The sequence below is a fragment of the Pseudophryne corroboree genome, chromosome 1 (assembly GCF_028390025.1).
Source record: "Pseudophryne corroboree isolate aPseCor3 chromosome 1, aPseCor3.hap2, whole genome shotgun sequence".
In the NCBI taxonomy this organism is placed as follows: Eukaryota; Metazoa; Chordata; class Amphibia; order Anura; family Myobatrachidae; genus Pseudophryne; species Pseudophryne corroboree.
In genome coordinates this window covers 833,685,746-833,807,641 of record NC_086444.1, presented here as the reverse complement: position 1 = coordinate 833,807,641, position 121,896 = coordinate 833,685,746, and the positions used below count along the sequence as shown (strand labels likewise).

The window sequence follows — 121,896 nt, the reverse complement described above, 5'->3', positions numbered from 1 at the left end:
TTCTGGCAGAAATGGACATTGAGTTTATTCTAGAGCCCAGCAGGCAAATGTCCCTCTGGGCATCGCGCATATATAGGACAGCGTCCTTGATATGTCCCAGGGTCAGTAGAACAGTGTCCCTGTCCAGGGTATCTATCTCCTCCGAGAGACTATCAGTCCAAGCTGCTACAGCACTACACATCCAGGCCGAAGCAATTGCTGGCCTCAGTAGAGTACCAGAATGTGTATAAACAGACTTCAGGATAGCTTCCTGCTATCTATCCGCAGGATCCTTTAGGGCGGCCGTATCCTGAGACGGCAGGGCCACCTTCTTAGATAAGCGTGTCAACGCCTTGTCTACCCTCGGGGAGGATTCCCAGCGTAACCTGTCCGTTGGCGGGAAAGGATACGCCATCAGTAATCTCTTGGAAATTACTACTTTCCTATCAGGGGAATCCCACGCTGTTACACATAATTCATTTAATTCATGTGAAGGGGGAAAAGTCACTTCTTGCTTTTTCTCCCCATACATATAAATCCTCTTGTCAGGGACAGGGTTTTCCTCTGATATGTGCAACATATCCTTCATTGCTATAATCATGTAGCGGATGGCTTTAGTCATTTTAGGCTGCAACTTTGCATCATCGTCATCGACACTGGAGTCAGACTCCGTGTCGGCATCTGTGTCAACCATCTGGGATAGTGGGCTTTTGTGAGACCCTGACGGCCTCTGCATTGTAGGATCAGGCATGGGTTGAGACACTGACTGTCCCAAGGCTACAGCTTTATCCAACCTGTTATGTAAGGAGCTTACATTATCATTAAACACCTTCCACATATCCATCCAATCAGGTGTCGGCACCGTCGGCGGCGACACCTCATTCACCTGCACTTGTTCTGCCTCCACATATCCTTCCTCATCAAACATGTCGACACAGCCGTACCGACACACCGCACACACACAGGGAATGCTCTGACTGAGGACAGGACCCCACAAAGGCTTTTGGGGAGACAGAGAGAGAGTATGCCAGCACACACCCCAGCGCTATATAACCCAGGGATTACACTGTACCTTTAGTGATTACCCAGTAGCTGCTGTTTGTGATCATTTTGCACCTAAATTTATGTGCCCCCCCTCTCTTTTTACCCTTTTTGCATCTGGATACTGCAGGGGAGAGCCTGGGGAGCGTCTTTCCAGCGGAGCTGTGAAGAGAAAATGGCGCTGGTGTGCTGAGGAAGAAGGCCCCGCCCCCTCAGCGGCGGGCTTCTGTCCCGCTTCTGTGTGTAAAAAATGGCGGGGGGCTCGAACATATATCCAGTGCCTGACTGGATATATGTGTTATTTTGCCAAAAGGTACCTTAATTGCTGCCCAGCCCCCCCCCCCCCCCCCCCCCCCCCCCTGCACCCTACAGTGACCGGAGTGTGCGGGTGTGCTGCGGGAGCAATGGCCCACAGCTGCAGTGCTGTGCGCTACCTTAAGTGAAGACAGGAGTGTTCTGCCGCCGATTTCGATGTCTTCATGCTTCTGCTGCTTCTGTACTTCTGGCTCTGCGAGGGGGACGGCGGCGCGGCTCCGGGAACGGACAATCAAGGTTAGGTACCTGTGTTCGATCCCTCTGGAGCTAATGGTGTCCAGTAGCCTAAGAAGCGCAACCTAGCCGCAGTTAGTAGGTTTGTTCTCTCCCCTCAGTCCCACGTAGCAGAGATTATGTTGCCAGCAGAAGCTCTCTGAAAATAAAAAAACCTAAACTAAAATACTTTCTTCTTAGCAAGCTCAGGAGAGCCCACTAAAAGCAGCCAGCTCTGGCCGGGCACAGATTCTAACTGAGGTCTGGAGGATGGGCATAGAGGGAGGAGCCAGTGCACATCAGGTAGTACTAAATCTTTCTTTAGAGTGCCCAGTCTCCTGCGGAGCCCGCCTATTCCCCATGGTCCTTACGGAGTCCCTAGCATCCACTAGGACGTTAGAGAAATATATATATATATATATATATAAATATATACACACACACACTTTATATGTCTGTCTGTGAGTTTCTGCGGTTCCTGTTTTACAGGGATCTCTCTTATGGCTGTCTTGCTTACCTCCTCCTCTGTTGGTCGGATTGCCGTCTCTCCTCGGGCAGAGTTTCTTAACTGGTCTGGGGAGGGGTTTAGAGGGGGAGGAGCCAGTCACACACATTAAAAATGTAAAGTGCCAGCTCGCCTGATCACCCCATCTATACCCCATGGTACTGAACTCCAGCATCCCCTATGGACTCAGATAAAGGGATTCATCGGTAAGTACCAAAATCCTGTTTTGTACTCTGTCTGCAGGATTTCCATATGCATCAACTAAGAAAATTGTTAACACCAAAATAAAATACTTATTGAATGCATTTCATTTGCTTTGCTTTATTATTTCTGAATTTTGAAGGTCTTTAAGTAAAATTAAAATAGGATGGAAAAGAAAAAGAAAGATCTGTATATGATATAATCTTAAACTGTTGCGTAATTTTATCAGACCTTTGCACTTACATAATTTTCATAAAAATTTTGGGGGCAACATTTATTGATGTAGGTGGTAAATGATATCTTCGCTGCCTGTTGTACAATGCCTTCCCAATCTGCACATTTCCACATTGCTCTTAACATTTAATATTGTTATCATATATACTGTATATTTTGTTTTCCAAGTTGTAATATAGCTTCTAAGTTCTTTATATTTGGAAATGTACTGTATTAATGTATTCTATCTTTTATCCCCTTTTGGCACATTAGTGCCACCTATTAAAGTCAAAGCGCAGTCACTCTGGTACTAAGTATTCTCCCTTTTCGTTACGCTGATGGAGCACTTTGCAATTCTAATACAAACTGCCTGCCTCAGGAATCCCAATATCAGACTACCAGGTAGCTTCAGGAGTATCTAACAGTGCAGTAACTGGGACAAGGGTCATATGGTATTCTAGGGAAATCATATCATTGTTAGGCAACGTGAAACAGGTGTGCTCCTATTGAAAAAGCCTATGATGCTGGGTTGTTTGGAAGTGAGTGAATGCAATGTTGAATTTGTAGATATTTGTATAACAGATCTGGGGAGTAAATGTCTTTCCTCAACCTCTTAAAATAAAGGTGGTGCAAAGTCCGCAATTATGTGCAGGACCGGCAACTGGTGTTGGGAATACATGCTGGGCAATGAGCTGGGCCCCTACCACTCTGGACCCACTAATACAAGTCTGTCCATTCCCCCAGGCCAGTTTGATTCTGACTGTGCAGGCATGAAGTGGAACACTTTCTCCTCAACACCCAGTGGCACACACTGGTGCAAATGCAATGCATGGCAACGATGATTTTGCACCCGGCGATTAGCTCCCTGCCTGCGCTCTTGCAGGGAGCTACCTGCCGCATCCCGAGTCGCAGCGGCTGCGTGTGAAGTGTCACTGCAGCAGATCGTTGATTAGCAGACACTTGCCTGCCTCTTGCATTATGGTTCAGTAGGTCTCACGTGGCAGTGTTTAACTTCTTTTCTTCATGGCTAGTCAGTTTTCCATATCCTGCTGTTGAACATACATGCCACCTATTAATAACCACATTACTCACCAAGATGGAGTTTAAACAGCTGCAGCCTTTATTTAACAAAACAAAGGGGGAAAAATGCCCACATCACTAATCACATTGTGCCAACACAATTACCTGCCCCATAATGTCAAATCCTGGGGCCAATTATAGTAGCAATTTAGTCTTCAAAAAAAACCACCACCCCTGTTCTAATTATTTTATCTGTGGTACTGTGAGATTTAGAAAACCATGCATGGGCCTTTTTGGTTTATGATTTCTTTTTTTGTTTAGGTGATTTGTAGTTACTACGTAAACATCCACCAGGGAGAATGAAGCCGTTTTCTTAATAGTGAAATGCTTTCTCTGGTAATGGCTGACTTTGGCATCTGAAGCCCCTGTGTATTGCAATGTTAATGGTTTGTATCCCAGATACAAAGTTTAAGAAAGGGACTAAAATAATTTTTAGCAACCACAGAAACTATTTTGTGCTCAGGTAATCGTAGCTGTACATGCATTTGTCTTTTGCAAGTGTTCATTCACATTACAGAGACAACTGCTCAGATTTAAAATCACCTGTGGGCAAAAGATATTAAATAAACATACTTCTATATATACACACACATATTACTCAATTCAAAAACACTGCATACTATATACAAAGACACAAAAATATCTTTTTAGCTTAAAATGTGCAGTTTCTATGCAAAAACATTTGGCACTTGAACAAATAAATTAAACTGTTAAACTTACTAAACCTATGTGTTCATATTAAAAGGAAAAACAACTGAGTATTGACAAGTTATTACAAGTCACAACCACACATTGGCCCTCATTCCGAGTTGTTAGCTTGCAAGCTGCTTTTAGCAGCATTGCACACGCTAAGCCGCCGCCTACTGGGAGTAAATCTTAGCTTAGCAAAATTGCGAACGAAAGATTCTCAAAATTGCGAATAGAAATTTCTAAGCAGTTTCTGAGTAGCTCGACACTTACTCTGCCACTGCGATCAGTTCAGTCAGTTTCGTTCCTGGTTTGACGTCACAAACACACCCAGCGTTCGCCCAGACACTCCCCCGTTTCTCCAGCCACTCCCGCGTTTTTCCCAGAAACGGCAGCGTTTTTTCACACACTCCCAGAAAACGTCCAGTTTCCGCCCAGAAACACCCACTTCCTGTCAATCACACTCTGATCACCAGAACGAAGAAAAAACCTCGTAATGCCGTGAGTAAAATACCAAACTTCTTAGCAAATTTACTTGGCGCAGTCGCAGTGCGAACATTGCGCATGCGCAATTAGCGGAAAATCGCTGCAATGCAAAGAAAATTACCGAGCGAACAACTCGGAATGAGGGCCATTATCACTAAAGAACACGTGTTGTTTGAGTGCAATCTTCATTTCATCAGTATGTCATACTCCCAAGCATTACTATACAAAATAGACACGACCACTAGATACATCAGACATCTAGGGTAAACTTAAATGGAGCGTCGCCCAGTTTTGCTTAGGAGTTGTGGAGAAGTTGTTTTTGAAACCAGTTGTTGTTCACATGCAGTCCACCACGTTGTTTGATCCCTGGCCAATGTCACGGATCTGGTTACACAGACAAGCACAGACAGCCACACCGGCTCCAGCCCTGCAATGAGCCACAGACCCAACCAGCTCCCACCTATTTTGTTTGGCGGAAGGGGGGGGGGGAGAAAAAAAAAAAAAAAAAAAAAAGATTATGTTACTCAGAACGAACATTAGCAAACTTTACAATTCAGATGAAGGTAAAGAAAGATGATGCAACGGAAAGGATCAAATTACAAATTTAAAGGCTATTATACATGAATGAACTATTTCTCATTGTCTGATACTCTCTCCATTGTGTATGAATAGGAGACAATGGTTGGAACCATGGACTTCTAATGAATAGTCAGACTATGGGGGTATTCTTTTAGCACTGAAATCGTGGCAATTTACCGCAATTGCCTTTTCACCATTTTTCGCCATGGAAACTGACTTTTCGCGGGATTGACGCGAAAAGTGGTGCCGAAAGTTTAAAGTGAAAAATTCTATATCTGTCCAAACCGGTATCCGTTCAGATGGTCGACAATGTTAAGGTCGACACTCATTAGTTCGACCACTATTGGTCGATGTGGACAAATGGTCGCCACATGAAAATGGTTGACACATGAAAGGTCGACACATAAAAAGGTCGACTTTTTTAAATCTTTTTTGGAACTTTTTCATACTTAATCCACGTGGACTACAATTGGGAACGGTAACCTGTGCCGAGCGCAGCGAGGTACCTTTGCTCGCCATGCGAGGGGACGCGGTGCACTAATTGGAGTTCCCGTCACTTTACGCAGAAAACGACACCAAAAAAAATAAAAAATAAAAAAATAAACCACGTCGGCCTTTCACGTGTCAACCATTTGTCTATGTCAACCTCAACATTGTCGACTATTCATACTGGAACCGACCCATGCTGCCAGATATGCCCCACAATGCCAGATGTGCCCTCATGCTGCCAGATATGCCAGATATGCCCTCATGCTTCCAGAGATGCCCCACAGTGCCTGATGTGCCAGATATGCCCCACAGTGCCAGATATGCCCTCATGCTGCCAGATATTCCCCACAATGCCAGATGTGCCAGATATGCCCTCATGCTGCCAGATATGCCCCACAATGCCAGATGTGCCAGATATGCCCTCATGCTTCCAGAGATGCCCCACAGTGCCCGATGTGCCAGAAATCCCCTCATGCTGCCAGATATGCCCCACAGTGCCAGATATGCCCTCATGCTGCCAGATATTCCCCACAATGCCAGATGTGCCAGATATGCCCTCATGCTGCCAGATATGCCCCACAATGCCAGATGTGCCAGATATACCCCACAGTGCCAGATATGCCCTCATGCTTCCAGCTATGCCCCACAGTGCCAGCCCAGTTACTTACCCTCAGTCGCTCCTGCGCTGTCTTCTGAAGGAGGGACACGGAGGGCACAGCACGCGGCTCTCCTGTGTCCCTCCTGCGTCTCCGGCGGCAGCGGCTTGTGTGTGTTAAAGGAAGTGCCGGTTCGTGCACTTCCTTTAACACACACACGCCACTGCCCCCGGAGACGCAGGAGGGACACAAGAGAGCAGCACGCTGTGCCCTCCGTGTCCCTCCTAAATACTAACTCGAGTATAAGCTGAAGTGGCTTTTTCAGCACAAAAAAAAGTGCTGAAAAAGTCGGCTTATACTTGAGTATATACGGTAAGTATATATTTGGGTTATTTTAGGGCTTTTAAAAACACTTGTCCCACTCATAAAACACCCCCATATACCTGTCCCATACACCAATTTCCATCATTTTGCACCTTTTCACCCCAAAAATTATGTAATTATTGGCCAATTAAAAATAAAAATTTCTAAGTACCTAATTAGTCATTCAGGACATTTTCTCGGACAATTGAATAGGCATTTGGCGAATTTACTGCGATTCGTGTAATTTAGCAATTTACAGTAATTTCTCATCTTTTTACTGCGAAAACGCATTTGCGCTGGTAACTGAATTCCCCCCATGCTCCAATCTTTAAAAATGAGCCAAAAAAGGAAGAATGAGTTGTAATCATTCCTAGCAAAGTACTCAAACCACTCAGTTGCCCAAACAGAAATCACCACTCAAACATATAACTCCAATACAGTCCAGGTTTGAATATCCATGCTTGAGCACAGGTGACTTAGGGGTCTATTTACTAAGTCTTGGATGAAGATAAAGTCAACGGAGATAAAGTACCAGCCAATCGTCTCCTAACTGTCATGCCACAAGCTGTTTTTATGAAAAATTACAGTTGGGAGCTGATTGGCTGGTACTTTATCTCCATCCAAGGCTTAGTAAATAAACACCTTAGTAACCCATTCAATTAGATTTAACCATCTGGACTCAAGCACAAACATCCTTAAAAGGATTCAGTATGTTTTACCGGTGGAAGGGATGCCAGCTTTCAATATCCACCCGCCACAATGCTGGCAGCAGGACAAGCGCTAAGAACCTGGACTGTAATTGCAGCGTTTAGGAAACTGCTGTAAGTGGAGGCAGAGTTTTGGGACTTCTTTTTTTTTTTTTTTTAAGTAACTGGCAAGACCTCATCCAATATAAACATCCAAACAGACACGAAGCTTGCTGTATTACACGGAAGTTGGAGCAGGCAGTAGGCAGAGCTACTATACACGAAGCAGTGACATGTGACAATTATCACATGGCAGAAGCCTGCTGTGAAGGAAAAAAAGGGAACGGAATAGTCTCAATTTAAACATGTACAGTTCTTTATGCAAAGCAACATATTTACCAAGCTGTTTGCAGGCGATGCGATCAGCATCCCGGCGTTCGGGATGGCGACAGTCAGATGACAGACGCCGTAATCCCAACACCACTCAGGAGAGCAGCTCCAGATCACTGACAGCCATCATCCCAGAGGTGAGTATCGGGGTTATATATAGAGCCCGGGGTGTGTGTGCGCCTATAATTAGGCACTGGGGGGGGGGAGAAGGTTAGCTATAGCCACCACCACCTGAGGGTTATGGCAGGGGACAGGGGAGGGTAAAAATACTTACCACCCCCTATGTCAGGATCTTCAGTGTTGGAACAATTTCATATGTATTCCATTTGCAGGTCACAGAGCACACAAACCACGGATCCCACATGAAACTGTGTCAAGATGGCATTTTGCTTTTTGTTCAACATTGCGCTATCGATTCTAGACAACCGCAGTGAAGGAAGAGCGCATAACTGGGCATGACCATCAGATGTGCCAAAGAGCATAATATTGAACAACCACCCCCAACACACAACAAGGCCTGTGAAGACCCACAGTTCAAATCTACCGCATAAAAAGTGTAGCTCTCTTAACCACTTGTCTGGCTTGGTCACATGTGACGCGGCAGTCTTTGACCACTGACATCACTGCTGGAATCGTGGCCCAAAATCCCATGCACAATTTATCTGTTCTTTGCAGTAGGGAGGAATCAGTCACCACTGACACACGCTCCACTGCGCTCTGATTGGGGAGGAGGAGGGGGGACGGGTTTGTGCCCATGTGCGGGGATAAAGATAAACATTAAAATTATGCTCGGGGTGGGGGGGTGTTTAAATATTATTAAACAAAATACCCTGGGTACTGGGGGTGTGTATGTAAATGTTGGATTTTTTCATACTACTAAGGGGGTAGAATTTAAGACCACTGGGAGCTACTCTCTGCTGGGTCCAAGAACCTTGGCTGCAGGTACCCACTGCCCTTCACCACCAATGACACTCCTCCCTCCCTTGCAACTAGAACGCTAATGATCGGGGCAGGGGCGGTGACCAAGGACTCTCCAGCTGCCCCCTTTTATTTCCCAAGCGCTGGTCCATGGCTGTTCACACACTCCTGTGCCTGTGTAAGCGATGTCTGCCCAAGGCCTGTTCCCCAGCACATCCCCCTTCCCACACGCAGCTCCACCAGAGGAGGACAGGAGCCTAAGGGGCTACCTACTGCCAGGTCCCAGAACCCTCGCTGCAGGTCCCCGCTCCCCAGTATCACCAATGTGGACGGCTGGAAAACCAACTTCCCCCTGGCAACTAGAACACTTATGAATGGGGCGGGGGTGGCCATTCACACACTCCTGTGCCTGTGTAAACCATGTCTGCCCCTGTTCCTCAGGGCCTCCCCTTTCCTGTATAGCAGCTCCACCAGATGAGGACAGGGCGAGAGGAAGCAGCAGCAGCTGATAAATAGTCTGGTGACTCCTCTATAATTAGCTGATAATTAGTTTGGTGAGGTCTCTATACGCCAGGATAGCTGCTGCCTCCTAAAGTGTGGTCCTAGGTCCCAACTAGCATGCAGGGCTTTGTAGTCCTACAGCAGTTGGCCAGTTGGAGTCCTCCCACCCAGTATGTATGATACAGTGATTGCATGGCTTATATCAGGTATATAACACCAGTCAGTCCTAGGGACTACTCTCTGCAGCCAGGATTGTGTGTCCCCCCTCCCCAGAAAGTTGGAACTCCTCCTCTTTAATTTGTCCTAGGTCCTGACTGGCATACTGGGCTTTGTAGTCCTACAGCAGTTGGCCAGTCAGAGTCCCCCACAATACTGTATCTGATGTGCATGTTAGTTTTTTTGTGTCTCTACTTCCTAGGGAAAGTGTGCTGGATGCACCCTGATGGTGCTGGTTGTCACTTTGCCAACTGTTTATTACTGTGTTTATGATACGGTTCCAAAGTGTGTGTGTATGTATGGGGAGGAAGGGGGGGGGGGGCACCAAATTACTGCCTTGAATTTCTGAAACGTTAGGACAGTACTGGTGGTCGTGCAGTGTGAATTTCTTATGTTAAGTCCTCTGAGTGCCGCCTCCCGCAGCAGTATTGTGTCTTTCTTTGGATGACACCAGGGCCACAATTGCAATACATCATAAGTGCCAGGCTTATGCAGTATTTGTACATATACAGTACCAGTCAAAAGTTTGGACACACTTTCTCATTCAATTGAATGAGAAAAAGTGTCCAAACTCCAGACTGGTACTGTATATATTTTTTTTATTGTAATATTTTATTAAAAATACTTTTTAAACTTTATTACGTAATTAAAAAAAACCACATACATTTCTGAGCGGTTTTATTAGGAAGAGATAGTTAAGTGGTGATGCAGCAAGGGTGCTACAATGAGAAGGAAGGTCCAATTCATAAGCGAGACCAGTGGTTTGAGGTTGGTCAGTGGGTCTCTTTTATAAAAAAGGACTGTGGAAGCATCTACAGTCCAGTAGTTAGTAAAGAAAGGATAGAACATCAAAATAGACTCTTGCGTCTATGGCTATAAAGCATAAGGAGATGACAGACACTTACTGGTTGTTACGGGCAACTTCTACACTTTATCCCTCTCAAAGTTTTGATACATCTTCCCCTAAGTTATTTGGGAATAATGGTGATGGGAGCATGGTCCACTATAGATGGTTTAGGTTTACTTCTGTCAATATGGCTACACAGAGAAACAAATGTTTTTTGCTTAATTTGAGCCCCTAAAGTCTGCTCAATGACCTACACAATTACCTGTTAATTATTGGGTCATAGGATTCCACAGTATTTAGATATGCGTTACCATTGTGACCACCAACAGCATAAATTTTTCCCATTAGAGTTGCTATGCCAACGCCACCCCTTGGGGTAGTGAGCTCCGCGACATACTCCCACTTGTTGGTACGCGGGTCATATCGTTCTACAGAACTCAGAGGAGAATTGTCATCAAAACCACCTGTAAGAAAAGATTAAAAAAAAAAGTCAGTTAAGAGCTAAAGTACAATGTGCTCAATTCAGGTTTGTACACAATGCCAATGTTTTTGCAACAGAGCGATCAGCAGCAGACTGGGCACATGCCACGATAGCACTGCGCATGTGCCAAGGTAACTGAGCTTCCACTCGCAGTAAGGATGTAATCACAGAGGGACTGACAGGAAGGGACCGTTTGGGGGAGTTAACGGGAATGATTGCAAAGATGCGGGTGTGTCATGGCCGTTTTTTGGGGCGTGTATGTGCCATGTATCTGCCTTCAATGGCGTCTCTTTCCATTGCAGATGTCACTTGCTAACATTAGCACTGCCGAAGCCTAGAAAATTGCATTTGCTAAAGCATATGAGTACAAACATGAAACAGATCCAAAATACCTTCTTCAGGACTAGAACAGATTTACCAAATATGAACATACTGTACAGAGATCAACCTTCCAGCATGGACAATCTAATCTCTTTGCTTTTTTTCCAGACTTAAGAGCAATACAATCATGCTTTCTTAACCCAAGTAAAAAAAAACCCATATAGTCAGGCCTGTATTTAACTTCTATCCAAACCAGATCTCCCTAACACAAAGTTCCGGGGTAGCATTGAATTCTTATATTTAAATGTAATGTTTCCTGTTCTTTCTATTACCATCTACATAATTTTCTCCAGAGAATGTAAAGAAGTAAGATATTGGATAGAAGGGTCAGAGATGTGTGGGGCACAATGAATAATATATGCATACCTCCCAACATGACCTTCTCCAGGAGGGACAATGCTCTGCTCCTGGACTTCCCTCTTAATTTAGGATTGCCATCACCTGTGGTGAAACCCCTTTCTCATCCATTAACCTGGTCAAACAGGTGCCAGCAATAAAATGTATACAATAAAAAAACGTCAGAATGGGCTATTTAGACAGATTGTCCTGGTTGAGCATATCTTTATTTTTCTTTAAACCATGGGGGCTGATGGGCGTTTGGGTAGAACAGATCCATATTTGCTGTTCACCACAACGATGATATCATTTGGAACAGTGACCAAATGCCAGTCAGCATTAAACCACAACTACAAGTGGTACTTATTTATCCAAAGCTTTCTGTAGAAAGTATTTAACTTATATAGTAAATATTACCTGATGGCAACTTTACCACTAACCGTATATAAAACAGCTCAGACTATAAGGATTCCCCAGTAAACCACACAAAAAAGGATTTAATGTCAAGAACAGAAATCATCATCTATCAATCACATGATATGGGTTCCAGTCAATGGAAAGACAGTGTGTAGTTGGACAGTCAATAGGTCGACATGATCAAAAGGTCAACAGGTAAAAAGTCAACTGTGTTTCTGGTCAACACAATGTGTTTTACAAAATGGTCAACTTTTGCTTCATTTAGCATCCACGTGAACGATTGGGAATAGTAACCGGTGGCATGCGCACAGAGCCCGGCGAGGGTACACGTTACACTAATTGTGGTCACGTATGATGAAACAAAATGGACACCCCAAAAAACTTATGTCAACCATTTTCATTTTGACCTTTTAACCCAGTCGACCATTTGACCCTGTCGACCAAATGTGGTCGACCTACTGACTATTTTGTATAGATATATTATACACACTCCATGGTATGGGAGTAAAGAAAAACCACAAGAAGCTAGGTCAGTGACTTGCAGCAGCAAGGCTGGTGTGTGCTACCGAATGACTCGTATGGTTATATTCACTGTAAAGCATACTGGGCTTTACATTTTCAGCTCAAACCAGCGGCTTTGTAAATACAGCCCTAAATCTTCATAAAAGGATCATAGTTTCACATTTCCCAGCTGCTCCAAACAGGCAACAGGATCCGCTATGAGGATGCTACTACTGCATATGGCATGAGTACAAACTACAAAACACCATAGAAACTGTTTGCAGACCCACTTTTCTATTTTTAATTTCTCCTGCATGGTCAACAGTTTATCCACAGGATAACATTGGGATATGAGGTAGCGTCAGCGGAATGGCACCAAATCAATCAAAACATTTCGGCCTCCCAGAATGTAACGGGCCAGTCCCCTATATCCCCACCTCCTGGCTCAGGCAATTCAGTTTTTGTTTGGTGCGGCAGGCACCGGACCATGGTCATGGAGCTGCTGGTTTTTTGCAGCCATAGGCTTTTTATTATTTTATTTTTATAGCCTTATTCTTTTTGAACGCTCTTTCTAAAAAGTGTTGTATACGCACCTTAGAAAGAGTCGCTCCAACAAATCTCCGCCAGGTCGCAACAACGCTTACTCATGTGTGCAGTGCTGTTTCGGCGGGCATCTGTGTGGATGTAATAGCAAGTCCAGCTGACATTACCAGGCTGTGGCTGGAGTACGGGGAGTGGGTAAGGCATCAGTTTCGCTTAGCGGGGGAGACGCGAGACACAGCCGCACTGTTTTCGGGAGGAGACTACCGAACAGTCTCTGATGCGGCTGGCACCTCGGGTGCACCAGTGCTAGGCCTCAGGGATCCTAGGCTCCAGAGGTTAGTGTGAGGCCGCTTTCCCTGGTGTTGATATCAGCAGTGGGGAGTAAGACGCTCCCCTGGTTGCCCCTCCCCCCGGGTCGTTTCTAGTTAGCTCCAAGTTTCCTGCCATGAACGGATTTCTCGCTTCCATCTGAGACGCTAGATATCCAACTGACCCAGTCGCAGCATAGGCGGCTGTGTCAATGGTGCGTCTGTGTTCACTTGAGCGTCGGTGTTCACTATTTGCGTCTGGATCCACTCAGCGTTGGATAACGTATTGATCGATCCTGGAAGCGGGGTTAAGTCTCCCTGTATCCCGCTCTCCTGAGGAAGGTGATATAGCACTAAGGGGATAATTCAGAGTTGATCGTAGATGTGCTAAAATTAGCACATCTATGATCACTTACTCTGACATGCGGGGGGACGCAAAGCACAGGGTTAGTCCGCCCCACATGTCAGGCCCTACCTTTTCCACACAGGTACAAAAGATAACACAGCGGCGATGCTTTTGTACCTGGGGAATAGCTCCCTGCCAGCGCAGCTCCTGCGCTCTGGCAGGGAGCTACTGGCCACATCCCGGTTCGCAGCGGCTGCGTGTGATGTCACGAAGACGCCACAGCCCACCCACCCAATGGTCCCGACCGCACCTCACCAACACCGTTCTAATGCCATAGGCACGCCCCCTCCCGCCTCTGCCTGTCAATCAGGCAGGGGCAATCGTAGCCCAGAGATACTCATAGCATTTCACTGGACTCCTGGAGTGTGCACGCGCAGTGTGGCCGCTGCGCATGCACACTCCACAAAAATATTCAGACTGCGAGCGATGCAGCGATCCAGTCTGAATTACCCCTAAGTCTCTACCAACCATTGGGGTACGAATAGTTGGATAAGTGCCTGATGCATAAGAGTCTGATAAACTGTTACTGCTGTTTCTTTCGCTGTGCGACTGAATACGTTAAAAATCCTATATAAGGTAATGCAGTAATTTGTTTTTCCTACATACCTGAAATGTATTTGTAGTTGAATATATGCTCATATTGCTTATTATACTAATGTATAACTTGTGACTGATTGCTAGTGCGGCTGCTGACTTTTTTCTATACTGTACTATATTTCCGTCAGTTCTGCTGTCTCTGTATATACCGATTCTTAATGCTGGTGCAAGGCAGGAAGGGATCGGATTGTATATCACTTTAGCAAGCTTAAAGTGAATATGGTCACAAATTGTGTAGTTAACACCATACAGGTGTATGATTTGTTTACCATGTCTAAGAGAGGCAAGGGTGAGGAGGATACACTCTCCACAGCAGCACCAACATTGATATCATGTTTGTCATGCAAAGCAGGATTACCCTCTCAAGATCTGGTACAAAATGGATTATATGCGAATTGTTATAGCTTTCACCAAAGCCTCCTTAATAATCCAAGGCGGGCACAGGTTCAATCAGAACCCCCATGGGCTTCATTTGCACAAACATTATCCAGTATAGCCGAGCGGATAATGCCAGCTCCCAAACCAGGGATAGGTTACCCAGTTAACCCTTACATGCAACATTCCCCTGAGTCTTATCACATCCAGTCCAGGAATCTGCAGCCTTTCAACAAAAACGGGCTGAAAGACCTGTGGAAAGTAAATCACAAAGACACGAAACATCCTCTTCACAGTCTACATATGTTTCAGAAGAGGACTCTTCAGAGGATAAGGATGGTTCCTGGCATTCTGAGTCTGCATACAGAGACGAGGATGAAGGTCCCAGCTCAGTAGATAATGCTATGAAAGCCATTCTATCCTTAGAGGAGGCAGCAGTGCCTGTGTTAAAATCCAAGGCACCGGTGTTTAAACATCCCAAAACAGCCAGAACTGAATTTCCAGAGTCAGAACAGCTGAGGGAAATCATGCAAGAGTCTTGGGTTACACCCAGTAAAAAGTTCAGAACTCCAAAAAAATTGAATTCTCCTTATCCTCTTGGGGACTGTTTGAAAAGGGAGGTTGGTCCCAAGGTAGATACGCATGTGATACTAATAGCTCTAGCTTTGCCCAGACGACATTGGTACACAGATCCCTCAGCATCCAAATCTACTGTCTCAGGGTCCTTGTTATTACAAGCACTTGGATCGGCTGTCTTTGACGGCATGGCTCTTGAGACTTCCATCTTGAAAGCAAAAGAATTTTCAAACAGGTAATTTAAACAATGCTTACAGCAAGGAAACCATCCTCTGCTAGCATTTATTACAGAATATGGCATACTTATATTCAATGGTGCATTGCCAGGAAGTTTGACCCTAGGTCTTTCAGAGTTTCCAGAGTCCTAGTATTCCTTCAGGTAGGAATGGATAAAGGTCTACGGGTGGCTTCCTTGAGAGTTCAGGTGTCAGCATTGACTGTATGGTTTCAAAAGAAAATTGCTAACCTACAGGATGTTTGCCCTTTTTTCCCCAAGGAATGCTTCACATCCAACCTCCTTTTGTTCCTCCTACAGCTCTTTGGGACCTAAATTAGTCCTAAAGGTGCTTCAAGTTGCCCCATTAGAACCACTGAGTCAAGTGGATCTTAAATGGTTGACAGCTAAGGTTCTCTTTCTACTAGCTAAAAGTCTCAGATTTAGGGGTGGTATTAAGTCGCCCCCTTTTTTTGATTTTTCATCCAGATAGAGCAGTTCTCAGAACCAAATCTGGATATCTTCCTAAGGTGGTCTCCAAGTTCCACCTTAAAGAAATTGTAGTTTCGGCTTTCCAAGGGCCGGACATTTCTGTGGGAGATACATCACTGGACGTAGTCCGTGCTTTAAGGATTTACGTGGATCATACTAGTGCCATCAGAAAGACAGATACTCTCTTCATTCTCTATGGATTTCACAAGAGAGGATGGTCTGCTGACATGCAGACACTGGCGAGGTGGCTTCGGATGAATATTTCAGAAGCATATTCTCAAGCTGATCTCCCTATTCCGGCTAATGTCTCTGCTCACTCTACTCGTAAGGCAGGTCCATTAACACATTCATTAGACATTATGCCTTTGATACCTTTGCCTCTCAGGATGCTGCATTCGGGCAAAGGATTCTCCTGTCCTATCAGGAGTGTCCCCTCCACTAATATTGCTTTGGGACATTCCAATGTTATCCTGTGGATAAACTGTGGATCCTACAGGAGAAATATGTCGTTTTGGTAGACTTATCGTCGATTACTATTTCTCCGAAGTCCACAGTATCCACAGAGATCCCACCGTGACGCACCTGATTTGAGGATCCTTATGCTTACTAACCTCTTCCTTCTTGTATGGAAGTGTTTATGTATGTTCTTCTCGCCTGATTAGGGCGTGCTATGATGCTCCTGCCTTAAGCTTTGGAAAATAACTGAATTGCCTGTGCCAAGAGGCGGGTATATAGGACACTGGCCCGTTGCATTCTGGGAGGCCGAAAGCTTTTGATCAATTGGTGCCATTCCGCTGACGCTACCTCATATCTCAATGTTATCCTGTGGATACTGTGGACTTAGGAGAAATAGAGTTATCGACGGTAAGTCTACCATTACTACATATAGTTACACCTATTCTCCTAGTTTTTTACTGTTGTCCAGTCTCACATTGTTAATGTAATTGTCATGATCATCTATTGTTATCTTGTTCTGTCTATTATAGTCTTGCTCGTATATGTGCACTTTCACAATCCTTCCCATTATTTACCTCCACTTTACTATGTCATATCTTTTAAATCAGTGGTTCCTAACAAATTTTTAAATCACTGCCCCCTGGAGTATCAGACGTTTGTTTTTGTGTTTTTTCACGGACCCCTAGGCCAAATGTTTGTTATAGAGAAATTCTGATTAATTAATGGTCATCTTTAGTTTCAGTTATGTGGTGAGGGACAGGATTAGTTTAATCACTTATATTAATAAACAAACTCAGATTCATACATAGTGCTCATTTATTTATTTATATATGTATGATAACCTTATGGAGCCTCTTTTAAATACCACTCATAGCACGGATAAACTATATCTGTGGAATGCAGTACATGTCACTAATACCCCTTTTCCACCAATGAGCACGGGTCGCAGCAGGGAGCCTGACACAGGTGCTACCCGGCTGCGGCTTGTGCTCAGCCCCCTTTCCCATCAGCAGTCACCAACCTGGCATATTGCCGGGTTGGTGACGCTGCTAGTGACGCGGCAGGGGAGGCGCTGAGAGATCACATGATCTCCCAGCGCCGCCCTTCCATACAGTGTCAACGGGAGCACGGTAGGATTCACGGGTCACTTGATCTGGGTTTTTGCGGGAATACCCTTTTGCACTTGCAAAAACATGGGTAAATGCGCGCCCCGTGCATTTACCCGTGTTTTTTGAGCTAGTGGAAAAGGGGTATAAGAAAGCAGATCTGGTCAAAAAGGGCAGCATCGGTTTTCCCCAGCCCTTACAGCTACAAACTTTATGATCCATGATCTCTTACCTCACTTCAGTATATGAGAAAGCATGGCCAGAGAAAAGAGAAGTATTCCAGATAATAGTGGCGAGTAAATGTTCTCTGGTTTCCATGCCTAGTGCCAGAGGATCCCTATAGCGAGACAGGACTTTGAAATTGTGACAAGATGTTATCAGATCCACCTCAAGTATTTAGGACTCGGATATGAGCTAAAGAATCAAGGCCAGATACATAGCCAAAATGTTGGTGTTTACCAGATTGAAGTATGCCAACTTAACGAAAAGGTGGATTGATTGGAATATTATTATTATTATTACTACATTTTATTTATAAGGCGCCACATGTGTTTCGCAGAATCGTACAAAGGACAGTACAGGGAGACAAAACATAGCATTACAGTAAATAAATAACAGAAAGAGTACAGGTAACAGAGCACCACACGTTCTCAAGACATAATACAGCTAAGATGTAAGTATTGATGGAGTGATCATCGTACTACTAGAGGCTGGTGGCAATAGATGGAGATGAGCCTTGACTAGCAGGATAAAGATGGTCGTTGAGTAGGGGAGAGCTGCGACTGAAATGTGTCGAGACGAGGGCTTCGATAACAAGAGGAAAGAGGGCCCTGCTCTGAAGAGCTAACAATCTAGTGGGGAGGGGCGACAGACAGATGACAAGAGGTGCAGGCAAGTGGGAGGTAGCCTGATGGCAGTATTCAAGCAAAGCGGAGATGTTCACGGCATGAGGCAGGGGGGTGGAGGCGCGGCTTCAGCACTGGGTTATGCATCGGGAGGGTATGCTTTGATGAATAGGTGGGTTTTTAGTGCCCGTTTGAAGCTTTGCAAGGTCGGGGAGAGTCTAATGGAGCGGGGGAGTGCGTTCCACTGAAGGGGTGCAGCACGGGCAAAATCCTGAACTCGTGCATGGGAAGCAGTGACCAGGGCGGTAGAGAGGTGATGGTCATTAGTCGACCGTAGGGGGCGGGAGGGAGTATGAAGGGAAAGGAGGTTGGAGATGTAGGGAGCAGTGGAATTAGATATGGCCTTGTATGTGAGGGTAAGGAGTTTGAAGAGGTTTCTGTAGGGGAATGGGAGCCAGTGTAGATTTTGTCGAAGGGGAGTGGCAGATGTGGTGCGGCGGGAAAGGAAGATAAGCCTAGCTGCGGAGTTCAGGACAGATTGGAGGGGAGCAAGATGGGAGCAAGCAAGGCCAGTGAGGATGACATTGCAGTAGTCAAGTCGTGAGATGACCAGTGAGTGGATGATGAGTTTAGTTGCACTCTGGGAGAGATATGGCCTGATACGAGCAATGTTGCGTAGCTGGAAACGACAGGATTGTGCCAGTGCTTGGATGTGGGGTGCAAAGGAGAAGGAGGAGTCAAGAGTGACACCCAAGCAGCGGAGTTGGGGAACGGGGGAGATGGTGGTGTTGTCAACAATGATGGAGATATTGGTCGGGGGTGTTGCTCTGGATGGGGGAAGATGATGAGTTCAGTTTTGTCCATGTTGAGCTTTAGAGAGCGTTCAGACATCCAGGAGGAGATTGCAGAGAGGCAGCTGGAAACCTGAGAGAGGACAGAGGGGGACAGATCAGGAGATGAGAGGTAGAGTTGTGTGTCATCAGTATAGAGGTGGTATTGAAGGCCAAATGAGTTAATGAGCGCACCCAGGGAAGAGGTGTACAGGGAGAACAGAAGGGGTCCAAGGACAGAACCCTGAGGGACACCAACAGGAAGGATGGAAGGGTGTGAAGTGGTGCTGGAGGCACACAGAGAGAAGGAGCGGTTGGTGAGGTAAGAAGAAAACCAGTCAAGGACAGTGCTAGAGAGGCCAGCGTTTTGGAGTGTGCGGAGGAGAGGATGATCTACGGTGTCAAAGGCAGCAGAGAGGTCCAGAAGGATGAGCAGAGAGAAGTAGCCCCTGGATTTGGCCGAAAGCAGGTCATTGGTGACTTTCACCAGGGCAGTCTCAGTTGAGTGGAGAGGGCGAAAGCCAGATTGTAGTGGATCGAGGATGGAGCTGTCAGAGAGGTAGCTTGTGAGACGGCTGTAGACTAGTCGTTCAAGTAATTTGGAGGCGCAAGGGAGAAGAGAGATGGGGCGGTAGTTAGTAGGTGATGAGGGGTCGAGGTTGGGTTTTTTGAGAATAGGCGACACCAGAGCATGTTTGAATGGCGAGGGGAAGATGCCGGTAGAGAGGGACAGGTTAAAGAGGTGAGCAAGGTGGGAGCAGGCAGTGGGGGAGAGGGAGCGGAGAAGACGGGAGGGAAGGGGGTCCGGGGGGCAGGTGGAGAGGGGGGGGGGGGGGGGGGGGAGGATAAGATGAGGGAGTGGACTTCCTTTTCTGAAGTGGGACAGAAGGAGGACAGGGTGGGATAGATGGAGGGGAGGGATAAAGGGGGTAGGGGGGTAGCAGAGGGGTGACGGCGGGAGATGTCGCGTTGGATGTCCTCAATTTTGGAGATGAAGAAGGAGGCAAAGTCAGTGGCAGTGAGGGAGGATGGGAGGGGAGGAGGAGGGGGGCGAAGGAGAGTGTTGAAAGTTTCAAAGAGACGGCGTGGACAGGAGGACTGAGAAGAGATGAGTGCTTGGAAAAAGGATTGCTTGGCGAGGGAAAGAGCAGAGCTGTAGGAGGAGAGAATAAACTTGAAATGGAGGAAGTCCGGCAGAGAGCGAGATTTCCTCCAGGAGCGTTCAGCGGAGCGTGAGCATTTTTGTAAGAAATATCATAGACTTTTGCCCATTGCACGATTCTGGTGGCCTTGGTCATCGCATTCTTTGTCTCTTGCCATTTTTGATACAAGACACCGCAGTAGTACTATCAACTGACATGCATTAAGTCACCCTTGAGGGCTACCTTACAATAAGCAGGCATGTCCAAACTGCGGCCTTCCAGCTGTTGTGAAACTACATATCCCAGCATGCCCTGACACAGTTTTGCTGTCAGAGAATGCTAAAGCTGTGTCAGGGCATGCTGGGATGTGTAGTTTCTCAACAGCTGGAGGGCCACAGTTCAGACATGCCTGCAATAAAGGAAAGCAAAAGAATATTACCCTTAATTTCATAATGTATAAAGGGAGGTGTGGCTATGAGAAACTAATATAACTGAGCAGGGATGAAGCTTAGAACATAACCAGCAGGATCCAGCTGGTAGCAAAAAAAGGAGGTGCCCTGGGACAGTGTTTCACCATCCACATGAGATGCCTGCAAGCTGTTGGACAAAAGATCAGGGCCGTTGAGTAAACTGACAAACCTATTGTTGTGATATTGGACAAAAGGAACCTAATCTAATGTTGTCACCACAATGTCCAGCGCTTGCATGTAATCTTCTGCATTAGGGTTTGTAGTGGATGATCAAATAGACAAAGGATGGGTGGTCAAAGCTAAATGTAGGCTCCTCCACAATTAGAAATTCTTCCCAATAAGGAATAATCATGAAGTAAAACAGCAAAACCCTACTGTAGACATAATGACACTATACCCAGGTAAATGTGGGGATACAAACTGGTGAAGTGTCTCCTATGCCTATGGGAACCTGCAAGATGGAACTATAAAGTGTAGAGAAAAAAAAATCACATTTCCTTCACAGATCAAAACAGGTTTTTTGCGCTTTCTAAATCATAAAGGTCAATTCTGTAGCCCTGAATCATCACCCACAGGACCCAGGCAATGGTGTTAAGGGTTGCAATTGAGGAGGCAGCGGGTTTCATGCAGAGCTGGATATGATGAATAATCAGGGATGACACACAGCGCAGTCCACAAAGGAACAATATGACCAAACAAGAAACAGATTAAGTGTTCTTTAGTTGTTCACTGTCTAGTATATACTGTACATCCCTTGTGCTGACCATAACTTAGCACAGAAATGTTGTAGTCTCAGTCTCACATTTTCAGACCCTGTCATGCTACAATGTGGCTATTAGGTCATGCCACAAGCAATTGTCTTGGAAGATTACCACCACCCAATAATAAGAATTTACTTACCGATAATTCTATTTCTCATAGTCCGTAGTGGATGCTGGGGACTCCGTAAGGACCATGGGGAATAGCGGCTCCGCAGGAGACTGGGCACAAAGTAAAAAGCTTTAGGACTACCTGGTGTGCACTGGCTCCTCCCCCTATGACCCTCCTCCAAGCCTCAGTTAGGATACTGTGCCCGGACGAGCGTACACAATAAGGAAGGATTTTGAATCCCGGGTAAGACTCATACCAGCCACACCAATCACACCGTACAACTTGTGATCTGAACCCAGTTAACAGCATGATAACAAAGGAGCCTCTGAAAAGATGGCTCACAACAATAATAACCCGATTTTTGTAACAATAACTATGTACAAGTATTGCAGACAATCCGCACTTGGGATGGGCGCCCAGCATCCACTACGGACTATGAGAAATAGAATTATCGGTAAGTAAATTCTTATTTTCTCTAACGTCCTAAGTGGATGCTGGGGACTCCGTAAGGACCATGGGGATTATACCAAAGCTCCCAAACGGGCGGGAGAGTGCGGATGACTCTGCAGCACCGAATGAGAGAACTCCAGGTCCTCCTCAGCCAGGGTATCAAATTTGTAGAATTTAGCAAACGTGTTTGCCCCTGACCAAGTAGCTGCTCGGCAAAGTTGTAAAGCCGAGACCCCTCGGGCAGCCGCCCAAGATGAGCCCACTTTCCGTGTGGAATGGGCTTTTACAGATTTTGGCTGTGGCAGGCCTGCCACAGAATGTGCAAGCTGAATTGTACTACAAATCCAACGAGCAATCGTCTGCTTAGAAGCAGGAGCACCCAGCTTGTTGGGTGCATACAGGATAAACAGCGAGTCAGATTTTCTGACTCCAGCCGTCCTGGAAACATATATTTTCAGGGCCCTGACTACGTCTAGCAACTTGGAATCCTCCAAGTCCCTAGTAGCCGCAGGCACCACAATAGGCTGGTTTAAGTGAAATGCTGAAACCACCTTAGGAAGAAATTGAGGCCGAGTCCTCAATTCTGCCCTATCCGTATGAAAAATTAGGTAAGGGCTTTTATAGGATAAAGCCGCCAATTCTGATACACGCCTGGCTGAAGCCAGGGCTAACATCATTACCACTTTCCATGTGAGATATTTTAAGTCCACAGTGGTGAGTGGTTCAAACCAATGTGATTTTAGGAATCCCAAAACTACATTGAGATCCCAAGGTGCCACTGGAGGCACAAAAGGAGGCTGTATATGCAGTACCCCCTTGACAAACGTCTGAACTTCAGGAACTGAAGCTAGTTCTTTTTGGAAGAATATTGACAGGGCCGAAATTTGAACCTTAATGGACCCTAATTTTAGGCCCATAGACAGTCCTGTTTGCAGGAAATGCAGGAAACGACCCAGTTGAAATTCCTCTGTAGGGGCCTTCCTGGCCTCACACCACGCAACATATTTACGCCAAATACGGTGATAATGTTGCACAGTTACATCCTTCCTGGCTTTGATCAGGGTAGGGATGACTTCATCCGGAATGCCTTTTTCCTTCAGGATCCGGCGTTCAACCGCCATGCCGTCAAACGCAGCCGCGGTAAGTCTTGAAACAGACATGGTCCCTGCTGGAGCAGGTCCTTTCTTAGAGGTAGAGGCCACGGGTCTTCCGTGAGCATCTCTTGAAGTTCTGGGTACCAAGTCCTTCTTGGCCAATCCGGAGCCACGAGTATAGTCTTTACTCCTCTCCTTCTTATGATTCTCAATACCTTGGGTATGAGAGGCAGAGGAGGGAACACATACACTGATCGGTACACCCACGGTGTTACCAGAGCGTCCACAGCTATTGCCTGAAGGTCCCTTGACCTGGCGCAATATCTGTCCAGTTTTTTGTTGAGGCGGGACGCCATCATGTCCACCTTTGGTTTTTCCCAACGGTTCACAATCATGTGGAAGACTTCTGGGTGAAGTCCCCACTCCCCCGGGTGGAGATCGTGTCTGCTGAGGAAGTCTGCTTCCCAGTTGTCCACTCCCGGAATGAACACTGCTGACAGTGCTATCACATGATTTTCCGCCCAGCGAAGAATCCTTGCAACTTCAGTCATTGCCCTCCTGCTTCTTGTGCCGCCCTGTCTGTTTACGTGGGCGACTGCCGTGATGTTGTCCGACTGGATCAACACCGACTGACCCTGAAGCAGAGGCCTTGCCTGACTTAGGGCATTGTAAATGGCCCTTAGTTCCAGGATATTTATGTGAAGTGACGTTTCCATGCTTGACCACAAGCCCTGGAAATTTTTTCCCTGTTTGACTGCTCCCCAGCCTCTCAGGCTGGCATCCGTGGTCACCAGGACCCAATCCTGAATGCCGAATCTGCGGCCCTCTAGGAGATGAGCACTCTGTAACCACCACAGGAGAGACACCCTTGTCCTTGGAGACAGGGTTATCCGCTGATGCATTTGAAGATGCGATCCGGACCATTTGTCCAGCAGATCCCACTGAAAAGTTCTTGCGTGGAATCTGCCGAATGGAATCGCTTCGTAAGAAGCCACCATCTTTCCCAGGACCTTTGTGCATTGATGCACTGACACCTGGCCTGGTCTTAGGAGGTTCCTGACTAGGTCGGATAACTCCCTGGCTTTCTCCTCCGGGAGAAACACCTTTTTCTGTACTGTGTCCAGAATCATCCCTAGGAACAGCAGACGTGTCGTCGGAATCAGCTGCGATTTTGGAATATTTAGAATCCAACCGTGCTGTCGTAGTACTATTTGAGATAGTGCTACTCCGACCTCTAACTGTTCTCTGGACCTTGCCCTTATCAGGAGATCGTCCACGTAAGGGATAATTAAGACGCCTTTTCTTCGAAGAAGAATCATCATTTCGGCCATTACCTTGGTAAAGACCCGGGGTGCCGTGGACAATCCAAACGGCAGCGTCTGAAACTGATAATGACAGTTCTGTACCACAAACCTGAGGTACCCTTGGTGAGAAGGGCAAATTGGGACATGGAGGTAAGCATCCTTGATGTCCAGAGACACCATATAGTCCCCTTCTTCCAGGTTCGCTATCACTGCTCTGAGTGACTCCATCTTGAACTTGAACCTTCTTATGTAAGTGTTCAAGGATTTCAGATTTAAAATGGGTCTCACCGAGCCGTCCGGCTTCGGTACCACAAACAGCGTGGAATAATACCCCTTTCCCTGTTGTAGGAGGGGTACCTTGATTATCACCTGCTGGGAATACAGCTTGTGAATGGCTTCCAATATCGCCTCCCTGTCGGGGGGAGACGTTGGTAAAGCAGACTTCAGGAACCGGCGAGGGGGAGACGTCTCAAATTCCAATTTGTACCCCTGAGATACTACCTGCAGGATCCAGGGGTCCACTTGCGAGTGAGCTCACTGCGCGCTGAAAATCTTGAGACGGGCCCCCACCGTGCCTGAGTCCGCTTGTAAGGCCCCAGCGTCATGCTGAGGACTTGGCAGAAGCGGGGGAGGGCTTCTGTTCGTGGGAAGAGGCTGTCTGCTGCAGTCTTTTTCCCCTTCCTCTGCCCCGTGGCAGATATGAGTGGCCTTTTGCCCGCTTGCCCTTATGGGGACGAAAGGACTGAGCCTGAAAAGACGGTATCTTTTTCTGCTGCGAGGTGACTTGGGGTAGAAAGGTGGATTTCCCGGCCGTTGCCGTGGTCACCAAGTCCGATAGACCGACCCCAAATAACTCCTCCCCTTTATACGGCAATACTTCCATATGCCGTTTGGAATCCGCATCCCCTGACCACTGTCGCGTCCATAATCCTCTTCTGGCAGAAATGGACATCGCACTTACTCTTGATGCCAGAGTGCAAATATCCCTCTGTGCATCTCGCATATATAGAAACGCATCTTTTAAACGCTCTATAGTCAATAATATATTGTCCCTGTCCAGGGTATCAATATTTTCAGTCAGGGAATCCGACCAAGCCACCCCAGCACTGCACATCCAGGCTGAGGCGATTGCTGGTCGCAGTATAATACCAGTATGTGTGTATATACTTTTTAGGACATTTTCCAGCTTCCTATCAGCTGGTTCCTTGAGGGCGGCCGTATCAGGAGACGGTAACGCCACTTGTTTTGATAAGCGTGTGAGCACCTTATCCACCCTAGGGGGTGTTTCCCAGCGCGCCCTAACCTCTGGCGGGAAAGGGTATAATGCCAATAATTTTTTAGAAATTAGCAGTTTTTTATCGGGGGAAACCCACGCTTCATCACACACCTCATTTAATTCATCTGATTCAGGAAAAACTACGGGTAGTTTTTTCACACCCCACATAATACCCTTTTTTGTGGTACTTGTAGTATCAGAAATGTTCAAAACCTCCTTCATTGCCGTGATCATGTAACGTGTAGCCCTACTGGAAAATACGTTTGTTTCTTCACCGTCGACACTGGAGTCAGTGTCCGTGTCTGTATCGACCTGATGTAACGGGCGCTTTAGAGCCCCTGACGGTGTTTTAGACGCCTGTACAGGTATTAACTGATTATCCGGCTGTCTCATGTCGTCAACAGACTTTTGTAAAGTGCTGACACTATCACGTAATTCTTTCCATAAGATCATCCAGTCAGGTGTCGACTCCCTAGAGGGTGACATCACTAACACAGGCAATTGCTCCGCCTCCACACCATTTTCCTTCTCATACATGTCGACACAACGTACCGACACACCGCACACACACAGGGAATGCTCTGATAGAGGACAGGACCCCCCACTAGCCCTTTGGGGAGACAGAGGGAGAGTTTGCCAGCACACACCAGAGCGCTATATATATACAGGGATAACCTTATATAAGTGTTTTTCCCTAATATAGCTGCTGTATATCTTTATATGCCAATTTTATGCCCCCCCTCTCTTGTTTTACCCTGTTTCTGTAGTGCAGGACTGCAGGGGAGAGTCAGGGAGCCTTCCTCCAACGGAGCTGTGAGGAAAAAATGGCGCCAGTGTGCTGAGGAGATAGGCTCCGCCCCCTTTTCGGCGGCCTTTCTCCCGCTTTTTTATTGTAATTTAGGCAGGGGTTAAATACATCCATATAGCCCAGGAGCTATATGTGATGTATTTTTAGCCAAAAAAAGGTATTTCTATTGCGTCTCAGGGCGCCCCCCCCAGCGCCCTGCACCCTCAGTGACCGGAGTGTGAAGTGTGCTGAGAGCAATGGCGCACAGCTGCGGTGCTGTGCGCTACCTTAATGAAGACAGGACGTCTTCTGCCGCCGATTTTCCGGACTCTTCAGTCTTCTGGCTCTGTAAGGGGGACGGCGGCGCGGCTCCGGGACCCATCCATGGCTGGGCCTGTGATCGTCCCTCTGGAGCTAATGTCCAGTAGCCTAAGAAGCCCAATCCACTCTGCACGCAGGTGAGTTCGCTTCTTCTCCCCTTAGTCCCTCGATGCAGTGAGCCTGTTGCCAGCAGGTCTCACTGAAAGTAAAAAACCTACTTTAAACTTTTTCTCTAAGCAGCTCAGGAGAGCCACCTAGATTGCACCCTTCTCGTTCGGGCACAAAATCTTAACTGAGGCTTGGAGGAGGGTCATAGGGGGAGGAGCCAGTGCACACCAGGTAGTCCTAAAGCTTTTTACTTTGTGCCCAGTCTCCTGCGGAGCCGCTATTCCCCATGGTCCTTACGGAGTCCCCAGCATCCACTTAGGACGTTAGAGAAAAAAAGAGCTATATATTAAGAAAAGTCAGAAGTAGCTGCATACTAAATGATGAACTCCACAAACACTTACTTTCATCATAAATAGGACAAGTTCTATAACAAGATATTATACACATTCCTCCATAAATATTTCCGTTAGACAAACTGAAAGGCACAGTAAAAACTATAATCCTAGAATAACTTTTAAAACACTGCCCTATGTAAGTTATTAAATATAGAGTTTTGTTTTATCGTGTTGTAAAAGTCAAAATCAGATCTGGAATTGAACAGAAAATGGAAAACTAAAAAAAATGAATGGTTCCCATATACCGGTAGTTAAGAACAGAGGAATACTTACATTGAGAGAGCATTAGCGAATGATAACAACATATTTTAATGTGTTGCAGTGCCTAATGGGTGACATGATTTCCGCTTTTTTAAAAGAACCAAACAAGTCAAGTGCATGAGTACAGATGCGTCCTCATACATCTTGCCTCAATACGCTACCCAGTAGGAGAAGCCTGGCATGAGTGAGCCGACAGGTTCCGTGGAATTCTGTTAGCGTCGGGGTGTCTTTTTTTTGCCTAAAATTAATCTTATTTGCATGGTTATGTGAATAAGATGCACAAGCAGCTTTTGCTGATTAACATGATGTGTGGCATGCCTATATACTGTTTGCGGTTGAGCCTGTATCTGCATACGAAATGCTACAGGAAGACACTGTAGCATAGCATTTTGTACGCAGTTGCAGCCTCGGTCTCACACAGAATATAGGCATGCTGCATATCATTTTGCAAATAAGATGCATTTTAATGGAAAACGTTGCACGAAAAGACGCTCTGCACTACCAAGTCACGCCACGGCAGGACTAGAAGGGCTGTTTAAAGTGCAGGGAGGCTAGATGTAAGTGGACATATCTGTATACGCAGACAAAAGAGGAGAGAATAGAGCGCGCAAACAACCTTTCATTAAATTTACCATTTATTAAAAAATTATCTTAAAGGATTAAAGAGTATCATAAAAACAATGCCATCACATTCAATTTCTAAAAGTCAGTAGCCAGTTCACAGGGTATCCCAGTATATATCTATGTACCAATACATTTCAGATGGAAGTGGATAAGAAACAATTTTTATCCATTAAATCCTCAGTTATTTTTTTTGGAAATAAGTTTTATTGATTTTTGCAATAAGAAGAACAAAAGCAAGAACAATAGACAGAATGTGGATCAATATAGGGGATGCATAGAGATGGGGCGTCAACAAGACATAACATCATGGCCCATAGTGATCCTATCAATCAAATAACAAAAACAGCAATACAATTATACAAAGTACAGAAAGAGAAACAGAGTAAAGCGAGGAAAAGAAAAAGGAAAGAAAGAGAGGTAAGTACAAGGTAAGAAAGGGAGGGGGAAGAATGTCGGCCAGACGAGGTCGCTCACTTTACAGAGTACAGACATATATAAAGGCAATAGGTCAGATGGTCGTCAATGGTGGTTCAGCATTGAAGTGCAGTGTCCATGGCGTACAAGTGCGAATAAAGTTATCTGATGTATCTTGAAGGGCAGCGGTAATGCGTTCTAATTTGTATGTGGACCATATAGCATTGATAGTAGCGGAAAGAGTAGGAGAAGAGACAGACTTCCAATTTGCAGCAATTTGGCATTTGGCTGTATTTAAAATGTGTTTAATAAGTTTTAAGAGCTGGCTCGAAATGTCAGGGATAGGGCGTAAAAGTAAAGAATAAAAGGGTGAGTCGGGGATAACTATATTAGTGATTTCCAAAATCAGTTTGTGAACCTGGCGCCAGTAGCGGTGGACGAGCGCACAGGACCACCAAACATGCAGCATGGTTCCCCTCTGCCCACAGAGTCTCCAACATTTATCAGAGCAAGAAGGATAGATAGTGCCGTCTAGACTACAGACTAAGTACCATCGGTAATAGATTTTATAAGAGTTTTCCTTAATACGAACGGACAAGGAACTCTTAGCAATTTCCTGCCTGATATCAGCCCATTCCTCAACGGTTAACGTTTCCCCAATATCCCGTTCCCAAGCTAATTCGTGTGCCTCTTTCGCGGGGGTATTATGAGAGAGTAAAATTTGGTAAATAGCAGATAGCAAACCCTTTGTAGAACGTTGACCACAACATAAAGATTCGAAGGCAGTTTTGATTGTAGGATGAGCAGATTTACAGAGGTTATATAAAGGTGGCGAATTTGCAAAATTGATAGAAAACCGAGTGGGGAAGTGAGAAACGCGATTGTAGGTCCGCGAATGAGGGGAAGGAATGAAGAGGGGCCAAATCCACTAAAAAAAGGACATTATGTGAGGTCCAATATTTAAATGCGAGGTGGTCAGTGCCTGGAGGAAACTCAACGTTGTCCCATAGGGGGGTCAATGAAGGTTTATAAGAACGAAGGTGATAAAAGCGGGTGAAATGATCCCAGATCGATAACGAAAAGCGCATTGCCGGTAATAAGAGAGGCGAAGTGGGGCAGGAGCGAGGAGCGCCACATAACAGGGTTGAGGGTGAATACATATTTACAGCATGAGCCTCCAAGAGTGTCCACAGTCTTTGCTCTGGAGGCGAGTGCCAGAGAACACATGAGGCTAAGGGAGTAGCACGGTAGTATTTAATCAAATCTGGCATGCCGAGGCCCCCCGAGGTCCGATGCTGTTGGAGCAGTCGTATCTTAACTCTGGGTTTCTTCCCAGCCCAGACAAAAATAGATAAATCCCGTTGAAGATTTTTCAATATTTCAGTTGGTATGTGGATTGGAAGAGTCTGCCAAAGATACAATAATCGTGGGAGTATGTTCATCTTGACAGCAGCTATGCGCCCAAACCACCGACTAGGTCAGTGCGTATAGAGGAAAATAGATGCCTAGATACTTAAGCTTAGTGTGTTGCCACTTAAACGGATAAGAAAATTGTAGGAGGCGCAGATCCCGGGGTGACACATGTATATCTAAGACAGGCATGTCCAATCTGCGGCCCTCCAGCTGTTGAGAAACTACACATCCCAGCATGCCTTGACACAGCTTTAGCATTCTCTGACAGCAAAACTGTGTCAGGGCATGCTGGGATATGTAGTTTCACAACAGCTGGAGGGCCACAGTTTGGACATGCCTGATCTAAGATCTCTGTTTTGTCAGTGTTGAGTTTGTAATTAGACAGGTGACTAAGTCTGAATCTCCTCAAATAAAAGCTGTAAGGATATGCTCTGGTCAGTTAAAGTTAATATGACATCGTCAGCGTACAGCGCTATTTTGAAGTTGTGGTTCCCCATTGTAACACCCGAGATATTGGCATTCATTCTGATTTTGGCTGCCAAAGGCTCCATCACCAGGGCGAACAGCAACGGGGAGAGCGGGCAGCCTTGTCGGGTGCCATTCCTAATAGAAAGAGATGGGGAGGAGAGACCATTAACGAGAACGGAGGCAGAGGGATTATAATAAAGTGAGGTAACGGCATTGTAAAAAGGTTTGTTGAATAAAGGGCCATGCTACTCTATCAAAGGCTTTTTCTGCATCCAGAGCCACCACCAGGGTCGGAAGGGATTCTCGTTGGGAAAGGTGGATAAGATTAATAAGTCAGCGTGTATCGTCCGCGGCCTGTTGGTTAGGAACAAAACCGACCTGGTCTGGATGTATTAAAACCGGCAGAAATGGGGCCAATCTGTTCGCGAGGATTTTGGCGAACTTGAGATCCGTATTTAAAAGTAAGATGGGTCTATAATTTTTCATTTCCAGCGGGTCGCGATCAGGCTTGGGTATGACGATGATGTTGGCCCTGGTGGTGGCTGCATCCAGCGAGCCCTGTTCTAATAAAGAGTTAAATAATGAATGAAGCATAGGAAGAAGGGACTGCAAATTTTTTATAAAAGATGGCTCCGGGGCGGACGTTCGGCGTAGCTGAGCGATCGTGGTGAGAATTTCCTCGTTGGAAATAGGGGCATTAAGTATTTCTAGATCCGAAGCAGTGAGCTTCGGTAAGCGATAGGAGGATAAGTATTGTTGGATGTTGGTGATATGAAGAGGGTCGGTAAAAGTAGATGAAGATAAGTTGTAGAGGGATTTATAATAATTATGAAATTGTGAGGCCATAATCTTAGGGTCACAAGTTACGGATCCGTCAGAGCATTTCAGGGCAAGGATACGACTTTGTGTACGTTTTGCCCGAAGGCGACGAGCCAGCAAAGTGTCCGCTCTATCTGATTTTTCATAAAACTTCTGGCAGATCCATAAGAGTGAGTTTACAGTTTTTTTGGTGAGAATTTGCGAAAGTTGTCCTTTAAGTGAGAGGATCTTAGTATACAGGCGTTTTTTTCAGGAAACGCTGGTGGAGAAGGATTAAAGAAGTCAATTCGGATTCCAACTCAAGAATACGTTTAGCTTCAATCTTTTTATGGGTCGAAGCAAGAGTAATGAGAAGGCCACGTAGCGTGACTTTATGAGCTTCCCATAAAACCGCAGGGGAAATATCAGGAGAACTATTGTCAGAAAGGTAAGTGCGAATCATGTCGTTAATGTCAGCTATGTTGGAGGGTTTAAGAAGAAGAGACTCATTTAAACGCCATGTACGCGGGGTCGAGAGCCTATGAGGGATAACAATATCTAGTATGAGCGCATAGTGGTCCGACCAAGTAGTGGGAATTATTTGCGGCCCTCTGAGGTTTTGGGTGGAGTCGCGGTCTACAAAAATATAGTCGATACGAGTGTATAGGTTGTGTGGGGGTGAATAGTGTGTGTAACCTCGAGCGGACGGATGCAGTGTCCTCCAGCTATCATACAGGTTGTGAGAAGAGATACAGGTTTGTAAAAGTTTGGATAGTTTCGTGTGAGTAGACGTGCCCGTACTAGGGTGAGACCTATCAAAAAGGGGGTCAAGAGTAACGTTACCATCCCCAGCTGCTATAACTTTAGAATTCGAGAATTTAGAGAGCTGGTCAGAGAAGATACCAAAAAAGGAACCCTGCTGCGTGTTTGGGGCGTACACGGACGCCAAGGTGATAGGAATTTGATTGAGGGTGCCTGAGAGAATTACAAATCTACCACCATCATCAAGGAAAGAATCGTGAATAACTATGGGATGATCTCGGTGGATCATTATAGCAGTGCCCCTACGTTTGGCAGACATAGTTGAGTAAAAGGTGTGAGGATACTTCTTACAATTTAAAGAAGGGTGGGGAGCTTTAAAATGAGTTTCTTGTAGAAAGATTATGTCCAGCTTGTGTCGAGCAAAGAAATTAAACGCCATGGAACGTTTAGTCGGGGAATTAAGACCATTGACATTAATGGATAACAGTTTCAAGGTCATGGAGGGTAATAGTCATCAGAGTGCATTGCAGTGAACAACCATTGACGTGGCCAAACAGGGAAGACTAGGAAAAACAGAGAGAAAAAGAGCAGAATAAGTGCGAGAGAGAGCTCACAGAATAGACCCGTTCCTAAAAGCGGGTAGGGTCTAAAAGAGAAAGGGGTAGTGCCAACAAGGCAGCCCCTTCGGTGTGGGGGGTAGTGACAACAAAAGAAAACAGTTAATAAGAACCAGAACGTGGAAAACAGGAACGAAGACATCTTGCGGCCAAGCGCAAGGGCTGAGATATAAACAGATCAAGACAGGAGTAAAAAAAAAAAAAAAATTTGCAGGACATGACTAGACAAGTATATAATAGAACAATTACATTGAGAGCAACTATACTCATGAGGAAAGAAGAACAAAAAAAAAAAAAGGAACAAACAGGTACATATGAATACATGTAGCCAACGACTGATGAATCTTATAACAGGAAACGGAATAACAGTAATTACGATATCGTGCCTATAGCCTGAGGCGGTCCCACTATAGTAAGCAAAGTATTAGCCTTACCAGTACAAGGCACGATAATCATTGTCTGAATGGGACCAGGTAGGGCTGTCGTACACAAGTCCCAAAGATCAAACAGTCCGTAGAACAACTAGATCAGTATGGTCAGAATGTTGGGGGGAGAGAAAAAGATAAAAAAAAAATTCACAGTAATAAAACAGAGCATAGTTACGTATCCTTGGTCATAACAAAGCCATGTCATTTAATAGACCAATCGGGAGTAGGTGCCAGAGGTCTCAATGGGGATGAGGATGTGGGTTAATTCCTAAGCTCGTCAGGTAAAGTGTCAAGAATGCCAAGAGTCTTGAGAAGGTCGTAGCCTTGAGCAGGGGTTTTAACTGAGTGATGGGATCCATCTTTGGTAACTTGGAGCTGAAAAGGAAATCCCCATTTATATTTAATAGAATGAGTGCGGAGGACTCTGGTGACGGCAGCAAGGTCCCAACGTTTCCTAAGCGTAGAAGGCGCCAAGTCCTGGTATATTTGGAGTTGAGTGCCGGAATTATCTACGGATTGCTGTTCCCGTGCCGCAAACATGAGCTTTTCTTTTGTCTTGTAGTAGTGGAATCGGAGGATGACATCCTGGGGCGGCTGAGTTGGGGAAGGCAGAGGGCGGAGCGCTCTATGTGCTCTGTCTAGAAGGAGCAGGTCCTTCGGAGTACCGGGGACCAGCTTGAGGAACAGGCCCTCGAGAAAACCTGGGAGGGTCTCCAAGGTAACACTCTCTGGAATGTTGCGGACCCTAATATTATTCCTGCGGTTCCGATTGTCCAGGTCCTCCAAGTGGTCCTCATGAAGATCGACATCTGCGAGGAGGTCGGTTAGTTCCTGCTCAGTCACGGCTTGGTACTGGCAAACCTCATCCATCTTACGTTCCAGGGAATCAGTACATGTGCCCAAGTCAGTCAGATCTTTTCTAAATTCTGTGAGCGCCGACCTCATTTCAGTTTGAATAGTTTTAGTGACAATAGAGATGACATCTTGGGTGGTGAGGTGAGCTTTTGGCGACGGAGCGTCCCCCGAATCTGACATCCGATCTGTAGTTGAAGAATTACGAGAAGTAGAACCTGCTTTCTCCCATGCACGAAGAATGCTGGGTTTGTTGACAGTATTGGACTTACGGTTCTTTTGCGACATAATAGAACGGGAGAGGCAAGGAAATATGTATCAAGAATAGCAGGTCCGCTTAGGAGATCACAGGTGAATCCGGAAAATAATCCCGAGAGAGACCCCGGCTATAAGGGTAGCTGACCCTCTAGCGCCAGTTGACCGCAGGATGAATCAGCCTAGGACAGGCATCAGGTGCGCCATAAACAAGAGAGAAAACGGCTGCGCTGAATTTCAGAAATATGATGTGACATGTTCAATAGAGAGAGCCAACGTATAAATTATAAAATTGAACAAATTTATTAAAAAACTGTAGAATGTAATGAAATGAAAAACAATAAAACATGAATAGATATTACTCAGTCACTTGTCTCAAAGTGTCAGCACAATTTAAGGACTTGTATCATATTGCAGCTGTATTGTGTAATGCTGAAGTCCGTGTTCCGTAGCTGAAAAAGAGTGCTGCTGATGGTACACAGCAGTGAGCAAAAGGTGCAATTGTAGAGCTCCAATGATGAATTAAGTATGTATAGCCAGTAAGTCATTCAGTGATTAATACCTCTCCGATGGGCTGGTCCGTTTACCGGGCATCCCCGGTCTGGTGTCCTGCATTGCCCACAAGTGCTGTGCAGCGGAGAGGAGACGGAATGCTGTATGTAGTCGGCTAGCTTATGCGGCATAAATGACAGCGGCTGCTGGGAGCAGAGATCAGTCAGGAGCGTTGCCGTCTGAGACTTTAACACACACAGTTGTTTGGCTAGCGCAGGATTTCTGAAATAGGTTCAATACACACTTTCAATTTTATGTTTATCTTCTGCTGAGGCGCTTTTTCAGCAGTTAATATACATTGATCAGGTGCGCCATGGAGCGCCTCTTAGAGATTTGGGCAACAGTGAATAGGAATCCACGGTGAAGTGGAGTGGATTGCAGAGGGGACCCAGGGCCAGGGCAGTTGAGGAATATAAGATGATAATAGTAAGACGGCCGTAGGAATCTGTTGTTAGGAGCAACCACGGGTGCACGGACCAGCCAGTGGCCCGCAGCATCGGCGGGGGCCCCAAGTAGGGGCAATCAGCAATCCTCCCGAGAATTCGCTCCACAAAGCACAGTAGAGGGAGAGGAGCCAGAGATAATCACATCTAATAATTCCGGCTGTGCCACCCCAACTCGCCGTCAAGCGGGATCGGCAGCGCAATAGCGAGCAGGCAGGAGGAGACTCCTTAGATGTCCTCCCTGTCTTGAGCTGGGCTACGGTGCAGGAGTGTCCACGTAGAACCAGGGAGGGGAGCCACAGAGAGAGCACTGTCGGTAATTAGGGAGTTCAGTATTGTGTCCACCGCGAGCAGGGGGGGGGGTATAGAGCAGGTACCGCAGTGTGTGAGGGAGGAAGATCGGCAGCCGTGGAGGGGAGCAGCGGCACAATGTGACCTCAGGCAGCTCCGGATTAGGCGGCCCGCGCAAGCGCCGGGTTACTGAAGCTCCGTAGTGGGTGTCCCGTCAGCCGGAGACTGCGGCCCAGGAGGGGAGAACAGTCAGCGGCTGCAGGAGGCTGCAACCCGACACCAGGCTCCGACCGCCGGCGTCTCAGGTCCCCGGGGGGGGTGGGGGGGGGGGGGGACGACAGCAAGATGGCGGCCGCTCACCTGCAAGGCTCCAGACGCTGGCGGCACAGGACTCGGGCAACCTCCGGAGGCAGGTATACGGGGACAGGGGTCCAGGGAACACTACACGGGACACTGTGGCCTGTGTCGAGGGTCTGCCAGAGGTGTCGCGGCCCGTCGATTCCGGCTCCGGAAGGCAAGTGTGGGTTCAGCCCGAACTCCAGGCCCCGGCTTTAGACTGAGGGAAGGGCCGCAACCCGCAGGAGCGCACACAAGCACTCCCCAATTCCGCAGCTCTCCCACAGTGAATATGTGAGCTGGGTAGAGTGGGGGTAAATATATAACAGAAGGGGAGGGTTATAGGGGCTATATATATCTATACGGAGCTATATGGTTAGGAGCTCCAGAGCAGCACATCCGTTCTCATCAGTGGCAAGACCCCCCCCCCCCCCCCCTCCCCAACAGTTATTTTAGATGGTAACAGTAACTTATAGGACTGCTACTGGAGAGAATAAACAGAACGTGATTACATAGATGTAGTCACTTTTGTTTGGAGGGTTAGAAGTGCAACTTCACCCTGGAACATTACAATAAGTATCTCTCTCCAATAACAGATTCAAAGGTGCAGGTATGCATTGTGGCAATAGGATTGTATACTTGCCGTTCCTGCAATCGTCCCGGATAATTGAAAACGAAATAGGTGTATGATAGATTATCTTGTGGCAGTGGCAGCAGCAAAGAATGAACTTTATATGTTCTGTTTATTCTCTCCAGTAGCAGTCCTATAAGTTACAGTTACCAACTAAAGTAGCTGTCTGTTAAAGATTTAATGGATATACAGTAAATTGTTATTTATACACTTCCATCTGAAATTTATTGGTACATTGTATATCCTGGGATACCTTGTGAACTGGCTATTGACTTATAGAAATTGAATGTGATGTCGTTGTTTTTATGATATTCTTTAATCCTTTAAGATCATTTTATTATTAAAATTGTAAATTTAATGAAAGGTTGTTCTCGCTTTATCATTTTTTGTGGACTTTATATGCAGAGACTGATATATATATGATATATATGCATATAGCCTGATATACAGGAGTGGACCAAATTCATGTATTACGATTCTGACAAATATGAAACTGCATGCTACAATACAGGAAAGGAAGACTAAATAGAAGCATTGTACCAGTAATGTTACTTCCAGAAGTGATCACCCTATTGTCAAATAAAACTGCAAGATTTGGTCTAATCAGCGGTAACAGGATCTTCTGAAAATCCCTAAGGTTGAAGTGGATTCCTAGAATGAGTACATTCCTACTAAGCAGAAAAACAGTCACATTTGCTGTAAATATAAAGAAAACAAACTGTACTAATACTTACGTACAAGCATTAATGACATGTCTTTTATTCCCTATTCTTAATTATATGAAAAGCATATTATATGTATAACACCCACCTACAACATATAAGCAGCCATGCAATTCACTAACTCCATTTCCTGCCCTCCGCTGGCCCATCTCCTTCACATCTACCCATTTGTCCAGATGAGGGTCATATCTTTCCACACTTGAAAGGGAAGCTACGCCATCATTTCCTCCTACAGCATAGACATGGTTCTAAAACACAAGGGAAAGTGATTTGGTTGGTGTGAATGTGGCCATTATTTACATATTGTTGTGTAAATGAAGTGCCACCATTTTAATATTGTAAATCACTAATATGGTCATACTTTGATGCTACTCCTCTGCATGCATTAACCTGGGGTTGCCAAACTTCACTATGCCCAAGCAGTGGTTGTGGTCTAGGTGAAAAGATCTAAAAGGGGCCAGGGATTTGTAGAGTGGAGATTAATCACTGATCAATACAAAACCAATGCTTGAAAACTGTGAATACATAGAAAATATACCCAAACAACAAAGTGTACACAAACAAAGGGAGACGAGTGAATAATAAACCTATACACATAAGTAAGTAGATACCAACTACATTATTATGACATCAGATGGAGAAATTATGAAGAAAAAGTAGAATCTTACAATTGAAATTGAAGATGGAGCAAAATTACTAGAGATGTGCTGTGTGGATTTAGTATTTCAGTAGGATTTAGCAGTTCAGTTCTCAAAAACAGCATATTATTAGCTCTCACATGTTTTGGATTGCCAATACGATAAATCCGTAAAAATTCAACCTTGTACTAGTTTCGAGAAAAGAAAAGAGCAAATCCGATCCTGCACAACTGTAAAAATTACCGGGAGCTGCAACGTTAGATGACCTGACTGGACCGTCTACATTAGACAAGCAGTCTCAGAATGTAGCAACATAGCAGCTTAAAAAAGGTATACTCTTTAGGGAAAGGAATAGAGAACAAAAACAGTGTGAAGACTGGGGGAGTTAAAAAAAAAACAAAAAAAAAACAAAAAAAGGGATTTGAATTACTCACCCTTGAATCCTTCTCTCTGAATCCGGCTGTGGAACACTGGACCACAGAGTTGCCACTGAGTGAGCAGGAGCTGGCACTACTGTAACTTTAAGACATTAGCTACCCCTGCAGCCCCCAGAAAGCAAGTACAACTATAAGAGAGCCAGGAAGAAGAAGCAGTAACCTACTTAAAAAATGTTGAAACATTAAAAACAGAACAGTAGGCAAACAACGGTCAAGACAAACCACCACCCATCCAGATTCAGAGAAAAAGATTCAACGGTAAGTGTCAAAAATTGCCTTTTCGCCCTCATCCAGGTTGGCGGACACTGGATCATGGGATGTTCAACAGCCAAGCACAGGGGAGGGAACGCTCAGGCTGCCAGACCAGACAACTATATGCCCGCAGTGGGCATTGTCAGAGGCAAAAACAAGAAAGTTATAAAAACAAGCAAACGTGTGGACAAAGGACCTGACAGAATGAATCGACCTAGCAGGCCACCACATTTCTGAGCATCGTAAAGAACCAGAAGAGAAACTGCGGCGGATAGAGGAAGCCCTATCCACTTCCGCTAGGCCAGAACCACATAACAGAGCTAGATCCTTCATATCCTGGGAAAAGGGTAAAAGAGTAAGGGGTCTATTTACTAAGCCTTGGATGGAGGTAAAGTGGACGGAGATAAAGCCCCAGCCAATCAACTCCTAACTGCCATTTTTCAAACACAGCCTGTGACATGGAAGTTAGGAGCGGATTGGCTGGTACTTTATCTCCATCCAAGGCTTATTAAATAGACCCCTAAATACTGTAAAGACAATTTCTTGGTTTATGAAAAGCTATAACACCCTTAGGTTGGAACGAAAGACTGCATGGAGAAATGCCCTATCATGAAATAGAAGAAAAGGCGGCCTGCAAAACAAAGCACCCAACTTGGAAATACGCCAAGCAGAGGCAATGACCATGAGGAAGACCAACTTCATTTTGACCGAATCCAAAGACTCAAAAGGGAGCTTTGAGGGCAGAGAGGACCAGATTAAGATCCCAAGGAGCCACCAGCAGACTAGACAGTCGTTGAACCTACAACACACAAAAAGCCCCCCAAACTTCTGGAACAAGGGCGAAATGCCGCTAGGAAAAAAAAAAAAAAAATTGACAGAGCATAAATTTGTACCTGCAAAGAATGAAGCCGTAAGCAGACTTCCAATCCTCCCTGAAGGAAAGCGAAACCTTGACATATGAAACCCAATTCTTTCACACCACAAGATGTAGATCTTCCAGACCCTGTGGTAATTGTTAAACAACATAGTACCAACCACTGAAGCAGGAAAAACCCTTCGCCCGTAAGAATTGTCAAAAATGAGTGAACCTTTGCCACCTTCAGCACATAACTCATATACAAACTACAATAAAAGGCCAAACCCAAAAAGGTACAGAAATTTCTGTCTTTTCCTTAACGAATCTCTATGTTGCTGTGTTCTTTTTCTCTCTCTTGCTATTGTGTCTGTCCTGTTTCGCAAAACACTTAGGATTGTGAATCGGAGAAGAGAGAGTGATGATCTGCGCATATAGGTATGTGAAGATACGTGTTCCTAATGTCTAGGGAGGCCAAAAATATGTTGCCCTCCATCCTGTGGATCACCAATTGAGAAATTCCATCCAAAATCAATCTACCCAAAGCCTGTTAAGTCACTTCCAAACAAGGAATAGGTTAGCGTACAAGCCCAGTGTCCATTCCGGTTCTGGTATGAATGGTCGACAATGTTAAGGTCGACATTCATTAGGTCGACAACTATTGGTCGACATGGACATATTGACGACACATGGAAATGGTCGACCCAGGACTGGTAGACACATGAAAAGGCCGACATGGATTTTTTTATTTTTTTTTTACCGTTTTCGGTGTCATTTTTATCTGTAACATGACCAGGAACCCCAATTAGTGTACCGCGTGCCCTTGCATGGCTCACTTCGCTCGCCATGCTGCAGGCAAGGTGCCTCGCTGCGCTTGGCACAGGTTACCGTTACCAATCGTAGTCCACGTGGATGGTAAAGTATGAATAAGATAAAAAATAAGAATTTACTTACCGATAATTCTATTTCTCGGAGTCCGTAGTGGATGCTGGGGTTCCTGAAAGGACCATGGGGAATAGCGGCTCCGCAGGAGACAGGGCACAAAAAGTAAAGCTTTTCCAGATCAGGTGGTGTGCACTGGCTCCTCCCCCTATGACCCTCCTCCAGACTCCAGTTAGGTACTGTGCCCGGACGAGCGTACACAATAAGGGAGGATTTTGAATCCCGGGTAAGACTCATACCAGCCACACCAATCACACCGTACAACTTGTGATCTAAACCCAGTTAACAGTATGATAACAGAGGAGCCTCTGAAAGATGGCTCCCTAAACAATAACCCGAATTAGTTAACAATAACTATGTACAAGTATTGCAGATAATCCGCACTTGGGATGGGCGCCCAGCATCCACTACGGACTCCGAGAAATAGAATTATCGGTAAGTAAATTCTTATTTTCTCTATCGTCCTAGTGGATGCTGGGGTTCCTGAAAGGACCATGGGGATTATACCAAAGCTCCCAAACGGGCGGGAGAGTGCGGATGACTCTGCAGCACCGAATGAGAGAACTCCAGGTCCTCCTTTGCCAGGGTATCAAATTTGTAGAATTTTACAAACGTGTTCTCCCCTGACCACGTAGCTGCTCGGCAGAGTTGTAATGCCGAGACCCCTCGGGCAGCCGCCCAAGATGAGCCCACCTTCCTTGTGGAATGGGCCTTAACAGATTTAGGCTGTGGCAGGCCTGCCACAGAATGTGCAAGTTGAATTGTGTTACAAATCCAACGAGCAATCGACTGCTTAGAAGCAGGCGCACCCAACTTGTTGGGTGCATACAGTATAAACAGCGAGTCAGATTTTCTGACTCCAGCCGTCCTTGAAATGTATATTTTTAAAGCTCAGACAACGTCCAACAACTTGGAGTCCTCCAAGTCGCTTGTAGCCGCAGGCACTACAATAGGCTGGTTCAGGTGAAACGCTGATACCACCTTAGGGAGAAAATGCGGACGCGTCCGCAGCTCTGCCCTATCCGAATGGAAAATTAAATAAGGGCTTTTATAAGATAAAACCGCCAGTTCAGATACTCTCCTGGCGGACGCCAGGGCCAGTAACATAGTCACTTTCCATGTGAGATATTTCAAATCCACATTTTTTAGTGGTTCAAACCAATGGGATTTGAGGAAATCTAAAACTACATTTAGATCCCACGGTGCCACCGGAGGCACCACAGGAGGCTGTATATGCAGTACTCCTTTGACAAAAGTCTGGACCTCAGGAACTGAGGCCAATTCTTTTTGGAAGAATATTGACAGGGCCGAAATTTGAACCTTAATAGATCCCAATTTGAGACCCATAGACAATCCTGATTGCAGGAAATGTAGGAAACGACCCAGTTGAAATTCCTCCGTCGGAGCACTCCGATCCTCGCACCACGCAACATATTTCCGCCAAATGCGGTGATAATGCTTCGCGGTGACTTCCTTTCTTGCCTTAATCAAGGTAGGAATGACTTCTTCTGGAATGCCTTTTCCTTTTAGGATCTGGCGTTCAACCGCCATGCCGTCAAACGCAGCCGCGGTAAGTCTTGGAATAGACACGGTCCCTGCTGAAGCAGGTCCTGTCTTAGAGGTAGAGGCCACGGATCGTCCGTGACCATCTCTTGAAGTTCCGGGTACCAAGACCTTCTTGGCCAATCCGGAGCCACTAGTATCGTTCTTACTCCGCTTTGCCGTATGATTCTCAATACCTTTGGTATGAGAGGCAGAGGAGGAAACACATACACCGACTGGTACACCCAAGGTGTTACCAGCGCGTCCACAGCTATTGCCTGCGGATATCTTGACCTGGCGCAATACCTGTCCAGTTTTTTGTTGAGGCGAGACGCCATCATGTCCACCATTGGTCTTTCCCAACGGTTTATTAGCATGTGGAAAACTTCTGGATGAAGTCCCCACTCTCCCGGGTGAAGATCGTGTCTGCTGAGGAAATCTGCTTCCCAGTTGTCCACTCCCGGGATGAACACTGCTGACAGTGCTATCACGTGATTCTCCGCCCAGCGAAGGATCCTGGCAGCTTCTGCCATTGCACTCCTGCTTCTTGTGCCGCCCTGTCTGTTTACATGGGCGACTGCCGTGATGTTGTCCGACTGGATCAACACCGGTCTTCCTTGAAGCAGAGGTTCCGCCTGGCTTAGAGCATTGTAGATTGCTCTTAGTTCCAGAATGTTTATGTGAAGAGACTTTTCCAGGCTCGACCACACTCCCTGGAAGTTTCTTCCTTGTGTGACTGCTCCCCAGCCTCTCAGGCTGGCGTCCGTGGTCACCAGGATCCAATCCTGTATGCCGAATCTGCGGCCCTCCAATAGATGAGCCCTCTGCAACCACCACAGAAGAGATACCCTTGTCCTTGGAGACAGGGTTATCCGCAGGTGCATCTGAAGATGCGTGCATTGATGTACAGACACCTTTCCTGGTTTTAGGAGATTCCTGACCAGGTCGGATAACTCCTTGGCTTTTTCCTCGGGAAGAAAAACCTTTTTCTGAACCGTGTCCAGAATCATCCCTAGGAACAGCAGACGAGTTGTCGGCATTAATTGGGATTTTGGAATATTCAGAATCCATCCGTGCTGCTTTAGCACCTCTTGAGATATTGCTAATCCCATCTAGCTGTTCTCTGGACCTTGCCCTTATTAGGAGATCGTCCAAGTATGGGATAATTAATACGCCTTTTCTTCGAAGAAGAATCATCATCTCGGCCATTACCTTTGTAAAGACCCGAGGTGCCGTGGACAAACCAAACGGCAGCGTCTGAAACTGATAGTGACAGTTTTGTACAACGAACCTGAGGTACCCCTGGTGTGAGGGGTAAATTGGAACGTGGAGATACGCATCCTTGATGTCCAAGGATACCATAAAGTCCCCTTCTTCCAGGTTCGCTATCACTGCTCTGAGTGACTCCATCTTGAACTTGAACTTCTTTATGTACAGGTTCAAGGACTTCAGATTTAGAATAGGCCTTACCAAGCCATCCGGCTTCGGTACCACAAATAGAGTGGAATAATACCCCTTCCCTTGTTGTAGAAGAGGTACCTTGACTATCACCTGCTGAGAGTACAGCTTGTGAATGGCTTCCAAAACCGTCTCCCTTTCGGAAGGGGACGTTGGTAAAGCAGACTTCAGGAAACGGCGAGGTGGATCTGTCTCTAATTCCAACCTGTACCCCTGAGATATTATCTGCAGGATCCAGGGATCTACCTGCGAGTGAGCCCACTGCGCGCTGTAATTTTTGAGACGACCTCCCACCGTCCCCGAGTCCGCTTGAGAAGCCCCAGCGTCATGCTGAGGCTTTTGTAGAAGCCGGGGAGGGCTTCTGTTCCTGGGAAGGAGCTGCCTGTTGCTGTTTCTTCCCTCGACCTCTGCCTCGTGGCAGATATGAATAGCCCTTTGCTCTCTTATTTTTAAAGGAACGAAAGGGCTGCGGTTGAAAAGTCGGTGCCTTTTTCTGTTGGGGAGTGACTTGAGGTAGAAAGGTGGATTTCCCGGCTGTAGCCGTGGCCACCAAATCTGATAGACCGACTCCAAATAACTCCTCCCCTTTATACGGCAAAACTTCCATATGCCGTTTTGAATCCGCATCGCCTGTCCACTGTCGCGTCCATAAAGCTCTTCTGGCCGAAATGGACATAGCACTTACCCGTGATGCCAGTGTGCAGATATCCCTCTGTGCATCACGCATATAAAGAAATGCATCCTTTATTTGTTCTAACGACAGTAAAATATTGTCCCTGTCCAGGGTATCAATATTTTCAATCAGGGACTCTGACCAAACTACCCCAGCACTGCACATCCAGGCAGTCGCTATAGCTGGTCGTAGTATAACACCTGCATGTGTGTATATACTTTTTTGGATATTTTCCATCCTCCTATCTGATGGATCTTTAAGTGCGGCCGTCTCAGGAGAAGGTAACGCCACTTGTTTTGATAAGCGTGTTAGCGCCTTGTCCACCCTAGGAGGTGTTTCCCAGCGCTCCCTAACCTCTGGCGGGAAAGGGTATAATGCCAATAATTTCTTTGAAATTATCAGCTTTTTATCAGGGGCAACCCACGCTTCATCACACACGTCATTTAATTCTTCTGATCCAGGAAAAACTATAGGTAGTTTTTTCACACCCCACATAATACCCTGTTTAGTGGTACCTGTAGTATCAGCTAAATGTAACGCCTCCTTCATTGCCAAAATCATATAACGTGTGGCCCTACTGGAAAATACGGTTGATTCGTCACCGTCACCACTGGAATCAGTGCCTGTGTCTGGGTCTGTGTCGACCGACTGAGGCAAAGGGCGTTTTACAGCCCCTGACGGTGTTTGAGGCGCCTGGACAGGCACTAATTGATTGTCCGGCCGCCTCATGTCGTCAAACGACTGCTTTAGCGTGTTGACACTATCCCGTAATTCCATAAATAAAGGCATCCATTCTGGTGTCGACCCCCTAGGAGGTGACATCCCCATATTTGGCAATTGCTCCGCCTCCACACCAATATCGTCCTCATACATGTCGACACACACGTACCGACACACAGCAGACACACAGGGAATGCTCTAAACGAAGACAGGACCCACTAGCCCTTTGGGGAGACAGAGGGAGAGTCTGCCAGCACACACCAAAAAGCGCTATATATGACAGGGATAGCCTTATAATAAGTGCTCCCTTATAGCTGCTTTATATATATCAAGATATTGCCATTAAATTTGCCCCCCCTCTCTGTTTTACCCTGTTTCTGTAGTGCAGTGCAGGGGAGAGACCTGGGAGCCGTCCTGACCAGCGGAGCTGTGAGAGGAAATGGCGCAGTGTGCTGAGGAGATAGGCCCCGCCCCTTTTTCGGCGGGCTCGTCTCCCGCTATTTTGTGAATACAGGCAGGGGTTAAATATCTCCATATAGCCTCTGGGGGCTATATGTGAGGTATTTTTAGCCTTTATATAGGTTTACATTTGCCTCCCAGGGCGCCCCCCCCCAGCGCCCTGCACCCTCAGTGACTGCGTGTGAAGTGTGCTGAGAGGAAAATGGCGCACAGCTGCAGTGCTGTGCGCTACCTTTAGAAGACTGCAGGAATCTTCAGCCGCCGATTCTGGACCTCTTCTTACTTCAGCATCTGCAAGGGGGCCGGCGGCGCGGCTCCGGTGACCATCCAGGCTGTACCTGTGATCGTCCCTCTGGAGCTGATGTCCAGTAGCCAAGAAGCCAATCCATCCTGCACGCAGGTGAGTTCACTTCTTCTCCCCTCTGTCCCTCGTTGCAGTGATCCTGTTGCCAGCAGGAATCACTGTAAAATAAAAAACCTAAGCTAAACTTTCTCTAAGCAGCTCTTTATGAGAGCCACCTAGAATTGCACCCTTCTCGGCCGGGCACAAAAATCTAACTGGAGTCTGGAGGAGGGTCATAGGGGGAGGAGCCAGTGCACACCACCTGATCTGGAAAAGCTTTACTTTTTGTGCCCTGTCTCCTGCGGAGCCGCTATTCCCCATGGTCCTTTCAGGAACCCCAGCATCCACTAGGACGATAGAGAAATCTATATATATTTTATTTATTTTTTAAAAGCCATGTTGACCTTTTATGAGTCACCATTTTCATGTGTCGACCATATGAACATGTCAATGTCGACCAATAGTGGTCAACCTAATGACTGTCAAACTTTACATTGTCGACCATCCAAACGGATACCGTCCATTTTCAGCACCGGACCAATAACACTTTCTGAAAGCAGAGAATTTATAGCCTGATCTAATACCACCCTTTTCTACGCATCAAAAGGAAGAGCGGTAGCGAAAAACCGCAAGGCGGAGGACCCCTGAGGTCGATTAAGTAAACACTGGAAATAATGCCTTGCACCTAAACGTTTGAAGAAGACTCCACCCACCAGTCCCTGAACTGTAGCAGGCGTTTACCCACCCGAAACCGGACTGGATGGGGAAAGACGCAGTCAGGCACTAGGCTTTTCAGGAGCCTTGACTCCATAGTTAGATGGCCCTGGAAAAAACGGGCCCTTTTGACGCAAAATACCTGCCAGGGAAGAAAACGGTCTCTGGCAGATTGTCCTCTAACGGGTACCCCACTCTCAAAAAGGAAGAGCAAAATATATACAATCACGGACACTGCTGCTTTGGGGTAGCCACGGGAAGAAGATTGCTCTTCTAACTGGTGGCTTGGTTAATAACAGCATCCAACCCCAGTTCAAAAAGAGCACCCCACCAAAAGGAAACTCAAGGAACACTAGGATTCAGAATCTGCATACTAAAAGCAGAGCCAAAGGGCCCACCGAGCAGCAACGCCCGTAGCGGAGACTCGTGACACCACCTGAGCCCCGTCCCGCATGGCCTCACAAACATTCTGCAGCACCGCAGATTCGCTCCACTAAGCCAAGCACGGAATCCTGGGATGAATCACTCTGGAGGCCCTTGACAAGTTTGTCAGCCCAAGTCTCTAAGGCTTAGGCCACCTATGCCGAAGCCTGCAAGGGGCAGATAACCACCTTGGAACCCATAAATATAGGCTTAAGACAACCTTTAAGTTTCTTGTCCAAAGGATCTTTAAAAGGACATTCAACCTTTGCTAAGCAAGAAACCGGGGCATCCACCCTGGGAGACTGTTCCCGCTTAGTCATATGATCCAGCGGAAGAGGATAAAGAGGCAAATTTACGAGGGGCATAACATTTTCTATCCAGCATTTTCCAGGCCTCCTTGATAAAATCTGAAAGATCCAAAGAAGCAGGGAAAGTGATCTGTGTCTTGCACAGACATTTATTTAAAAGGGACTATAGCCTCTACAGGGGCACCCATATCCAAGCAGTCCAGGGACTGCCGGACCACCATAATGAGGTCTTCAATGCCTTGCCCCAAGCAATAATCCAAGTCCTCACCCTCAGGAATAACCACTTCCTCAGGAATTTTGCCTTCCTCCTCTTCTGAATCCAAAATCTCTGCCAGACCCCTGGAAGATGATACTGTTTGTGCGCCTCGCAGAGTTTAGAATCCTCAAAAGAAACACTCAAAACAAGTAGAAAGGTTATCAAAATATGCCGCCTTACACTCCATGGTGCAGAGTCAGGGAGGATCAGACAGCAGCTGTGCAACCGCCTCTGCAGAAGGAAGTGAAGCCAGTCACTGCGCTAAGGAAACTTCAACGACTGAAGCCCAAAGCTGGTCGTCCCTCTGAAGCACCATCAACTTCACCAGTTCAGACACAGACCGGCCTAGAGCCTGAGCCCACACTGGCTCCACCACAGCAGATGCAGCTCCCCCTGATGCCTGCGCATCACCAGACCCGCCTGACAGTTTGCCCACAAAGCTCCCGAGTCCAGCTGTCAAAATGACAATTTAACTTGACATTTAGCACAAGTCAAATAATGCCATAGTAGTGCCCTTAGCCTTAACTTCTCTTGCCTTGTCCACCATGTACCCTCCAGTCACTGCTAAGACCAGTACTGAGAAAGAGAAACTCACTGAGAGAGAACCTGGAAGCACAGGTTCACTTAGGTACTGCAGTAAGACAATAAATAAATAAATAAATAAATAAATAAATAAATACAAAATTAATAAGACTGGGTACTTAGCCGTCCAACAATGGCTTTCAGTCCTAGGTCGCAGAGGAGAGGAGCTGATGTCACCAGCAGAATGTCCTAGCAGCAGAGGTCTGGGACATGCCCTGTAAACATCACAGTCCCAGGTCTCAAGCAGCAGGAAGGAGCCTGCCCTGATCAGCTTCGCCAACCTGCTCAAGGCTGTTCACTCTCCTAAACCCAGGGTACTTCCCCTTTAGTGTTGAAAACAATATCACTGCACACTACAGTGGTCACCTAAAGCATGCGCACTTGTCTAAGGACCCACTGCAGAGACCCGGCAAGATGGCGTCATCACCTGGAACCGCATCGTCAGTTGACACTCTCTAAAAGGAGAGGAGTGCACCCAGTCCCCAGAAGAGACTGGAGAACATCAGTGGGTAGCTGCTAGACATAAAAACCCCCCCAAAAAAAACGAAATCTAAAAGTTACAAATAAAAAAAAACAAAAAAAAAAAAAACACACCACACTGAAAACATGCCCCATTCCTACAGGCACTAAACACTGGCCTTCGAGGGGTTGCAGGGGAGGAGCTAATATTTTAAAGTTCCAGTAGTTAAGTACCAGCTCCTGCCCACCTAGCGGCAACCCCATGGTACATTGTTCCCAGCCTGGATGAGAGAGGGTTTTTTTTAGCCTTCTAGTCTGTCACAACAAGTATACACACCACAAGAGCCACTGATCCAACACCTCCACGAGGAGTGATCATTGGAGCTACAGCTGTCCACTGGTCACATTCCAGATCATATCTCTCTACTTCATTGAAACAAGTGTTGTCATCCAAACCTCCAATGGCATAGATTGGCCCACCAAGAGATGATAGTGCAATCCCTCTCCTATTAAACGTTAAAAGGATATAAATATTAAAAGTTAGTTATCCCAGGGGTAAAAGCAAAAGTAAACAATACTGGCAAGACACATGGAACAAAGGATAAACATCACTTTAAATAAATTCTGATACCAATTCATATTACATTGCAACCAAAGTAACCTGCACTGTCATGTCTGCTGCTTTTCACATTACTTAAAAGTTAACATAACAGAAACACATCCAGGATTATCCAGTACACAAGGATTAGATAATAATATGTTATAGTAACATAACTTCGGTTCATTTAAAAAGGTAAAAAAAGAAAAACAGAAAAGAAAATTACTTAAAGTCCTGTATTTCCATAAAATCTTTTGATCTGTATAAAATAGATTCAACTCCAATAATTCTTTTTCTTTTTCAAAATACTACATGAAAGACCTTATTATGTGTTAGCTCAGGCCTGGCTGAGGGTGTGTACACACGGTGAGATCCTTTGCTATGCCAGATTTTCACTTGCGATTTCCCCTGAACTCCCCGGAGCCCAGCACCACCGATTTTGACTAACTTTTCTTGAGATATGGACTATGTGTGCTTACTATTTTGGCTTATGTGAGATTTTGGCTTATGTGAGATGTCATTGACATGCGAGATGAACTAGATAGTACACCGATCTAGCAAGGATTGACTTGCCTGCACAGTCTATCTTTTCTTGCAATGCCGACCTGGCCTGACCGCGCATCGGGATTGCAAGGTGACTTTCAACTTGTGATCTGCACTAACTTTTCTTGCGATTTTGACTATATAGTCAAAATCGAAAGAAAATATCTCACCGTGTGTACACACCCTAACTTGTGGCTCTCCAGCTATTGTAAAACTACGAGATCCAGCATGCACTGCCACAGTTTTGCTATTAGGGAATGCTAAAACTGTGGCAGGGCATGTTGGGTTGTGTAGTTTTATAACAGCTGGAGAGCCACAGGTTGGCCAGGCCTGTGTTAGCTCATTTGTAGATCATGTAGAGATATGCACTTTAAAACAACCCTGTGATTGTTTCTAAAGATCAACTAGAAGGAGCCACCGTGCCCCCCCCCCCCCCCCCCCCCATTCCCCTCGCAGCTTTCACTGGCTTGACAGAAACACAACCCCATGACAGAGGCTACGTTTACTCCAACTGGCACAATAGGGGAGCAGGGGGAACAAATTAATGCCATGAGTCCTGGCAGCAGCTAGCGACACAGCAAATGATGGTCCCAAAAGAGCTGGTGATAAACAAACTGGTAAAACATGTGCTCACCCAAGACCCAGTCAGTAATCAGCTGAGAGTAAAAGGGTGAAGAGAATTTCCTAGTTAATAACTGTTGATACAACCTTTACCTGGAAATTCAGATTTGCTCTTGACACTACTTGGTCTTCTAAAATATTCAAAAGGAGTTCTCTGCACCATAGTGCTTGTAGTTCTCACACAGCAGAGGTGAGCGCCACTAGACAAAACTGCCTTCTGAGTTATCCCTCTTAGAGGGACTTCAGGCATAAGTTCAAAAGGTGGACCTACTAAGGTTTTAAGAACTAGATTAAGGTGTCATGAAGTCACAAAAGACCTGATAAATGAGTGAATTCCTATTACCTACTGCTTGAAAGAAACAATCTATTTTTCCCCCATTAACCACTATTATAGTAGCATGTGATGCAACCGGAGCCAGGAGTACGTTACCTGTCCAGGTCTCATCACATGCAACGTGCTGTCCCACTGTGCCCCGTCTTGTAGATTAGGAGATCCATTCTACACAAGTGCAGAACAGATTTCCTCTGGTTCACCGGACGCAGTGCAGTGATGCAGCGGTCTCTGATCATCGATATCACTGCCGGAATCGCGCCCAAGAATGTCTGTGCGACCGACATTCTGGAGCGCATGCACTGGGGATAACAATGCGGGGAAGGGAACTTATTTCTCTTCCAGCACAATTTGGCTGATCTCTGCATGTGCAGAGATTTAGATTTCTCTTCCAGCACAATTTGGCTGATCTCTGCATGTGCAGAGATTTAGAGCTGTGTAGCTCTTCCTCTATTATTACAGCAAATCAGAAGATATCGTTAGCGATGCCATACTGCCAAATGTAGCATGGCATGGTACATAGTGCCGTCGTACCACTACATCGTGCCATTACATCGTGCAGTGTGTACGGGTGGCACGATTTGTCAGCTCCATGGCCGGCAGATCAGCTATGAACACATCGTTCTGATGTGCACCGGGCCTTAAGCTCCAGCAAGCCCGTTCTGTGCATTATAACAACATGCATGCATGGAATCAATCCCCACTTCCAAGGCAGGATTATTAAAAAGTGAATTTTGCTACCAGAAGTTTTTCAAAAAGGACAGTAACACACCAAGATAGCCAGCCCATCCGTGGTTCAGCAAAATCGGCATGGTGCGACAGGAAAAGAAGCCGAGGAAGAGAGATGAGCTCTCATATACCGTCACAGAGAGCACTTTTAAATTACCTGTATACCTAATCTAGTAGGGAGCAAACCCATTGTGAGGTATTGAAGAGGAAACCTTCCATTATTGAATGCACAAAATGTGATATAGCTATCCATTCAGATACAGATATCCATTCACAGGTGCATATACATCAAAGATGGGAGAGAATGGAAAGGGAGAGGCGAGAGAAAAAGTACTGACCTGCTCCTGTCATTTTTCCAAGCACAGCCTGTAACATGGCAGGTATTTGTTTTATTAGCAGTAATTTATATAGCGCACACATATTCCGCAGCGCTTTACAGAGAATATTTGGGCATTCACATCGGTCCCTGCCCCAGTGGAGCTTACAATCTATATTCCCTTCTGAAAACGTGCACACATTCATACTAAGGTTAATTTTTGTTGGGATCCAATTGACCTACCAGTACATTTTTGGATTGTGGGAGGAAACCGGAGTACCCGGAGGAAACCCACGCAAGTACGGGGAGAATACACAAACTCCGCACAGGTAGAGCCAGGTAGAGCCATGGTGAGAATCAAACCCATGACCATAGTGCTGTGAGTCAGTAATACTAACCATTACACCATCCGTAAGGTGCTTTCGGGCTGGTATTTTCTCTCTCTCCAGAATGTTGATTGAGAGGAGGGACTCCTCCTTGGTCCACCGACCCTGAAGGGAGTGTTACTCCAGCACCACGCCCCAACCTCTTAGACTGGCATCTGTCGTCAACAGGACCCAGTTGGATATCCAGAAGGGACGGCCCTTGCACAATCGTTGGTCCTGGAGCCACCAGAGCAGCAACAGACGGACCTCCGGAGTCAATGAGATAATTTGAGACCTGACCCAATGAGGCAGGCCATCCCATTTGGCTAGAATCAGCCTCTGGATGGGGCGAGAATGGAATTGAGCATACTCCACCATGTCGAATGCTGATACCATGAGGCCCAGCACCTGCATCGCCGTATGTATCGACACTTGCGGACGAGAAAGGAAGCAACGAATCCTGTCCTGAAGCTTCAGGACTTTCTACTGACACAACCACCACCTCTGGTTGTGAGTGTCCAATAGCGCTCCCAGATGCAACATGCTCTGAGCAGGGATCAGGGAGGATTTCTTCCAGTTGATGAGCCAACAATGGGCTTGTAGAAACCGGATCGTCATATCTAGATGACGTAGGAGAAGTTGTGGGGAATTTGCCAGGATTAACAAGTCGTCCAGATACGGCAGTATGCTGACCCCTTGACGGCGGAGTACCACCATCAACACCGCCATAACTGTGGTGAAGACTCGCGGACCCGTTGTTAAACCAAAAGGTAACGCCCGAAACTGGTAATGGAGGTTGCCAATAGCAAACCTCAGGTATTGCTGATGTGACGCTGCTATAGGAATATGCAGGTAAGCATCCTGTATGTCCAGGGAGATCATGTAGTCCCCAGGTTCCAAGGCCAGAACTATAGAGCGAAGGCTTTCCATACGGAACTTGGAAACCTTCACAAACCTGTTCAATGCCTTGAGGTTGAGAATAGGCCGGGAGGACCCGCTCGGTTTCGGGACTAGAAACAGCGGAGAACAGTACCCCCGGCCCCTCTGCGCAAGAGGCACCTGTACTACGACTTCTGTATCCAGGAGGGTCTGTACCACCGAATGCAGAGTGTTTGCCATAGTCTGGTCCAAATCGATGAGCGGGTCGGTTTTTGAAGGCTATGGCGTAACCTCGAGTGACGACTTCCCGTACCCAGGCATCAGAAGTGGTCTTCAACCAATCCTGGGTAAACCCTAGAAGCCGGCCCCCCACCCTGGGATTCCCCCAGGGGGAGGCCCGCCCCGTCATGCGGCAGGCTTATCGGCCTTGGAAGCTGGCAGACGGGCCGCCCCAGGCTCTTTTTGGCTTTGGCTTACCAGGTTTGGAAGTGCGGGCCTGCTTGTTGTACGCCTGACCTTTTGCTTTACCTGAAGGACGAAAGGGGCGAAAGGAAGTACCTTTAGCCTTCGACACAGAAGGAGCGGTACTTGGCAGACAGGCAGTTTTGGCAGTAGCCAAGTTAGCCACTATCTTATTTAAGTCCTCCCCAAACAGAATATCTCCCTTGAAAGGGAGTACCTCCAGGGTTTTTCTAGAGTCCAGATCCACAGACCAGGATCTCAGCCACAATATCCGGCGAGCCAGGACTGACGTAGTAGAGGCATTGGCTGCTAGGATACCGGCATCAGAAGCCGCCTCTTTAATATAGCGAGAAGCTGTGACAATATATGACAAGCATTGTCTAGCATGGTCAGAAGAGATTTCAGCTTCTAACTCCAAGGCCCATGGTTCAATAGCCTCTGCAGCCCATGTTGCTGCAATAGTGGGCCTTTGTGCAGCACCCGTGAGGGTGTAAATCGCTTTGAGACAACCCTCCACACATTTATCCGTAGGCTCTTTTAGAGACGTGACGGTAGTGACAGGTAGAGCTGAGGAGACCACCATCCTAGCCACATGTGAGTCTACTGGAGGAGGCGTTTCCCAATTCTTAAGACAGCTCTGGTGCGAGGGGATAGCGAGCCAGCATCTTCTTTTGAGGCACAAACTTCGTACCCGGGTTTTCCCAGGGTTCCTGACGTATATCCACTAGGTGATCAGAGTGAGGTAAAACTTGTTTAACCACCTTCTGACGCTTGAACCTATCTGGTTTCTTAGGAGGGACGGATGGCTCGGGATCATCCGTAATCTGTAGAATTAACTGAATAGCCTCCTAAAGATTAGGAACATCCACATGTGAACTACCCTCCCCATCAGCAGTATCTGAGTCAGAACCTGTGGGGTCAGTGTAAGTGTCGTCTTCATCAGATGAGGTGTCAGTGACAGCAGTGGATTGAGACAAGCACTCGCTTAGAGGAATCCTGGGGCTTAGGCGAGCGATGGTCAGACTTTTTAGTAGTCAGGGACTGGTTCAACTTCTTTAATTGAGCAGATAAATCGTCCGCCCACGTCGGGTTAGCTGCAGGGACCACATACGGTTGTACTGGCATTGGGGGTCCCATAGGGGGTGTTAGTTAATTAACTAGCGTATGTAGAAGCGTGGAAAAAGCGGCCCACGGTGGGTCATTATGTACCTCCGTTGCCACAGTCCCACTGGGGGGCAAGGAGCCCCCAGAACCAGAGCAAACAGCTGCTATATTCTCCTCATAGGGATCTGTGGCTTCAGCAACACCGGCAGTGTGTTCAGCCCCAGAACCGTTACCCTCAGAAGCAGACATGATATAACTTGCAGTATCAGGTAACACAGTACAATTGGCAGCAGCACAATACCTCCTACCCAAACCCCTGCGCAGTGTAGTCAGCACTAGCAGAGATAAAGGAGAGATATGGTGACTAAATCACAGAGAAAAATACGTATTAAAGTATATCTTTGTGAAAATCCTATATCAATATAAAACCTGACGCACCAAGCCCCCTCAGGTTATAGAATATAGGGATAGCAAGTTGAGTGAAAGACACGAAATGGACACCACTCAGCTATCTAATGCACACACAGATAGTCACAGTTTGTACAATGCAGAGGTTATTACTAACAATAATACTGCACTGGACTAGCTTATATATATAGCTATATAGTCAATAGATATAACACTGCACAGTAAGAACTGGATGTATATCACAGGGTAATTGTACTAGAAAACACTGACTAAATGCACTCTTTCTTAACTAGCACTGTCTAATTGACATGTAGAATACTTAAGTGTCATGTAAAGTCACAGCACTGACAACCAGGCGGCTATACACAGGTGGATTTGCCCAAGTAGTCCCAGGAACAGTGAAGCTGAGAGATAATGGCGCCCAGACACAAACAGGGAGTGAGGGAGAGACAGATATGCAGCTCCAGGACGGGAACATTTGCGGGAAATGGTGCCCTGGGGCTGGGGGAGGGGCTTCAGGTCTAAGCCTTATCCCCCTGCTGGCAAAAACACTGAGTACTGTGGGCTACTGAAAATGGTTTAGAGAGAAAACCTGACCTGCAACCATGCCCTGGTGATCCAGTGGGATCGCCTGTACTGCCACAGTGTCCACCGCCAGCGCGCACGGCCCGCCTCCCACTGACCACGCCGGATCGGGATAAAGACCGGGTACCGCAAGCGGGACCCACTCACCACCTCCCGAAGCGCTGCCACGCGATCCCGGAGAGCCCCCGTCGTGTGTGCCTGACGTGAAGAAAACCGGAGTCTCCTGCTGTAGTTACCCGGCAACCAGGGCTCGGGAGTGTACAGCGCCGCTGGGGAGAGCTGCAGCTGCAGCAGTGAATGTCTTCTGACATTTACCACCGCTGCTGCCCTTGAAGTCTTCACTTTTTTCTTCAAAAAAAGCTCTTCTTAAGGCTGCCTGGAGCAGCCCCTCTGTTATGTGCCTGCTTACTGCAGCACCAACTACAAAACTGAGCTCCTGTGCAGGGAGGCGTGGTTATAGAGGAGGCGGCGCTGTGCATTCTGGGAACAGTCAAAGCTTTGAGCCTGTTGGTGCCTCGGATCAAGATCCTACTCTACACCCAATGCCTATCCTTGTGGAGCCCAGTGTACCCCGCAGCAGAAAGTTTTGTTTTTTTGTTGTTTTTTTAAACTCTGGATGGTTTTACTGCAATTGGTGTATGAAGGCGTGTATGACCAGCTACAAGTTAATTTATAGCTAATGATCGAAACTACGGTACGTTGCTTGGACAATGCAACAGAAGCCCCATATGGTGGTGTAGGATGTTGAAGTTTGGATTAAACTGCAACCAACAGTAATGGATCCCATGTGACCGTTACATAAAATCCACCACTAAAGGGCCAAGTATTGCGGTAGGCAGATTCTATTCGCACCTCCATATGGTGCGAGTAGAATTGCATTCAGAAGTTAACACTTTGATTTGGCACCTCAGTCACGGAGACTATCGCCTGGTGTGGCAATAATGACAGCACCCACGGCAACATCACTGATGAAGAACCGCAGAATTATATGAATGTAACTTCCTAATCAGGTGTTCACAGTGATATTTTCCACGAGCCAGCAGCAAGTAGGCAAAGACCAACTGGAATTTTGATAAAAGGTTAGCAACATAGAAAAAAGGGACAATGATCTTACAGTGTCTCTTGTCCTGTCTTTTGCCAAAGCTCTGGTTTTATTTTTAGATGCCAAGTCTGAATGTTCAAATATGTGCCCTGATAGTTTGGTTTCAGTCTTGTTCAATTTATGATCTGTAGGTTTTCTGTATTTTCCTTGACTAAAACATAATAGAAAAGAAAAAAGAAGGGACACTGCCTGCAAGTAATAGATATTGCTGCACAGCATGTGCTTTCATACCACACATGGCCAATCATCGCGATGCGTTTAATTTGCCGCCAGCCGCAATCCCGATGCAACAGAACTATTCCCACTCATGGGTGTCCATGACACCCATGGAGAGGGAATAGATCCCGTGGCGAGCGGAGCGAGCCACTGAGCTGCAAGGGGACTCTCTGCGCTCGCACTGCTGCCGGCAATCTGGTGAGTGGGATGCCACTGTCTGGATATTGACAACCGGCATTCTGTCCGCCGGTAGATCATACTAAATCCCATTCATCAAGTGCGTAAAACAGGAAGAGCTCTAAATACCAGATGTCCTCTGAACACACATTAAGTATGTATTTAATAACGATAATACATTCTAACATTTAGTCTCAAGCAACATATGAAGCTTTAGGAATACAGATTATTTTATTCAGATTTACCTTTTTGTATTCATTGAGGCCTTCATCATCCATTTGTTTGTTAGTGGATCAAATAACTCCATGGTACCCAAGTGTTCATTTCCATCATGACCACCAACAGCATACACCTTCCCTGAAACACATTAATAACCAGCATTTAGTCCTATACACCATATAGCAGTACAGACCATTAAATAGCACACCTCTTGGAATAAATAGTATTTTGTTAAAAAGGATTGAATATTATAATATAATTATATAATATAATAAAAGGTTAATGCTGCACCTCACCTCTCTTGGAGAAATTAAAGTGTTTTGTGTACTGGTGACCACTAAATAGCCCCCGACAGAGCAATTCAAGTGTTGCTCCGTTAAGATGTGCACAGCCGCAGGTGCTGACATTACTTAGCCATTTTTACGGGATGGTAACTAGTGTATTAATAATCACTGCAATGCTGCGAGTATTAATAGTCCGTATAAAATTTCTCCCAGTCCCACTATGTACTATCTTGCAGGTAAAGTGTTAGGGACAACAGATGTCCCTGCGAGTTACATCATAGATTTCTACTGGGAGTCTGGCAGTTACCAGAGCTGGACAGAGGTTGCAGTAATATGCCTCCATAGGCATGTACTGTATGTCATGTATTTTCCTTTTGCTGGTCCTTTACGGCAGTTTCCCAAGCTCTGCCATTACAGTCCAGGTTTTAAGTATATCAATGCTTGTTTGGTTAAATCAAATTGACTGAGGTACTGTTTAAGGTACCTGTGCTCAAGCATGGATATCCTTAAAACCTGGACTGCAATGATGGCGTTTGGGAAATTCTGCATTATGGTGTACTGGGGGAATTTGTTTTTTTTCTAGTCTAGAATAACCCCTCCCTTACATGCACCTGTTATTTTAAACAACCACCATTCTGTGTATCACTATAAAGCAGTTTATGCCATTGAAGGAACCAACGGGGCCAATCTACATTGGTGCACAGGGATCAGACCATAGTCCCCACTGATAATAATGAGGACTGCGGTCTGCACCGCTAATTAGCTTTTTGCAGGAGAATTCTGTAAAACTTCCTACACTGGGCTGTTAGCACATAGCAACAATTTATACAACTATGCAGAAACTGCTGTATTTACATACATTTATGAAAGAAATGCTGAAGGATAGATTATAGGGTATAAAGAGGATACTTTTAGCTTATTAGCTGGTAAATATGGCTTCTGTCTAGATTTGACAACAGAGAGGTTCCTGCATTAGGAGGAGGTACAGGCCCCGACATGCCACATGGAGCATTATGGGGTTGCTCCAAGGTAGGTAGCTCTTAGCTTAGACATATTTTAGTAAGGAGCCATTATCATGTGGCTCCTTGCTGGTTAATCTTAGACCCAGATTTGGGTAATGGAGGTGTGAGGTGTGGTGCCTCTGGACTGGCTGAGCTGGATGGCCTTAGTGTGGCATACCTTTACATTCTATTAACACTTTTCACTTATTAATGTTTTAACACTATTTCTCTATTTTAATTGCATTTCCTTTTTGTATCACTTTCTTTATAGCTTCGGCTTCCTAAATACTAATTTATTAACACTATAGTTTTTTCACTGGTATGCTACGCTGGGCTTTCTGGCTTATGCTGGTGTTTTGGGGTGCCACACCCTGCACCTAGATATAGCGCTAGGGACCCCAAATATACAGAGACGCCTTGATGCGGCTTATTCACACATTTGCGCAAATATGTGTAACGAAGATCTCTGAATTCTATTATTATGTGGAATTTATATCTGGTTACGGTTATCATTCAGGGTGCTGGGGGAAACAAATGCCTTTTTTTCTTGCTTAGAAATCCCCCTCCCTTTCGAGCACCTGAATGATATCACTAAGCTAATTGAGCATCTACCAATAAATATGTTTGTTATGACCATTACATAAGAAATGTTTTACTCAGTCATTCAGAGTTGCATATTACTATTACACATTTATCTTGTTAGTTTGCATTCAAACTAAAAAAAAGAATTGGAACGTAGTTTACTGGTAATCATTTATGAGGACACTCATTATGTGCATGCGCAAAAGTAATCTTCTAGTTAGAACATTTTTGTACTGACCTCCCACAGAGATTACACCCACGTGTCTTCTACGACTGCTCATTTCTGGGCCAAAGAACCAGCTGTTTCTACTGACAGAGTAACATTCAATGCTGCGAAATGGGTCCCCCGAGCCTCCACGTCCACCCACACAGAACAGCACACCTGACAGAGAGGACAGACATTCAGTGTCACAAAGATTATAACTGCTGCAGACAGACTGTCATTTGATCTGAGGGTGAAGATAAAATCTGCATCTCAGATCGATACGAATATTTTTCATTTGCATAGTTATGAAACAAATTTAGAACATAATATATTTCAACTTGAAATGACCAAAGCAATAATATAGCCAAATACTTTGCAAATTCTGCCCAAATATGTGTGTGCTTTATACGGTATAACAATGATTTACTAAGAGGTAAGTTTGACAGCCTGGCGATATTGTGGCGGTTTACTAGAGAGATTGCATCCTGAAGATTTACTAAGCTAAAACCATCCAAGACACCACACTTTGGAATACACCATCGAATGACTATCAGCGCTTTTTTTCCATATTAAAAATAGAAGCCTCAGGTTTCCAAAGTGGCAGGTTTCAAACCCGCTGTAATCAGGCCAAATAATAAGCAGAACTGGGCTGAACCAGCAAAGGCAGTTTTGTTTCTACACCAACCACAGAGGAATTGCAGCAGGATAGGGGGTTCAGAAACCATCAGATGGACAGTGGGTATTATTTAGAAGGTCAAAACAACCTTTAATAAATTGCTGTATTTTAGCTTTAGAACCCACTGTCAATTTGCTGTAATTTCAAACCCGCCATTTAGTAAATTTACTCCCATGTCCTGTATCTGAAAAACACCAAATTAGAACACATCCACTATTGTGCTAGACGGTTGATAAGACATTCTTGTGATATGCTGTGCTTGGCTTTCACCAAAAGCATGGCATTGTGTGTTAAGACCAAACAACTTCACTTTGGGCTTGTCTGTCCAGAAGGGATGTGTTTGGCATCCCGGCGGTCTGGATGCCGACGGTCATGTGACCACTTTGTTGCAGAAGTCTTGCATTTTATTCATGTGCACCTTTCCAACGCTACAGTAAGCCTTACTGCTATTTTTGTTTAAGATACTTTTAAAAAATGGTAACTAAGAAGGCCATGAAAGAAGGAGAACATTAATTTCATGCACATCATACCACTGCTGTGCAATGTCATGTATTGTGTTGGTGGAGTGTTGTCAACCTGGAAGCAACCCTGCCTTCAGGAAAGAAATGCTGCAATATGAATGCCGAGGAGTGATCCCTAAACACCAAATACAGAGTATGTCTGACTTTGCTTAAGAAGGCAATGACTGTGCCCAATCCTTTACAGTTGTAATCAAGCACTCGGGCAGGACTGTAGAATCCTGTAGGTTGGTTCTAATCAGTTTTTTATGCAACTGGCTGTTTGTGCCTCTGCTAAAATTTGCAGTCAATTTGAACTCACTTGCAATTCATATTAATGGGTCAATAGCACAATCATGTATGTGCCCGCTGTTAAGCTTTATCATTTACAGTATACCCTGGTGTTCCACGTAGGCATCAATTTTGACACAGTTGTTAGTGAAACTTTACCAAGTGGAGCGGTCTATTTAATGCCTGTCGGAGAGGATCCAACAGGTCAGTATCAAATTAGCGGGCATTTCAGACAGGTTTTACCCGTTTTCGACAACACTGATCTGACTTTTATTTTTAAGTTGGATCAGCATTGTCGAAAACGGGCCAAAAACCTGTCGGAACTGGCCGCTAATTTGACAAAACATGTGGATCTGCGGCTAATCCGCAGATCCACGTGTTTTCCGACAAATCGGAAAAATGGCAAACCATTTGAATAGGTCGACTACTGATTCGACCAAAAAAAACAAAAAACAAAAATAAAACTAAACTGCCGTCTTTACGATTTGACGGCAATTCCGACATGCATTGAATAGACCCATATAGGTCTTACCAAATGCTCCCCAAAATGATCCTCCTTTCAAAGGCTACAGATCTCCTCTGACAGCCAAGCTAGCCATAATTATAGGCAGGTCAGAGCAAGCCATAGCAGTGTTAAAGTCCTTGCTTTCAATATGCTCTGTGTTCCTTCCTTACCCTGAAGCATGCATTCTTTTGTCCGCTACCTATAGCATACATTCAGGCCTTTCAAAAATGATCTGCACTCTGATCTCACTATAAGCAGTGTTCTATCACAGAGTGAACCCTGTGGGCTCCAAATAGATTACATAATCCTACAGAAGTGTGCTATGAACAGATGTATGAACTTCACATCACAAAAACATGCATTTGGCTGAAGCTGTAATAAGGCTGCTGAATTAGAATATTGTCTGCATTTCTAAATGCTGATGGAGGCATATTGTTTTTTCAGTTGTACTGAAAAGATCTATTTTGTTTAAGGTCACTGACATTGCAATAAAAAAAAAAAAAAAAATCCCCACAAACAATAATAAGTCTGTTTCCTAAAACTACTTGGCTAATCAGTTTAATCAGCATCAATGAGTTTACTGTGTAGCTTTGCCCAGCTCAGAAGTTTCTACTACTGGCACATGTAAATGGTTTACATTTCACATACTACAAGTACTGTTGATTTTAGGACCAGAATTTAAAGACCTGCTCACTTTTCATCCCTCAATAGCAGCCATTCCTAGATCAGGTTGACCATATTGATATTAAGAAAGAGAGGGGGAGGTAACAGCAACTGAAATATATTTGGGTATTAAGATAACTCAAGTTTCCTAGAATTGGTTGCGGCTAGTTGACAAACTACATTGAATGACATTATATATTTGATTATTGCAGGAGATGATGAAAACACATTCCACCATAAAGTCCTGATTACCGGCTGTCTGTTTCCTTGGTGTGGTGCGGATGGTGTACACAAAGTCAGGGACAGCCCGGCTGCTCAGATGTAGGTGATAGTTCCTAGCTTCATCCAGCAGATCTCTGCATTTCAAGTTCTGTTTGATGAGGTCTTCCTTGGCCACAACAGACATGAGGAATTCAATGGGTAACAAAGGCAGACGAACCTGAGAAGTGGGATTTGGACTTTTTAAAAGGAAAACCCCAAGCAATTAAGAGAGCAACCAAGAAACTAAAGAAACTACTTACACATTATGGCCGCCTGTTCTGCATACACATAAGTCCTGGAAAATTTCTACTTCTAATTACCTGAGACAGTATTTCATGGAGCCATACTTCATGGTGCTGTGGGTTGGCACGGAGCCACTTTATGGATGCACTGTAGACCTGCCTCTCGCTCTCAATGTTAAGGTCCCCAGAAGATAGCAATTTGTGAAGGTGCTGTGGGGACATGGTGACAAAGTCCTCACACTCCACTACCTCTGGGAAATGGTCACAAGCATAGCGGTCAGCCATGTCCATTAAGTCCACACGATTGTGGCTCTCAGCAAAAGCCCTAACTGCCAAGCAGTTAGAAGGGTGAAAATGTAGTTTCATGTATTCACAACAAGCCTTGGCAACTAACTCCACTTGGAGTATACACGCAGCATACAAAAGCGGCTGGACGTTATCAACAGTGAGGGTCACTTGGGATGAATATGCAAACTTCACTAAGTCTTCAATGGCATCACCATCAAAGTCACGTATCTCAATCAATGTTTGTTTTGCTTCTGCCATATCAGAGAGGAACATAGCGCGGAAATATGGTATCACGCAGGCCAACACAAGTTTGTGACATGGAATCAGCTTAGAACCAACCTGTGCAAGTAATGAGAGAACATGGGTCATAAGATTCACGTATTTAGAACAAAATAGATCAAGAAAACAAATATTAATAATTTGCTAGTTTCCTTCTTCATGGCAGGAGAGATCAAGACATTTGGGCAAAGTGAAGGGAGAACAATTTCCTGATTTACATGAATACCGGATACCACTTTGGTAACAAAACAGCAGTTTATTTTCAAACTACTACCATCCATGAACACAACAAAGCTCTTCAGGTCCCCACACCACTGGCAAGTAATCAGATGGTCTATAGATCAGGGCTTGACAAAGAAATATTCTAAAATCTGGGAGCCAGGATGAAAGTGTAGGAGCCAGACCAATTGCCCCCATCACATTACTGAGCAACTCTGTCCCTTCCCCCACTCCCCGGGCAAACCTACACCCACATAACTAAGAGGGTACCAACAAGCAAACCAGCCCCCTGCAGCGACAATGCTGTGCAGCTACATCACAGGCACACAAACCCCCCCCCCCCCACACACACACACATTAATAGGTAGCTTACCCCCACAGCTACACAACTAAGGGAGAACCCACAGGCAAACCACCCCCTCCACAGTCACCCTTGGACAATCCCCCCAACTAAGCAATAATCCCCAGCCACTCATACACCCTCTTAGAGAGCAGACGCCATTCCCCGTGCATGAAATGGCGGCTGCAATACAGGCACGCCTACAAGTCTCTGCTGGCATGACGAGGATCTGCTTCCTCCCTCCCCGCATAATCTGGTAACTGGGCAGCAAAATCTAGGGGCCATGGTGACCTGGCCCCAAGATTTGTCGAGCCCTGCTATAGATGCCTTACTAATAAAATCCGTTCTCATTTGTACCTTTCAAGATAAGTCCCAAATTCATAAACACTGAGGGCCTGATTCTGAGATGGATACAGTGGCAATATTAATGCAAATGGTCGATGTTTTTCAACTTTGCATGTTTTCAATTTGGACAGCGCGTGTGTCAAACAGTGTGTGTGAAGTCACATTATCGATTGAGACACACTGAAATGTGCGGAGCTTATAAGGTATTGCCCACGGGAAGCTATATTGCCACAGTATCTTCCTAAATTATGGACCTGTTATAATCATGCGACTGTGGACAGGAGAGTAATAATATATTGTTAGCATGTTCGCAAACAGACATATCTTAGCTTTAAGAGTTTGGTTTTAAAAGTAAGGGGGGGGGGGTCAAATCTGTTGAGAGACTGTACCTTATTTTCTGCTACCCCCACCCAGCATAAAGTACACTGTTTGCCTTTAACTGTTCTAAACAAATTTAGAATCCAAGATTGCTAGGCCTGGGTATCTTCTAAATGTTGCCCGGCTAAATATTTCACCCCTTAAATGCTAGTCAGGATTGTTAAACCTTTACTACCTGGTAGTATAGAGTGTATACAGTGTTCCTTTGTGATTAAGATAGCTTTTCCCTGGCCTGGATTATAATAAAGTGGTAGCAGCATGAGGGACTGCTTCAATTACCCCTCAAACTGCTAATGGACTGATGGTACGTTCACCTTTCCTTCCTGGACAAGCGTTTTCCAGATGCCCCAAACAAGGGGATTCATCAGAGAAAATGACTTTACCCCAGTCCTCAGAAGTCCAATCCAATACTTTTTGGCAGAATATCAGTCTGTCCCTGATGTTTTTCCTGGAGAGAAGTGGCTTCTTTGCAGCCCTTGTCCGAAGAAGGAAAGGTGAGCACTAGACCTAGCTCAGCAGTTGGTTGACAGAATGCCAGGGCAAATTGCAGAGGTCTTGAAAAAGAAGGGTCAACACTGCAAATATTGACTCTTTGCATAAACTTAATGTACTTGTCAATAAAAGCCTTTGACACTTATGAAATGCTTGTAATTTTACTTCAGTATACCATAGTAACATCTGACAAAAAAAAAGTCTAAATTTAAACGCTGAAGCAGCAAACTTTGTGAAAACCAATAGTTGTGCCATTCTCAAAACTTTTGGCCACGGCTGTACTGTACTGGTATAGTGGACAGCGTTCTGTGAAAAAGTTGCCACTCCAAAGTCTTACATTACACAGGTCCCCACAGCCCCACAGTGTAGAAAGATGCCCAATGTTTCTCATTGTGAGACTGAGCACAGTTTATAGAGGTTGGGTGGCCAAGGGGACTTCACGCCAGAGGTTTCGCTGTTAAATTCGGTGTAGGTCAACTGGGAGGTTTACACTATAACGGAGGAAACATTCTCCTGTTTTAGTGGAAAACCAGTCACTTCATGGGTATTGAAGGAGAAATCCGCTGAACTGTTCTTACTTTGGTATATTTGATGGGCTTTTCTACTCATTACAATAGCCCATTCATTTAATTGGTTTCTGCAAGTAGTGCACATGATGTTGCATGCATTCAAAAATGTACTTGTTAACTTAATACTGCTCCCTTTACTGGAGCTTCTTAGCTTCATGTACTCAGGGTTATTTTTGTTGGGATTCAGAGGATTTTCTTTAGCTAGGACCATGAAATAAATTACTTTTCATTTGAGAGAATAACAAACAAAAACATGGGAAACCTCCCCCAAAACTTCTATACTGCCATGTCAGTACTGGTAGACTGAGTGTAACCTAAATCTAGCTGCATCTTAACATAACAAAAGTATTTATACAACATATATACAACTTCAGTCATATATTGTGACTTTGGAGCTGCTAATACCTATTGCAGACCGCCAGCTATGAACACAGGTTTTTGGCACATGAACGTGCATAACCCGTGTTCATGTGCGGCATGAAAGGTGCCAAGGTTGAAATACCAGGTCGAAAGACCTGGTATTCCAACTCGGGTAGCGAGCAGGTTTGAACACGTGTTCAACACGGCTCGATGTGCGGTGTGAACGGGAGCCGGGTCAATGCGACTCGTTTCCCGTTCACTGTGTGTGGATGGGCGGCAACTGGAGATCATGTGAGCTCCAAGCACCGCCCTCACCATGTTACCACTGACGTCACCAGGAGGCGGGTCGCACCCTGGGAGCTCCCGTGTCAGGCTCCCGGGTGCGACCCGCCTCAGGAGGTCTGAAAGGGTTATAAGTAACTGAGTTTGCAGAGTATCTAGAGATGTTAGGGACATGCCATTATCAGCTTATTTTCTTCATGTTAGAAAGCACAGATGTCAACAGAACCACTTGGTACTCGGGTAAAAAAAATCCAGAGGAAGAGAAAAGTCGCGCTTCAATCCTTGGCAATGTGCCATGATCATAGATGACAGCAGTCAAATATTGCTAGCTGTCATGGGTTGTAGGAAAAATTAGAAATGTCATTAGTTGCAATATACCATCATCTGATGTGAGGCACTTTACAGTCATCAAGGGTGAATGATGTTGTATCCCCTTGTTGGCACTCCGTTTCATACGAACATTCAACTCCTCATCAATAGCTACCCAACTCTGGTGACAGAGGGGGGAAAAAGTAGGGGAAAAAAGTAGCATAGAAAAGTTGCCTTAATTCCATGTTGGTCACCCCACCCACTGCAAACAAGGATTGTTTGCACCTGGGAGCAGGATTTATGGGTTTGTTTAACTGAGAAGGATTAGTCGCTCATGTCAGGGTGTGGCTAAGACTTCTATTAATACTATTAGAGAAAACACTTACAAGATTTACACTCGCTGGTGTTTAGCCCTACATTATTCCATTTACCCCCTGGTATCTGACCTGTGTTAGCACCAATGTGGACACAAAACTACCTTCTTCCACATTTGGTGGGATTGCCAGTACATCTCCGAATTTTGGGATGAGGTTCTGACCCTGGTACGTGGAATTAGTGTTACACCCACTAAAGACCCATTACATGTCTTGCTTCACAAATGTTGCGTGGGGTCTCCAGACCACATAATCAACTTTTGGGCATATTTGAAATGAGGCTAAAATTCTTAATTGCCACAAACTGGAAGCAGTCGGCCAAGACTGCGAAGGCAGATGGCTACTCACCATATGAAGGGTTACAGGGGCTGTGTGTAACTCCCACAGCCGCCGCGGCCCACCCCTCCAAGGGTCCGGACATGCCTCAATTATCTGGACAGCGCTCCTAAGATGGAGCATCGACACCCCGTTCCTGCCCCCCTCCAGATGTTAAACTGCGTTCTGAAGAAAACGCAGTTTAGGAACTTGCACATGCGCGTACCGGCATAGGCGCAGAAATCGCTTCATAGCGATTTTAGCACATCTATGACAGGGCCTGAATCAGCCCCTTGGTCTTGAAGATGTGGCTTCTAGAATGTCCTTCTTTCTTCCATAACCCATCAAGTACTCTGGTGTCACCTATGATTCATCCCCATCTCCCTCTCCCTACACCCCCCCCCCACCTCCAATTATTATATTTATTACGAAAACAGTTAGATATATTTTTCCTGCACCGCACTGAGGCTCCAGGCATCGTGGCTTACAGTTGGTCTTCCTTCTTGTTTACTAGTGTTTTATGCCAGTGTTGTACTGAAAAAAAAAAAGGATTCTAACAGTGGATGTTCTGTTTGTTTAACTATGCATATTGACCTATGTTATTTGTCCTTTGGATCTGGAATTGATGATGGTCACCTGCCATATTCAGTCACAATTGTAACCTGTCCTTTGTATGTTTACTGCTGTCATAAAGAGAATATAAAAAGAGAGTGTTACCTTAAGAGTGACATCACATAGCTCGCCCACTTCATAGAAACGCAGAAGTGAGCTGTGGAAATCCTTCCATGCCTCATCAGCTTCAAAGACAAAGGAGCCATCACTATCACTGTCACTTGTAAATGACTTCTCCTGATGCAACTTCCTTTTACCCTTTGTTTGCTGTGGTTTGGTTTGTCCAGGGAGCATAGATTGCGATGCCATCAGGAGCATGAACAGATCCCAGCAGAGCCAAGGACTTCATATTAATGTGCACAGACAATAAATGCAGCCATCTTGAACTGTAAACATAAAATCCATAACTTTGAGTAAAGGTCACGTAAAATATGAATAGCGCAAAAAATAAGAATTTACTTACCGATAATTCTATTTCTCGTAGTCCGTAGTGGATGCTGGGGACTCCGTCAGGACCATGGGGAATAGCGGCTCCGCAGGAGACAGGGCACAAAAGCAAGCTTTTAGGATCACATGGTGTGTACTGGCTCCTCCCCCTATGACCCTCCTCCAAGCCTCAGTTAGGTACTGTGCCCGGACGAGCGTACACAATAAGGAAGGATCTTGAATCCCGGGTAAGACTCATACCAGCCACACCAATCACACCGTACAACTTGTGATCTGAACCCAGTTAACAGTATGATAACAAAGAAGTAGCCTCTTAAAAAAGATGGCTCACAACAATAATAACCCGATTTTTGTAACAATAACTATGTACAAGTAATGCAGACAATCCGCACTTGGGATGGGCGCCCAGCATCCACTACGGACTACGAGAAATAGAATTATCGGTAAGTAAATTCTTATTTTCTCTAACGTCCTAGTGGATGCTGGGGACTCCGTCAGGACCATGGGGATTATACCAAAGCTCCCAAACGGGCGGGAGAGTGCGGATGACTCTGCAGCACCGAATGAGAGAACTCCAAGTCCTCTTTAGCCAGAGTATCAAATTTGTAAAATTTTACAAACGTGTTCTCCCCTGACCACGTAGCTGCTCGGCAAAGTTGTAATGCCGAGACCCCTCGGGCAGCCGCCCAAGATGAGCCCACCTTCCTTGTGGAGTGGGCTTTTACAGTTTTAGGCTGTGGCAGGCCTGCCACAGAATGTGCAAGTTGAATTGTGCTACAGATCCAACGAGCAATCGTCTGCTTAGACGCAGGAGCACCCATCTTGTTGGGTGCATACAAGATAAACAACGAGTCAGATTTTCTGACTCCAGCTGTCCTTGAAATATATATTTTCAATGCTCTGACAACGTCCAGTAACTTGGAGTCCTCCAAGTCGCTAGTAGCCGCAGGCACCACAATAGGCTGGTTCAAGTGAAAAGCCGAAACCACCTTAGGGAGAAAATGAGGACGTGTCCGCAGTTCTGCCCTGTCCGAATGGAAAATCAGATATGGGCTTTTGTACGATAAAGCCGCCAACTCTGAAACTCTCCTGGCTGAAGCCAGGGCCAATAGCATGGTTACTTTCCATGTAAGATACTTCAAATCTACCGATTTGAGAGGCTCAAACCAATGAGATTTGAGAAATTCCAAAACTACGTTTAGATCCCACGGTGCCACTGGAGGCACAATTGGGGGTTGAATATGTAGTACACCCTTGACAAAAGTTTGTACTTCAGGCACTGAAGCCAATTCTTTCTGGAAGAAGATTGATAAGGCCGAAATTTGAACTTTAATAGACCCCAATTTGAGGCCCATAGACAATCCTGCCTGCAGGAAATGTAGGAATCGACCCAATTGAAATTCTTCCGTTGGGGCCTTCTTGGCCTCACACCACGCAACATATTTTCTCCAAATGCGGTGATAATGTTGTGCGGTCACTTCCTTCCTAGCTTTAATCAAGGTAGGAATAACTTCCTCTGGAATGCCCTTTTCTTTTAGAATCCGGCGTTCAACCGCCATGCCGTCAAACGCAGTCGCGGTAAGTCTTGGAACATACAAGGTCCCTGCTGAAGCAGATCCCTTCTTAGAGGTAGAGGCCACGGATCTTCCGTGAGCATCTCTTGAAGTTCCGGATACCAAGTTCTTCTTGGCCAATCCGGAGCCACTAGTATTGTTCTTACTCCCCTTTTCCGTATAATTCTCAGTACCTTTGGTATGAGAGGCAGAGGAGGAAACACATACACTGACTGGTACACCCACGGTGTTACCAGAGCGTCCACAGCTATTGCCTGAGGGTCTCTTGACCTGGCGCAATATCTGTCCAGTTTTTTGTTGAGGCGAGACGCCATCATGTCCACCTTTGGTTTTTCCCAATGGTTCACAATCATGTGGAAAACTTCCGGATGAAGTCCCCACTCTCCAGGGTGAAGGTCGTGTCTGCTGAGGAAGTCTGCTTCCCAGTTGTCCACTCCCGGGATGAACACTGCTGACAGTGCTATGACATGATTTTCCGCCCAGCGAAGAATCCTTGCAGCTTCTGTCATTGCTCTTCTGCTTCTCGTGCCGCCTTGTCTGTTTACGTGGGCGACTGCCGTGATGTTGTCCGACTGGATCAACACCGGCTGACCCTGAAGCAGCGGTTTCGCCAAGCTTAGAGCATTGTAGATTGCTCTTAGCTCTAGTATATTTATGTGAAGAGACGTCTCCAGGTTTGACCATACACCCTGGAAGTTTCTTCCCTGTGTGACTGCTCCCCAGCCCCGTAGGCTGGCATCCGTAGTCACCAGGACCCAGTCCTGTATGCCGAACCTGCGGCCCTCTAACAGATGGGCACTCTGCAACCACCACAGGAGAGACAACCTTGTCCTTGGTGACAGTGTTATCCGCTGATGCATGTGCAGATGCGATCCGGACCATTTGTCCAGCAGATCCCACTGAAATATTCGTGCATGGAATCTGCCGAATGGAATTGCTTCGTAAGAAGCCACCATCTTTCCCAGGACTCTTGTGCATTGATGTACTGACACATTTCCTGGTTTTAGGAGGTTCCTGACAAGTTCGGATAACTCCCTTGCTTTCTCCTCCGGGAGAAACATCTTTTTCTGAACCGTGTCCAGAATCATTCCCAGGAACAGCAGACGTGTTGTCGGGGACAATTGAGATTTTGGAAGATTCAGAATCCACCCGTGTTGTTGAAGCACTACTTGGGTTAGTGCTACACCGACTTCCAGCTGTTCTCTGGACTTTGCCCTTATCAGGAGATCGTCCAAGTAAGGGATAATTAATACGCCTTTTCTTCGTAGAAGAACCATCATTTCGGTCATTACCTTGGTAAAGACCCGAGGTGCCGTGGACAACCCAAACGGCAGCGTTTGAAACTGATAATGACAGTCTTGTATCACGAACCTGAGATACCCTTGGTGTGAGGGGTAAATTGGGACATGCAGATAAGCATCTTTTATGTCCAGGGACACCATGAAGTCCCCTTCTTCCAGATTCGCTATCACTGCTCTTAGTGACTCCATCTTGAACTTGAATTTCTGTATGTACAGGTTCAAGGATTTCAGATTTAGAATAGGTCTTACCGAACCGTCCGGCTTCGGTACCACAAATAGTGTGGAATAATACCCCTTTCCCTGTTGTAGGAGGGGTACCTTGACTATCACCTGCTGAGAATACAGCTTGTGAATGGCTTCCAATACCGTCGCCCTTTCTGAGGGAGACGTTGGTAAAGCAGACTTTAGGAAACGGCGAGGGGGAGATCTTTCGAATTCCAACATGTAACCCTGAGATACTATCTGCAGGATCCACGGGTCCACCTGTGAGCGAGCCCACTGATTGCTGAAAATCTTTAGTCGACCCCCCACCGCTCCTGAGTCCGCTTGTAAAGCCCCAGCGTCATGCTGATGGCTTTGTAGAACCCGGGGCGGGCTTCTGGTCCTGGGCAGGGGCTGCTTGCTGCCCTCTCTTACCCTTTCCTCTGCCTCGTGGCAGATAAGACTGTCCTTTTGCCCGCTTGTTTTTATAGGAGCGAAAGGACTGCGGCTGAAAAGACGGTGTCTTTTTCTGTTGGGAGGGGGTCTGAGGTAAAAAAGTGGATTTGCCGGCAGTTGCCGTGGCCACCAGATCCGATAGACCAACCCCAAATAATTCCTCTCCTTTATATGGCAATACTTCCATATGCCTTTTGGAATCCGCATCACCTGACCACTGTCGCGTCCATAAACTTCTTCTGGCAGATATGGACATCGCACTTACTCTCGATGCCAGAGTGCAAACATCCCTCTGAGCATCTCGCATATAAAGAAACGCATCCTTTAATTGCTCTAGAGTCAATAAAATACTGTCCCTATCCAGGGTATCAATATTTTCAGTCAGGGAATCCAACCACACTACCCCAGCACTGCACATCCAGGCTGAGGCTATTGCTGGTCGGAGTATAACACCAGTATGCGTGTATATACTCTTCAGGGTAGTTTCCAGCCTCCTATCTGCTGGATCCTTGAGGGCGGCCGTATCTGGAGACGGCAACGCCACTTGTTTTGATAAACGTGTGAGCGCTTTATCCACCCTAGGGGGTGTTTCCCAGCGCGCCCTAACCTCTGGTGGGAAAGGGTATAATGCCAATAACTTCTTAGAAATTAGCAGTTTTCTATCTGGGTTAACCCACGCTTCATCACACACGTCGTTCAATTCCTCTGATTCTGGAAAAGCTACAGGTAGTTTTTTCACCCCCCCACATAATACCCCTTTTTGAGGTACCTGCAGTATCAGAGATCTGCAAAGCCTCCTTCATTGCCGTGATCATATAACGTGTGGCCCTATTGGAAAATACGTTTGTTTCTTCACCGTCGACACTAGATTCATCTGTGTCGGTACCTGTGTCGACTGACTGAGGTAAGGGACGTTTTACAGCCCCTGACGGTGTCTGAGACGCCTGAGCAGGTACTAACTGGTTTTCCGGCCGTCTCATTTCGTCAACTGACTTTTGTAATGTACTAACATTATCACGTAATTCCATAATTAAAGCCATCCATTCCGGTGTCGACTCCCTAGGGGGTGACATCACCATTACCGGCAATTGCTCCGCCTCCACACCAACATCGTCCTCATACATGTCGACACACACGTACCGACACACAGCAGACACACAGGGAATGCTCTTATCGAAGACAGGACCCCACTAGCCCTTTGGGGAGACAGAGGGAGAGTTTGCCAGCACACACCAAAAGCGCTATAAAATGTATATAAACAACCCTAAAAGGTGTTGTATAAATATCGCCAAAATATGCCCCCCTTCTCTTTGTTACCCTGTTTCTGTAGTGCAGTGCAGGGGAGAGTCCTGGGAGCCTTCCTCACAGCGGAGCTGAGCAGGAAAATGGCGCTGTGTGCTGAGGAGAATAAGCCCCGCCCCCTTTTCGGCGGGCTTTTCTCCCGGGTTTTGAGATATCTGGCCTGGGTTAAATACATACATATAGCCTCAATGGCTATATGTGATGTATTCTTTGCCATCAAAGGTATTAAATATTGCTGCCCAGGGCGCCCCCAGCAGCGCCCTGCACCCTCCGTGACCGTTCAGTGTGAAGTGTGTAGCAACAATGGCGCACAGCTGCAGTGCTGTGCGCTACCTTCATGAAGGCTGAAGAGCCTTCTGCCGCCTGTTTCCGGACCCTCGATCTTCAGCATCTGTAAGGGGGATCGGCGGCGCGGCTCCGGGACGAACCCCAGGGTGACCTGTGTTCCGACTCCCTCTGAAGCTATGTCCAGTAGCCTAAGACTCCAATCCATCCTGCACGCAGGTGAGTTGAAAATCTCTCCCCTAAGTCCCTCGATGCAGTGAGCCTGTTGCCAGCAGGACTCACTGAAAATAATAAACCTAAAAACTTTTTCTAAGCAGCTCTTTAGGAGAGCCACCTAGATTGCACCCTGCTCGGACGGGCACAAAAACCTAACTGAGGCTTGGAGGAGGGTCATAGGGGGAGGAGCCAGTACACACCATGTGATCCTAAAAGCTTGCTTTTGTGCCCTGTCTCCTGCGGAGCCGCTATTCCCCATGGTCCTGACGGAGTCCCCAGCATCCACTAGGACGTTAGAGAAATTATTTGTTTTTGCATATTGGAATGCAAATTCTTAAAATGACCGTTATACTGCCCTCTTAATACAATATGCCCATGTGCAGATTTTAGTATTTACAGAATGGCAAAGTAATTATGTAAGAGACAAACAATGAACAGGTTTTTTTTATACCTCATTTAGACAAAATTTAGCATGTGATCTCCAAGCGCCATCACCAATCTGGCAATATGCCAGGTTGTAAAGTGCAGCGGTGTGGGGCCTGAGGAGGGTCATGCCTGGGAAGCTCTGCGACCCTCATCGCCGCACTGCCCTGCCCTCTTAATACAATATGCCCATGTGCAGATTTTAGTATTTACAGAATGGCAAAGTAATTATGTAAGACACAAACAATGAAAAGGTTTTTTTTATACCTCTTTTAGACCAAATTTAGCATGTGATCTCCAAGCGCCGTCACCAACCTGGCAATATGCCAGGTTGGAAAGTGCAGCGGTGAGGGGCCTGAGGCGGGTCACGCCTGGGAAGCTCTGCGACCCTCATCGCCGCACTTTTCTAACCTGTCATATTGCCCGGTTTGTGACGTCAGCGGTGACGGCACTTGGAGATCACATGATCTCCAAACGCCGCCCATACATACACTGTCAGCACAGCTTGCCGGGTTGAACTACCGAGTTGGAATAACGGGTCACTCAACCCAGATTATTCCAAATGGGCCCTCTTACATTAAACAGCAAAATGGTTTATGCATGCTCATGTGCAATAACCCGTGTTACAAGCTGGCGGTGTAAAAGGGGTATAACTGACACACTAATACCCCTTTCACACTGCCAATGCCGGATCCCACCCGGGAATTGGAAACGGATCCTTCCCGGGTGGGATCTGCCATCGACCCGGGAGCCCATTTGCGCAACCATTGCACGGTATTCAACCAGGGAATAACACTGCTTTATACCCAGGTTGAATAGCCGGGTCAGGCGACCCGGGATTTCGGCTATGGCACTTTCACACCGCACGCTGACCCGTGTCAACCCGGCAATATGCCGGGTCGATACCGGGTTATTTGTGCGGTGTGAAAGGGGTATAATAGACCAAAGCAACAAGCTATATAAATGTGCATCTTATACCCCTTTCACACAAAAAGTAAAATTACCAGGTAGTTCTACTCTGTAATTTGCTGATCAACACGGGCCATTTTTCCGTGTGAAAGTGTCAACCCGGGTTAAAATTACCGGGACTTCGACCCAGGAATTTCGACCCGAGTTGACCTCTTCACACAGATGAAATACCCGTATTGATCTGCAAATTACCTGGTAGAAATTCTTGACCCGGTAATTTGCTTGTCTGTGTGAAAGGGGGTGGGGAGGGGGGTGTCAGGCACGGACTGGCACAAACGACCCAGCACTCAGCACTCAAATGCCGGGTAAAAGTCGGAATTTTCAGACATTTCTGTCTGAAAAGGAGTATTACAGTTCTAGGATTATAAAGAAACCAAAGCAGTCAATTTGTATGACTAGACAGGAAAAACAGGTTTACTTGCTCGCTATTTAGCCAGTAACTATGGAAACCTTTAGTAATGAGCTGGATGTCGATATGGGACTCTGGTATATTGTCCCTCTTATAGCTTGTGAGAACATACTACTCAATTTGCAATACTGTTCACATACTCATTGTGTTCCACATATTTGGAAGCATTCAGTTGACATTATAACCTTATTCCTTTGCAAAAACAGACTTTCTGAGCTGGAAGCACAACCTTTGTAATAAAATATGCTGCTTTATGAAATTACATAAGAATACGGGGCAATGTTTTGTTTTGTTTTGCTTCAGAGTATATAAAAAAGACAACACGCACACTACAGAGGAAATTCAGCACTGGAGATATTTTAGATAAATCAGTGATATTGTTTTTTTTTCTCCTATGCAAAAGAAAAATGTATTAAATGTTCAGGTAGTAGGACAGTCTGAAATGGCTGATAACCAAAAAGCAATAGCTTGAGCCTAACTGTATAGCAAATGAAAATACAATGTCTAACTTCCCCATTTCCGCAAATGTTGCGTGACTTTATTTTTAACACGTGTGATGGTTGTAGTGTATCATTCAAGGCCTCTCCTATTTCCAACCTGTTTAGGCGCCTATGTATTAATATGCGCACCACTTTTGTGATTAACAATCCATTTTGCAGCGGATATTTTCATTTTAAAGAAAATATATACGCTATGTACCAAGTTTAACTCACGGGGACAGTGTAGCGATAACCGCTGTCCCTGCAAGTTACTTCCCAGGTATTTTTAAGGAGTTTTTCACACTTGTGAGAGTCCTCCGGGAACTCTGACACAGCGCATGTGCACAGTGTCAGTTTCCGGAATCGGAGATGGACAGAGGCTGCAGGAGAGGGATCGGAAGCGCTCTCCCCTGCTAGTACGCCTCCAAAGGCAGTTTACGCCATCTTCACATGGTGCAAGCTAATGAGTTACACAAGGTGGAAAGCTGCTCAATCAGATTGTAATGTCACTCAGGTGCTAAAAGGGGAGGGGTAATTCTGTGTAGGAAAAAAACAAAACTGTATTCCCTAATGCACACCGAGTGAATAATATTACTATATAATAATAGTCAGATTATACGGAGATCTTAGTTGCGTATATCTGCAGATATAGGGTTAAGCCCCCAGGCCGATCGACAAGGCTTCTCCGTCACTGGGGGTCCCTAATACTAGGTATGGGCCTGGGGCGCAGGACCCCACAATGTCGGCACAGGTCGGCCACCCCAGGTCAGCACACAGGTGAAAATTAATAGGGGTTAATAAGAAGCACAGAAGTGCTATGTAAGTGGTGTGATTAAAATAATATATACAAAGTGATAGGAAAAATAATAAGTGTTAATAAAGTGTTAGGGTGTGCCGACCTGCAGCAGCCCACCCATACCGACACAGGGGCCACTGCACCCCACACCCACCCCATAAATAATTACATATATATATCTGGGTTAAATTCCCAGTGTAAGGCCACATGGTAATGGCACCTACAGCATCTGAGAGCCAGCTTACCTGGGGATACCCCTGACTTCCCCTATGGCACTACTAGAATCAGTAATCCCTCCTAATGCTGACCCATTTGTGCCTCTCTATATACAATACACAAGGTGGAAAGCTGCTCAATCAGATTGTAATGTCACTCAGGTGCTAAAAGGGGAGGGGTAATTCTGTGTAGGAAAAAAAAAAAAAAACTGTATTCCCTAATGCACACCGAGTGAATAATATTACTATATAATAATAGTCAGATAATACGGAGATCTTAGTTGCGTATATCTGCAGATATAGGGTTAAGCCCCCAGGCCGATCGACAAGGCTTCTCCGTCACTGGGGGTCCCTAATACTAGGTATGGGCCTGGGGCGCAGGACCCCACAATGTCGGCACAGGTCGGCCACCCCAGGTCAGCACACAGGTGAAAATTAATAGGGGTTAATAAGAAGCACAGAAGTGCTATGTAAGTGGTGTGATTAAAATAATATATACAAAGTGATAGGAAAAATAATAAGTGTTAATAAAGTGTTAGGGTGTGCCGACCTGCAGCAGCCCACCCATACCGACACAGGGGCCACTGCACCCCACACCCACCCCATAAATAATTACATATATATATCTGGGTTAAATTCCCAGTGTAAGGCCACATGGTAATGGCACCTACAGCATCTGAGAGCCAGCTTACCTGGGGATACCCCTGACTTCCCCTATGGCACTACTAGAATCAGCAATCCCTCCTAATGCTGACCCATTTGTGCCTCTCTATATACAATACACAAGGTGGAAAGCTGCTCAATCAGATTGTAATGTCACTCAGGTGCTAAAAGGGGAGGGGTAATTCTGTGTAGGAAAAAAAAAAAACTGTATTCCCTAATGCACACCGAGTGAGCTAATGAGGCAAACTCTGGAAAGTTTTGCTGCAATCTGCAGCACTACTAAGCCTTTGACAGGGGGTTTCTGTGTAATCTCCTGCAATAGGCTATTAATACTTACAATTCCTAAAATGATGCAGAAACAGTTGTTTATATGAAATACATTGGCATATAGGTCCCTTAGTACTTGAAAAAGAAGCAATAAATAGTTTTCATTTTCATGCTCAGGAATACAACTCCTGCATGCAATAATGAGCCCTGCATCGCACAAACACATGCAGGCGTCAACTGGTGAATCAAATGTAGATTAAAGGGTGTGGTTGTAAATGATGGTACCTCTACAGGGCTGTATTTAGAGACAATTGTTTGTGTAAACATGATGCAATCTAGTCTCATTAAGAAGGGTATTTATCAAAGCTTGGCAAAAGATAAAGTGGAGAGACTTAAGGCCCATACACACTTGCCGAGAAAATGAGCGACGCCGCTCATTTTCCCCCTTCCTGAGCGATGTCGCTCATTTTCTTGGCCAGTGTGTGTGCCGCCAGCGACGACTGATGTGCAGCCCCGCGTGTCAGCAACGATAGTCGCTGTCGGCAGTGCAGGCAGCTCAATTTGGACTGTCGTCCAGGAGCTGCATGAATGGCCGGCGGCTATGTGACGTCACAGTGTGTACGTGTGGCCGCTGACCACCCAGGCCGGGAGGGGAAACACTAGACGTAGTCGCTCAGAGCGACATTGTCTAGTATGTATGAACCATTAGAAACTAATTGATTAGTACTTTATATCATTTGACAGGCTATTGCCCAGATTTATCATTGAGTGATAATTGCACGGTGATAAAGTACCAACCAATCAACTCCTAACAGCCATTTTTTAAACACAGCAGTTAGGGTGTGTACACACGGTGAGATATTTTCTTTCGATTTTGACTATGTAGTCAAAATCGCAAGAAAAGTTAGTGCAGATCGCAAGGTGAAAGTCACCTTGCGATCCCGATGTGCGGTCCCGCCAGGTCGGCATCGCAAGAAAAGATAGACTGTGCAGGAAAGTCAATCCTTGCTAGATCGGTGTACTATCTTCTAGTGCATCTCACATAAGCCAAAATCGTAAGCACACAGTCCATATCTCAAGAAAAGTTAGTCAAAATCTGTGCTATCTGGGCTCCAGGGAGTTCAAGGGAACTCGCAAGTGAAAAATAAGATTTTACTTACCGATAAATCTATTTCTCGTAGTCCGTAGTGGATGCTGGGGACTCCGTCAGGACCATGGGGATTAGCGGCTCCGCAGGAGACAGGGCACAAAAATAAAGCTTTAGGATCAGGTGGTGTGCACTGGCTCCTCCCCCTATGACCCTCCTCCAAGCCTCAGTTAGGATACTGTGCCCGGACGAGCGTACACAATAAGGAAGGATTTTGAATCCCGGGTAAGACTCATACCAGCCACACCAATCACACCGTACAACTTGTGATCTGAACCCAGTTAACAGTATGACAACGTAGGAGCCTCTGAACAGACGGCTCACAACAAGAACAACCCGATTTTTTTGTAACAATAACTATGTACAAGTATTGCAGACAATCCGCACTTGGGATGGGCGCCCAGCATCCACTACGGACTACGAGAAATAGATTTATCGGTAAGTAAAATCTTATTTTCTCTAACGTCCTAGTGGATGCTGGGGACTCCGTCAGGACCATGGGGATTATACCAAAGCTCCCAAACGGGCGGGAGAGTGCGGATGACTCTGCAGCACCGAATGAGAGAACTCAAGGTCCTCTTTAGCCAGGGTATCAAATTTGTAGAATTTTACAAACGTGTTCTCCCCCGACCACGTAGCTGCTCGGCAGAGTTGTAATGCCGAGACCCCTCGGGCAGCCGCCCAGGATGAGCCCACCTTCCTTGTGGAATGGGCCTTGACAGATTTAGGCTGTGGCAGGCCTGCCACAGAATGTGCAAGTTGAATTGTGCTACAAATCCAACGAGCAATCGTCTGCTTAGAAGCAGGAGCACCCAGCTTGTTGGGTGCATACAGTATAAACAGCGAGTCAGATTTTCTGACTCCAGCCGTCCTTGAAATATATATTTTCAATGCCCTGACAACGTCCAGCAACTTGGAATCCTCCAAATCGCTAGTAGCCGCAGGCACCACAATAGGCTGGTTCAGGTGAAACGCTGACACCACCTTAGGCAGAAAATGAGGACGCGTCCGCAGTTCTGCCCTGTCCGAATGGAAAATCAGATATGGGCTTTTATACGATAAAGCCGCCAATTCTGACACTCTCCTGGCTGAAGCCAGGGCCAGTAGCATGGTTACTTTCCATGTAAGATATTTCAAATCCGCCGATTTGAGTGGCTCAAACCAATGGGATTTGAGAAAATCCAAAACTACATTAAAGGTCCCACGGAGCCACTGGGGGCACAACCGGGGGCTGTATATGTAGTACTCCTTTTACAAAAGTCTGGACTTCAGGAACTGAAGCCAATTCTTTCTGGAAGAAAATCGACAGGGCCGAAATTTGAACCTTAATGGACCCCAACTTGAGGCCCATAGACAATCCTGTTTGCAGGAAATGTAGGAATCGACCCAATTGAAATTCCTCCGTGGGGGCCTTCCTGGCCTCACACCACGCAACATATTTTCTCCAAATGCGGTGATAATGTTGTGCAGTCACCTCCTTCCTGGCTTTAACCAGTGTAGGAATGACCTCTTCTGGAATGCCTTTTTCCCTTAGAATTCGGCGTTCAACCGCCACGCCGTCAAACGCAGCCGCGGTAAGTCTTGGAATAGACACGGTCCCTGCTGAATCAGGTCCCGTCTTAGAGGTAGAGGCCACGGATTTTCCGTGAGCATCTCCTGAAGTTCCGGGTACCAAGTTCTTCTTGGCCAATCCGGAGCCACGAGTATCGTTCTTACTCCCCTTTGCCGTATAATTCTCAGTACTTTGGGTATGAGAGGCAGAGGAGGAAACACATACACTGACTGGAACACCCACGGTGTTACCAGAGCGTCCACAGCTATTGCCTGAGGGTCTCTTGACCTGGCGCAATACCTGTCCAGTTTTTTGTTGAGGCGAGACGCCATCATATCCACCTTTGGTTTTTCCCAACGGTTCACAATCATGTGGAAGACTTCTGGATGAAGTCCCCACTCTCCCGGGTGTAGATCGTGTCTGCTGAGGAAGTCTGCTTCCCAGTTGTCCACTCCCGGAATGAACACTGCTGACAGTGCTATCACATGATCTTTCGCCCAGCGAAGAATCCTTGCAGCTTCTGCCATTGCTCTCCTGCTTCTTGTGCCGCCCTGTCTGTTTACGTGGGCGACTGCCGTGATGTTGTCCGACTGGATCAACACCGGCTGACCCTGAAGCAGGGGTTTTGCCAGGCTTAGAGCATTGTAAATCGCTCTTAGCTCCAGTATATTTATGTGAAGAGACATCTCCAGGCTTGACCATACTCCCTGGAAGTTTCTTCCCTGTGTGACCGCTCCCCAGCCTCTCAGACTGGCATCCGTGGTCACCAGGACCCAGTCCTGTATGCCGAATCTGCGGCCTTCTAACAGATGAGCACTCTGTAACCACCACAGAAGAGACACCCTTGTCCGTGGCGATAAGGTTATCCGCTGATGCATCTGCAGATGCGATCCGGACCATTTGTCCAGCAGATCCCACAGAAAAGTTCGTGCGTGGAATCTGCCGAATGGGATTGCTTCGTAAGAAGCCACCATCTTTCCCAGGACTCTTGTGCATTGATGCACAGACACTTTTCCTGGTTTTAGGAGGTTCCTGACAAGTTCGGATAACTCCTTGGCTTTCTCCTCCGGAAGAAACACCTTTTTCTGAACCGTGTCCAGAATCATTCCCAGGAACAGCAGACGTGTTGTCGGGGTCAACTGAGATTTTGGAAAATTCAGAATCCACCCGTGTTGTTGCAGCACTACTTGGGTTAGTGCTACTCCGTCCTCCAGCTGTTCTCTGGACCTTGCCCTTATCAGGAGATCGTCCAAGTAAGGGATAATTAATACGCCTCTTCTTCGCAGAAGAATCATCATTTCGGCCATTACCTTGGTAAAGACCTGAGGTGCCGTGGACAATCCAAACGGCAGCGTCTGAAACTGATAATGACAGTTTTGCACCACGAACCTGAGGTACCCTTGATGTGAAGGGCAAATTGGGACATGCAGGTAAGCATCTTTTATGTCCAGGGACACCATAAAGTCCCCTTCTTCCAGATTCGCTATCACTGCTCTGAGTGATTCCATCTTGAACTTGAATTTTTGTATGTACAGGTTCAAAGATTTCAGATTTAGAATAGGTCTTACCGAGCCGTCCGGCTTCGGTACCACAAATAGCGTGGAGTAATACCCCTTTTCCTGTTGTAGGAGGGGTACCTTGACTATCACCTGCTGAGAAAACAGCTTGTGAATGGCTTCCAATACCGTCGCCCTGTCTGAGGGAGACGTTGGCAAAGCAGACTTTAGGAACCGGCGAGGGGGAGACTTCTCGAATTCCAACCTGTAACCCTGAGATACTACCTGCAGGATCCAGGGGTCCACCTGTGAGCAAGCCCACTGCGCGCTGAAATTCTTGAGTCGACCCCCCACCGTTCCTGAGTCCGCTTGTAAAGCCCCAGCGTCATGCTGAGGGCTTTGCAGAACCCGCGGAGGGCTTCTGTTCCTGGGAAGGAGCTGCTTGCTGCCCTCTCTTACCCTTTCCTCTGCCTCGGGGCAGATATGACTGTCCTTTTTCCCGCTTCTTATAGGACCGAAAGGACTGCGGCTGAAAAGACGGTGTCTTTTTCTGTTGGGAGGGGGTCTGAGGTAAAAAGGTGGATTTCCCGGCAGTTGCCGTGGCCACCAAATCCGATAGACCGACGCCAAATAATTCCTCCCCTTTATACGGCAATACTTCCATATGCCGTTTGGAATCCGCATCACCTGACCACTGTCGTGTCCATAAACTTCTTCTGGCAGATATGGACATCGCACTTACTCTCGATGCCAGAGTGCAAATATCCCTCTGAGCATCTCGCATATAAAGAAAAGCATCCTTTAATTGCTCTAAAGTCTGTAAAATACTGTCCCTATCCAGGGTATCAATATTTTCAGTCAGGGAATCCGACCAGACCACCCCAGCACTGCACATCCAGGCTGAGGCGATGGCTGGTCGCAGTATAACACCAGTATGTGTGTATATACTTTTTAGGGTAGTTTCCAGCCTCCTATCAGCTGGATCCTTGAGGGCGGCCGTATCAGGAGACGGTAACGCCATTTGTTTTGATAAGCGTGTGAGCGCCTTATCCACCTTAGGGGGTGTTTCCCAGCGCGCCCTAACCTCTGGCGGGAAAGGGTATAATGCCAATAACTTTTTTGAAATTAGCACTTTTCTATCTGGGTTAACCCACGCTTCATCACATACATCATTCAATTCCTCTGATTCAGGAAAAACTACAGGTAGTTTTTTCACCCCCCACATAATACCCCTTTTTGTGGTACTTGTAGTATCAGAGATATGCAAAGCCTCCTTCATTGCCGTGATCATATAACGTGTGGCCCTACTGGAAAATACGTTTGTTTCTTCACCGTCGACACTAGATTCAGTGTCCGTGTCTGGGTCTGTGTCGACCGACTGAGGTAAAGGGCGTTTTACAGCCCCTGACGGTGTCTGAGACGCCTGGGCAGGTACTAACTGGTTTTCCGGCCGTCTCATGTCGTCAACTGATTTTTGTAATGTGCTGACATTATCACGTAATTCCATAAACAAAGCCATCCATTCCGGTGTCGACTCCCTGGGGGGTGACATCACCATTACCGGCAATTGCTCTGCCTCCACACCAACATCGTCCTCATACATGTCGACACACACGTACCGACACACAGCAGACACACAGGGAATGCTCTATTGAAGACAGGACCCCACTAGCCCTTTGGGGAGACAGAGGGAGAGTTTGCCAGCACACACCCAAGCGCTATAATATATATGGGAACAACCCTATATAAGTGTTGTATCCTTATAGCAGCTTAAATATAGTAATATCGCCAAAAAAAGTGCCCCCCCTCTCTGTTTTACCCTGTTTCTGTAGTGCAGTGCAGGGGAGAGTCCTGGGAGCCTTCCTCACAGCGGAGCTGAGCAGGAAAATGGCGCTGTGTGCTGAGGAGAATAAGCCCCGCCCCCTATTTCGGCGGGCTCTTCTCCGGAGTTTGTGAGATCTGGCAGGGGTTAAATACATCCATATAGCCTCAAGGGCTATATGTGATGTATTTTTTAGCCATAAAAAGGTATTATACATTGCTGCCCAGGGCGCCCCCCCAGCACCCTGCACCCTCCGTGACCGCTGTGTGAAGTGTGCTGACAACAATGGCGCACAGCTGCAGTGCTGTGCGCTACCTCAGGAAGACTGAAAAGTCTTCTGCCGCCTGCTTCTGGACCTCTTCCATCTTCGGCATCTGCAAGGGGGGTCGGCGGCGCGGCTCCGGGACCGGACTCCATGGCTGGGCCTGTGTTCGATCCCTCTGGAGCTAATGGTGTCCAGTAGCCTAAGAAGCCAATCCATCCTGCACGCAGGTGAGTTGACTTCTCTCCCCTAAGTCCCTCGATGCAGTGAGCCTGTTGCCAGCAGGACTCACTGAAAATAAAAAACCTAAAAACTTTTTCTAAGCAGCTCTTTAGGAGAGCCACCTAGATTGCACCCTGCTCGGACGGGCACAAAAACCTAACTGAGGCTTGGAGGAGGGTCATAGGGGGAGGAGCCAGTGCACACCACCTGATCCTAAAGCTTTATTTTTGTGCCCTGTCTCCTGCGGAGCCGCTAATCCCCATGGTCCTGACGGAGTCCCCAGCATCCACTAGGACGTTAGAGAAATCGGGCATAGCAAGGATCTCACCGTGTGTACACACCCTTAGGAGCTGATTGGCTGGTACTTTATCACAGTGCAATTTATCACTCTCCAAGGCTTCATAAATCTGGGCATTTGTTTGAAAAGTGTCAGTTATGAGCAGATTGGTTGATATATGTTGCTATGTACTAACAGCCAAATGCGCAAAGGCTAATTGGCACTGCAAATGACAGTCCCAGTTATTATCCATGGGGACTGAGGCCTGACCCTATATGTACTAAACATGGAACTTTTTCTAACATGTGAAAGACTCCTCTGATATGCTAGAGATGTAACTGGCAGGGACAGCGCTAATCACTACCACTGTGCCTGTGAATTAAAGATATTACACGGAAGGGGAAATTTTGTTGAAAGTGAAAAAGTCTGTAGTAATACGGGCCGTCAATAATAGCGATTATTAATACATAGGCCACGGAGACTTCAAATTGAGAATTTAAAAAAATTATTCAGGACACCCATTTCTTTGAAGGTAGTTTGATAGGTAGGTGTACTGCGTTCTGTTGATCAGAAAAGCTATATGCATACTTTGTGCTGTTAATAGTACTGCTACAGAGGAAATGAATGCATGCATCTTCATAGTAAAATGAATCCATGTAAAAAGATACATTTACCAAGGATAAGCATCACATAACCCACGTCTTGTTGTTAACTACCACATAGACAACAACAACCAGGCACAGATCAGACTAGCACTACTGCAAACCACACTCACAGTCACTCTATAGCACATATCTAAATGGTTGGTTGGTTGATTGACTTGAATGGACAATTTTGTAAACTGCCTTAAAACCATAAGAACAAGCCCCACTGGAGCAGCGTCACACAGTGCTGTGTACCTGTATAAGAGATGCTCGGATTACTTGGTGGCTATTGCAGTAGATAAGCCGAAGGCTCATTAGTAACTTACTGAGAGTGTGATGGGATATGCAATAGGGATGAATGAGAGCAGCTCGCTACCATAGGCTCACATGCACCCCCTTCCCCTGTATATACACAGAGCGTGAAGCAGGGACAGGGGAGAATGCAGCTATACACAGGGGTACAGGGAAAAGAGACTCCGCACTCCCTATAGTACACATATTAGTATACACTCCTAGTACACAACCACCTACCTCTCTGTTTTCCTCGCAGCTGCTTATGCCGTCTTCTACTTAACAGCCCGCCTCCTTCCCGTGTTTAGTGTCAGTGAGCATGGGCCTTCGAGTCACACCTCCTAAGCGAGTGCCGGGCGTCCATCTTTGTTGTGGGCAGGGACCAGACTACTTCAGGCCCTAAAGGAAATTCTTGTAGAACAAATCATTTAATAACATATCGTTTGAACATGAAACACAGTACGCCTCAGATTGCTGTCTATATGCTGTAAATGTTGCTGTCAGACAGATATGTTTATTACATGGCAATTGCCCTAACTTTCCAATATTTGTTTCAGGTTTTAATGATCAATCCCTATTAGGAAGGAATGTTTATATCTGGCGACTGGCGCTGAAGTGGACTCGTTTTTCAGTATTGACCATCTACTGTATTTGCTATAGCATAGAATGTGATGCCTATATTTCTGCATGTCAGGTACAATTCTTCTTGCCATCCATTCTTGTTCTCTGGGTTTTAAAAATAAAACATATTGAGATGGGTGATGCGTCACATTCATCATGGCATAATGAGGATTGTAGTGCTTCACGTTCTACCGAGAAGTTAGTGTGGATTACCTGTATCGACGCACTGGCTCTACAGAAAAGAGACACAGGAAAATAACTATTATGACAATTGTCTTTAATGAACTATAATTACTTTCTATATTTGGTGGAGGAAGACAGAATTATGGATGATGTCACATTTAGTGTCTTTGGGCGGGATGTACTAAAGGAAAAATGTGTCCAAATCCCAGTTTTCGAACTTCTGAGTCTATTTACTAAGCCTTGGATGGAGATAAAGTTGCTGGAGATAAAGTACCAGCCAATCAGCTCCTAACTGCCATGCCACAGGCTGTGTTTGATAAATGACACTAAAGGTGGGTACACACTGATAGACATAACTGCCGATCATTTGATCATTAGATATATCTATGGACGGATCGGGCAGTGTGTTGAGCATACACACTGCCCGATCCGTCGGGGACTGACGTCATGAACTGGGCGGGCGTGTACACACGGCCGCCCAGTTCAGCTGTCATTCACCGCCGGCCGCCACAGCATGTGTACACACACACAGCGACGCGCCAATATATATCGGTAGATATATTGTGTGTCGGCTGTGCTGCGGGGCCGACGTGATACGTCTGTGAACGACGGAGTTCACAGACATTTCGCCCCTACACCCTGGCAGACGGACCCGCGATATATCGTCCGTTCAAGCAGGGCCGGTGCTAGGTTTCTCGGCACCCTAGGCAAATCTTAAACCTACTCCCCCCCTTATTCAGGTTATGTCACACAGTAGTGCCCCTTAGTCACATTATACCATAGTAGAGACCATTTACGCTAAACCACACAGTAGAGCCCATTCAAGTTCTGCCACACAGAGCTCATTCAAATTCTGGTAGAGCCCATTCATGTCTTGAAACACAGTAGGACTGCCCCTTATAACATTATACAGTATGTCGTACAGTAATGCCCTTATAACATTATGCCACACAATAGTAATGCCCTTACACATTATGCCACATCAAAATTGGCTGCCGGTCCGTGAGCTCCGATTGGCCCGCGGATGGCTCCAGTTTCAAAATGAAGAAAAGCAGAAAAAAAAGCATTCTTTAATTTGCAAAGGTGCAATAACCGAAACGGGCTGTAGGGATAGCCATCTGCCAATATGCTGACTGCATCCATGATAATCGGATGAGTATAAATGCTGCTATGTTTTGTTGAAGGCCTGAAGCTATTTACAAATTAAAGAATGCTATTTTTCTACTTTTCTAATGGGCCCTACACATTGCGCAAACCGACGCCGAGCTGCCCGGCACCCCCTGTCACCCGCATCCATAGCATTGCAGGCAAATATGGACGAGATTGTCCATATTGGCCTACATGCACAAGTGACGGGGCACCAGCGCTCCAGAAAAGGGGGCATGGTCACCCAAAAAGGGGCATGGTCACCCAAAAGGGGGCGTGTCCAGTGTAGAACCCCTTATACTATCTAGTACTGGTGCCCCTTTCACCTTATAGCACACGGTACGAGCTGAAATTCACATTATAGCACACGGTATGAGCCGAAATTCACATTATAGCACACGGTACGAGCCGAAACTCACATCGTAGCACATTAAATGAGCCGAAATTCACATTGTAGCACACTGAATGAGTCGAAATTTATATTATAGCACACGGTATGAGACGAAATTCACATTGTAGCACACTGAATGAGCCGAAACTCACATTGTAGCACACTGAATGAACCGAAACTTACATTGTAGCACACTGAATGAGCCAAAATTCACATTGTAGCACACTGAATGAGCCGAAATTCACATTGTAGCACACTGAATGAGCCGAAATTCACATTGTAGCACACTGAGTGAGCTGAAATTCACATTGTAGCACAATGAATGAGCCGAAACTCACATTGTAGCACACTGAATGAGCCGAAACTCACATTGTAGCACACTGAATGAGCCGAATCTCACATTGTAGCACACTGAATGAGCCGAAACTCACATTGTAGCACACTGAATGAGCCAAAATTCACATATAGCACAATGAATGAGCCAACACTCACATTGTAGCACACTGAATGAGCCGAAATTCACAGTGTAGCACACTGAATGAGCCGAAACTCACATTGTAGCACACTGAATGAGACGAAATTCCCATTGAAGCACACTGAATGAGCCGAAATTCACATTGTAGCACACTGAATGAGCCGAAATTCACATTGTAGCACACTGAATGAGCCAAAACTCACATTGTAGCACACTGAATGAGCCAAAATTCACATTGTAGCACACTGAATGAGCCGAAACTCACATTGTAGCACACTGAATGAGCCGAAATTCACATTGTAGCACACTGAATGAGCCGAAACTCACATTGTAGCACACTGAATGAGCCAAAATTTGCATTATAGCACACTGAATGAGCTGAAATTCACATTGTAGCACACTGAATGAGCCGAAATTCACATTGTAGCACACTGAATGAGCCGAAATTCACAGTGTAGCACACTGAATGAGCCGAAACTCACATTGTAGCACACAGAATGAGCCGAAATTTACATTATAGCACATTGAATGAGCCGAAATGCACATTGTAGCACACTGAATGAGCCAAAATTCACATTGTAGCACACTGAATGAGCCGAAATTCACATTGCAGCACACTGAATGAGCCGAAACTCACATTGTAGCACACTAAGTGAGCCGAAATTCACATTGTAGCACACTGAATGAGCCGAAACTCACATTGTAGCACACTGAATGAGCCGAAACTCACATTGTAGCACACTGAATGAGCCGAAACTCACATTGTAGCACACTGAATGAGCCAAAATTCACATAGAGCACACTGAATGAGCCAACACTCACATTGTAGCACACTGAATGAGCCGAAATTCACAGTGTAGCACACTGAATGAGCCGAAATTCACATTGTAGCACACTGAATGAGCCGAAACTCACATTGTAGCACACTGAATGAGACAAAATTCACATTGTAGCACACTGAATGAGCCAAAATTCACATTGTAGCACACTGAATGAGCCGAAACTCACATTGTAGCACACTGAATGAGCCGAAACTCACGTTGTAGCACACTGAATGAGGCAAAATTTGCATTATAGCACACTGAATGAGCCGAAATTCACATTGTAGCACACTGAATGAGCCGAAATTCACATTGTAGCACACTGAATGAGCCGAAATTCACATTGTAGCACACTGAATGAGCCAAAATTCACATATAGCACACTGAATGAGCCGCAACTCACATTGTAGCACACTGAATGAGCCGAAATTCATAGTGTAGCAAACTGAATGAGCCGAAACTCACATTGTAGCACACTGAATGAGCCAAAATTCACATATAGCACACTAAATGAGCCGAAGCTCACATTGTAGCACACTGAATGAGGCGAAACTCACATTGTAGTACACTGAATGAGCTAAAATTGTGACAGCAGGGACAGCCTGAGTGACGACAGGGAGAGAGAGAGTGACGACAGGGAGAGAGTGACGACAGGGAGAGTGACGACAGGGAGAGAGAGTGACGACAGTGACGACAGGGAGAGAGAGTGACGACAGTGATGACAGGGAGAGAGAGTGACGGCAGGGAGAGACAGTGACGTCAGGGAGAGAGAGTGACGACAGTGATGACAGGGAGAGAGAGTGACGACAGTGACGACAGGGAGAGAGAGTGATGACGGGAGAGAGTGACAACAGTGACGACAGGGAGATAGAGTGTCGACAGTGACGACAGGGAGAGAGAGTGACGACAGGGAGAGAGAGTGACGACAGGGAGAGAGTGACGACAGTGACAACAGGGAGAGAGAGGGATGACAGTGACAACAGGGAGAGAGAGTGACGACAGTGACGACAGGGTGAGAGAGTGACGGCAGGGAGAGAGATGACAGAGGTGACCTCATTTGTTGCTGGTGGCTGGCAGCGGTGAGTGATGGGCTGCTGGCGGCGGGCGGCTGGCGGCGGCTGGCGGTGAGCGGCGGTGGTCGGCTGTGAGCTAATACAGCGCTCTACATAGCCGCCGGCCGCAGCGCAGGGACTGAGAGCACAATGTGCAGCAGGATTGCCACTTCCCTCGCCTCCTGCATTTCCAGGTCAGTGGAAGAAATGGCTGTATACCGCCCAACTTCGACGACTGTATATGTATATATATATATATATATATATATATATGTAGAAAAAAATTGGAGCACTCACCAGTCTCAATATTCAAATATGCACCAGATTTATTTATATTGACAGCATAATTCAGCTGTGCCTTACAGCCTATACGGTAACAGATGTACCTTCCAGCATACAGGGTAACTCAAACGTTTTCGGTCCTTGCAGACCATCATCAGGAGATATTCAATTATATTCAAAGAAAGCTGTCTTAACCATCCAACAATCCATCAGCTGCATAACTGGCCATGCCTCACCGGCTCCTTAAATACCCTAAAGTTCAAAAATTCGCGCCAATACGGCGTCATAGTGACCTCATTGTGTGGGCGGAGCCACCCAAACCACACTGAGCTGTCACCATTACATATATGTCAAATATATTAGACCTTACCCATTATGCCTTACAGATAGCGTTTTCGCCAACATATAATTAATAGTCACGTCACCATCAGATCACATCTTACCCTTTGTTTTTACCTTTACCTACGGGAGGATTTAACCCACCGCCGGAGACCGCATCGCTGCTTCCTGGATCCCGTGAGCCGCAACACGTGACAACAAGTCACGTGATAGCGGAAATGACGTTCCGCTCTCGGTTACTAGGTAACCGAAGGACGCTGTACTATTACACAGGCCCTGTGAATCGCTATCATGATAACGGAAGTGACGAGCTATATTCAGCTGCTAGGTGACCACAAAAACGATAGGCCTGTCAGGGCTTTGGATGTATAAACACTATTGGTCACTTAGCAACCATACCATTAGATGTAATATCGCAATCTTAAAAAGGCTACTACCAAAACGGACGTATATTTTATTCATTTCCTAAAAGGGCAAGGACATAATTATTCAGTAATTAAAAAGGGAAAGGAGCCGGTGAAGTATCGCGGACAGTATGACACACATATCCAAACAAATACTTAAACACTAAATAAATTCTTAAACTAAAGATTATATCATCAGATGAGAGACTATATCAATATATATCTCTATCCACCTGTGGCCTATCCAAAACTCAATATATATCTTTAGTTTAATACTATAAAATTTACATTAATATTTTTTTCTTTATTTCATTTTTTACTTTTTTTCTTTTTTTCCCTAAAAATATTATTTAGAATTATTATTTAGAAGTGCATTGGTCCTATAGAAATTATCTCAAGAACACCCCTAACGGGTTGTTTTCATTAAGTCCATGCGAGGCCAGTGTCCCCAACCTAAAAATCCATCTGGCTTTCAGTTTCTTTAGGATCATAGCTCGATCACCTCCTCGTAAAGGGTCTGGTACCCAATCGATCAATCTGCATCTAAGTGAGGAAACTTGATGGCCTGCTGTCAGAAAATGTTGGGCCACAGGTTTATCTGTCCGTCCTGAGATCACTGCCTGATGAATAGAGCTCCTGTGGTTCGCCATTCGCTCTCTAAAACTACAAGTGGTCATTCCAACGTAGGCTAAGCCACAGGGGCATAAGAGCATGTAAACTACAAAACTCATTCTGCAGTGCAATTTATAGCGAATCTGGATTGGACTTCCAGTATGTGGGTGTGGGAATGTGCTCCCAGGCAGTAATGATCGACATGTTACACATCCCGCACATTTAAAGCATCCAGGTTTTCTAGAATTTAGCCATGTGCTGTCTTCTCGTGGTACGAAAGATCGTCCCGGCTGCATCAAAATCTGCTTGAGGTTCCTACCACGCCGGTAGGCCATCATTGGTGATTTATTCATAGTGCCCTTAAACTTTGGCTCAGATTGGATAATCGGCCAGTATTTTTTGATGGTTTTAGCAATCACGGGAGACCTATCGTCATATTGCGTTACAAAGATCATTCGTCCTTGTTGACGATCTCGTTTCTGAGTCAGTCTCATCCGTGCTTTATTTAGACAGCTTTCTATGACCGTCTTCTTGTATCCCCTCTCGAGGAACCGCTCTTTCATCTGTGTGATCTGCAACTCAGCCTTTGCAGGATCCGTATTATTGCGGAGTACCCTCATAAACTGGGATATCGGAAGGCTTGCTTTAAGGGCGGGTGGATGATTACTGGTTGCATATAAAAACGTGTTTCTGTCCGTCTCCTTTCGAAATAAGGTCGTGCCCAATTTCTTTCCCACACGAAAAACTGTCACATCCAGAAAGTTAATAGATTCGGAATCACATACCCCAGTAAATCGGACTGTGGATTCTAAATTATTTAACTCATCTAACATTAGAAAAAACTCTCCCTTGGTGCCATTCCATAAAAGGAATATGTCATCTATATACCTTTTATAATATTGTATTTTACGACCAAACTTAGGAAGAATATTCATTGTCTCATAGTCATGCATAAATATACCCGCGTACATCGGGGCCACATTTGAACCCATAGCGGTCCCCGAGCGCTGGATATAATAGTCGCCTTGATAAGAAAAATGATTATGTATTAATATCAGTTCCAACAATTCAAGGATACATTCACAGGGGGGATTTGGAGACCTACGTTTTACCATGAGTTTCCTGACGGCATCAATACCTACTGAGTGGGGGATTATAGTGTATAATGATGAGACAAAAAAGAAGTTTTGCAACTGCGCCTGGAAAGTATATGAGTTTGCAATGTTTGATAATATACTTGTTTTTATTAACTATTCAAGATAAGCTACAAAATGTACATGCAAAATAAATTTGCTGACTCTTAATGATATGAAAAATAAGTACAAGAGAAAAAAAGAGGAAGAAAAAAATACTAGAACAAAATTATTGATCGATGTAGGGAAGATACACAACGATGTTGAAAAGCTTATAAAATAAAATTAAAATAAAAACATGCAAAGACAAAAACAAAAACAAAAAAGGGGGGAGGGGGGCTCTTTGCAGATACTTTGTATATGCGTGCATACACAAAATATCATGTGGTCAAATGTAATGTCCAAGTGTTATGCTTGAAAGGAACGTGGCGTCCCACTTCCTTATTAACGCACTTGATGTTGTATAAATTATCTAATACTGTATTCCTTCACACAGTCCTGATTGTATGTATGTTCCAAGGTGAATTAACGTTCCTCTATATTAAAATTAAGTCTATTGCAAGCAGTGATGGTGGGCAAATGTCCTTTGTGGGATTCTTTAGTCCAGCGGCGTTAGGGTGAATAGGGGGTACCCCCGGTGGGTGAACGGGGGGAATCTCAGAGGGATTGGTAATAATTGGCTCCGGACTGGCCGCTGTCTGACCTCCGTCGGGAAATGGTGGAAAAACGCCTGTTTATACAGACGCCGTCCACCAGCCCGATCGGAGGGACGCGATCCTGTCTCTGAGGGGGAAAGTAACACCGGCTTAGAGACCCGAAACGGGACTGTCCGCCGTGTACTCCCCCCTTTTTACAGAGCTTTTACCTGAGTCTCCTTTGATCGTATCCAGACGCCCGTCTCCACTCGGCTTCACCTTGCGTCCTCCGTCTCCTGGTGCTGAATCTCCTTCCTGGTTGTCAGGACTTGCGGTCACGTGACTCCGAGCTCCGTTCTGGTCCCTGTGCGCCTCCGGAGTCACCTGCACGCCAGAGGTGCTGGGCTGTGTGAAGTGGATAATACAGCTAACAAGTTGAAGAGTACTGTGTTGTTCACTGGATCTGTATTGCTCCTACGCGGGAGTCCCTGACGAAGACCCACATGGGTCGATACGCCAGTGTCCCCAACCTAAAAATCCATCTGGCTTCCAGTTTCTTTAGGATCATAGCTCGATCACCTCCTCGTAAAGGGTCTGGTACCCAATCAATCAATCTGCATCTAAGTGAGGAAACTTGATGGCCTGCTGTCAGAAAATGTTGGGCCACAGGTTTATCTGTCCGTCCTGAGATCACTGCCCGCGATACTTCACCGGCTCCTTTCCCTTTTTAATTACTGAATAATTATGTCCTTGCCCTTTTAGGAAATGAATAAAATATACGTCCGTTTTGGTAGTAGCCTTTTTAAGATTGCGATATTACATCTAATGGTATGGTTGCTAAGTGACCAATAGTGTTTATACATCCAAAGCCCTGACAGGCCTATCGTTTTTGTGGTCACCTAGCAGCTGAATATAGCTCGTCACTTCCGTTATCATGATAGCGATTCACAGGGCCTGTGTAATAGTACAGCGTCCTTCGGTTACCTAGTAACCGAGAGCGGAACGTCATTTCCGCTATCACGTGACTTGTTGTCACGTGTTGCGGCTCACGGGATCCAGGAAGCAGCGATGCGGTCTCCGGCGGTGGGTTAAATCCTCCCGTAGGTAAAGGTAAAAACAAAGGGTAAGATGTGATCTGATGGTGACGTGACTATTAATTATATGTTGGCGAAAACGCTATCTGTAAGGCATAATGGGTAAGGTCTAATATATTTGACATATATGTAATGGTGACAGCTCAGTGTGGTTTGGGTGGCTCCGCCCACACAATGAGGTCACTATGACGCCGTATTGGCGCGAATTTTTGAACTAGGGTATTTAAGGAGCCGGTGAGGCATGGCCAGTTATGCAGCTGATGGATTGTTGGATGGTTAAGACAGCTTTCTTTGAATATCATTGAATATCTCCTGATGATGGCCTGCAAGGGACAGAAAACGTTTGAGTTACCCTGTATGCTGGAAGGTACATCTGTTACCGTATAGGCTGTTAAGGCACAGCTGAATTATGCTGTCAATATAAATAAATCTGGTGCATATTTGAATATTGAGACTGGTGAGTGCTCCAATTTTTTTCTATATACAATTGGATGTTCGTGAGGACTTCTTTGGATGACACCCCAGCGGATGGACTATGATCAAAACGTGAGTGCGACCCATATACCCATATGTTAATAGAAGTGGATCCCCTGGCGGAACTGTTTCTTTGGCCTGACACCCGTGATCTAATTTGGATTTGAAGCGATTACTTCTTTGCTTAATGGTGAACTCATCTTGTCAGTTTGACATGTTTGGTCTTTTAAGGACGGTTTATGACACTGTCTTCTTTTAAAATCTTTTTTATCATTATCCTTAATTTTTTTTGGTTTACGTGCATTGGTCCTTCTCCCCTTGGTGCAAATTCCGTGATTGGATATGTCCTCTAGAAGTATAGGAGATGATTAAGTAACATTGTCATCTGATATCTGTTTGCTATTGTCTGAGATCATCCTTTGAGTTAGTTTTTTAGAATAATACTTGTGAAGCATTATCAGTATGTCTCAATCAGAAGTAGTATTCTTTGATGAAGATCTGTTGTCGGCTGCAGAGAATCAGCTGATATCATTGACAGATGACGACGCAGAAAAAGTATACTTTGATCATTTTGAATTTACAAGACTCCCTGCAGAGAAACCGATTGATTTAGTATTTAAAATTACACGTTTAAGAAAGAGGGAGATTGAACTGACACTCCATGGCCAGTTCTTATCAGAATATCATAGGTCCAAGAGGATACCACGAGGATTCCGCATCACTAATACTCCAACTATTGGTAGAACTAATGCTGTGTTTTGCAGCAAGTGGTGCGGGGTCCTCAATAAATGTTCTCTGGACCTTATTTTACTGGTCATTGAGGAGGTCGGTGTTGAGTTGGTAAAAGTACGTGATGAGATCGCGAAGTTTGAAAAAACTAACTTAACATCTCTTAAGAATGATAAAACTGAAAATTGGTGTGAGAAAATTCAGAGTCAAATTGATGCATATAAGGAAGATCTTGTCTCCTTCAAGAGGAAGAAATTACAAACTGTAACTAATGACTATACCACTCATAATGTATATAGATGGCTATCAGGTGGTCCCAGTAGTGGTAGGAGGCAAAGGCCATTTCGCCCCCAGAGAACGAGGACATTGCCAGGTGCTGAGTCCTCTACCTCACAGTCAGCGTCTGACTCTGAACCCTGTGCCCAACTCCCACCGAGCGGTTTTTTAGGCAGGGGCAGAGGAGGGCCCCAGCAAAACAACATAAAAAATCGCAGAGACCGCACCCGCGGAGAGGGGGACACAGGGCAAAGATGGCGGAGAAAGCAGACGTAGAATGTGTTTTTAATTTATCGGATCACATACTGACGGAGGCTGAACACTCTTTGTTATCATTAGGGTTGAGTTTTGTACCATCCTCAAAACATGATGAATTTAACTTTGCCATTGATCACTTTAAGTTTGGTAGGAAATTACGACTAAGGGATTTTTTTAGTGATAGAGGTGATCGTTGTGTTGAACATCTGGGTAACCCTTTTCTGAAACCAAGCCTATTTGATCCACAAACATCGAATGCGAGTATACGCACTTTCCTGAGGATGACAGAAAATGAGTGTAGGACAGGGGCTAACAGGAGGAGTTTTGATAATTTGAATAATGAGCAAAGGCGGGCACTTAAGTCCTTGAGGGATAATGATGCGATTGTGATTCGCCCTGCCGATAAGGGTGGGGGCATTGTCCTACAAAGGACAGCTGATTATGATAGAGAAATCAGACGTCAGTTGGCGGATGTTACCACGTACCTTAAATGCCAGATGAATCCTATTCAAGGCATTAAAAGGAAGGTAGATACTGTGATTGATACAGCTGTGCGGAGTGGGTGGTTGACTGAGCAGATTTCATCTTTTCTTAAGACTGTACACCCTATCTGCCCTCTAATTTATACCCTACCCAAGGTTCATAAGTCCCTTAAGGACCCCCCTGGCAGACCTATCATCTCTGCCAGGGGTTCTTTGTTACAGCCTTTAGCTATTTTTGTTGATAGCTTCCTACAGGAATTGATTCCTTTCATACCAAGTTATCTTAGAGATACAAGTAATTTTTTGGAGAATATTCTTGAGTTAGGGGAGATTGATGAAAACGTTCTTTTTGCAACCTTAGACGTCTCATCATTATACACTATAATCCCCCACTCAGTAGGTATTGATGCCGTCAGGAAACTCATGGTAAAACGTAGGTCTCCAAATCCCCCCTGTGAATGTATCCTTGAATTGTTGGAACTGATATTAATACATAATCATTTTTCTTATCAAGGCGACTATTATATCCAGCGCTCGGGGACCGCTATGGGTTCAAATGTGGCCCCGATGTACGCGGGTATATTTATGCATGACTATGAGACAATGAATATTCTTCCTAAGTTTGGTCGTAAAATACAATATTATAAAAGGTATATAGATGACATATTCCTTTTATGGAATGGCACCAAGGGAGAGTTTTTTCTAATGTTAGATGAGTTAAATAATTTAGAATCCACAGTCCGATTTACTGGGGTATGTGATTCCGAATCTATTAACTTTCTGGATGTGACAGTTTTTCGTGTGGGAAAGAAATTGGGCACGACCTTATTTCGAAAGGAGACGGACAGAAACACGTTTTTATATGCAACCAGTAATCATCCACCCGCCCTTAAAGCAAGCCTTCCGATATCCCAGTTTATGAGGGTACTCCGCAATAATACGGATCCTGCAAAGGCTGAGTTGCAGATCACACAGATGAAAGAGCGGTTCCTCGAGAGGGGATACAAGAAGACGGTCATAGAAAGCTGTCTAAATAAAGCACGGATGAGACTGACTCAGAAACGAGATCGTCAACAAGGACGAATGATCTTTGTAACGCAATATGACGATAGGTCTCCCGTGATTGCTAAAACCATCAAAAAATACTGGCCGATTATCCAATCTGAGCCAAAGTTTAAGGGCACTATAAATAAATCACCAATGATGGCCTACCGGCGTGGTAGGAACCTCAAGCAGATTTTGATGCAGCCGGGACGATCTTTCGTACCACGAGAAGACAGCACATGGCTAAATTCTAGAAAACCTGGATGCTTTAAATGTGCGGGATGTGTAACATGTCGATCATTACTGCCTGGGAGCACATTCCCACACCCACATACTGGAAGTCCAATCCAGATTCGCTATAAATTGCACTGCAGAATGAGTTTTGTAGTTTACATGCTCTTATGCCCCTGTGGCTTAGCCTACGTTGGAATGACCACTTGTAGTTTTAGAGAGCGAATGGCGAACCACAGGAGCTCTATTCATCAGGCAGTGATCTCAGGACGGACAGATAAACCTGTGGCCCAACATTTTCTGACAGCAGGCCATCAAGTTTCCTCACTTAGATGCAGATTGATCGATTGGGTACCAGACCCTTTACGAGGAGGTGATCGAGCTATGATCCTAAAGAAACTGGAAGCCAGATGGATTTTTAGGTTGGGGACACTGGCCCCGCATGGACTTAATGAAAACAACCCATTAGGGGTGTTCTTGAGATAATTTCTATAGGACCAATGCACTTCTAAATAATAATTCTAAATAATATTTTTAGGGAAAAAAAGAAAAAAAGAAAAAAAGTAAAAAATGAAATAAAGAAAAAAATATTAATGTAAATTTTATAGTATTAAACTAAAGATATATATTGAGTTTTGGATAGGCCACAGGTGGATAGAGATATATATTGATATAGTCTCTCATCTGATGATATAATCTTTAGTTTAAGAATTTATTTAGTGTTTAAGTATTTGTTTGGATATGTGTGTCATACTGTCCGCGATACTTCACCGGCTCCTTTCCCTTTTTAATTACTGAATAATTATGTCCTTGCCCTTTTAGGAAATGAATAAAATATACGTCCGTTTTGGTAGTAGCCTTTTTAAGATTGCGATATTACATCTAATGGTATGGTTGCTAAGTGACCAATAGTGTTTATACATCCAAAGCCCTGACAGGCCTATCGTTTTTGTGGTCACCTAGCAGCTGAATATAGCTCGTCACTTCCGTTATCATGATAGCGATTCACAGGGCCTGTGTAATAGTACAGCGTCCTTCGGTTACCTAGTAACCGAGAGCGGAACGTCATTTCCGCTATCACGTGACTTGTTGTCACGTGTTGCGGCTCACGGGATCCAGGAAGCAGCGATGCGGTCTCCGGCGGTGGGTTAAATCCTCCCGTAGGTAAAGGTAAAAACAAAGGGTAAGATGTGATCTGATGGTGACGTGACTATTAATTATATGTTGTCGAAAACGCTATCTGTAAGGCATAATGGGTAAGGTCTAATATATTTGACATATATGTAATGGTGACAGCTCAGTGTGGTTTGGGTGGCTCCGCCCACACAATGAGGTCACTATGACGCCGTATTGGCGCGAATTTTTGAACTTTAGGGTATTTAAGGAGCCGGTGAGGCATGGCCAGTTATGCAGCTGATGGATTGTTGGATGGTTAAGACAGCTTTCTTTGAATATCATTGAATATCTCCTGATGATGGTCTGCAAGGACCGAAAACGTTTGAGTTACCCTGTATGCTGGAAGGTACATCTGTTACCGTATAGGCTGTAAGGCACAGCTGAATTATGCTGTCAATATAAATAAATCTGGTGCATATTTGAATATTGAGACTGGTGAGTGCTCCAATTTTTTTCTATATACAATTGGATGTTCGTGAGGACTTCTTTGGATGACACCCCAGCGGATGGACTATGATCAAAACGTGAGTGCGACCCATATACCCATATATATATATATATGTATATATATATATATAAAACGGTGTATGAATTAAATACACCATCCTTGCACATATTTTCAAGTCTCCAGAGTGCTGCCTTATTGCAAAATGGCTATGTATGTATATTATATATATATATATATATATACATACATACATATATATATATATATATATATATATATATATACAAAAATGCAGTCCACTGGTGTAGAATAACCAGATAATTCCCCCAGGTAGGGACCAGGCGGCACTCCACGGATTTTTGAAAACAGCAGCTTATTTATTTAGTGTAGTAAACACAAAACCACACTAGTCTGAGCACCTTGAAAAAAACGCCTATGGGCGTTGAAACGTCAGAATTATGCTCATTATGATGCACTATTTGCACTTTAAATAAATAAGCTGCTGTTTTCAAAAATCCGTGGAGTGCCGCCTGGTCCCTACCTGGGGGAATTATCTGGTTATTCTACACCAGTGGACTGCATTTTTTGTATACATTCATGGGATGGCACCCCGGTGGCTGTTATAATAGTGAGTGCCTGCTACATCCTTCTTGCTATATATATATATATATATATATATATAGATATATATATATATATATATATAATATGTCTGCCAGTTTATAAGGTAGAAAGCAAGAAGATGCTACTTTAGGTCAAGTTGCTTCCTGGAAAATTGTGTCCCAAAAGAGACTCCCCCGCCACACACACACACACACACACACACACACACACACACACACACACACACACACACACACACACACACACACACACACACACACACACTGCAGGGCTGCTTTTAAGGGTTAAAGTAGCTGGTATGTACAGTATGGCTGTAAATCTATGGTGCAGCGCCTCATACCTTCCAATGTGATTAATGTTCTCTTCAGCAGTCTCCTCTCTATCACTTGTGTGCAGGATCCCTCCCTCGTATTGTGCTAGCATTCCGGAGGCCCATCAGCTGTCCTGTGGTGAGAATGTACTCCCTCACTGCAGCCTGCCTGGCTTGAGCTATTGCCAGTGTAGCTGCAGAGGTGAACGGGAGCCGCAGTTGTTCCTGCTTGCTGCTGGCCCGGGCGGTTGTTTCAGGGAACGGTCAGCAAGGGGACAAGATGGGTGGGGGACGGGGGGTATTCGGGTGCAGCAAACGCTTCACCTAGGCGGCCCTGGCTGGGGTGAAGATGACTGATAATGGTGGCTGTGGCTGGCCAGACCTGCGCCGCGATCGCCGCTAGGCTTACCACAAATCCATTTTTTAAGTAAAATTTATTCAGCAGGAGTGTACCGCCCTCTAGTGGCTGCCCGCCCATAGGCAGCTGCCTAAAGCTGCCTAATGGTAGCGCCGGCCCTGCGTTCAAGAGAACGGCCGATATATCGGCCATTGTGTACCTACCTTTAGGAGCCGATTGGCTGATACTTTATCTCCATCCAAGGCTTAGTAAATAGACCCCTTAGGCTGCATTTTCCGTATATACTAAGCCCTGGACGTCGGTGCAGAGGTAATGCCAGCTTTTGCTTGAGTTTCTCCTATAGAAGTCTATGGGCTTCTTTTCGCATTTTCCTGAGAGAGAATCCGATATGGATCCCTCCAAGCATACCCTATAGAAGCCTGTGGGATTTTTTTCTGCTTTCTTCCGAGAGGGATCCAATCAAATTCCTCCAAGAACCTGCGACAAGCACCATGGGCCTCTGCACATGCGTAGAGGGACTCCTGGGGCCAAAACCCAGAAGTCTCGGCTTCGCAAAGGGTAGATCTTTTCAGAAAAGCTGTCCCTGATGACACTAATCGCGTTTGGCGAATGTACCACCCATGGTTAGTACATCCTGCCCATGAGAATCCTTAAATCTCTTATGCTGGCCATACACCAGGATGATCAGCATCCGAACTGATTCCAGGCACGATTTCCCTTCAATTTGCCTGGCAGCTCTGGACAACACAATTTGGAGTTCTGGGACACATGACGGGTCGTTAAACAATTGATAATGTGCCTCAAACAAAACAAAACAAAAAAACAGGTAAAAATGACACTCAAAATATTACAATGCATTGTACGATGTGCATACGATTACGACGGATAATATAAGCTGCACATATGATCATTTGATGCGACGTGTGACCTGTGGGCCGTGCATGGTGCATAAAATATGTATGATGTGCACACAATGCATCAAACAACGTGTCAATCTTGTGTATTCGTACACAATATTGACCTGATGTATGGCCAGCATTAGCTTGGGATTGAATCCCTGTGTATAGGGTGCTAGTAAAAAGTAGAATAGTCCAGTAAATGGATGGATTCCAGTCTGTATTATAAGCATACTTGCTTACTCTCCCGAAAATCGTGTGGCACTCCTGACCACCAAGTCTGCTGCATTCAACAGACCCCCACCTCAGCACTCTGCTCACCGCCTGCATACGGAGAAAAGTGGCCCCCCTCTCTCTTCTCCCTGACATTCATTATTTCTGTATCTCTCTCTCTCGTTGCTCTCTCTTTCTCCCTGATACCCACTCTCTCACCCCTCATTCGCCCCTTTCTCATCCCCCCCCCCCCCCCCCCCCTCCTCCTCTCTCTTTCTCACACACTATCTATCTGGGCCTCCGGGTGACTGGGGACGAACTTACGCCACAGAGTCTGCCTTACACAAAAGTGCAGTTTATGCAATACAGTACTTCAGACATCTGCAGGCGCAATAATCATGGTAAGATGGTAAGCCACTTACCAAATTTTATCTCTGGGGGGATTGATTCAGCACTCAGATCCACACACAGCAAAATGGTATGACAATTTCCTGGCACTGGGCAAGTTCTCCATTCTGCCCTTTATTCTGCATGTAGTGGCCACATGCCAGCCTATGGAATAGACAAATGCAGGAGGGATTTCCGGTTGCCCGGAAACCCTCCTCCTCTTGGTCAGCGGCTCAGATTATGACCACAATAGCAATAGTATATAATATGTGGTGAGAGGGCTTGTTTCTCACCACAAATTGCCCACATTTCTGTTGGATCAGTTTCACTTTAAGAGATAGGAAAACAAGACCTGCACATTCTGCACCTGCAGTAGAAATGTGGAACTTTGAGCTTTCTAGATTGCACAGCTCCAAGTGGAAAAATAAGAAGTCCGGGTTTTCCGGCGGTGGTGGCTACCAGTCACTGCAGCAAAATAACTGTTGAGCACGGGGAGTGCTAAGACATTTACTTTTTATTTGTTCATTTTAAGTTTATGTATCTGTAGCACCCTGGAAAATGGTGTGTGTTGTGCCCCTTTAAAGTTTACGTACAGGTCCGCAGAAGAAGGGTAAGTGCTGGCACAGCAGGAGTTAAGTGTAAACTTTGGTCCGATCACATGGTCTGAATACTGATGGCTGATTGGACAAGGCAGTCTGGGAGCAGAGGAGCCTCGTGGGAAGAAGAAGGAGGAGACTCCAAGAGTGACTGGAGATGCTGGACACAAGGTACAGAGCGGTAGCTGAGTACAGATGCCAGCCGCAGGTCACGCTGGGCAGTGAGAGTAGCGCTGCAGAATAGAAGCAGTGGGGCGCTTACCAGGAAGCCGAGAGCTGGGGTGATCGAGTTTGAGACGTTGTAGCTGGAGACCAGACACCACCAGTCCTAGTGAAAGGCACGTATGCCGGGGCCATCTAGTAATAGTGATGAGCCATTGAAACTGGTCCCAGCAAGTGAATACCTCTGTCCTAGTGTTCTGAGTGAGTACATTGAGACTGATTGTGACCTAAATCACAGGCAGACCATACACCCAGCCCAATTATCCAAGTTGTCACCCGCTGTACAGTGTTAAGGGGCGTAGACAGCATAGAGTTAGTCCCTGTTGTGGGGTCACGCCTGAAGCCAGGGACATGACGGCTTGCTGGAGGAGAAGGTGTCCTCATAATTGTTTATTGTGCATGGTACAATATCATCATGTCTGATTCATAAGACATTAAAGGTCAGGCTGATTAGACTACTGGTGCATGTTGTTTTCTGGTTTCTATAAAAAGTCTGAAAATGCTTAGCTTGTTACTGTGATACTGGAGCATCAAAGTGCTGCATGGCTGTACAGTACTTAGCCCAGGAGAGATTGATTACCTTATCATGTTATCTTCAATAAAACATGCTCTGGTTTGGAGTCAATGTGTGGACTAACCTCCTTGCTCACATCAACTATGCACCAACCAACCTCCTAGGCATCTGCTAATAGGAGCTGAACTATCAGGCTTCATGCTATTGGCCCTTCTTGCATTTACCAGCAATACCAGATGGCCAGTCCTGCCCTGCCTTCAATGAATTGTAAAAGCTGCTTACAGATATAAACTCAGGGCTACTGGCGACACCCCAAAATCAACACAACACTGGACAGCCACCTTATGGGGTGTGTTGGAAGAGCTACAACAGTACTAAGCTACTAATTATTTTTAATATGTTGATTACTGGAAAATGTAACAAGAGCAATGCCAGGTACTTCAGCTAGTTGGTCATAAAAAGAGAAAGTCAGTTTTTTATGTGCAGTAGTTCTGGGTCGGGACAGCACTTCCAACTTCCAAGTCAGTTACAAATAATAGCAGATCTGAAAAGATCTGTTGTGTGTCAGAACTGATTGCTTTATGAAATACAGTAGACTGCATTATAGACAGTTTGCATGCTCCGAGTTTTTAGTAATATAGAAGTGTCTACAGCTGGAGAAAATTTATTTAATAGTGAGAACAAAGAAGAAGGAAAAGATATAGATTTTATAACAAACAGATTTATGCATTTATAAACATGTGCAATGCATAAGTGGGGAGATTGGAAGATAGTTGGACATCATGTAGCTAATGTTTGTACCACTAGGTGGCATGAGTTAATAGAATGATGGTTAACCTACAGTATAACGGAATTATACATACGAGGCATGTAACCTGGTTTGGGCGTTTAAATGATTGCCGTTTCAGGACGATGGCGCAGCACATAGAAAGCAAAGAGTCTGGCACTGTGCCAACACAGATCAGATAAATTCAGAAACATTTGGTGAATATGCACTGGGCACCGATACCACCTGGACAGGATTTGTATTGAGTTTCTAAGACTTGGATAAAGGAAAAACTAGCAAAAGAATTTTGAAATATCTGATGCCAGTGTTTGTCTGACAATTTTCTCGTTAATTCTGTCTGCCAGGCTTTTTTCCGTAAGAGGGTAAAACAGTAATTAGGGCCTCTAGACACAACTGGTATAGCATAGAAACAAGATGCCTAGGAGAGGCTTCTGTCAAGCACAATACAGACGTAGCTATGCTCATCTTTGCTGCAATGCAGCATGCTGTGTGGAATGCAGGGCTGCAACTAATTGCAGCCCGAATAGTGGATTAATAGAATTAATGGAGCGATCGCTGGCTGCAAACAATCACACTCTGGCATGCTGCGATACAGCATGCTGCATCAAAGTAAGATGAGCATGGCTACATCTGTAGTTCAAATTTGATTGGAATCCAACGGGGACTATCGGTATGAAATGATAAAATGTAATGTCGGAGCTGCAGATATGCCCAGAATGACCGGGGTGATAGGTGATAAGTCTGTTGAAGATCCATAAGGGATCGCAATCCCTTCACAGCAACTAAGGGCCTAATTCAGACCCGATCGCTCTTCTGAGATTTTGCAAAGGGCTGCGATCAGATAACCGCCGCACATTGGGGGTAATTCCGAGTTGATCGCAGCATCAAATTTGTTAGCAGTTGGGTAAAACCATGTGCACTGCAGGGGGGCAGATATAACATTTGCAGAGAGATTTAGATTTGGGTGGGTTATTTTGTTTCTGTGCAGGGTAAATACTGGCTGCTTTATTTTTACACTGCAATTTAGATTTCAGTTTGAACACACCACACCCAAATCTAACTCTCTCTGCACATGTTGTATCTGCCTCCCCTGCAGTGCAAATGGTTTTGCCCAACTGCTAACAAACTTGATGCTGCAATCAACTCGGAATTACCCCCATAGAGAGTGAAAACCCGCCCCGTGCAAGTGTGCGAATGCATGCGTACGCTGTGCAAAAACTTTGCCAGACAGCGGACATCTGCTAATCTGTTTGCAACTCATTTATCATCGAATGAATTTTCCAGTCTGTGCATAGCCCAGGACTTACTCCTACAGTGTGATACAAACAGGCTGATCAGGCCCAGAGCTGACGTCACACACCCTGCATAAAAACGCTTGGGAACGCCTGCGTTTTTCCTCACTCCCAGAAAACATCCAGTTACCACCCCCAATTGTCCGCTTCCTGTCAATCAACTTGCGTACGCCTAGCGATCGTAATTTTCGCATGATTATTTCACAGTTTGGCCTAGCACATGCACATTGCAATCCATATGCATGCGCAGTCATTCGATAATTGGACGCTGTGCAATTTCCCACAACAGCGATCAGGTCTGAATTAGGCCCTAAGTGAGCTATGCAGGAAACACCTGCTGAGGACGACCTGGATAGGGAGGGGGCGGAGAGACGCGGGGGCTGAGAGAAATCAGGACTGCCAAAGATAGGAGTGGGCAGCAAGACCCCAGGGCTAAATGGGGTATTATTTCTTAATCTCTTCCAACAATTGAGAGTAGGTCCTAATGTGGGATATGGGAAGTGGGGACTTTTAGCAATCTACAGAAGAACAGATTATGATGGGATATTGGTGTCGTGTCTTATTAATTGGTTGAATCAGTCATTCTGTACTATTCTCACTCTGGGGCTAATTCAGACCTGATCACTAGGCAGCGATTTTTGCACTGCTGTGATCAGATAGTCGCCGCCTACAGGGGGGAGTGTATTTTAGCTGTGCAAGTGTGTGAACGCATGTGTAGCAGAGCTGTACAAACTGATTTTGCGCAGTCTCTGCGCAGCCCAGGACTTACTCAGCCGCTGCGATCACTTCAGGCTGTCCGGGAACGGAATTGACGTCAGGATCCCTCTCTGCAAACACATGGACATGCCTGCGTTTTTCCAACCACTACCTGAAAACGGTGAGTTGCCACCCAGAAATGCCTTCTTCCTGTAAATCTCCTTGCAATCGCCCGTGCGAACAGATCCCACACACACACCCATCGCTGAGCGGCGATCCGCTTTGTACCCATGCGACGCGCCTGCGCATTGCGGTGCATATGCATGCGCGGTTCGGACCTGATCGCAGGCTGTGAGAAAACGCAGCCTAGCGATCGGGTCTGAATTATCCCCTCAGTCTTTGTGGTGTTCTGTTTATGTGCTATCTGTCTGTGATGTGTTTGTATTTTATGTTCCTTTTACATTATATTTTGGTGCTCTGTTCCTGTTACTTGTACGTATGACCTTCGTTTCTATCTTCCATGTGTATTTGCATTCCATGTTAGAGAAGGTAAAATATGTAACCCTATAAGAGAGAGATAGAGTAGCTGTTGCTATTAGTGAATATGTAGAGCAGACTGAGTTTTTTGTAACTTTAAGTTGTAAGTTTTTTGTTTTCTTCCCAGGAAAAAAAAGAAAAGGGAAAATAGAACAGAGGGCCCTATTGTAATTTTCTGTTATTTGAGGTTGTTGTAGTACGCTAATGCTATTTCCTGCCTTCCCCTCGTGCACCAGCATGTGACAGAGAGTACAAGTGCGGAGATGCCCACATTTCAGTGTCCGTGGACAGTCCAACTGCATCGGTGGTAGTGGACAATACACCATTGGCGTGCATCATCAATACTTGCGACAGCCTATGGCAGGCACTCCCAACCTCGGTCCTCAAGGCACACTAACTATACAGGTTTTAGTGATATCCATGCTTGAGCACAGGTGACTAATTAGTACCTCATTTATTTTGATTTAACCATCTGTGCTCAAGCCTGGCTATCACTAAAATCTGCACTGAGGATCAAGGTTGAGAATGCCTGGCCTATGGCCTCCTCAGTCTCAAATTTTAATAAACATGGCCTCTGTGGCTGTGAATTTGCATATGGGAATGTTCACTCACATGCCTGTGCCACCCCGATAACCAGGGCTGGTTCTACACCTTGTGGCGCCCATTGTGAAAATTTCCACTGGCGCCTCTCCAAGTGGCAAAACAGTTAGTGTGTGCCGAAGGCACACATAAAAAGGGGTGTGGCTTCATAGGGGAGTGGCGTGGCCACAGTTATGCCCCCAGTAGCTGTGCCCCCAGTAGATTTGCCCCAAGTAGTTGTGCGCCCAGTTGATTTGCCCCCAGTAGATTTGCCCTCTGTAGCTATGCCCCCAGTAGCTGTGCCCCCAGTAGATTCGCCCCCTGTAGCTATGCTCCCAGTAGATTTGCCCCAGTAGTTATGCCACCTATAGCTATGCCCCCAGTAGATTTGCCCCAGTAGTTGTGCCCCCTGTCACTGTGCCCCCAGTAGTTGTGCCCCCTGTTGCTGTGCCCCTTAGTAGCCGCTTACAACACACACAAAAAACAACAACAATACTAACCACTGCCCCGCTCCTGCTTCCCGACCGCTGCTGCTCCGTCTGGCCGCCTGCGGCTCCTCTCTATGGGAGAGATGGCATGACGTCTCTCCCATAGCAGCGCCGCACAGACACTAGAGGTCAATAATAACCTCTAGCGTCTGACAGGTGTGCCAGCTGCAGCGGACGCCCACACAGCCCACGGCGTCTGCTGCAGCCAGGGAGCGGTGTGCGGGTAGGCGGCGGGTGCCTGCGGCCGCGCCGCCAGACTGCAGTGCTCCGTGCGTGGGGGTGCCACGTGTGGGGAAGGGACGGTTGCGGGGGTGCAGCGGATGGGGAGGGGCGGGCGCGGGGGGTTCGCATGCGGGGGAGGGGTGCCGCGGGTGGGGGATGGGTGGGAGAGGGAGTGTCGTGGATGGGGCAGGGGGCCTGGAGGTGCTGTGAGTGGGGGAGGGGCGGGTAATGCTTCTCCTGCGTGTCCGCCTGGAAGCAGCTAAGCTGCTTACCTTTGTTGGTGCTCCCTGCAGCAGGCGGTGAAGTTTTCTGTGCCCGGGCCAGGCACCGCAGCTTTCCCCAACAGCGAGTCCCTCTGCAGCCGAGTGGAGTCCAGGTAACACACAGCAGCCAAAGAGCAGAGTCTCCCACTGGATGTAACCTGTGTGGGAGGGCATTTCTCGCCCAATTAGCTGTGGGCTGGGTGTGATAGACCTGCTGCTAACCAATGAGAGCTCCTAGCCATGCCCAGCGTTAGGAAATGAGTCACAGAGTCACAGATCTGGTCTAATATATAGGAGATTAATGAATTGTGTGAATGTACACAAATTTGTTTAATGCACAAAGTTATTCAAAATATTGGCTAAAGATACCTTCAGGCTGTGTGTATAAGGTGTATATGAAACATAAATGCATTCTGTGCTTAGACTTGGGCCCCATCGTCATGAGATCTTATTATGGTATGCAAATATTCCAAAATACAGAAAAAGCCGATATCCAAAATACTTCTGGTCCCAAGCATTTTGGATATGGGATACTCAAACTGTACAATAATATATAGGAATTATTAAACAAACATAGGTATGATGTCAACTTTAAGTCTCCTTAATATTTTCCACCACATTCCCCACCACCTAAACCTGAACAACAAAAAAGGAATAAATACATGAGTGTAATCCAGAAAATAAAGACCGTTTGAGTGCAAATTGCAAAATAACACTATTTTTTGTTTATTTATTTATTTATTTTCTTAAGCACAGAGTACCTTTGTCTATTTCTCCACATAATCACCTCCTTAATTTAAGCATTTATCATATCTATATGCAAGCTTTAGAATTCCCTTGTTGTCACCGGTTGCCTCCAGCCTATTGAACCAGTTGTTGGCTACAACATTTAGCTCATCATCACTTCCAAAATATTTTTCGCACAAAAACTCTTTGACTAAGTGATAAGGTGAAATCGATCAGAGCAAGGTTCGGACTAAAGGGTGGATAATCGAAAACCTCCCACCCAAAACTGTCATAAGTGATGAACATCCCAGTGGATCTTCATCATTCACGTTTCTTCGTCCATCATTGAACACAACTTTCTATATCAGCATACATCTGTATTAACTGACGATACATTTCAGCAGGTATCACTTTCTGCACATTAAAGAATGGAATAACACTCCCCACTTCACAGTGGGAGGGATTTTGTATATAGGGTTCATTTTAACATGCGCATCACCACCGTAAAAACAATCATAACAGCCAGGGCCGCCATCAAGGGGGTGCCCTGTGTACACTTGTCCCGGGCCCGGCCACTCTGATAGAGAGTGGAGGGCTCGGGTTGCTCAAGCAGCCTGTCGTAGCCAGTAGCGAATTTACCGATGGGTCCCAGGGGCCTGTGAGTACCACTGAAAATCTCTCATCGCTCAGTCAGTTTAAAAGTCTCGGCAAGCTGTCAGTCAGCTGCCAGGTGCCGCCTCCAGCAATTGCCCGTCTCTCAACAGTATCCCGCTCTGCCCCCCTCCCCACGCACTCGCAAGGTCTCCGGCAGTGAACAAACGGAGACTGACAGTGACCGCTGCTGGGACAGTGCAGCAGCTCTCCGGGAGCTGCTCGGCACTGCTCTGTAAGTGTTGTTCTGCGGGGGCTGAGAGGACGACAGGCTGCAGAGGAGGTAGCTGACAGCATGGGCTTGACTGTTACCAAAAAGAAAAAAGGAGGTAGCACTGTGGTGCACTCAGTCGAAAGGCTAACAAATATTTATTTATTAAAATGTAACTTTTATTAGTTATAGTAAAATATGATGAACTATCTAAAAAGCGAAATATTAAAAAATAGAAAAAGGTAAGAAATGAAATAATAAAATCTGGCGCTAAGGCACCTGATATGACTCCTGCTTATATTAGGTAATCGATCCAAATATCGGTAATGTGTAATGTGACTAGTGAACACTACTGTGCAGTGTAATGTGACTAGTGAACACTACTGTGCAGTGTAATGTGACTAACGGACACTACTGTGCAGTGTAATGTGACTAACCGACACTACTATGCGGTGTAATGTGACTAGCGAACAATGCTGTGCAGTGTAATGTGACTAAAGGACATACTATGTAGTGTAATGTGACGAGCGAACAATACTGTGCAGTGTAATGTGACTAGCGAACACTACTGTGCAGTGTAATGTGAATTGGTACTATTCTGTGGCCCCTATATTTTTGGCGCTTTCCCCTGCTGGGTGAAGTGGCATGTGTAAAAGGGTGCTCTACCTGGCGCAAAGTGTAAAAGGGTGCTCTACCTGGAATAATGTGTGACCGGCTCTACCTGGTGCAATATGTAAAAGGGGGCTGTATCTGGCGTAATGTATATAAGGGGCACTACCTGGCATAATGTATATAAGTGGTACTACTGTGAGGCGTAATTTTGAATAATGTTGACTACTGTGCGTCATAATTATTTTACGCCCCTATATGTTATGCAATTTTTTTATGACCCTATATTTATGGATCTTGAGGGGGGGGGGGGGGGGGACCAAAATGTCTAGTTACAGCTCTGAGGATGAGATCGGTCACATTTGTATTTTTGGAGAAAGGCGCAAAATTGATAGTTTGCAGCAGGGCGCCGAACACCCTAGCACCGGCCCTGACTGTGGTGCACTCAGTCGAAAGGCTAACAAATATTTATTTATTAAAACGTAACTTTTATTAGTTATAGTAAAATATGATGAACTCCCCACCTATCTAAAAAGCGAAATATTAAAAAATAGAAAAAGGTAAGAAATGAAATATTAAAATCTGGCGCTGAGGCACCTGATATGACTCCTGCTTATATTAGGTAATCGATCCAAATATCGGTAATAGTATTGTGTCTGCAAGTGGTAATCTATTGAGTCTTAACCACTAAATATATTGTCAAGTGATCCACTAGAAATAACAAAAAACAAAAAACGGAAACAAAAGACACTCCTCCAATATTTTAACAATCTCGTTATGTAATTAAGGAGTGATTGACAAATAGAGATACGGGGAAAAAAAAAAAAAAAAAAAAAATATATATATATATATATATATATATAGCAAATGATATCCGGCACTCCAAAACAACAACCAGGTTCAAAGCCGGGTGCCCTCCTCTTGTTAATGAAGCATGTCACAGAATTACAGGCGGCACTCACGGACTCACTCAGAAAACGACCAGGGACCCCAGGTCTGCTTACTAAGCAGACCTGGGGTCCCTGGTCGTTTTCTGAGTGAGTCCGTGAGTGCCGCCTGTAATTCTGTGACATGCTATATATATCTATCTATCTATCTATCTATCTATCTATCTATCTATCTATCACTGAGTAATTAAATAGGACAGTATAACGTCTTATATTGGTTACAATTGAGCTGTCCACTCAATTAAATAATGTGTTTCCCCCATACAGTGTTGCAAAACTGAAAAGGTGTATTTGTATTCTACTCAGTTCTTCACTGTTATAAAGTAACAAAATAAGTCACTGTAGCGATAATGTAGCAAGTTGATTATTCATTCATTCATTCCTCTATACACTGCTAGAGTGCAGAGCATGAACTCAAATTCACTAATCGGTACTTCCCGCAAATATAGTAATAATCCACTGTATTGTGAGAATGCGGGGTTAAAACTACTCACAATTGCTGCCTAAATGAATATATTCCTTATTTATTTATGCTGTGATGAAATCATAACAACTTAACTCGTTACTCCTTCCTCTATACACTGCTGAGGTATACAGTCTAATCTCAGAGTAAATACTCAGCGTGTCTCACAAGAATAGTGACAATTTACTCCCTCTCATATACTGCCTCAGTAAATATGTTTCTTTTAGGCGCTGCTAATTAATCAAGCTGGATTGATTGCCCTTCGAAGTGTATAGTGGACCATCTAACTCAGTCACAGCTGTAACATAATTATATAACTGACGTGTTATCAATTAAGGCTAAAATTGATCTCTGACATTATGCCTACATACACGTATTAATATAACTGTTGACACAGCTCTGTATCTCTCAAACGTCAGTTAGTAAGTTGTACATAAAGTATTTAATCACCGGTGTCTCCTTATATATGTGACTAACAGCAATATGCTAGATTCACATTAGCCGTACTGAATAAAAGGATGTTAAGGAATGGCAGTCTGCACAGTGTTGCATATAGTTATAACATTCTCACAGTGTAGGAAACTGAGAATGGCATATACATCTCGTACTGCAGGCAGTGTTATATTCCATTTACACTTGCACCCTCATTTGGATCACTTTAATTAGTATCAATGACACATAACATATATGTTATATACTGCTAGGAGCATATACAGGGCTGTCAGCGCCTCACTCCAATGCGCATTTCGCCAGTAGCTTAATCATGGAGCCGACCCGACTGTCGGGTCCGCCAAGTTTATATAGGGGTATGTGTCCGTTACAATTTGTGCTGGCCAATCAGAGCAGCTCTGAATCCGAACACGGCCCGTTCACCCTGTACTAGTCGCTCGCCGAGTAACCGAACAGGGCTGAGTAATAGAACTCCTGTTCTCCTTATTTGGCACCTAATAATGCTCCTCAGGTTAATGGGAGCATGTACATGTTATACATTCTTGTGCTCCCAATTGTAGACACATTAACCCGTGAATCTGCCAAGGTGACTAATAAGAATGCCAAATTGATTTCTCACAAATATTTAAAATGCCCGCTCTAATATATATTGTAAATGCTTGCACCTCTTATTACCATATACGATAAAAGTGCGCTGTACATCGCAAAACACTGTATCCCATAAGAGAAAACAATACACCCACACATTATCTGAGTTCCAAAGCCCATTGAAGGATATGTTTGCTATTAAAAGGGGATATGGATTCAATATATATTACAAAGTACAGTATACCTATAGAAACATGGTTACACTCACACAGTAAGCAGTTAAAACATACAATTACATACAATTTCAGTTACATGCCAGCGATACAATTACCATATCTTTCTCATATAAATTTGTCCCTCCTTATGACTCTCTCTCTCTCTGTAAAATCATGCAAGACCTCCATCTTCCTCTGAGACCAAAAAGCAAGTAAGCCTGAGACCAAAAAAACAGGAACTACCTTCCTGTGTGACCAGCAAAATGTGTTAAATAGTTTCTGGGGGAGGGGTTCATGATGAGTCACTATTCTCTTTGTATATGCTGATCAGGTTCAGCCTTGAAGACTGCCAAAGGGCTGGCCTGAGTTCCCTGTCCACTGTAACATTCATTGTTCTAACAAAGTGATTTTAGCTTTTATACATGTAATCATAATTATCCGCTGCAATGTCCTACAACTTAATAACAAGTATCAAATTAATGTACACATTAAGCTGGTTGTTTTAATAGTAAACATGACCGGTCTATCTGGTTCCGTTCAAATAATACACATTCATGACATTAATTCATTAGGTAATTTTAAATCATCATGATGTCTGGCGCTTGATATTATTATAATTATGTACTGTATGAAATAAGTGTCGAATCCATCTCTGTGGCATGTCCGTGTAAATGCGTGTGTTACCATATTTTGCTGTGCTCGCTGCGCGTATTTGCAGGTATAGCGACTTAAATGTGTGTAGTTTGTATGTTCTCTTTATGTAATATTTTTTACTTTGACAGTCCACCCTTTGGCAGTAAACAATAACTGCCATCAATTATTAACATAAGAAAAAATATTTCATACCATAATCGGTGACCTAGACACAAGTATGTATGCATTTCGCAAATCAGACGCTTGACTATATTTGGGGAAGACAGGGAGGAGGACGAGACATCCTCTATATGCACTCGGCGGTCACGGGACCACTGGTTGGGTGTGGGACAACATTCAACCTATAGAGTATGCTGGGACAGTGCTTTGGCCTATAATGTCTGATTTGCGACAACATTTCACACATACAAGTACCTACGTCTTTGTACACTGATGTTTGGATTCGATTGAGGTTCTGCTGGGTAGGTGAAGAAGACACAAACAAATCGTGACAGTGACATAAAATTTTCATGATCTACATATTCCTATCATTTTCTGAACATTGTTTCCATTTCTGGAACGTATGCTAGGTCTGTTTAATCATTGAACAAGGGTTATAAGTAGTGTCCTTCCTAAATGACATAAACCTTCGTAGTTCGGGGAGAGCCACTCATAAACCTTTCTTCCACATATATTAATGAGCTCTTTATCTGCAATGTGTGAATAGCCATTGTCTGACTGTTCCTGATTACCTCTGAACTCCATAACTACTAGACCTTTGATTTTTTTTCTCTGATTTTAACAAACTGATCGGCTAATCCTGGAATCCTATAAGGAAATTACTCCTTCCTACAGAACCAGTTCCAGTCCCACACTCGACTCCTCATAAAAAAACCTCGCAAAAATAGAATATCCTGAAAGAAAATGTTTGTCAGCGGGAAAGAGAGAAAAGAGAAATAGAACAAAACAACTCTTGTTCATAACAAATCAATTATAATGACTGGTCTTTCTGCAGTCCTTTAGTACGCTCAGGTAGTGTCCAACAGTGCCGCCTCTCAGTCTTCATGGAACAGAGTCTCTGGTGATACTTTTGCGATCTCTTTGCCTCGCTCTTTGAATACACAGTTCACTTGGAACACACAGTTCACTTTGCTCTCCGCCTTGCTCTTTGAACACACAGTTCACTACGAACACACAGTTCACAAACTCGATGAATGTGAGCAATAAACTACTTTGTCACGAGTTCTCTCCGGGTCAGCGACCTTCTTGCAGTGGGACGAGTGGACCCAAGTCTCTCTTTCGGCGACCTTTAGTGCTGTCAACAAATCTTGGTATGGTCCTTCCCACCTGTCTATTAGGCAACCTGAGCGTAAGGGCAATCACACAGTCTCTTGGTTCATAATCAATACAGTTAGCATTTGGCATACCAGCAATCAACAGTTTCAAGTTCTTTTGTCAAGTTCTCAAATGCTGGCTCATCTCAACAAGGTACTGTACTGTCACCTCATTGGTGTATTTCTGATCATTGTGTGGATCAATCATGACATGAGGTTGTCTTCCAAAAACAACCCCAAAAAACCCCCCACAAATACCAAAACAAATTTAGAAGAGGGTGATTCGTCGAGTGAAGATCTGGGAGTGGTTCCGAAGCTACATAATACTAGTGGCAGTATCTATGATCACAATAGTACAATTTCAGGCTTTGCTCCTACTTCTAGGGGTACCATTATCTACACACAAATTTCAGCGCCATTTTTCTCTGCGGTAAACACAGCAGCATCCGTGGCAGCAGGAAATGCCTCTACCCAGTTTGAGAAAACATTAGTGCACACCAATACATAACAATAATTCCTAAAGGGTGTTAACTGTACGAAGTCGATTTGTATTTCCTGAAAAGATCCGTCTGCAGGAGGGATATGGGATGGCTCTGTTGATATTGCTTTGCCAATATTCTTCCTCAAGCAAGTAAGACAGGTCATTGCTCTCTTACCTGCATGAGAATAGAATCCTGGCGCACACCAGTAGGCTCTCATCAGCCTGCACCTACCCTCTTTGCCTAGATGAGTCAGACCATGTGCCACCTCAGCTAGACTTGGAAGGTATGCTCTGGGGGCTACTGGCGTACTGTGTCCACCTGCCCACAGTCCTGAGGACTCCTGGCCATACCCCTTTGTCCTCCAGACTGCCTCTTCCTGCAGGGAACACAAATTTTTGTATCTTAATTTAACTATCGTGTGTTTGCAATGTAGAGTACCATGAGCATAACTCAAAAAGAAAAAAAGAAACATCTCAAGAGGAGAGAAAGAAGAAGAAAATGAAAAAGAAAATGTCAGGTTTGCCATTCACCAACAGACATATCAGTGTCTATACAAAATTTCCCTTCACCAGTATTCCCATTCTCCACCCTTTGTGCATGACAAGGCACACTGCAGTAATACTGGTGTCATCGTGCTGTTGAGATATACTGGGTTCGGACAGAACTCTGAAGGACCTAGACATGTGGAGTTTGAACTGTACTTGGGTCCATGTATTGTACCACCCTGTGTGAATGCAAAAGATGAAGAGGAAAACTGTAGAGAAACAGAATAGAGGTTGGTGACAGATGAGTTTGTAGAGGTGAAGAAGATTTTATAAAAATTTTGACAACTGGATTGAGCACTACGGGGAAGTGATTATCTACTTGGTCTACTCCCCTTAAAAAAAAAAATTCTGTGTGTCTTATCTCTACTGGGACTATCCCAGCCATCAATCCAGTGTCCTGTCCATCCTAAATTCATAGGGAAACCGGTATCTGTGAGTTAATTTCCTCTACCTGTGATGGACATGCATCTAGAACAGTGAAATGTAACTGAATCTGTGTTTTCTATATGGCTTATGATTCCTTACTATATGTCCCTTGGTCCCGTCTATGTGTTTAATAATGTGGCTTGTGTTTTCTGTCTAGGGGATCTATATTGACTATGTGTCCTACTACTCCTACAATCTCTGGCAAAATGCCCTTCCTTCCTACAAGTGTAACATATTATTGACCATTAGGGATCTGGGGTTTGGACTGATGGGTCTTTCCTGTATGTGCCAGTATACTTACCGTCCTCAACCTCTCCACCTGTTGTTCTCTGCGCCTAACACTATTCTGGTGATGTTCAATAGCACACTATCTAAGATTAGCTACTGTGACCCCTTTCCAATTTTGCAAAGAAGTCTGCACCCTGACACTCAGTGCCTTACTGAGCCCGTCCATTTGCCCAGAGACAGCCACCTCCCATTTGCCGAATTAGTGTTTACCAGTGGTTTTATCCAGATGGAGAGTTTTCTATTACTGCAAGAGATAAAAAAACAAAACAAAAAAATTTAACAAGCTTCTAGGTCATGCAAAGTATTTAATTCAATCCTTCTCATCCCGTACTAAGGGTCTGTACGTGGTCCAACAAACATTTCCAAGCTCATCTTTACTAGGGGCATTACTAGGAATGTATACTTCTTATATGGTAACTGAAAGAAATACCCTGGGGTTACCTTGTCTCTGTCCGCTATCCCACTGGCAAATACTAATGTGCGGACAGGTTTTTCTCCATTTCTGACGTTACTTTCTTGATTTTTTTTAGTTTTATTTATTTATTTATTTTTTACTATATATGTACACGAATGATACCATACTTACCTGTTCCACTGGTCTCAGCCACTTCCCCCACAGGCTACTGCTCTTCTTTTACCGGTTGGATACTTCTCTGGGTGCATGAGAAATGGCTGAAAACGATCAGGTCACCTTCTCCTCCTAAATAAAACTTCAATATTCATTAGTACATATATAGGTTACAGTCATATTTTTCATATTTTTATTATTTTCTATAGTTTGTATGCTGGCCGTAACTGCTTCCACATCTACATAAGGCGGTGTACTGCATTCTCTTTTTTTTTTCTTCCTACTTATTTATTGTTGCTACAAGTTCAAACAGTTCTTATATTTCCATTCTTGCCTTATATGAATTTGGTTAAACATACCACCTGCAATACCTTAGGATCAAACTCACAAACCCCTCTTGCTGTCACAGGTTTAAACAATTTGTATGTCTGACCCTTTGTTTTCGGGATTTTATCAGACATCAGACATATCCTTATCCTTAAGTTCTGCAATACCTCTGGTTCAAAGCTGCCCACCTTAGGGAATGGTACCCTATCTTTGTCAGTCATACATGCCCATTCAGACAAAAAGTCTTCAGCGTGTGGACCATATTTCCCACACACAATACTTTTTCCTTTAAACTTCGCTGACCCCTTGGGCCGCGGCTCTTCAACCTGAACCCTGGTTACAAAACGTCCACCGCTTGTGCAATTGGATCCCATCACGGACTTTTTCCTTTTACGCAATCCCCAATGCACAATACGAATAGACGGTGAAAGTTCTCAGAGCGCTTTCACCCACTCCTTCTCCACTGAGTACCACGACTCACTTCAATAGTGAACACCGCGTACCCAGCGAGGTCCCTATCTGATTTCTATTCACTGGAAGTGTTTAGGAGTGACTTACCTATCCCAATGAATATACACCACTGGAGATTTTCCTGAGAGAGACCAGCGAAAACTCCCTATAACCTTATACACAAATCACACTTGCGTATGCTCTATACAGCGCTAATGGTACCGCAATTTTACGCAAAAGCTCGTACAGGGGTATCCAGTTGCGCTATATATATCGCACCCACAAATGCGCGGTCCAATCGCACAGCATATAGGTACTTGTTACTTATCTGCCGTACGACCATGGGTCGGTGTACAAACTGGGACCCTCAGTCCGGAGCGTAATACCAAAAAAAACCTTTTTACTTCAATACTTCGCAATACAATGCACTATCACGCTCCCCTACAAATTACCTCACGATTTGCATATTTCAATCTATATTAACGTGAGTCAGCCACTTCACGCCACCAAGCCTCCTCTTACTTGATGTACCACGGGACCCGACTTCCGGGGTTCGAATTTCACTCACTCCTATGTTCGCTCGCTCAAGTACACTTTGTCTTTTATGTACAGAAAATATTTTCATTCAGATAGGCAGCTTTACCCCAGAGTCAATACAGTTTTTTAAACTAAATTTAGAGTGACCTGCTTTTGAAATCTGATAGTTGTGTGCTATTGTATTAAATGTCTAGTATCCCACCTTTGAACTAAACGACACTATTGTATAATTTGCACTCAGTGCCCGCATTCTTATGCACTTTGCGCAAACACGCGACCGTGCGTGTCTCTTACGCTGCATGCGCATTTCTTTATTTTGCCCGAGACACGTGTACAAAACCCTGCATCTGCAATAAAACAAATCACACAGCTTCTATAAATGTGAGCAATAAAAACTACTATTGCCCACTAAACACAACACACACTTGTTCCGTATAAACCTTTACAACTAGGCCAGACTGTTTGTGCTTTACGCTTACTTCCTTAAATATTTATTTTAGTTTTAACTATATAGCAACAAATGTATCCTATTTCACGCAGATCTATAATGACTCTAGCAATAATCAATAATTTAAATGATATGATTCAGATTGGATAGCCATCTTGCAGAACATACATTGATATAAACACACACATAATTATAATAATTATATATATATATATATATGTACCATTCACTGGTCTCCTGAGACTCATTTACCCATTCAGTGCTTCTAATTTGCATATCAACAGAGGTTCATATGCCTGTTCAAGAGGGTAGTGGGACAGGTTAATTAACATTTCAATGGCTAGCCTAAACTAGCAAGCAGAGTTACTAAATCCTAGAGGTAAAAAAAAACAACCTTTTTTTTATATCTGTGTGTAATTCTTACACTAAGTATTCATTTCACTATTAACTTTCACTAGGCCCAGCTGAAACTATTTGTAATTGACTATGGCATGGGTTAAATAAATGCATTGGTAACTCATAAATGGTGTTTTTGATGTGACCAAGGAAAGCTGATTATTCTGAGCAGTGAAAATCAGCCATTTAGAAAATGACCTTCCCAAAATGGCCGCTGCTCCTCCCCCTTCCACATCCATGAGGGTTACACAAAATGGTGGACAGGCCATGTGGTTAGTCCAAAATGGAGGACAGACCATGCTGCTTCCTTTGTCACAAGAAATCACACATCATTCAATCATCAGAAGTTATTTTAGGCCTGAGTTAAAAAAAAACTATATCAAGGCTATGCAGCAACTTTTAAATATACTTTTAACCCTACTTAACAGATAAACAATCCAATCTGAATCAAACACAATATGACTTATTTAAACCTTGTTTTGCAACAATAAAAATAAATTTTAGCATCTAAAATATTATGAGAAACGCATTGTCCCTTGAATTTCATATCATTGGCTTACTGATAACACAAAAATACATTAATGTGAATGTTATTTTCATCAGCTTCTCAATGCGTCCATTGGAGCCGGTCAATTACAGCCACATTTGTAATGTACAGTGCATCATTAAGACCCTGATATCCCGTAAGAGCCCTCATCTAAGAATGCCAAATTGATTTCTCACAAATATTTAAAATGCCCGCTCTAATATATATTGTAAATGCCTGCACCTCTTATTACCATATACGATAAAAGTGTGCTGTACATCGCAAAACACTGTATCCCGTAAGAGAAAACAATACACCCACACATTATCTGAGTTCCAAAGCTCATTGAAGTATATATTTGCTATTAAAAAATGATATGGATTCAATATATATTACAAAGTACAGTATACCTATAGTTACATGGTTACTCACACAGTAAGCAGTTAAAACATACAATTACATACAATTTCAGTTACATGCCAGCGATACAATTACCATATCTTTCTCATATAAATTTGTCCCTCCATATGACTCTCTCTCTCTCTCTGTAAAATCATGCAAGACCTCCATCTTCCTCTGAGACCAAAAAGCAAGTAAGCCTGAGACCAAAAAAACAGGAACTACCTTCCTGTGTGACCAGCAAAATGTGTTAACTAGTTTCTGGGGGAGGGGTTCATGATGAGTCACTATTCTCTTTGTATATGCTGATCAGGTTCAGCCTTGAAGACTGCCAAAGGTCTGGCCTGAGTTCCCTGTCCACTGTAACATTCATTGTTCTAACAAAATGATTTTAGCTTTTATACATGTAATCATAATTATCCGCTGCAATGTCCTACAACTTAATAACAAGTATCAAATTTATCTACACATTAAGCTGGTTGTTTTAATAGCAAACATGACCGGTCTATCTGGTTCTGTTCAAATAATACACATTCATGACATTAATTCATTAGGTAATTTTAAATCATCATGATGTCTGGCGCTTGATATTATTATAATTATGTACTGTATGAAATAAGTGTCGAATCCATCTCTGTGGCATGTCCGTGTAAATGCGTGTGTTACCATATTTTGCTGTGCTCGCTGCGCGTATTTGCAAGTATAGCGATGTAAATGTGTGTAGTTTGTATGTTCTCTTTATGTAATATTTTTGACTTTGACACTAAGTTGTCACTATTTATTCATTGATAATCTTTTATTAATTTCAATGTCCCAATGTAGCAAGGCAGGGAGCATAAAAGGACGGAAGTTATGAGACAATGAATAAATGACAGTAAGGATATAACAATAGCCAAGTTCCATGATGTACATATGGACATCTTGATATATGAATCATCTTTTATACGCCGACTATACACTGTGTATGAACCGTTGCGATTCGTTACATAATTTAATTGTAAGTTATGTCAATCAATTAAATTCATCAGGTTATTATACCTATGTTAATCCTATTTATTTAGACTAATCTACTTCTTAAACTATCACATGTTCATAATGAATTTTTAGAAATTTTTATTTTTATTATATTATCCGATGACTCAATTCCATAATGTGTCATAAATATTAGTTAATTACGTGCCTCTTATTAAATATTTAAATACACCTCAACGTGTTGCATTACTAGCCAATATTAAAAATCAGACATTATTATGTGCAGTTGATAAATGCATGATTTAATAAAAAACTCCATCTAACTCTCAGTGCTAATATAAATATAGGTGCTAAGTGATACCA

At 45.1% G+C, this 121,896-nt stretch overlaps 1 protein-coding gene across 3 annotated transcripts; it reads right to left on the bottom strand.

Annotated features, from left to right (window-relative positions):
- Positions 1-3,564: 3,564 nt before the first annotated feature.
- On the bottom strand, positions 3,565-85,400 carry KLHL8 (kelch like family member 8). Of its 3 annotated transcripts, XM_063919860.1 has the most exons (11): positions 85,293-85,400; positions 67,442-67,722; positions 62,253-62,801; positions 61,924-62,110; positions 59,073-59,216; positions 56,994-57,105; positions 48,650-48,818; positions 37,342-37,501; positions 10,568-10,769; positions 8,098-8,240; positions 5,097-5,180 (listed from the first exon to the last, which is right to left on the bottom strand). In XM_063919860.1, the coding sequence occupies exons 2-10, from the start codon at positions 67,652-67,654 to the stop codon at positions 8,135-8,137; spliced, it is 1,842 nt and encodes a 613-aa protein (XP_063775930.1). In that variant the 5' UTR covers positions 67,655-67,722; positions 85,293-85,400; the 3' UTR covers positions 5,097-5,180; positions 8,098-8,134. The 3 variants fall into 3 exon arrangements, with proteins under 3 accessions (XP_063775921.1, XP_063775926.1, XP_063775930.1); XM_063919851.1 differs by lacking the exon at positions 8,098-8,240 and having other exon boundaries at positions 3,565-5,180; positions 85,293-85,399; XM_063919856.1 differs by lacking the exons at positions 8,098-8,240; positions 85,293-85,400 and adding an exon at positions 85,088-85,227 and having other exon boundaries at positions 3,565-5,180.
- Positions 85,401-121,896: the final 36,496 nt, after the last annotated feature.

Bases quoted from the DNA above. Each gene is read 5' to 3' on its own strand.
- KLHL8 (XM_063919851.1), bottom strand. From the start codon at position 67,654: ATGCTCCTGATGGCATCGCAATCTATGCTCCCTGGACAAACCAAACCA. The intron at 59,217-61,923 runs GTAATCAGGACT...CCTCTCTGTCAG, and splicing joins ACCAAGGAAACAGACAGCCG to GTGTGCTGTTCTGTGTGGGT. The intron at 57,106-59,072 runs GTCAGTACAAAA...AATGTGTTTCAG, and splicing joins GGGTGTAATCTCTGTGGGAG to GGAAGGTGTATGCTGTTGGT.